The sequence below is a fragment of the Pangasianodon hypophthalmus genome, chromosome 8 (assembly GCF_027358585.1).
Source record: "Pangasianodon hypophthalmus isolate fPanHyp1 chromosome 8, fPanHyp1.pri, whole genome shotgun sequence".
Classification (NCBI taxonomy): Eukaryota; Metazoa; Chordata; class Actinopteri; order Siluriformes; family Pangasiidae; genus Pangasianodon; species Pangasianodon hypophthalmus.
Genome location: NC_069717.1, coordinates 27,709,007 through 27,828,734, shown reverse-complemented (window position 1 = coordinate 27,828,734; position 119,728 = coordinate 27,709,007). Strand labels below are relative to the sequence as shown.

The following is a 119,728-nucleotide window of genomic DNA, read 5'->3' as shown; positions in this document are numbered from 1 at the left end:
CAGTAGAGTTAATACAGTACAGTATAGCGTAGACACTACACAACCTGAATAATGCTACAGAGACAATAAAATGATTATTTAAAAACTGAACTGTTCAGATGATTACTGAAATCAGTCCAGAGTATCGGGGTGTACGGATCTACACTGCACAGTGGAACCCCTTTATACACGAGTGACACTGTACTGTAAACATTCTGCATAAATCAGTATGAATTATGGTTGAACTTTTCACTGGATTTTGTATCTGTGATGTTTCCTGAGGATTAGGAGGATTATTTTTTTCTGTAGAAGCCAAGTTGCTTTTCATTGAACAGTATAAAAACCTGAAGTTCTGAGTATGAACAGCAGAGGGAGTGATTACAGCATCTTTTATTCATATTATAAATGTTAAAGGTCTTTATACTCACTGAAGGATAAAGTCACAGTTAATACACTGCTGTATTAATAATATATGAGTGTGTTCAGAATGTATAGAAATTTTTATTATAGTCCTTTTTCTTAAAAACAGATGATGAGTCTGTCACCATGATGTAAACAAGTGTCCTTTATTTTTAAATAATTAACTATATATATATATATATATATATATATCAAAATTCCTGTTATACGTTCCTATTATTATATATCACTGAATAAATGATTGATTTTAAATGTTAAATCAGTGTTGATCCATTATAAATCCTTTTGAGGAGAAGTTATATATTTTTTAATAATAAAGATTTATATAATAATGTTTTTACGTAATTAAAATTGGCTTTCTTTTTTTCTCTGTTTTCCTTCTTTTTCTTCTGTATTTTCTATTTATTTATTTATTTCTCATTTATTGGTCCTGTTTTTTTTCTCATTTTATTAAACCAATTTTTTAAAATCTTTTAATAATCTTTTCAATAAAGGACCTAATAAACAGTCAAAAGCCAACCCCTCATACCAGGCAGAACATTGTTGTGGTGTTTTTATTTGGTTATTAATTTAGGAAAGATGTTAAAAGTTAGTCATTTCCTCTGGGTCGTGTCCTCATGGTGCTGCCCGGCTATTGGCTTTAGTCTGGAACATTCCAGATTAAAGAAAAAAAAAAATCTATAATAAACTTTAGAAATTATAAATCAAAAGCAGTAGTGCTTATATAATCTTGTGAAAAGAAATCCCATCGTTCTTATAGATTTATAGCAGAACTAGGTAGCAATCCTAGTTAGCTAGTCCAGTAATCATTTTATTAGCTAAAAATTCTGCTTTTTTGAATTCCAAATCAGCAGTGCAGTAAAAAATATTTATAAAAAAAATCAGGCAAGAATCCACCGTCTACTGAGGGAAAAACCCCAGACAATCTGTTTATTCCAAACATTTCACGTAAGTCTAAGGGGAATTGCTGAACTCTGCCAATAAGCATATAAATATGACTATATTATACCAATTCAAACCTCCAACCATTAGACTTTAACCATAAAGATGTGTTTTTATTAAAAAAAAAAAAAGTTTTATCCAAATTTTATACACTGGAGCAATACTGTAAAAAGAAGTTCTGGCTAATTTAAAAAGTAGTTCCAGGTCTGAAAGTGTGAATTATTCAGATTTAGAAATTCATTTGACTGACTAATTCATATGTGTGTTTTTTTTAATGTTTCTTATAAAAGTTTATGCAGAAATGAATAACTGTCCTTAGACTTCGACTGTAATTGAGTTTGGTGTAAAATACGGAGGTTTTCTTTACTTCTGGTCACTTTAAGCTAAAACAAAAAAAATAGTTCCAGGTCTGAAAGTGTGAAGTTTTCAGATATTGAATAAATGTTCATTTAGAAATACATTTGACTGAATAATTTGTTGAAATGAAATAGTTTGTTTGTTATATTAGAGAGTAAATCAGGGTGGGAGCGGCATACTCTCTCTCTCTCTCTCTCTCTCTCTCTCTCTCTCTCCTGTCAATCACAGTGACACTAGCCAATCGCGTGTGTCTGAGAGCTCATGTATGCAGAAGAGGGCGGATAGCACTTCCCTCTGAGTCACACAGCATGAGCAGCAGTTTGAAAAGATGCTGTTTGTTGGCTTCTTGTTTCTCGGGAAAGCATGTTTTAACCGTCACAATCAAAACTGGGGAGAAAACTGGAGGCCAATAAATAAAAAAAAAACGTTTCTTATAAATGTTAATTGTCAGAATTCTGTCCTTAGACTTCTATTATAAAAGAGTTTGAGGTTAAATAGCATCAATTAATAAATTTTTTCTCAGGGGATGGATACACATGAACATTTTGTCAGGGGTAATCACACACACACACACACACACACACACACACTACAGATGTGGTAGATAGAGATTAGGCTTGAAAACAGCTGGATTATCCCTTTAATATTGTTTGGTGCACTGTTTAAGGAGAAAACATGCAAGAGGAAAACACCCTTCTCAATCTAACGATGATCCTGAGTGTTTATGGACTAATTTTATAGTTTTATATAAAATATAGTTATATAGTTTTAGTCCTGTGAGAGTGAAAGTAAAGATAATGTGTCCAGACATACTTTCTTCCTGTGTACCCTGAGAAGGTTTGACTGATGTACAGCGTACAGTCACTGGCTGGAGGAAGAGAAGAAGAGACTTTTGAGTACTTAGAAGATCTAAATTAAAAAAAAAGTAAGAAGTAAATCGTATATATTAAGTATTTTCCAATTCCCGGTCAGGGTGCAGGTTGAATCCTGGTACCGAAAGCCTGGCTCTCCCCGGCTCGTGTGGTGTGTTTAATGTTGTGTACTGATCAGTGGGGTGTAAAAGTTGATGCGTATTTCCTTTTAGTCCAGCGCTGCCTGTGGTACTGGACCATATGGGACCATCTGGCTCCTCTCTCTTCCACACCTCCAGCTCTGGATAAACCCTTTTCCCCGGGAACTGACAAGGACGAGGACGTAATTAGGACATCATAAATTGCACAACACTGCAATATTTACCTCACGTAAATACGATCAGAGAACGTTCACTGTACATCTTTTAAAAATGAAAAATGAACAGAACCTGCGAGATTTTATTTTATTTAATTAAGAGTTTCATTGTACAGGAAAGCTTGTGTATATGATAATAAACTTCTTGAAGCACGAATCTAATTAGGACGGTTTGTCAAGATCGCACAAAAAGTGTCATGGTGAGTTTTATTTTAAGGTGAAGACGCCAGTCATCCCCCACGCCTCGTCTCCGTTATCCCCCTCCCCCCCCTCCCCCGGTGTGTCCGTCTGTCTGTCCACGTGCCAAAAACCCTGCTGAGCTGAAGAGCTGTTACTGTAAATTACAGCACCGTAATGCAACACGAGGAAACTGTAAGCAACTATATTCAGTACGTACATCCGAGTAAAAGTGAATCGAGCACGCTTGGTCAGAAGGTGTTTTCTATAACAGAATGAGTTTAATAGAATGAGTTTAATAGAATGAGTTTTCTATAACAGCAGCCCTGACTGTAGTGCAGCTGCAAATCACAGGTTTATATTAATGCACTCATTCTGATACGTTTCTATAGTAACAGCTCATTCACAGGGACTTGTATGTAATCATTAATAAGGCGAAGTTTTCTGTAATTTAACATGTTGTGGAAGGAGTCTCCAGTGTCAGTGCAGAAGTAAAGCTTAAGGAGGAGTTTACGCTTTTTTTGTGGTTTCTCTGTAACATGACAAGTTGCGTTTTTTTTGTATTAACTTCAAGAAAGAGAAAAAAATCAGGCTGGAGAAGGAACGACTGTTTACAGCTGCTGTAACGTAAGTGAGAACAGGAACTCGGATATTCCATGACATTAGATGTGACTATAAATGGACAAAAAAGTATGTTTTAATAAGTGAAATATTGTAATTGTGGGCAAATCGTTGTGGTATAAGAGGAATAAAACACTTCAGGACGTGCTGTTATAGGAAAGATAAGCAACTTCAGGGAGGTAACAGTAACTCCGCTTCATCAAGCCATTCTGTTGTTGATTATTTTCCTGTAACAGCACAACACCAAGTGTTTTATTCCTTACTTACTCACTTTATTCTTATTTTCATGTCATTTGTATCTTTTGTAATGACATGAAGCACTTTCTTTAACATTGTTTTCTACACACAGGAAAAGTTTATCCATCTGTTTTTATCTGACGTTTTTTTTTTGGCCGAAATGTTTACTTCAGGGTTGAAAACTGCACCGTAACGACACTTTAACACCAATCTAGTTAGCAGCAGGTTCTGTTTTAATGACCGAATTGATGAATTAGCCGATGATGAGTCCAATCTTCAATCCAATTATCACTGTCTGTCATTATGAGTGATTAAAACTGCAATGCTGATTATGTGTAGGAGGTGAGTGTGTGTGTGTGTGTGTGTGTGTGTGTGGTTGTTATGTCACTCACACTTTACTTGACCCTGTACTGTTTTTCGTCATTGTGTATTTCCCTTTGCGGTTCTTCACACACACAAACACACACACACACACACACACTCACAAACGTTTGTTTTTTGAGTTAAAACCAAAAAACCTGTCAGATATTCCTGTCTTTATGGGGACATTTGGTTCACACCTAGATATAAAAACATGTAGACACACACACACACACACACACACACACACACACACACGGTGGGCTGGGAGAGGAGGGGTACTCAGAGACAGGAGGGCATGGAAGTGTGACAGGGTAGAGAGAGAGAGAGAGAGAGAGAGGGGACGAGTGAAAGAGGAGGAGAAGAAAGAGAGAGAGAGATAGAGAAAGAGTATTCCCTCCATCCTTCTTCCACTCCAGAGCAGAGACACAAACAGCATCACAGCAGCATCTGTCTTTCTCTCTGTCTCTCTCTCTCTCTCTCTCTCTCCCTTTTTCTTTCTCTTTCTCTCTCGATCAGTCAAGCATTTGTGTTGATCGCAGAGCTGCAGGCACAGAGGTAAGCCTCATCTATCTGTGTGTGTGTGTGTGTGTGTGTGTGTAAATTGGTCAGTGTGTGCACAATGCATGTTGTTGCGTTCACTACTTCATCTCTGCAGGAGTTTTTTTTTTATTATGTAACATGTTTTATCACCAAGTGCAGGTGTAGTCGAAGATCTCCAAGCATCCATCCATGCTCGTGTGTTTGTCTTGTTTTGCTCGGATGTTGCTGAGTCTGCACTAATATTTCAATATTTCAGGTTTTTTTTTCTGTGTGTGTGTGTTTGTGTGTGTGTGTGTGTGTGTACTTTCCACACCACGGTTGCTGTTTTTATTTTTTTTTCTTTAGAATCCACACAGCTCCTCTTTCTCAGGCTGCAAATCAGTGACATTTAAGAGCTTTTCTGTGAGAAGGCTTTTTCTGTTTGGTTGCTACAGGGAGAATTTACGGAGAGGAAAAAAAAAAAACTGTTTCTCATTTTTCACTCTGGTAGACACCGACTGCATTGCAGGTACAATAAGAGTCGGAATCAGCCGAGAGAAATCTGAGCCATGACCAATAACGTTAATAACATACACACACATCTCTTTCTTTCCATCTATCTCTCTCTCTCTCTCTCCATTTCTCTCTCTCTCTCTCTCTCTCTCTGTCGGTCGTTTCATTCAGATTAAGATTTATCTCAGCGAATCAGTCACACTCTGCTCCTCGAAATCCATTCTCAAGACTCCTGATCAGATCAAAGCGCTAAATCAATTCCGTGACACATTCTAGAACCGTGAACTCTTTGAAGTCGGAATTCTAGGAAGATCTCGTATTCCAGAATTCTAAACGCAACTCCTTTTCCTTGTTTTGAAAATATACTATATGCTAATACTAAAATAATAGTTTCTTAATGTGGAAACAATTCACGTGCAGTCGAGGGCAAAAGTTTGCACACCCTTACAACAAAACGAAGGAATGTAATTTCAGGCGTTTGGTGTGTTGGCTTTCATGATCACAAGTTAAAAAAAATGGTTAAATAGTGTGTATTAAGTAAGGAATAAAACACTCTGTGTCATTCTGTTATTGGAAAATAATCAACGACACCCTGGTGTGATGAAGCGGAGTTACTGTTAACACCACAAAGTGGAAAATGTTCCTATAACAGCACGTCCTGAGGTGTTTTATTCCTCTTATACCACAGCAACTTGCCAATGATTACAAGCTTTTTATTTATTAACAAACATGTTGTACTTTTTATCTGTTTATAGTTACATCTAATGCTCCTTGAATCGTGTTAGTTCCTGTTCTCACTTACATTATAGCAGGCTCTCTTTTTTCTCTCTCTTGAAGAAAAAAAAACAAAAACGCAGCTTGTCATGTTACAGAGAAACCGAAAAGCTAAACTTAAAGTTCCAGCTTTACCTCTGACTGTTACAAAGCACTGACACTGGAGACTCCTTCCATAAATGTTAAATAAAAGTCTCCTAAAGCAAGCCTCACAACGCGCTTTTCCGTGGATTATTAGGCCCTAGGTTATGAGCTGTTGCTATAGAAACATTAAACATAGAATGAGTGCATGAATATAAACCTGCGCTGCTGCTATAGACTTTTAATCAACACTCTCTGACCAAGAATCTCTGACCAAGTAAAAAGTGAATTAAAATAGTATTATTTTAAACGTTTGCACCCTCTTTCTAAAAGTGGTACAGTGAAAAGTGATAAATGTTCTTTTATTAACTTGTACGCCCTTCTTCCACCTCGTGTGTAACCTCTTATTACCTCCACCCTGTTTCACATCCTCCGAGCAGCTTTTGGTTCCTCTTAGTTGTAATATTCAGCCTCGCTCGAGAATTACTGGGAATTAATTAATCTTTTTTTTTTTTGTAGATAAACAGCAAAAGTGAGGTACATTAGCATACACTCCTTCACGTAGAAATTATAGGGAGGGAAATTATCTGGTGAACATCTGGCAAATTATTTTATATTTTTTTCCCATCTTTTATCTGGCGGACTTCCTCAATTTCACACTCAAACTCACAAACGTTTTAAAAAATCGCATTGACTTCAAGCAATAACTACAATAATGCACAGAGGACCATTCATATATTTCAGAAAATTTTACATTGTACACTGTATATATTATTTTTTTAAAAAGAGCTAAAATTAATTTTAAAAAAAACACACACAAACAAACAAGTAAACAAACAAACAAACAAATAAATAAATAAATAAATGTCTCATGCAGTAAGTGATACTGGGGCATTGTATTATGTTTATTATAATTTTTTTCAAAAATAGAAAGGGCCATACAATTTAAATACACTCTATGGCCAAAAGTATGTGCACCCCTGACCATCACACGCATATGTGGTTCTTTTCCAAACTGTTGCCACAACAGTTTAAAGCACACAATTGTGTAGAACTACAGCTAATGCTGTAGCATTACAGTTTCCCTTCACTGGAACTCAAACCTGTTCCAGCATGACAATGCCCCTGTGCACAAAGCGAGCTCCATGAAGACATGGTGTGTGAAGGTTGGAGTGGAAGAACTCGAGTGTCCTGCACAGAGCCCTGATCTCAACCCCACTGAACACCTTTGGGATGAACTGGAACACCGACTGAACCCCAGACCTCCTCGACATCCCAACATCAGCGCCTGACCTCACTAATGCTCTTGTAGCTGAATGAACACAAATCCCCACAGCCACGCTCCAACATCTAGTGGAAAGCTTCCCAGAAGAGTGGAGCTCATTATAACAGCAAACACAGAGGGGAATAAATCTGGAGTGAGATGTTCAACAAGCACATGTGGGTGTGATGGTCAGGTGTCCACATACTTTTGGTCATATAGTGTATCAACAAATATATTTCATTCAATTTTACACAGTGCCCTTAAAAAATATTCTGTTAAAGTTAGTATAGAAAACATGACATTCTTATGAAGACATGACATAAAATTAATTTTTATTAATTTTATAAATAAAAATTTTATTAATTTTACTTTTTTTTTTTTTTACACTTGTGTACCTTTAAAAGTAGCAAGAGTTTTAGTTTTTAGTTTGTTTGTTTTTTTAATTGAGTAAACTCTCACAGGCTTGGAGACACACGTAGAGAATCTTGAAGTTCTTTTTAATTATTAATCATTTTAAGCTGTTTATATTTTTATGTTCGTGTATGTCGATGTGTCTTCGGTTCATACCACAGAGTTTCAGTGGGGTTCATATCCAGAGATTGACATGTTTGTTTGCAAAACACTGGTTTTGTGTCCCACATCCATTTCAGGGTTGATTTAGATGTATGCTTGGGGTCGTTATCTCGTAGCTCCATCTGTAGCCATATGTTGGAGGGTGCCAATAATTATGGAGATAAATGCATGAGTGTTTCCTAATCACTATAAAATAGATTTTGTCTCCACTGAGTACATTTTGATGAACACTGAGACGAGCATGTGCTCACAGAAACACGTGAAACAAAGCTTTCTAAGAGTGATTTTTTTATTAAACGAAATGAAAGTAGAGCAAGTGTGTGTGTGTGTGTGTGTGTGTGTAAAATTTAGGGTTTTCATATAAGTCCTTGGAGAATTTTAGTGCCCTACATTAACTCGGAGAAAGAGAGGGAGCACAGGAGAGGATGCTGTTTCCATGACACTGAAACAACGTCGCCATAGTGTTGCCACGGCGTTACCACGGCATTACCACGGCGTTACCATTGCAGTGCTACACTATTCCCAAGAGACAAGTAGAGGACAGATGTTTGTTTGCTCATAAACTCTACAGAGCTTTGATTGAATGATGTCTTTTACACACACACACACACACACACACACACACACACACACACACTACTGGGTGGACGTAGGCATGCGAGACAGACTCAGAGTGGGTTCTTTGTCATCTGCTGACATCCATATTAACAGCACGAAGCTACACACACACACACACACACAACACACACACACACATAGCATTCCTCCTCAATCCAAATGTAATCACTCAGCCAAGATTATAGCTAGCATATTAGCATAAACCATCACACACTTACCCAAAACTCTCAACTGACTAGCTTACGTCTAAACGCATGTCACAGAGCTAAAGACAAATAACATTAGCAGCCATCTTGGAAACGTTGTAATGCTTGTGTTGATGTGAGATTGACTCAGGGTCGAATTCTCACTGGTAAAACTAATAATGTTAAAGTTTTACAGTTAGTTAAAAAGTTAACAGTGGTCTGTTCTTTCGCTGAGCTAGTAGTGTACCTAGCAAAGCTGTTAGCGAGCTAGTTTGAGCTAGCTACATTTCCCAATAGCAGGATGGAAATATAAATTAGCTTGTAATTAATTAAATGTTGATAAAATTTAGATTTCAGTTACTTGTTTTTATAATCCAACAAATGTAAACAAGACAAACTAAGCTAAGCGGCTAAGCTAAGGAGTTTGAATGCTAATGAAACCTAACAGATAGCTTTTGTTGAGCATCTTTATTATTATTATTATTATTATTATTATTATTATTATTAGTTGTTATTTTTAATTAGCAGAAAAGGTGACATGACTCATGGATGTAGCTTTAATGCTGTGAAGCTACTTTTGCAACTTGCTAAATTTAGTTAATCATGTAACCCGCATGAACCGGGTTTTCAGCTTGTTTTTTTTTTTTTTCAAAAATCAAGTGTTTTTTTTTTTTTTCAGGACCTTGTTTGTCTTATATGTAAGGATAGCTAGCTATTTTTTTGGAAATTGGTTAAGCAGAATTCTGGTGTGATAGCTAATTAATAACTAGCAGGTCCTCCATTTTGTTTTATACAAAAAGAAACTGCAGCCTAAACTCTTTTTCTATCGACTCATGTTTCCAAGGCTTGTAAAAAATCAAATACAACTAGACAAATTGCATGAAATAGAAATTAACCGCTAACAGAAACCAATTCTTGGCTCAATCTTTAGTGTAAAAGTGATTTAGTGATGACAATGTGGATCCAGTTAACACATTCTATCTTATGACGATATTTATGTACAAATCAAGTTTCTGAGAAAATGATATCCTTTGATGTGAGTGTGTGATGATTCGCAATTTGCACAATGCTAAACTGGTAGCTATAAGCTTCCATTACTTGTTAGCAACATTAGCCTTTTAGCTCCACTCCAAAACTAAAGCAAATTTTAGACACCACACGTCTCTTATCTGATTGAAAAACCGTGTACATTTTATTTCTAGTGATGTTATAGCTTTTAAGCTTTTTAAGCTTTATAGTTTTAAGCTAATCAGTGACAACGTGCCGGCCTCTGATTCATGGTTCTTGTTTTTTTTTTTTTTTTTCGGGTCATTACAAACGCAGCTTGTGTGTTTTACATAATAGAAGTGCGCTGAGGCGTCGAAGGAGTCACAGTGTGTGAAATATTGTGAGATTTACTTCTGGGTTTATGGAGAGAATGACCTCAGAGAGGGGAAAAAGACAGAGAGAGGTGGTCATAATTCAAAGTCCTGACACTTTCCCTCTCACTGTGTGGAGTGTGTGATAATAGGTTTTGTGTGTGTGTGTATGTGTGTGTGTGTGTGTGTGTGTGAGCGCTCACTTTTTGAGGTCACTCATCACACCGGCTAATCGAACCCATAACGCATGCTATCACCTCTGCTACACCTCTATCACTAATCATCCCTCTGTGAGACGAGAGCAATGGGCTGGAATGGCAGGACACACACTCCCATTACAGGAAGTTCTGAGGATTCAGAGTCGGGTGTTGAAACTGAGAGGATTTGATATGATTTGGAGGTTCAATTCTCACCTAGACAGAATAAGAGAAAGAGTGAGATGCTGTATCACTTCCTGCTGAGTGGAAACGTTATGCATAATAGCTATTTGCTGCACACCGAGCAACCTCCTTCCATTTCTTTACGTAATTAGGATTTTATGAACAATTGCAGACAAACCAGAGACGTCCACAGGCGTCTATTATTGGCACAGACTCAATTGAATTCAATTAAAGTGTCCCAAAGATGCTATTTTAAACCGTATCCTGGTCAGCCATGATCTGGATCTAAATCTGATCCATATTAGAGGTCTAGTTTGTCATTTAAAAAGGTTTTTAGACGTTTATTACGAAGATATAATTTACAAAGAATCATTTACATATGATTCAGGATGCAAGCCTTGTGAGTTTGTATCAATGTATCAAGATAAATATAAATAGATAATCGTTTGCATACACTCACCAGAACACCATCCAAACTCTGGGTAGGACCCCAAATTTTGTCCGACTGTCTGAATGTTGCAGCGGAAATCGAGATTTATCCAACCAGGTGACGTTTTTCTGATCTTCAACTGTCCAGTTTTGAACTCTGTGTCCACTGTAGCCTCAGATTCCTGTTCTTGTCTGACAGGAGTGGAACCCGATGTGGTGTTCTGCTGTTGTAGCTGATCATCCTCAAGGTTTGTTGTGTTCTGAGATGCTTTTCTGCTCAGCACGGCTGTAAAGAGTGGTTATTTGAGTTGCCGAAGCCTTCCTGTCAGCTTGATCCAGTCTGACCATTCTCCTCTGACCTCTCTCATCAGAAAGCCCCCTCAGAACTGCCGCTCGCTGGGTGTTTTTTATTTTCCACACCATTCTGTGTAAACTCTAGAGTGAGCTTAAAGGAAATATTAATTACATTTTTACAAAATAGAAACTAGAAATTAGAAACTATTATGGTCATATATAAGTAACTAAGCTTAAAGCTGCAGTTAGTAATCTTACCTTGTCTTGACTGAGAGGTGAATTACAATCTCAATAAAAACACACACAATCTTTCACCTTCTTCCTCTTCCTGTCATTCACAGTGTCATAGTTGATCTCGCTAGTTTCCTCTCTAGTTGACTCTTTGTTTTACATTTTTCTGGCCCTGAAATGAGCTCCACCCCCTGACAAAAAGAAAGCTGTTCAGCTCTACAACCTAAATGTGTAGTTATAACGTGTAACTTGAAGTTCATCACTGGTTTTTATTGCAATTGCAGTTCAATTCACAGCCAGCAGAGGGCTCGAAAAATGACAAACCGCTGCTTTAAGCTTGAAACTTATATTTTTTATATACAACCACAATAATACATTTTTCTGTGTCATAAGAAATCTAGCTCTCTAGAAAAAGTCTTTTTATCCTCCGTTAATTGCACTGGGAAAGGTTGTACATTCATATACACAATATATCTATTTATATACTTATTTATATAGACAGATAAATACCAGCAAGGTTTATGAAAATGCTCGAAAGCTGTAAAAGACTTTTGTTTTTTAAATTTTTTTTAGTGAATTAAACTAGTTAATAACTAATTAGCTAGCAACATTCACACCCCAACATTATAACTCGTTCAAGTTACGAACTAAACCATTGCATATTCATTAATCTCTCTCGTTAATGAATTTGGCTGGAATTATAACCAAATAAATGAGTAAACAGTAGAAAGTTTCTTCTTTAAATTAGTCACTTGTCATTTTACTGCAAAACAGTTTATGCCACTTGCAACCAATCAGCCATAGTAACTCCTGATGTCTTTTTTTTTTCAAGCACAGAGGAATAAATCATTTGCTGTTACTAGAAATCATCTTTGCAGTGACATAATAATTAGATTTTGTGACTGTGTGAGTGATTTTTATAAGGTGATGATTATTATGCGTAAAATCAGATTTATGCCTGCAAGAACTGATTGCACTGACAAAATTCATACACAACAAGAATAAATTCGTTTATTTGCAAGCATCGTCCTTCCTTTTCTTTCTGTTGCGTACACTCACGGAGTCAGAAACGCTCACACACAGGGAAATCGAGCATACACAACCTCACACACTGGCCAGCTTAGAACATATTTGAGAATAATTTTCATCAAAGCCATGTGACATAGCTTGCATTTTGTTTTTTCCTTTTTTTTTTCATTTTCTAATTTCAGTGTTACATTACTATTTATATCCTTTCATTTTCTTTCTTTTTTTTTTTTACATTTTAAAATGTTTTTAAATTAAAATTTCTTTACAGGTTTACACACATTTTTACTCAAACTTCATCCATAAAATGTTCTCTAAATAAAACTCAAATATTAAAAAAACATTATGTACAATGAATATATTCCAAATATGTATTATATCGGCTATATACAGTATCCAGTACATTTCACACAACTTTTTTCATGTTTTCACATTCCATTAACATCATTTTCTAAATAACCATGAAACATCAGTTGTTATAGCAGTTATAATCAGTTATTCCCTTATCAGTCTCTGTTTTTTTTTTTCTCTCTTGCAGTTAGACAGCTTTTGATTTTTACAATTTTTTTACATTTCCTGCAGGTTTACATTCTAAAAAAACATTCCTTTTTTACTTGAGCTTCATTCATAAACTGTAGTCTTATTAATCATGAGAATAAAGCATGCTGAAATTGTACTCGAGAGTGAAAGAAAGAGAGAGAGAGAGAGAAGAGAGGGTGATGTGGTTCGATGAGTCGCCCGTCCAAAGGTTAATTGAATTTTGTCTGAAGACAGCAGATTGGTTTTTCATTGGCCTGCTGTAATTTTTCACCTCTTGACATTTCTCTCTCTCTCTCTCTCTCTCTCTCTCTTTCTCTAGGCGATGGCCGAGGTGGTAGATCTCCTCTGCACACCCCATAACGTCCAAATCAGTGACGTGACCTGTGACTCGTTCCGTGTTGCCTGGGAGATGACCCCGGAGGATGCGGGACGCGTGACGCACTACTTCATCGACCTGAGCCGCAAAACTGGAGGAGAGAGGAACCGCTTCAAACACAGAGTGAGTGCATCAGCAGCAAGCGTGGGGTTTTTTTCCCCACAAACATATCTGCCTCTGACACAGAGTTTCTCATTCACTCTCTGTGGGAAAGGGTTTTTTTTTTTTTTTTTTTTCCTTTAATGTAATATACAATCAGGTTTGGAGTAAAAAGAAATGATATTCATGGATATTAATGACATTTATTTCACACATTCTTCTCTTACTAACATATAGCTTATAAATATAGAATAGAAATGTGAAAAATTATGAAGAACTTTAAGTAAATAAAGTTTATATTCTCTAGTCCTGTTTTCATTTCATTTAACTGCTCACCAGTTTCAGTTTTTTAAACAGCAAGTGAAGTTTTTTTCCCTCTTAAACCAAAATAGCAATTTGCCAACCCTAAACATTTATTATTAATAAATAAGGATATGTCATACTTTTTATCCATTTATGGCTACATTTAATGATATGTCCATGAAACCATTTTTTTTTTAATCTCACTAAAGTCTTTTTCTCTCTCTCTTGAAGTTAATATGACAAAAATGTTGTTATGATTTTATTCAATTCAATGCAGTTTTATTTGTATAGCACTTTTAACAACAGACATTGTCACAAAGCAGCTTTACAGAAATATATATATAGATATAAAATTTTTAATTTGTGTATTTATCCCTAATGAGCAAGCCAGTGGCGATGGTGGTGAGGAAAAACTCCCTGCCCATGTGGGGACATCCTCAGCAGCACCGAGCGGTTTCCAACTTAAAGTTAAAACTCTAGTGACGCTCAACTCAAGTTCCTGTTAACACACGTAGCTCTGCTTGACGTTACAGTATGCAGTTATTGAAGAGTAATGATTTATAACTGCACTAGATGAGAATGGGTTCCCCTTTTGATTCCAGTTCCTCTTGAATATTTCTGAGAAACCACAAAATGTAAACTCCTCTGTCCTGAAGAGCTTTACATCTGACTGCTACAAAGCGCTGACACTGGAGACTCCTTCAAAAATGATCAACAATTATACTTTCTTCTTTGTTAGGATGGAAAGGAAAAAAGGATACTGACACTGAAATCAATATTACTGACTTTTTTTCTTTTTAATTCTCAGAACGACAATCTACAGCAATTTTTTTTTCTCCTGTTCATTCTCAGACGCGTTAACGTTACGATCATATCAATCAATAACATTTTGCAGTATTTGATCTTTGATATTCTGCTAAATTTTCCTGCAGTGTAAAGTCAGAGAGAAAGAGAGAGAGATAAAGGAAGCGAGAATAAACATGAAAGCACTGGAGGTTTGGAGATGAGATTATCAGACGTGTGCGTCGCTTTTCCGGTCGCTTCTCATCTAGAAACTCAAAGACCTCGTCATGAAAATTGCCGTGAGCCGGTGACTCATCACACACTCACTTCCTCTTCAATAACCAAAAAACCCGGCAAGCGGCGAAAGGCCACCGTGCTGGAGTGCTCACGAAGCAGCCGGCTGAAATAAACATTTAACTAGTCAATAAAATGTGTGGGTAATAAATAAATAAATAAATAAATAAATAACACATTGAGTGTTTTGGTTCTCAGCACTCGCTGCTTTTATGTTCTCGTGAAAAAGCCCGAGTGGTTTGTTATTCACGCTTTTCCTCGGTGACCGTATTATGATGCTCTCGGTTGGTCAGCTGCAGAAAATCGCTGCTAAATGTGGTTTTAATCACCCTCGTTTCCACTGCGGCCTTTCGCTTTACTCGCGAGCGAAGGACAGGGTTGCTATGGTTATGGGCTTCTGTGCTTCCTGTAATTGGTTTCGCTCGTCAAAGGACCTAGACTTCACAACAAAACTAATTAGCTTTGATAGAGTCCTGATATGATGGAGGAATATTTATTTCTACAACAAAGCACGAGCGAGTTCATGGACATCAGATGCTTTAAATGTGGCAACAGCAGAATTAAATCAGTTTGCATTGTAGTGTTAATCAATAAGAGTCTATTTGATTCCAAGCATTGATGTCAGACCAATATTAGGACCATTTATGAAATATATTTAATACTTTCTGTGACTATGTGATGTTGACTGACTTTCCTTTTAAGTACATTTATGCAAAGTAGCTTACATAAGAGCATTCTTTCAAAAATCTCTGCATCCTAATTCATTATTAAGCCAGGAGAATAAACATGTTTTAGCAGAAGGTGATGTATGGAATAAAACACATTGGGGTATGCTTTTATAGGAAAATAATTAACGACAGGGTGGTGTGATGAAGAGAACTTCCTGTTACCACTCAACTGTTGATAATTTTCCTATAACAGCACATCTTAAATGTATTTATTCCTCTTCTTCCACAGCAATTTGCCAACAAGTACAATTTCATATTCATTAAAGAATGATATCTCATACTTTTTATCCATTTATAGTCACATTTAATGTTGTGGAATTGTCTACTAGCTGTCTGTGAAATGTCTACTCGCGGTTAACGACTTTCACTCTGTAGAGATCATGTTGCGTTTTGATTTCACAGGATGTTCCCACTAAGCTGGTGGCCAAGGCCGTGCCGTTGCCGATGGCTGTGAGAGGTCACTGGTTCCTGAGCCCTCGTACCGAGTACTGTGTGGCCGTACAGACCGCCATCCGCCAGCCTGATGGAGACTACCAGGTCCACTCCGCCTCCATTCACTCCTTTCTTCTTCTTTGAAGTTGTCCAGCAACCTTGTTTATGACTTAGTTCTTATAATCATTATCATTTTTAATATTCTTCTTCTTAGTATTATTATTATTATTACTACAGGTGTCTGAGTGGAGTCAGGTGGTGGAGTTCTGCACTGGGGGTAAGAATCATCATCATTTAATTTGTGATCTTCAACAGATCTTTATTCTGTAACGGTCTATTTTCATGTTTTTTATTAGTTTCCTACATTACCCACGATGCCATTCTGATAGCGGTGCAGTGAGATTTAACCCGCTCTAAAGAGAGCGATGCAGCGGCGCTTTAGTTCTTTTATTCTGTCCAGCTCTCTCACCTCCTCATCTGTAATCTCTGCTCAAACAGATCAGCTTCCAAAGTGTCAACTTTCACACCACCATCTACACCATCGTACTAGTCATTTCACAGATCTGTCAATCGCCGAGCCGAGTCTCAGCTGCGTCATGTAGCTGCATTGCATCCTGGGACTTGCATTCTGAGTCCAGCATTTGCACCAACGTCTCCACTCCTTCTACACTGGATTTCTGATTGATATGATGTTATGACTTCGCTGGAAAAAAAATGTATAAAGGAGCTTTTTTTCTTTTTAGGAGCTAGCTAATGTAAAAAAAAATGAAACCTGACCATTATCTAGTTCGAGATCATTTATCTCCTTTTAAACACCACTGTAACTGCAGGATACAGTCAGAGCAGGATACAATCTCTAACTTCTTACAGGAATAATGAAAAAAAAACTGTACCAACAAACAAATTATTATATATTATTATATATAACATCAAATTGGGTTTCAGGGCCGGGTTTTACTTTAAATATTTGTACTCTACCTCTACTACTTTTTTTTTGTCAAATAAGTTTTATTGAAAGACAAAGATTTTGAAGATAGATTTACAATCTTACATATTTTGTCTCTATTACATGTACAAAGAATACAATCAAAATTGAAAAGAGAGAGGAAAAAGAAGAAAAAAAAAGGCAAACAAACAGAGAGCCCACATCACAAACCATCCCTTACAAGACCTGTTTACATTAAATTGTAAAGTATGATGAAAAATTATTAAGACAACCTCTACTACTTTACTGAGTTTTTCTTTCACTTAATAATTTTAATGTTTAATTACTGTAATACACAAGAAACTCTCCACTTCCTGTTCACTAGATTTTAAAACAGATCTGCTATAAGTGACATAATTATATCTTACATGTAGTCAAATAATGACTGGTGATGTTTGTTGTCTGTATTTTGCTTCTTTAGCTTTAAACTTGAGCTACAAGTCTAAGCTATATAACAAATAATGAAAGAAAGCGATGTGTAGCTTTAGCATCTCTTACAGGTTATCAGTATCGGTGTATGAGACTAAATAAACTACAAACACCAAACATGTCGTGGCTGTTTGGCTGACTGCTTCTGGAGGTGTGTGATGGTGTTTCTGTGCTGCAGATTATGCTGTAGATCATCTGCAGCAGCTGCTGGATAAAGCTCGGGGTGTAGCGGGGAGGCTGCTGCGCTTCTCTGTGTTTTACCGCAACCAGCACCCCGAATACTTCCACTATGTCAGGTTGGTGTCAGTTCATCATCGTACCATTTTCTTTCCCTCCAATCATCCAAAAAGCGTTTGCCCGAGATCACAACTTCGAATCGGGCGAGCTCATGTATGCGGAAGATGGCGGACAGCGCACGAAAGCGGTTAGCTGGGTTCGTGTGTCATGGAGGAAGCACGTGTCAGCTTTTACCCTCCCTGGGTGAGCTGGTGGGTGGGGAAATAAAAGATGAGCGGTTAAACAATGTGAAAAAAATCACAGTATTATAATTAATATCACCGTTTTTGCTAATGTACATCACAGTAACTACTTGCAATTTCAAAGATACCTTCAAAACACCACTATTTTCAGAATATTCCCATGTAACCAATCTGGTCTGAGAGTTAAAACCACTAATCTTAACTGGGAGAGAGAGAGAGTGTTCAGAGTGATGGTCTCTCTACCATTTAATGCTGATCTCTGTGCTGGGAATTTTAATTCAATTTTAATTGTATAGAACTTTTAACAATAAATGTTGTTGCAAATTAGCTTTACAGAAATCTAATAGAAGATTTAGATGGATAATGAGTAAATCAGAGGTGACAGTGGCAAGGCAAAACTCCCTGAGAAGACAGTCTTCTGTTTACATTTTTACAGCCCAGAAATTAGCCCCATTCTCCGAGAAAGAACAAAGCTGATCTGCTCTATAGGTTTTAGTTGAAATAATAATTCACTGGATATTCATGGTTTCAACAGAGGGACTGGGGTTGACTGAGCGGAAAGATGTCTGTGTTTCCGTTGTAACTGCAGTTCACCTCGCAGACAGGACTCTTTTAGAGGATTCTAAAAGTTACAAACAGCTGCTTTAAGTTTGGAAACTATATACAACTAGGAAAGTACAAGTTTTTAAATCTCGCTGGCTGAAATCTAGACGTCCTTTAAATGTCATTTAACTTTTATTTATTATGCATACAGATGCAACACAGAAATTATTGACTATTGACTGGGAGTCCTGAGCAATTCCTTGGTTCACTTGCCCCTTTGGTTTGGTATATAATCTGGTATATTGAGTCTTATTTGAGATGTTTTAATCTTAAACCATTTCTCTGTGTTTGGTTTCCTCCAAAGAACGGAATGTGGAGGTTTAATGCCCCCGTCTCTGAAAGACAACAGCGGCAGCCACGGCTCGCCCATCAACGGAAAGCTCCACGGCGTCTTCCTGAGCTGCAACACCGAGTTCGACACGGGCCTCCCTCCTAAAGACTCGCCCTACGGCCCCCTGCGCTTCCAGATCTCCGCCGCGCTCCTCCTGAAGCCCGAGACGCACCTCTACTTCGCAGATTTCTACTGCATGTATACGGCGTATCACTACGTCGTCTTGGTGCTGGCCCCTGTCGGCTCGGAGGGCGATCGCTTCTGCGAAGGGCGACTCCCTCTGCTGGACCTCGCGTCCAATCCTTTCCTGACGTGCGTCCCCGGGGAGGAACCGACGTTCTGTCACGCCAGTGACGTCATCCTGGAGGTTCTGTACACAGAAGCGCTGCCCTTGGATCAAGGCACGGTGGCGCAGATCAGCGGCCATCACCAGCTCATGAGCCTCTCCACGGCCAACGCCAAGAAGGACCCGAGCTGCAAAGTGTGTAACATCAGCGTCGGACGCTGAGACACTGAGTCCGGACTGAACTGGCGCAATATTTTTAATGCGACAGTCTGCATCTAGAACTGTGCTTTAGAAAAGAAAGTGACGAATCTCAGCAGTGTTATGAAGATTATTTTCAAAATGTTTTGGATGGAAAAATTAGCACGTCCTGATTATTACATTTATATTTATTTAATATGATTTAGGCATCACCAAGCCAAAATGATTTTAGTATTAATATAAATATGAAAGCCATAAAATGCACATACTGCCAAATCAGTAACGATGAAGGATCTCTATATCGGTGATGTCTATAGGGATCGGTGCTACCTACTAAAGTTACCAAAATACAGCTGAATGCAAAAGTTTGTACTCCCTTAGGACAAAATGAAATTAATTTTTTGTCCAACAAGACATTCAGCATGTTTGATTTCACCGATATCGCCAAAAAACTGTAAAGAAATGGGCAAACTGTTTATCGTAAGGAAAAAAATCATAATAATGACAGTTCTAAAGTTTGAATTATCTCCATCATATCCTCTGCACTGCTTGTGAATGTTGTTATAATAATAATAACCGTTTTTTTCCCCCTAACATCTCTGTAATATATCATACACTGCCTTCAATTTTTCAAAACTTGTTTCATTTCAAATCGTTTTACTCTTATCTTCTGTTTCAGATCGTTGTGTTGTTTCAGGATACACCCACATTTTATTTTTAATTAACTTCTTGTGAATCTCTTTATTTCCCTGTACATAAATCATAAAACAGAGGTTCACTTTGTTTTTTTGTTTTTCTCCCACAAACCACTGGCAAACTTGATGTCACTTTATAATAATGATAACATCATTACAATACAAGATTATAAGACTGTGAGCTTTTACTGTATAAAGGTTAATTATAAACAAAGCAAGAATTGAAAATTATTCTTCCTCTTGAACAGGTTTATCTGTATGGAGAAGATTTCGTGACAAAGTGAAAAGGCAATCACGATCGTGGGAAAAAAAAACAAACATGAAAAACGGACAAACAATCTGACAAACAACGGCTTTGGGGCGTTACACTACAGCGCAGGCTTTAAACGTTTTTAAATTCGTACTTGTTAGCCACATTAACGTCACGACAAAACGACAGAAAGAAACTTCACTAAACTAACATAAGATTTCTGAAAATAGATAGAGACATGGGGAAAAAAAAAAAACACAATCTCCGCCAGGAAGCTTGTATTTTTTTTTTAAACAGATCATTTTCGTAATAAGCGCAATTACAAATACAATAGAAATGCATATGAAATATAAAATAATATACAGTCATCAACATATCATCATCATCGCCGTCAGTCTCAGTGTCCATTTTATTTCATTGTGCTAGATCAGCTGCACTGCACCACTGGCCACTAGAGGCGCTATAGTGCGATAACGCATCAGATGCTGCGAGCCTTCCTCCAGGTCCACCACATACTCCCTGAAACACACAAGCAGCAGGCAGAGGTTACTAACAGTAAGGGTGGGGTGATATGACAAAAAAGATCGTATCACGATACTTGAAGATGTCTTTACGAAACACGATATGTATCAGGATACATGAATTTTTTTTAAATGATAAAAAACTTCATATACATTAAACAATGATTCGAAAGACATTGAATTCTAATCATTATAATAAATCTTAACAAAAATCAGGAAGAAATCAAATCAGATGCATCCAATCAAAGTTGGTCATTGCTACGTAAAGGAAAAAGATATCACGATACCACCGATGTCTCAGAAAAGTGTATCGTGGCATAATTTATCACGATATCAATATTATATCGTCGTATCACCCAGCCCTGCCTCTACAATTTGTTTTAACCAGTCTACACTTCTTTTCAGCTAAAAATTCTGAAATAAAGTTAAAATTCGTCGCCTATAAAGCTCCGGATAAACCAATCTGAAATGGTTATGTTTTGTGTTACCAGTTATAACTAGCACCGGAGACTCTGAACAGATGAGATACATTTATTTTAAGCTTGAAGCGGAGAATAAGCGCACGGATCTCTGTTCAATCATCTTCTAACATTCAGTTTTTTCATCATCTACTTCTTTTTACAACAAGCGTGAGTTCACTAGTCAGACCAGAGAGAGTAAATAAAATGAAAACTCTATGAAAGTCTGCAAAAACACTCTCTTTCTGGTCAGGTCTCCGCTATCATGCGACAGCCGTGATACCTTCGAGACACTTGAAGCTAACTTCTGCATCTTTTCAGAAGGAAATCTTTTCAGAGGAAAGCGCTATCTGCCCTCTTCCACATACATGAGCTCACAGATGGCCATGATTGGCTGGCGTCGCTGCGATCGACCCTCCCAGAGAACACGACCAGTTTTCCTCTCTTGACTCCCAGCTACAGACGGCTGTGACACTCGAACCCGTGATGTCCTGACGATACGGCGAACGCTTTTCTGTCGCGCCACCTGGGAACCAAACACTCCCTTCCTGAGCGAATCGGTCTCGCTACGTAGCTAATCTCTGGTCCAACTAGTTTCCGTCAGCTACATAATTTACATAAATGCATGAGATTAAACAAACCCCACAAGAAGATGTGCTACAAAAGCTGAGCTGGTTCATGTTCAGAAAAGTAGAGTTGCTGAAATCCAGGCAGTTTTTTTTTTATTCTTTCATTTATCATTTCTGCTACAGTAATTTTTCAAGAACTCGGTTCTATCCACTGAAATACTTTTGGACCGCGGTCTGCCAGTTGACGGCTTTTATAATGGACTCGTTAATTTAGGTCAGGATACTGTGTGTGTGTGTGTGTGTGTGTGTGTGTGTGTGAGATTGATGACTGTGTGTTCAAAACTCTACCTCTGTTCATCAGTCTCAGGCTCCACAAGGATGTTCTCCTGCCGCTCTTTCACACGCAGGAACACAAAGGAGTCCAGACACGGCTCTGGAACTACACACACACACACACACACACACACACACACACACACACACACACAGAGAGAGAGAGACAGATACCATCTGTCAGGCTGGGTGATATGACAAAAAAATGATCATGATTCTTAACGGCATTTCTATGGAGGGGGAAAAAAAAAAAATCAGATTTACTCTAATATATAAAAAATAAAACTTTTAAACGATTGATATAATTACATTTTTTTTATATTTAAAATTTTTACAGTTAAAAAATATCATTTTATTTAGATTTTAAAAATTCATTTCTCCAGAAAAGGAGAAAAAAAAGAAAAAATTTGTTTAAAAACAGACAAACAAATAAATAAATAATAAATGAACATTTCACAATTTTCAAGATTAAGTACAAAATTTCAACATGAAATCAGCTGCTTCCAGTCAGTTTGAAACCAGATAATAAAAGCAGGTATGATATTTCAGAAAAGTGTATTGTGAGATAATTTATCACATATCTCCACTTCTCTATTTAGATGATCCATTCTTTTAACCCTCTCATCTCTCTCTCACTCTCTCTATCTCCGTCAGGCAGGAAGGAAGGGATGTGGCACACAGGCTTGAAACTTGATCTGCTGACTGCCTGCTTTTATTCGATTCGATTCGATTCAACTTTATTGTCATTGTTCAGTAAGTACATATACAAAGCCAATGAAATGCAGTTAGCATCTAACCAGAAGTGCATAAGTGGCATATTTACAATAAATTACAAATAAGAATACAAAGCTATGAGGGTGATATGTACAGGGGAATGGATGACTTATGTACAGGATATACATAGGGATTTTATATATTGAATATTGAACACTGTACCTCTCCCTTATAGCCTGTAGCGAGCATGTATATTGATATTATATTGTTGTATCGCTCAGAGGTTCACAGTGTACTTTAAAACAATGATTTGTGATGTAGCGCTTGTCTCTTAAACGCTCTTTGGTACTCTAGTACCTCTCAAAAGTCTCTTAACGCTCACCTGCTTTGAGCATGTCGACGCTCTGCAGGTTAGGAGGCATGTGTCTCAGCGCCACAGCCTTCAGGTACACTTCTGTATTCGCTAGATACCTGTGAACACAGGACACCACCACTGAACACACTCCTACTGACAGAAACGAAATCAACGCGCTATTATTTAAGCTCGCGTTCGGACGGGACGCTCACTCTTTGGCAAAGGCGAACTCCTCGGGAGAGAGGAACGAGGGATCGCCGTCGGCTCGCGATTTCTCCTTCTCCAACACGTGAGGGAAAAACTTCTCAATCTGCAGCGGGGGAATACAAAAAAAAAAAAAAAAAAAAAATCATATTAGATATATTTTTAAAATTGCATATGTGTATTGTAATTGTTTAAAAGATGTGACAGGATTCAAATACGCAGCTGCGAAAGTTTTCACCCCCCTGAGTAAAGCGTCCCATAACTTCAACATACAGTGTTAAGATTTAAAATAAGATTTAAAAAGAAAAATAAATAATTTCTGAACATACTGAGATGAAGAAGGGCATAAAAAAAAGATAATAATAGATATGTGAGTGCTTAAAGAGATCGTTTACCAACATTTAAAAAAATCTTCATTTTGAAACGGAAGGCACAGAGACACGAGACATGACCGGAGAGTGAAATAAAAATAAATGATGGTGGAAAATGATCAGGGAGATTCACAAAGCAGGAGTTAAAAAACAATACAAAAAGCAAATTCTCAATAATAAGTGACTTTACAACGTCTAAATTGATGTTCATGTCATAAATGTATGATTTGATTGGCGAGGTGGCGGCATTAATGGCACTCTTTTGTTTTTCTTCAGCGATAAAATGAACAAAATAAATAATCAGGATTTCAAGATTAAGCTAAATAACGGTTATAGATATTTATTATTTTAGTCATTTCGCAGCTTTATTAAACAGTACAGCGCCTTGCAAAAATGTTAACAACTTGGCTAAAGGTAACGCTGAACACGATGCTACCACCACCATGCTTCACTGCAGGTAAGCGTGTTCTCAGGGTGATGAAGCAGCGTTGGATTTTCTGATCAGAGAAGCGCTTTTTCCCGAGTCTCCAGCGCGAGTTTCAGGGCAACGGGGGTGAATACTTACGCAATCGCAACTTACTTTTAAATAATTTTACAAACTTTGTTGACTGTATTGATCCCCTCCTTCAACATATTTTGTGTAGATTCATGCCATAAAATCACAATTAGTGACGGTAACCATGGTAACTACGGTGTTAGCGCTACCTTCTGCAGTCGTGAGCGGAGGTAGCTGCTGAGGACGAAGCGGATGCGGTCGATCTCCATGCGGTGGACGCTGGCCTTCAGGTCGCCCTTCCTCACACGCTGCAGATTCTCCTCCTGCGCGCACACACACACACACACACACACACACACACACACACACACACACACACACGGTTAAAACATGGTTCTGACCATTTCATATACTGTATGACTGTGTGTGTATAAATCCATCCATACCATGTGTGTGAGTTGCTCCATCACACACTCCACCAGCTCGGATCTGTTCTCCAGAAGCTCGGGAGAAAACTTCTCGTTAAGCCAGGCCTGAACAACACACACACACACACACACACACACACACACACACAGTGAGTGTTAAAGTGTTAAATATTTACCCTTCAGTGGTACAAAGTGTTGCAGTAAAAACATTATTAAGTGTGTAAGAGTCTCTCTGAAAACACAGAGAATAAACTCTGACAGTGAAGATGCCTGAAGGAAAATCAATTTAATAATAATAATAATAATAATAATAATAATATTAAGAAGAAGAAGAAGAAGAAGAAGAATTATTACTGTAGTGCCTTTCATACATTTAGGCGATTTATTTGCTGGCTTAAGATGCAGGAAAATAAAAATAAAAAATATAGAAAATATACAGAATATATTATTAGATAAAAAAAATAAATAAAAATTTTAAAAAAGTATGCTAGTATATAAAATAAATTATCTTTAGTAATAATTACAATATTATTTTATACCGTATAAATACAGTAGCTACTATATTATTATTATATAGTATAATATTATATATTATAAATTATTTTAAAGATCAGAAATCAATAATAATAATAATAATAATAATAATAATAAGAAGAAGAAGAAGAAGAAGAAGAAGAAGAATTATTATTATTATTATTATTATTATATTGGCCATTTATTTTAAAAAATATTTTAAAAACAATAAATATTATATATAATATTGAAAATATCATGATTATTATTATATAAAATATTATGACACATTAGAGGATAAATCATGAACATTAATGTTCAGATGGGTTTAATAAACTAATTATATTAACTATACCGTTTCTACACACACACACACACACACACACACACACACACACACACACACTAGTTGCTCTATACTAAGAATTAAAATCTAAAAATACACAAATAAGAAAACACCATTTACACTGTGTGTAATAGTGACAGCACTTCGTGGCTCTGTCCCAAACCGCACACTGCACTACTAAACAGTAAGCCTAAACAGTCCACTATGGCGTTATGGTAACTATGGTAACTATGGTAACGTGTAGTGGAATTCTATTTAGACAGACTACTCTGTGCGGTTTGGGACGCAGCCGCGGCTCGCGCCCGGCTCCTCACCTCCTCCAGCCTGGCGATGAGCTCGGCCGGGGTGAGCACGTCCTCCTCCTGGCTCTCCTCTCCTCCACTCAGCTCGCTGGCCTCCGACAGCGCGTCCGCCATGATGCTCTAACATACACAGGGTCCAAGACGAGCGGCAAAAATGTACCTAATGTTCACTAAGCGGACCAGTTTAGCAAATAACTCCGCTTCCCAAAATCCAAGATGGCCGCTTATACATCTATCCAGCGTTATTTAATCTTCTGTTGACTTTTTGTTGAACTCCGACATGTTTACACATCAAGTTAAAAACCGTCTTCGCGGAAGAAAAAAAAATTCGCGCCATACAGTGTGGGCGTGGCCTATCGTGACGTGCGTGACGTAGGTGTTTTCGAGGAGGTTATATCTGCGCAGTTCTGCGCAGTACACAAAGACCAATTATAATATTTTTTTCAGATTAAAATAATTAAAAAAAGATTTACAGTATTTACAACATAACTTTAATCTACATTTTCATTTTATGTGTAAAGGGTGCTATGCAAATTATTATTATTATTATTATTATTATTGTTGTTGTTGTTGTTGGTTGTTCGAGGAGGTTATATCTGCGCACTTTTGCGCAGTTCGCAAAATAATTGTGCAATACGTCACAACATTTAGAAGTTATAATTATATTGTGCATAGATTAAAAGAAATTTAAAATAAGATTAAGCACGAGTTAGACTATGGAGAACTCATATTATACACTTTATGTGTGAAAGGTGCTATAGAAATAAAATTATTATTATTATTATTATTATTATTATTATTATTATTATTATTAACTTTTCCATGATTGGATGTCAAATCTGTCTGATAAACTTTATTTCTACTAAAGTTTACAACAGTAAATAAGTCAAATCTTATTTTAATAAGCCTATTCCGTGGAAATATAGTCAACTGTATTACTGAGTCTACTGTGTTCATACAATATTAAAAAACATTAGTGATGAATCTGGATATTTTCAAATGCTGTAATTAAATTGAGATTTATTGATGCCAGTCAGTTATGACAAAAAGGGTTAGCCATGCTTCTTTAGAATATGATTAAAAAAAAAAAATATATATATATATATATATATATATATATATATATATATATATAATAAACATTTTCCTTCACATGTAGACAGTTAACACTTTAAGGATATTCAGAAATGTATCATGTATTGGGATATTTTGTTTTATTAATGAAGAGAGAGAGAGAGAGCGAGACAGAGAGAGAGAGAGAGAGAGAGAGAGAGAGAGACTCAGAGTCAGCCCTTTGGCCAATAAGGGGCGCTACAACATTAAAACAATAGCAAAACAGCTATACATTTGTTCGATGCCCTTGCAGCATAATCAGCAAAGCAATAGGTGTCAAACAACAGCAAAGCAATAGCAACTGGTGCAATTTTTGCCTTTTGGAACATTGTTCCTACACGATCAATCATTTTTACTTAGATTGCTTCCATTAAAAGTACTGGAGTGTATCATAATAGTCCAGTTGTTTCAGTACATAACACCTACATAACACCTTTGTCAAACCTGGGAGGAATTTTATACAAAGCAAATTTATTTAATAGAAAATAAAATATTATATATACAGTACAAATACACATGTTAACAAACACATTACTTCATTGGAGAAAGTTTAAACACAGGGATTCAGTCAGTAGTGCGAAGTAATGGATTGCCAATACTCTTTTTTTTTTTTTTTTTTTTAATTATTACTATTATTACTTCTAGTTTCTTACAGTTTAGTAGCGGCTGCATTTGGTTTTCTTATTCAGTGCTTAAAAATGAGACTTTTCCATCACATCATCAGATAGAGAGAGAAAAAAACTCTTACTAGGAAAAATATTCCTTCTGAAATGCTACCTTCAGTTTCAACCTGCGTTAAAACCGACAGATTGTTCAGTACTCGGAGACTGAAATTATGACCAGCTGATGTGATTAAATCTGTATTTTAAGTTGGGCTGAACAAATAAAGTTAAAAAAAATTGTCAAGAGATTCAAGTCATCATAGTGGAAGTACAATGTCATAATGAGGCTGAGTGACTATCAGAAGGAACCTTCATGAATCAGTGAGATTTTCTTATGCCAAACTTAAGCTACATTATTTTGACCATGACCCGCTTCAAGCTGTAACCACTCGAAACAGGTGACAGTCCCAGGAGATAAGAGCAGTTCGGGTTAATAAGGTTGCAGTGTTGTCACGCTGTACCCGGCGGGTGTATGCCAGACCGGCACTGAGTATGGGTACGGACGCAACGTGGCCTCGTACGGCGCGGGGAAGGGAGCTTGCAGGGGGTGTGTGGGATGTGTCTGGGACGGAGGAATGCTGAGATGAGGGAGGAGGACAGGTTGAAGGTGTAAAGCTTTCATCTGTTCTAGCATCTCCGGTCTGGACCGCTCGAAACTTGACAGCAGGTACGGCGAGGTGGGCATTCCGGCTTGGTGCACGAGGTACTGTTGGGTCAGCACTGGCTTGGGAACCACCATCTTGGATTTGTCCTTTCGTTCTGGGAAGCGTAGAGGAGATGGGATCTTCTTCACGTAGGCCTCAGCGCTACTTGGCCTCTTGGAATTCGGAGCGTGGGGTTTGTATAGCGGCTGTAATGACACAGGCCTCCAGGGATCATGGGAGCGAGGGACGACCTTGGTGAAGCTCGAGGCAGACGGCACCCAGCAGCCTGGGCTTGGAGGCGCGGGGCCGGGTATCCGGATCCCTGGGTGTCTCTGGGTTTTGTCTGGTATTGTAGATGTGACGTTGAAGAAGTTCTGGTGAAGTGGGCGTGACAGCGGGGACGCGTCTTTGGGGCAGGGGTAATGGACGAAGGGTAAGGGCTGGCACACGCGCACTCCAGATTCAGGCGAAGCTCCAAAACGTGCTGGCTTCTGCTTCTCTGCTTCCGGAGGTGTCGTCTTCTGGGTCGGCACGGCCACACAGTCCTCGGAGGAAACGGAGAAAGGGGAGGGGCTCCGCGAGGAGGAGGGGGAGGACAGAGGCAGGGGTGAGCCCTCAGAGGTGTGGCTTACGCGTCCAGAAGGCGTGGACGAATGTGACAGGTGAATCACCGAGGGTCTCTCAGGCTCTGTTCCGTCCTCCAGGGCAGCAGGGGGCGCTACGCTCAAGCTCGCCTGCGCCAGACGCTTCTTCTTCTCCAGAGGGGAAATAACAAGGGAAGAGACTAGCGTCGGAAGAGGCTTCTCTCTGAGGCACATGTCTTGAGGTGAGACCTGGTCACTGTCTGAATGCTCCGAGGAAACTTGCCACGGTGCAGAGTGAGGACACACTCCTCTCTCACAGGGGTGACTGCCTCTCAGAATTTCCTGACAAACAACACACACACATTTTAGAGAAAAGTTCAGGAAGCTAGTCAAAGCAGCCTAAATGTCCATCTCATTAGTTATTGTGATGGACTGTAAGATTTATGCTTTTAACTTTACATCTTCTCCAATACACTATTAGAAAAATAGCCCATGGTTGTGTGGTTTTTTTTTTTTTCTCACATATCCAGGTTTCTAAGTAAGACAACTTTAGAAAGCTAAAAACTCTTACTCATCCAAAGAACGCTTGAGGAGCCCTTTTTTTTTTCTAAGTGTGTAAACAAGCTTTGGTGTTGAGATCAGAAGCATGTCACATATGAACGTGTACTGAATGAATATTCTCAGATTTTTCCTGAGAAATGTCTTACATGTCCGGAATATAACACACAGGAAGTTGATCTGAAGTTAATCTAAATGTTCATTATCTCGTCTGTCTTCCTGTGGTATTTCTCAGCATGACATAAATTTTTGCAAAAAAAAATTCAAGTTCTAGCATCAAATTTGCAAATAGAGCTAGACTATAAATAGTGTTTGGATTAGTTTGAGAAGCAAAGAAAAGAATAATAAAAAATAATGCTAATTATTATGAAATTTTCAAATCTGGTTTTAAGGACAAGACAAAATATTTGGTACTGAAATCAAATTTGCTCGTTTGTTATTATGGATAGAAGCACTGATTGCAGATGAGAACTGAATGTTTTTTATTTTACCTCTGGGTCTTCTCCGTCTGTCCTCCGTCTTTTCTTGCTCTCGGTTTTGCCCTTGCCCTCCTCACTCCTCTTGTACTGTTTACGAGGTTTAGATGGAGGAAGTGGCTTGTCTTCCTCTCCTCTCCGATGCCTTTCATAAGGTAGAACTAACCTGCCGAGAGAAAGGAGAGACACAACCATGAACACGCTAGTAAATGTAAAATACTCGCTCTCATTTTCCAGTCTGCTCTGTGATAGCAACTGGGATGACGATCCTTTAATTCATGCTTTAATTCACCTACGAGTGGGATAGAATTCAGTGTGAACAACAGAGTTGATGGTTAAAAGCCCTGCTTATAAAACCCCAACACCAGGTTTCTGGGTAGTTTTCAGTTCTGAGCTCTTCATGAACCACAGAGCGAGCGAGATCACATTACTGCTGTGAGTTTGATTGGAGATTTGAGCTTTTGAAAAGTGATGCTTGCAAGGACCAATCGGACATTTTGGCAACTAGTAAGTGAAAAAAAGGTACTGTACATTACATTAATTAGGTTACATTCTCAATCCACTTAGATTTTCTCATTTTTGAGCAACGAGTCTCAAGATTTTTCTCCACAGAACAAGAGACATGGTGCTGTACTTATACGTTTTTTTTTTTTTTTTTTTTTTTAAATTACAGTCTGATTTCTAACTAGTTTATAATATATAATAATATAGTATTTCTGGTGATGAGAAGGAGTACGAACTTCATTTCATTCGACAATAACTTCTTGAATGTTAGAATGTTCTGCTCAAATCACAGCAAGTGGGTGCAGGATGATGATGATGATGATGATGACGATGATGATGAAGTGTGATTGGTTGGCATGTATTGAAGTGATTAAAAAAACTCTCATAGAAAGTGGAAATATCTTGAATACACACAGATATATCTGATATTACTCATTAGGAGATGACAAATATGGGTTTAACACTATTAAACCTATTTCTGGACATTTTTGTACGCATTGTGTTAAGCACGCGTTTCTAGAAAGACGCAAAATTATCTGTGAATTGAATAAGAATATAATAATAAGATCATGGATATTAGAAAAGAAAACAAGCTCATATCAAGAAATATTAAATAAATCCATCAGTATTCAACATTTGCACCATGTCAAGCTTTATTCTGTTGATGAAATGGATTATTAATATTTAATTTTGGTGTAAGTCGTGTTTGGATTATGGATTTTACCTTTCGTAATGTCTGCGAGTGCAGGTGGCGGCGCTGGTGCTGCCCGGACTTCCGCCCAGCTCATCATACACGTTCTTCCACAACCGCCGGGTCGTCACCTGATAACACACACACACACACACACACACACATACACATACACACAGTTAGAACCTGAAAACACAACCTGTGGGCACAGACGTTACTTAAAAGAGATGAGATGTAAGGAGCGTGACACGTAAGGAATAAAACACACGTAAGGAATAAAACACACAGTGTCATGCTGTTACAGGAAAATAATCAACGATAGACTGATGTGATGAAGCTGACTTACTATTCCAACATCGAAGTTGATTATTTTCCTATAACAGCACATCCCAAACTGTTTTATTCATCTTTATACCACAGCCAACGATTACAACCGTTACTCTTTGACAAGTGTTACATTTTATCCTTTTATAGTTACATTTAATGTCGTTGAACATCCATGAAACAAGTTAGTCCCTGTTATCGCTTACGTTATTGCGGCTATCAACAGTCACTCTCTCACCAGCCTCACTTTTTTCTTTCTGTCTCAAAGAGAAACCTCAACACGTAATCTCCTCTTTCCTGAAGATGTCGAAAAACGTCAACTACAGCTTTATCTAAGACTGTTACAAAGCACTGACACTGGAGACTCCTTCTATGTGGTATAAAGAGGAATAAAACAGTTAGGGATGTGCTGTTAGAGGAAAATAATCAACTTCAGTGTTGGAAAAGTAAGAAATATCCACTTTTAAAGAAATATCTCCTTACAGAAGGTTTCACCATATCAATGATTACACACGTCTTTTTTTTTTTTAAATCGGTTATGATGAGCGTCCGAAGTACACGTCCCTGTAAATGAGCTGTTACTATGGAAACGATAATGTATTAGTTATAGATAACGCATTATTATCAGAGCTGCTGTTATAGAAAACGAATCAACACCTTCTGACCAATCAGAATCGAGAATTCAGCAGCACTGTGGTATGAATGAAATTTTTACTGGAACCTTCTCAGTATTGCAATTAGTAAGCAATCAATTTAAAGCATATATGATGTACACTGTCTCAGGGTCACACTGATAAACCTTCAGTGACTAATTGTGTGATTGTGTCATGGTGTGTTATGAGTAACACAATATCTGTGTGATTATCTAAACTAATCTGAGTCTTGTTAGTCATAATGCTACAATTTAGCATGTTTAACAAATTTTCTCACGCATCTGTGTGTTTTGATCTGAGTGTACTTTCACTAAAGTGTGTTATTTTAGGATTGTAGGATTTTAAACCTTTTTTTTTCTAAGAATGCTTAAAAGAAAGCAGGTAGGTTCTCACTTTCATCTCCTTAGACCTTTGGCCAAAAAGTAAAGGTGGCTAGAGTGGCGAGACCTGCTCTAACCACACATACTCGAGCGAGTGGAAACTTTCTGGGTGAGCGCTACACGAAAGCAGAGGTGGGCAGAGGGTCTTGCAAAGAGCGAAGCTTCAGGATGTCTGTGAAGGAAAGTTGGACCCCCCCCCCTGAGCTCTCATTGTGGTTTTAACGGCCATTGCTTTCAAAGTGTAGTCAGGACAAGCTCGAGTTTCCACTTCAGAGATGGAGCGAGAGTCTCAGTGAAGTGATGGCCGCAAAAAAAAAAAGAAAAAAAGAAAAGAAAACATCCATCTCAGAGAGCTGCTGGCCAGAAGCTATGAGATGTTCAGTTAACAGGCAAACTGTGAGAGCTATTTATGACCCTTCAGCAGATGGAGGTTATGGAGCTCTGTGTGTGTGTGTGTGTGTGTGTGTTTGCGTGCGAACCTACCGACTCATAGCCTCCAAGTATCTCCACAGCCTTGTAGATTTTCCACAGGTTAACTGAAAAACACAGAAAGTTCAAACATTAACCGTCTGTGAAAATTTAATGAATTATGAACAAGTTCTAACGATTCTTTCATCAGTAAGCAAAAATACAAATTTACCCAAAATGTTACCAACCAGCCAAGACGTATGTGTGGTGTCCAAAGTTTGCCTCTTTTGTTTTGCACTAAAGTTATGAAGCTAATGCTGCGAGCAAGAGAGCTAAGCTCATAGCTACCAGGCTAACATTGTAAAAACTGCATTTCTAAATCACATTGATTGTCTCAGTAACACTATTTGTACATTAACAGTTTTAACGCTATATGAAATATATGTTATCATCAGAATCACAAACGATTTCATGGTCAAACTTTTGGCCACGCCTACTATCCAAGTCTGAAAGTGATTCAGCTTCAAAATTGTAAGTTGCGATTGATTTTTTTAAAAACCTAGCATTGTGAAAATGTTGAAATGTAGAAATATTTATATTAGAATGTTTGCCTGAAATAAATAGTTTCAAGAAAATTCTCTAAGTGGGAACTAAGAACCCTTCGTTATCTAATGAAACCCTAAAGTAGCCTTAAAGATGTCCGGTACTTTTCATCACTAAATGTGGCCAAGAACAACCTTCTCTAACAGGAAGAGGCAAATTGACTGACAAACCACATTCTTTTTTTAGAGGCCATCAGCAGACTTGCAAGAATATGACATGCAAAAGTTTTAGATTGACCCAGTGGCACTACAATGCTCCAAAAAGAACTACAACAACAAAAAAATCTGGTGTACATGCGTGTACAAACGTGGAAGTGTAAAGAAAATTATACTGCAAGCTTTAGGATTCTGAAGCTTGTGGCCAGAAAAGTGCACAAAATATATCAGGAGCTCAATGGGCTTTAGGTGAAGCTGGTTTTACTCTGTCTTCACTCTGCTTTTGGATGTTTTTTTTTTTTTGTTTTTTTTTTAAGATTATTACCTGTCACACTGTACCTGTAAGATCACCCCCCCCCCCCCCATTTGTAACGTGTAAAGCCCACATGTAGCTACGTCTGTGAAAACAGGACAGAATAGAGTTCTCACGTTTAACGTTTAAAGGTGTAGTCAGTGGCTTTTTAAATTTAAACACACGATTGAATAGATATTTCATTATAAAGATATTTTCACAAAGGCTAATGGTTAAAAGTAATATAAAAGTAAAGTTAATGCTTGTGCGTAAAATTTATTTCTGAATTAAAATATCATTTTTTATAAATAGTGTTTACTTAAAAACATTTTGTTTCCCCAAACTAGTCCTATAGAGCCTAGGAGAAGCAGTGAGGAGCTCGGCTTATTTGAGAAGTTTATGAAAATCCTCCTGGGTGAAACTTCTCGTGAAGCTGGTTGAGAAGATGCGGAGAGAGTTCAAAGCTTTAGCTCTAGTTTTGATATTTTTAACATCTTTCTTGGTCTTGGAATAAATCACAATGTCTTATGTCATAGGATTCATTATTAATCCAGAATAAAATAGTAGAAAATAGCATAAAAATGATTTAAGGCTTTCTATGAGCAGGGGTGTAGAAACTTTTGTCTGGTAGTAGTGTAGCTGCTGAAACACAAACTCAAGACAAAGTCAGAATGTGTTTATGTGTTTTTTCATCCAAAGCCAAAAAATGATTGCAAGACGAGTCACTGTTTGCTTGTCCTGATTGGTTGGATGCTGGTGGTCTTCCAGTCTGCTCTCCTTTCCTTACAAAACTTGAAAAGAAAAAAGAAAAAAAAAACACTGACGGCACCTTTAAAGGTTTTGATCAATGCCCCATCAGTGACTTTCAGCACGCCTGGGATCTGAAGCTGAAATAAACCACACGTTTGTTTACTCACTCTGTTTAAAGCCGAGATGAGGAATTCTCTCAATGGGCGTGCCTCTTTCCTTCATAAACTGGTACAGGTTCATGACGAACGCCCTCTCCTCGCTCTCTGATTGGCCGGGCTTGGACTCCTCTGCGCTCCCATTGGTAAGTTCTGAACTCGCCATTTCTCGATTGAACTAAAGATTCAAAAAAAAAAAAAAAGACACAGTGCTGCATTAAATACTCAGATTCCAGGGGAATTGTGGGAATATGGGAATTACAGTATCTCTGATGACCAATAATCCCCTAAAATTCCTGTGCAATATATTAAAGTGAGAGATTTTTGTTTTCTATTTCCACTTACAGGAAGGCACTTCTCTTTTTTTCTGCTTTTGATTGATTCAGTAGCTTTAAATTTCACTTTCATATAAACAAAATTCTCACATTAAGAAAAAAAAAACCCAATCTGATTCACTTTCTCATCATCTCCTCAAATTTCAGGTGAATGTGGGTTCATATCACCTCCTTCCGGGACGATTCATAGTAAAACTGAGAATGTGTGTTTTTTTTCTTCTTCTTCTTTTTTCACCGCTTTGAACATGTAAGCCGTCATCCTGTTTGAAGCGAAACGCATCGGGGGTTTCACACACAGAGGCCTCTGCCCCAGGCTACACTCTCACTCTCATCAGTAACACACACACACACACACACACACACACACACAAACACGCTATGAGAAACTCATCACACACTTACTGTAACACACATACTGTAAGTCTACAAATGTGTCCTGAATTAAAAGAGGGATCTTGTGTCTAAGGACAAGGTGTGAAAGCAGAAAGCAGTCACTTTGTTTTCAGTTCAATATAAAGGTGTGTATTCATTATCACAGGAGTGTATTGAGTGCTCATGTGATGCTTCGTGAGTTGGATTTACCACATACTTTGATTCATCTTCTCAGGAAGAAAGTTATTTGAACCACGTGAATTATCACATTGAAATATGAAATTTAGACTCTTCAGATTTTTATTTTTATTTCACACAAGATTCATTTATTTTCACGTCATTCATTTATAACACATGGTTCCTTAATATTCACAAGTGACTCTTGCATATGATTCTTGTCATCATTTAGTTTCACGTGATTTTTTTTTTTTAGACGTTTCATTCATTTTACAGATGACTCTTGCACACGATTCCTTTATATTCACAAGTGACTCTTTCAAACGATTCCTTTAATTTCGTACGTGAATTTTTACACATGATTCATTGACTCTTGAACATGATTCCTTGATTTTCACATGATTTGTTCTACACATGATTCATTTACTTTTACCTTGATTCATATATTTTCCAATTATTTTGTTACACATGATGCATTTTTTTTCTAAACACATGATTCATGATTCATGGTTCACACTTTATCCCAGTTAGGGTCACTGCGGTTTTAATTCCTAATGTTATATTATTAATATGTATATGTTGTGAAATAGGACCAACTAGGTTTATTTGAATATCACGAGCGGGGGCAGAGCGGGGTTTTAGAGGTGTCCTGTGCACACCTCTATTTTATGAACCTTCATTAGTTTCATGTGTAAATTATGTAGTTTTTTCCTATAGAGAAACAGTTGATGTAATAAGGAATCAGTGTTTCACTCGAGGATTGCTCTATTCATGTATTGTAACTAGAAGACGGAGAGTTCAGAAGGAAACGCTGGTGAAACTGGGAAATTGCTGAAATGATGAAACATCGACGTCAACTGTGCAATCTTCACATTTGAAGAATGTTAAAGGTCGGTCACTATGAATGGGAATGATTGTGTGAATTCGGAAATTATCTTCTGGTGCCATCACTTTCAGTAACAGCTGAGCACTGGGCATGTGGTGAGAATACATCCTGGATGCCAGTGCACACACACACACACACACACACTTAGAGGGATTTCACCTAGGCCTATCCACCTACTAGCATGGTTTTTTGAGGTGGGAGAAAACCGGAGAACCCGGAGGAAACCCACACACACACGCAGGGAGAACATGTGACAGACAGTAACCTGAGCTCAGGATCAAACCGGACACCCTTGAAATTTCAACACTGTGGTTTTTGCAACTTTGAAATGCAAATTGTGCAGAGTTGTAGGGCAAAGATAACACAGACTTTAAAAACTGCTTATTAAGTTTTTACATTATTACATTTTTTGCGTGTTGTAACGGGAAAAAAAGAGGAAGAAATATGCATGAAATGTTTTTTTAGTTCTTCATCACATGCTTATGTTTAAAAAATTGTACCTTCATAGAACAACGTATCCTGATAGATTTAAAAAAACACACTAATGATTTAAAAAAAAAAAAAAAAGTTTTTATTACATTCTCCTGAGGAAATTAAAGTGTTACAGCGGCATGATAGTAAGAATAAGAATAAGAATAAGAATAGTGAGGTCGAAAATTAAATAAAGTGCCAATTTGATAAATATCCAGATTGAAAGGCGGCAGCGTGATGTGTACATACATACGATATGAAAATATAATACGACATGAAAATAGCAGTATGATCAGAAAACATAGAAAAAACCAGCAGAAGTCCTAGTGGATGATTGTTCATGTGAATCATTAACCATTCTTTTTAACGATATATTTAATTGTTATATTTGATTGTTCATATGAATCGTTAACTATCCATTTTAACGACATATTTAATGGGTGACAAAAGATCTAATTAAAAACAGCTAACCAGTTCCTTTTAAAGAGAAGATGAGCTAATACCCAACTGTAAGTGAAAAAAAAAAAAGTGGTAATTGAATATCAGCGAAAATATGCCAGATTGTATAGTGTGGTGTAGCCAAAAGTGGAAGTGTGCTTAAGTGGCAACCAGAATAAATAAACAGCGAAGACAACGAGGCTCAGTAAGAGGCAGGCCACAAAGCAGGAAATGAAAAACACCAGGGCAGCACAAACACACACCAACTGTCACAGGATCAATCACACGCTCAACCGTTCAGCAGCGTTTTTATGAAGTGAGGAAAGAATTGTGGTCGATGTGGCAGTAAGAGATTGTTTGCTCCAGAATTCACCTGATATTATTCAGATGAGGAGTTGCGTGACATGACATATGAGCAAAAAAAAAAAAAGTACCGAGTGGAAAAAGAGAGTAAAAAAAAAACATTTTTTAAAATCCGTTAAAAGGTGACTCACTAAAGATGGGTCTGAAGTTTGAAGGATTTCTGAGTAGAGAAGTGAAATGTAAACCTGTCATTTCTGACTCTGGGGTGAAATCAGTGTGTGTGTGTGTGTGTGTGTGTGTTAATACTGTAATTGTAGGACATGGAGGTAGTATACCGTCAGTCTGATGGTGACATCTTATCAATAAATAGCTTTTTTTTTTTATAGATAGATAGATAGATAGATAGATAGATAGATAGATAGTCAGATGCAGTACTTTGTGCCGGACCAGGATCCAGTAGCTCTCAGATTTATTTAGACGTACAACTTATTTAGATCCAGCACCTTTTTTTCAAGCCTTTTATTTTTTTTCTCCCTTTTTTGCCTACAATGTAAATGAAATACTATAAAGTAATAATAAATAAAACGAATGTGATAAATGATCCTCCTTTATGTGTCGCCTTCCTTCCAAAAACACAATCAGCACATTTCCATGAAGCTTGTAACTCGTAATCCTAGTCACATGTACTCACGCCTCATGGATATAGAGAAAAGAACAACGCAGCTGACTCTGTTGTCTTTTCCTAAAGAAGTAAGCAACAGTGATGAGGCAGAACAAGATGCTAAAAAAGTAAGGGAGGCGTCGCTTCTGCTGCTGAAACCTGTTGGCCCATCGCTCATAAAATAAACCAACCCTGTAATTTTGGCAATCCCTCGTTGTACCGGCGCTCATCATGCTAAATGCTAACGCTATTAGCCCTAGCTCTATATTTTCGCATTCAACGCTACTGTATTACGTGAAGTGCTTGGAGCGCTGTTCTGTTGTGTCTACATGTTCCGGGATCTTCTTCTTCCATGTCCACTTCCTGGATCATGTCTCGCTTGATGTTCCAGTACCTCATGTTTTACAAACTCTTAGTGCGTTAATATTCAAATCTTCAAGTCATTTCAAACTCAACATCTTTGTTTGTGCGTTTTTCGTTGGTTTGTTTAAGCCAGATTTCAACCCTTACAGAAAAATCACACGTGAGTCATCACATGATTCGAATTTACGGCTTTGGTTTTTAGAAATGTTCACATTTGCATGTTTTGCATGTAGTGCAAGCGCTTTAATTTTTTTCACATGCGATTTCTGCACGTGATTTGTTTATTTTCACAAGGCTACGGTAACTCCAATAACTCTTTACAGCTGTGGTGAGCAGAAAAGCATCTTAGGACGTAGCGTACGAGCTAATAACTGCAGAAGGTTCCACGTCGGGTTCCTGTCAGCCAAGAACGGGAATCTGATGCTACAGTTGACACAGGCTCACCCAAACTGGACAGTTGAAGATTGGAAAAAAACATTGTCTGATCGGATGAATCTGGATTTCTGCAGCAGATTGTAGGGTGAGAACAGTTCAGGCTGGTGGGGGTGGTGTAACGGTGTGGGGAATGTTTTCCTGACACACACTGGAACCATTAATACCAAACAAACATCATTTGAATGCCACAGCCTATCTGAGTACTCATGCTGACTACGTGGCTACTTCCAGTATGATAACGCGCCATGTCACAAGGTCGTCTTAAACTGGATTCGTGATCATGACACCAGATCTGAATCCGTCAGAGCACCTTTGGGATGTTGTAGCTTGAATGACAAATCTGATGCAATCATGTCGACATGGACCAGAATCTCAAAGGAAAGCGGCCAATCCTAGTATGCAAACATTAGTATGGTGTTCCTAATAAAGTGGCCATGGGTGAATATGTCACACGTATTTATTCGAGCACAATTTCTGGGAACGGCATTTCACACTGAAATTACGTGTTATGTTATCAAATGTGACACGTGGGAAATGTTTTTCCATAAAGGGAATTTCAGCCAACACATCCAATATCTTGTGAAAATAAAAATCCACTCCACCAATCAGCTTAGCGAACGCGAGTAACTGTACGGTAAACCCTCGACTTTCCATTTGACGTCTGCAGCGGTCGTTCAGGGGGGCCTCGCATAAATAAAGTTCACTCTCAGGGTTTCAGAGTGAATTGAAGTTCCTCAGAGAGATCAGCGCTTCCCAGAAGCAGACCTCTGAAATGACTAACATCGTCAGCATTGAGGTGGCTGCTGCTGCGACTGAGTAATATTGAAGATGTGGGTCCCTTCTCTTGGTAGCAGAATGAGTCATTTGTAAGACAAAGCTGAAACCAGTTCTGTGTTCTGTCAAGGGGATAATATCGCAAATGTGGGCCACAAAGGGGTAACCCTAAATGAGTCAAAAGTATCACACCGTCCTCCATGCAGACTTTTTTTATGGTAGCTTCATTGTCAACACGTAGCTTCTGACCAGATTTGGCTTGTCTTCAGTGAAATTTCACCCGCAGCGTTCAGAGGCTGCCGTCTGCACAAACACTTCCTGTGAAATTGACAAAACCCAGTTTCGAAGAAAGAAGCCTTTTCTTTTTAATTCTTGGAATCTGCAAGACTAATCAAATCTGGGAACTTCTGCAATACGAAGAAAATCTGTATATAACTCAAAACCAGAGTTGCAGAATTTAATTGTGAAATTGACACTTTATTATTACTCCAGAAGTTTGAAGACCAAGAAAAGGTATTTCGTTGATATTTCAGACCACAAAGCTGTTGAATGCGACATTCCGGTTTCAAACAGGAAGCAGCTTGTTGTCCGACTGCCGCTCCACCCCCCTACTCCCACCCCCTCTAACAAAACCGCGACTAAAAACAGCCTGACATGACAAACTTGCCGTAAGTGGGCTGTCTTAAATTTCCACCTTATTTCAAATTGTGCAAAAAAAACCTGTGCGTGGGATGCATCAATAACGTCTCAGAACGAAAGTCAGTCCGCGAATGTAAGGGACGCTGACAGGAAGGGCAGCTCTCGCCGCTGGAAATATGCAGCTTCCGAAATCTGACGCAAACTATTACACATACAAAATAAAATGTTACTTCAGTCCCAAGTGAGTCACAGTCCAAGCGCAGATCGCAGAGTTAAAGGAATGGCTTGACGAAAAATGTAATTTCCACCGCCATCGTATCGGTGTCATTCGATGTTTGTCTTCTTTAGTTTTTGCATTGAAGCTAACGTAGCTAACGCGTCTATCTCAAAATACCCAAAATATTTTCCGTAAATAAAAATACAATGCCCAAGTCTTCATATATGCATGTTCCTAATACCTCTGTAATTTTACAAAATAGCAGTAAGAGACCATGGATATATCACATCCAGCCTTGTGGTACACTTAAAAATTGGGAGGCGGAGCCTAGGGGGCGGTGTGATAAACAATACAATATAGAGAAAACAGTAATTGTGGTTGTCCAAGATGGCTGCCACGTAGGGATTTTGGGTGACATAGACTTCCATTACTTGTAAGCTCCATTAGCTGCGTAGCCTCAGTGCAAAACTAAGGAAGCAAACATCGGACACCAAGCATGATTTGGCTAATCGACTAGATCTGATGTATTTAATTAGATATTTTGCAGAAATATTCCTTCATCCCCTTAGGTAATTCATCTTAAAGTGTGTTATTATGTAATAATAATAATATTATAGAGGGAGTTGAAGGGCTTAAGTGCTTTGTCCAAGGTGACCAGCAGTGTTTCTGCCAGTGATGGGATTTGGATTCACACCCTTCCAGATAAACCGGAAATACTTTTAACTACGAACACCCGACTTTCCTTAAATACCGATCATCAAATAAAAGACAAATCAGGTCATGAACGTGTGGAACCGCACGCTCTGGGCTTCAAAACAGCTAGACCAGGCATGTTGAAACTCACAGTGTCAGCAGAGGCATAATCATACTAAGACACTGATGAGTGTTGACCTACTGGAACACACAAACACACACACGCGCACTCTCACACACACACACACACACACACACACGTCAGTTTAAAAGTCTTGCAAGACGAGAAATGGGGGAAAAATTGCAACTGACTCATAGCAGCCCTTTGAACATGTGCTCATCTGCTGATTCTGAATTCCTCCATTTATGAAGGTTCACAGTCATCCCGGTTTTTGTGAATATGCTGGAAATTGTAACTCAGTGTGACCTAGAATCATAACTGTCATTCTCTGTTTATTACTGAACACCGCTGGTGAATTCTTCATTCTGATTCATTTTCTATACATTGAAAATCCAGAAGTGTGAACTCACAGGTTTACTGTACACTAATGCTCTCGTTCTCATATGGTATCGTTTCTATGGCAACAGCTCGCTCATTCTCAGGGACTTGTACAGCGGATGCTCCAGTTAAGCATGTGTTGTGGGTTTTTTTTTTTTTTTCTGTAAGGACACGTTTATGAAACATTTATGGAAGGAGTCTCCAGGGTCAGCGCTATATAACAGTCAGAGGTAAAGCTGTAACTCTGGCATCTTCAGGACAGAGGATTTAACGCTTACGTTTTTTTTCTCCGTTTCTCTGCGTCTTATTAACTTTAAGAAAGAGAAAAAAGTGAGGCTGAAAAAAAGGAACGGCTGTTTATACAGTACGTAGCTGCTATAACGTAAGTGAGAACAGGAAGTAGTTTTGCAGATGTTCTATAAACGTTCTATAAAATTACAACGCGTTGTTTATTAATAAATGTAAAATTGCAATCGTGACAGAATGCTGAGAGGAATAAAAGACTTCAGGACGTGCTGTTGTGGGAAAATAATCCACTTTGAGGTGGTAAGAGTGACTCCGCTTCATTACACCACCCATCATTGATTATTTTCCTATAACAGCACAACCCAGAGAGCTTAGCCCGTACTTTGACCACGCCATAAAATAGACAGTACATTATAAATATCCAATATGGGACGTACTGTGACATTCCCTTTACTACTCCGTGCAGAAAATAACTAAAAACCTCATAGAAACATGACTTTTAAACATTATTTAACTTTTTGAGAAATTGAGCCAAACCGGAAAATGAGTTTTTAGCAGCGTTAAAATGTAAAAGTGGATCATTTTGAGCTGAACAGGACATTTTTTAATGACGTTTTGGCGACTCCTACCTGGTTTGGTGAACTCTTCTCCTCTGTTCTCTCCTCCTCACACACATCTATGTGTTCCTCTTCACCGCTCGCTTCTCCACGAGGCTCTGACACTGAAAACAGAGTGATGTTTTTGTTACAGGTCATATAAAGACCCAGGTATAAAAGGTGATGAGGACAGAAACACACACTGCTGCTGTTGTTTTTAGCGGTGTGATCGCTTTTGTGATTGTGTTCCACTTTACACATGCATTTTACACACACGTCTTCAGTAAAACCACAAGCAGCAAACACACAAATCTACAGTGCGCTTTGAAAAGCATTGCGGTGATTCAAATGCTGTACAAACAAACGGCGCTTTTGCAACGAAACTGTTCCGTTCTTACAACCTTCTCAAGCACTTCACAGATAAATAACACCCAAGGAGTGTATTACAGAGTGTATTACAGTTTAATTAATGTTTTATTACAGGTGACCTTTTATACCTGGGAGCAAACAATCAGGTACTGAATGGCAGTTAATCAGAAAAGTCAACACAATCCTAACCATTTGTATATTTACATTTCTTTAATTAATTTAATTCTTTAATTAAATTAATTCTTTATTAAATTTTTGGAGCGTAAATCTGTTAAGACTATAGATAGATTAGATAGATTAGACTCTGACATATATAAGACTCTGACATACATGTGTCTTTACATAGTTTATCAAATAAGACTAATATATGTTTTGTGCAGCAAAGACATAATTATAGAGATCCGTATCTCAGCCATTTCCTGTTAGATCTAGACTTTTAAGATAAGATTTAACTAAAAGCAACAAACATTTCTTGTATCAGTTTACTTACTTACTTCTCATTTTCAAGCCAATTAAATTGAGCTCATTTCTGGGAGTTTAGATGTTCAAAAACTCTTCAGGTTAAAATATGTGTCATTTAAGAGACGTTAAAGGTCTATTCATTGCAAAATTGTAAGTCGCAGTACCTCTGGAACTTTTAAAAATGGCCTTGCAGAAAAAAAGATTGAATTTAAAAACTGGTTAAAGATAAAGCTGATTTATAAAATACTTTCTCTTTTCTATAAAAGTGATTCAGTTATTAATAGAACCACGTACAACCTGATTTAAAGATATAAAATATGACATAAACTTTGGGTTTTTTACAGTAAAATGAGTTTCATTTGGCAGGCTGTTCCTCAATTTTGGTACTGTATCTAATCTTTTATTTCTGAGCACAGTCGAGTGTAAAAGTTTGCACCCCCATGGATTCCGAGTAGGGAAAAGGAACATGTATTACATTTACAGGATTTGGCAGATGCCCTTATCCAGAGCAACTTACAGAAGTGAAAGCATATCACATTTATCTTATTTATAAAACTGAGCAGTTGAGGGTTAAGGGCCAAGTAGGGACTGGGATTTGAACTATCATTGCAAAAATGCTGAACATGAAATGTGGGTCTGTCGTGAAAAAAGACAAAAATCCAAACTGGAAAATAAATAGAAATCAACAGAAAATTCTAAAGAATAATAATAATAAAAAAATTAATTGTTATCACTATCAATATCTTAACATATGATCTATCTATTTTTATTAGTTGCGATAAAGAAGGAACCACTGTGACATCTGTGTTCTGATTAAACGCCCATGTAATCTTAGAACATGCAGTTGTAGTTGTAGGGTTTAAAAGTGTTGACTCTTACTTCCAGAAATACTTGAGAGAAAAAAGACTGAAATAACAAGTGAGAGAGAAAGAGAGAGAGAGAGAGAGAGAGAGAGAGAGAGAACTGTTCTAATATGAAACCGCATGCTTACAAACCTTGCTTCCTGTCTGTGTGTATAAACCACAGCTTCATGATGCCTCAATCTAATATAAAATATTACTGCACAAACACAGCATGGGGATTTCCATACACTTCTTGTGCATGTAGTGTATATACTGTATACCATTTACTTACTCTAAACTTTCAGAGTAATTTTTCTGTATAGTTATCACTATTAGTATCAGTGCAGTGGGTGGGGAAGAAAAATACGCGACTATTATGACGATATACAGTGATAACGGAATCTGAAATAGTGATAACTTTAATAATATGCTATATTGGGAATATGTGAAAGAGTGCGATGTTTCACTTTTTTTTCTATAAAATACTTAAGCCTAAGAATGACCTTCTTATAGATTAGACACTTGCATCACTTCAGCAGTGGTATATTATTCATTACATATACACTTTATGCTACTATTGAATTGAACACCGATTGGTTTATTAATACGTTTATATTAATGCACTTAATTTCTGTAGTAACAGCTCATTCACAGGGCAGATGCTCTACATAAATGGATGTGTGTGTGTGTGTAATCGTACACAGTGAAGTTTGTTATGAGGAGATTAATGGAAGGAGTCTCCAGTGTCAGCGCTTTGTAACAGTCAGAGCTGAAGCTGTAACTTTAGGTTGTCAGGACAGAGGAGTTATGCATTGAGGTTTCTCTGTAAAATGATCTGTTTTTTTTTTTTTTTTTTTTAAAGAGAGAGTAAATAGAGGCTGGCGAGGGAACTACTGTTTATAGCTGCTATACTATAAGTGAGAACAGGAACTAACTAGTTTCATCGATGTTCAATAACTATAAATGAATAAAACGCACGATGGGTTGTTCTTTAATAAATAAAAAATGTAATCTCTGACGAATTGCTGTGGTATAAGAGGAATAAAACACCCCAGGACATGTGGTTATAGGAAAATAATCTACTTTGTGGTGGTAACAGTAACTGACACCACCCCATACTATACACCAAAAAAAGTGAATTTTTATCACATGACTTCGCAAGTCTTAGACTTGTCAAAATGTCAGCACTATTGGAATCAAGTGTGTGTGCCACTGTATATGTGTGTGTGTGTGCTTCGTTATTTGCAAAAAGCTTTTGTGTCGAATTATAGACTGGCTGTGGCCTGCACACTACCCAACTTCCCCTTCCTCACTTCACCGCTCCTTTCCACACATATCAGAGGACTCTGCGCTTTCGAGATCACACACTTCCTGTGCTGCGGCAGTCTCTTAATTATTTGACTTCTGCATTTCGTTTGCATTGCCACACATGCACGGGGCAAATAGGGGCACGTACACACCCAGGATCTGTGTACACTGATTTTTTGTTACTTGTGTCCATTTTAAGGAAACCTCTCTGTGCTGAATCATTGTGAAATGACACTGAATCATTGTGATATTGCAGTCACAGCGAAGTTATTAAAATTACGTTACCAGAAGGTTCATACCCAGGACTGCCAGAGAGACACTGTTGGGTCATGTAGCATAATTAGGAAGTCATATTTCTGTCAAAAATGATCAATCAATCAATCAATCAATCAGACTTATTTAATCTGTTCATTCAAATGACTCATGTATCATTCGTGAATCATTATTCACACATTTTGTTCTTACTTTACATAACTAGTTTACCATTTTACATGCAAAATTTTATTGCTAGTTTTGATTTAAGCCCCACCCCTACAGCTCTCTGGAGTTATTATTCTGTCAAAATGCAGTGATGAGATCACAATGACTCACAAATCAGATACATGTGATTCTAACCCTAACGTTTACAAATCCTACTTTACGACTTTACAGTGTTCATGCTGCGTTCATAAATCACAGTTTTCCAATCACAATATTCCGATCACAAATGCCCAGCCCATAAAGTAAGATGTAACTTTGACTATAAACTGTATGTATCTTATAAGTTACAGATTTACACAATGATCCAATCAGCCAATCATGTAGCAGCAGCAGCACAATGCAAAAAATCATGCAGATACAGGCGAAAAAAAATAGGATTTCAGTGACTTTAATTGTTGCATTGGTTGTTTTTCAGAAACTGCTGATCTGGGATTTTCACACACAGCAATGTCTAGAGTTAAAAAAAAAAAAAAAAAATCCAGGAAGTGACTCAGACTCACTGAAACTCAAGAGGTGAATGCTGTATAAAGACCAGGTGATGTTTTTCCTGGCTTCACCTGTCCAGTTTGGATGCAAACTGTAGCATCAGATTCCTGATCTTGTCTGATAGGAGTGGAACACGATGTGGTCTTCTGCTGGTGTAGCCGATCCACGTCAAGATTCGATGTGTTTCTGAGATTCTTTTCTGCTCGTGACGGTTGTGATTAGTGATTATTTGAGTTACCGTATCCTTCCTGTCACCTTGACCCAGTCCGTCCATTCTCCCAAATCCCAGGGGATCAGCAGTTTGTGAACTACTCAAACCAGCTCATCTGGCACCAACAACCATTCCACAGTCAAAGTCACTGAGATCACATTTTTTCCTCATTCTGATGTGTGTAATGGGAACATTAACTGAAGCTCTTGACCTGGATCTGCATGATATTATGTATTGTAATGCATGCCACATGACCTGCTGTTTGGATCATATACAAGCGTCAACTTGCTACTGATCTAAGTTTAATGCGCTAATGAACTCTGCTGATACAATTGGTCTAAGGTTATTTTATTTATTTATTTTTTTTAGTAAAGATATCAGTTAACGCCTGGCCTATAAAAGCCTATCTCTGCTGATAAGCTTCATATGATACTGTGTAAGCTGTGAATTTATCAGATGCGGGATTTTACGCCTGCAGCAGTACTGTACTGTGTTTCTGTTTCCCTTAACCACTTCCTGACTTCTGCCTACAGACACAAATATCTGAGTTCATACACTATGTGACACGACCTCGGGCTCTTTATCTCGCTGCAACTCACCTTATATTGTTGATTAGGATTTTACACAGCATGCGTGCACTTCCTAAAACCAAGTTATTATCGTAATATATGTAATAGGCACAGGATTATATTACATACAGATCCAGAAATGCTCATTTTCGTGTCAGATGCCACACTCAAAGAAAAAAAAAAAAACAAGCTAAGGAAGTCGTTCTTAGGTATATCAGTTTCTGATCTGAAATATTAACATTAATATATCTTACTACATGTATAATGTATAAATAGAAAAATTTCTATTACTATTATTTACTTGTAATAATACCATTATATACACAAAAAGTGGGTTATAAATTGAGTTATTTATAATATTTTCAAGTATTTTAAAATTAGCATACTGGGTTATAACTATATATATCTTCCTAAACTGGCATTTAATTGAACATACTTCCTCTCTTTCAGTATAGTTTCATTGTATTTTCATGTAATTATTTTTTTAAAATTCTATTAATTATTTAAATTTGCATTTATTTTATTCAATTCCAAATATGTATATATATATATTTTATTCTATTGCAGTATGTAGTTTGTTTTTTTTTTATCTTCTTACACTTATTTATACTCATATTACTCATATCTTATCCTTGTGCATTCTATTATATTACTTTTTAATCATTTCATTTTTAATACTTGCTTGTACAGCACTCTGGAGAGCCCATGCATGATAAGTTGATGATGATGATGATGATGATGATGATTATTATTATTATTATTATTATTATTATTATTATTATTATTATTGCAGTATGTACAGGCTGACATAAATGAATCAATTGAATTAAAAGTCACTTCACCATTATCCATCAGTAACTAGTTAATAATTATCCACTTACAGTAAAAGTAAAAGCAATGAAAAAAATCAGACATACCCATTGTGAACGTGTGTCTCTCCCCGAGCTTCAGATCCGTGTGTGTGCGCGTGTGTGTGTGAACGTCTTCCTTCAGTGTGTATTCTCGTTTGTGTGCTCTCACCACAAGGTAAAAGGCTTTCGAAATCTCGAGGTCTGAACCAGATGGGTTGTTCCAGTTGTCATTGGGCAAAAAAAAACACACTTTCACTTCCTTACTTGTTCAAGCAAAGGATCATGGGAGTTAGAGTTTATTTTTATTACTTGCCCCTTTTTTTATTTAAACAGTGATGAGTATTAATTATTACTACTGTGAGCTTAATAAGTTGTGCAACATCGTAAAACAGAATATTACATATATTCCATACATATTCAGGATAATATAGTTATTGTATTAGACACTAATTTCATCAAATATTCAAACTCTTATTATCATTTTTAAAGCATTACATTAAGGTTCCAAGTAGAACCCTTTTCTGGAACCTTAATTACCCAGTGAACCCTTTAAGAACCCTTAAAGAACCCTTTTCTTCTGAGAGTGTATGTATTAACTGGATGCATGTGTGGCACAAACTTCGAATTATTGATAATATTTTCTTCTGAACACCTAGAACCTGTGTGACATTCAGCTGAACTGCCTTTGGACTTACACTGGTAGAAAAAAGGGTTCTTGAAGAGTTCTTTAGAGGTCCATTGCATAATTAAGGGTTCTTAGCCTCCTGAACAGGTTCTACTTGGAGCTCTTTATTGATACTGTGTTGTAGGGCTCTACAAATAACATTTAAAATAGTTTTCAAATTAAATGTGGATGACATTTCTACATATTCTGATGAGCTTCATGAGCCTTCAAGAAGAAGCCACACGATTTAAAACGGTCCAAAAGTCTGAGGACTCTACCAAGAACGGTTCTTCCTGTCACAGATTGGAAGAGGATTGGATGCAAGTGCAGATAATTTACTGTGTAAAGTACAACCAAAAAAAAGAAAGAAAGAGACCATGAAAACAAGAGCCACAAACATGGACTATGGATACAAAGCAAAAAAACTACGGACTATAAGCGACAACAAACGACACCTACAAAGCTACAAAATCTTAACTAGTGGTGCTAATAAGGCAAAGTGAGACCCAGGTGAGAGTGATTAGTGAGACATGTGACATGCAGGGGCTGATGGGTAGTGTAGTTCTGCACCCTTTAGCACTACCATGACACTTCCTAGCTAACAAGTTAGCAGAATGGTAGATATTTAAAGGTTCTTAGCCTGTTTCTGTGAGTTGTAAGTGTGTTGTATGAGTGCTTACAACATACAGAAACATTCCCCAAAACATACTTAAAAACATATAGGAACATTTTTTTAAGTAATGTTCCTGTATGTTTTGGGGAATGTTTCTTTCTGCTTTAACTTTTAAAGTAGCAAGTAATTACGTTTACTCTGATCAATTCGTCGTTGCTTCATACGACACTAACCCTTTTTCTGTCAGCCCACAAACTTTGAAGAAAAAAAAAAAACTATGATTATATTATTGAATTCATTTCATGTCCAAATCAATCACACATGAATGCAACAATGAATTAAAAAAAACAAATGCAACAATGAAGATGAGATTTTATTTACAAAAAAAATTAAATTAAATAAACAGATGTCATATTTGCTGCTCATTAGACATTTGGAAATTGTTATTTACATCTTTAATCCATAGACTACTTCACACCTCACTTTATGTGTTTACCACGGTGGTCTATAGTAACAGAATAAACACTTTACTGTACTAAAGTAGGTTTTGTAAATATTTTCACTAGGGTTAGGGGTTAGGGTTAGGGGTTAGGGTTAGGGGTTAGGGTTAGGGTTAGGGTTAGGGGTTAGGGTTAGGGTTAGGGGTTAGGGGTTAGGGATAGGGTTAGGGTTAGTGTTAGGGGTTAGGGGTTAGGGGTTAGGGGTTACGGTTAGGGTTAGGGGTTAGGGTTAGGGTTAGGGTTTGGGGTTAGGGTTAGGGGTTAGGGTTAGGGGTTAGGGTTAGGGTTAGGGTTAGGGGTTAGGGTTAGGGTTAGGGGTTAGGGGTTAGGGATAGGGTTAGGGTTAGTGTTAGGGGTTAGGGGTTAGGGGTTAGGGGTTACGGTTAGGGTTAGGGGTTAGGGGTTAGGGTTAGGGTTTGGGGTTAGGGTTAGGGGTTACGGTTAGGGGTTAGGGTTAGGGGTTAGGGGTTAGGGTTAGGGGTTACAGTTAGGGGTTAGGGTTAGGGGTTAGGGGTTACGGTTAGGGGTTAGGGTTAGGGGTTAGGGGTTAGGGGTTAGGGTTAGGGGTTACGGTTAGGGGTTAGGGGTTACGGTTAGGGGTTAGGGTTAGGGTTAGGGTTAGGGGTTAGGGGTTAGGGGTTAGGGGTTACGGTTAGGGGTTGGGGTTAGGGGTTACGGTTAGGGGTTAGGGTTAGGGTTAGGGGTTAGGGGTTACGGTTAGGGGTTAGGGGTTAGGGTTAATAACCCTAGGAGACTGAAGAAATATTACTAAATATTTCTTCAGTCTCCAAGCAAATGGGTTTTCATTTACTCTAAAATCTGTACTGTAGCATCAGTCCTGCTCATTTCAATTTCAAAAATAATTTCAGAAGTTCAGCGAATCGTCTCAAAGGTCCGACTCAAACAGCCAAATCAAAGAGCTGACTCATTTAGCAAAGGGCATATTTTCCCCTCAGAGAGCACTCCTGTGGTAAGTGAGATGTTAAAATGGCAATAACCTGTTTAACATTTCAATTTCTGAATTAACTGCAATGTTAGTTAGTTCTATTTAGAGAAAGAAAAGACCTATTGAAATTTAATGCTAGTCAGGTTAGCTAGCGATGACACTGAGGACTGCGGGGGGAACAAAAAATGTGCTAACATTTCTGTCTTCAACTTCTGTCTGTCGGAATCTGCAGAAAGTCACGCAAACACACAAACTGCTTCACTTTAATGAAGAAAAAAGGAGGTAGCTATTGGCGCCTTCTTCACTGAGGTAAGCTAGCTAACGTTACCATGGTAACAACTAGCTGACGCTGCATGGACGATGTTATTACGTCATTTCAGCGCTTCATATCCCACAAAGTTGTAATGATTTCTGACATAATTGACTGATTTTAATAAATCTGATATTTTTAGAAAGTTACCTTTGATTAAAAGTGACACCAGTGACTAACCTGATACAGAAAAGAATATAACAACATATTATTTTTTTATTTTAAAAACATAATTTTTCCAGCAGGATCCTTTGTAGATGTGTTTTTTTTTTCTGTCAGAAAGTAAAACCTATATATATATATATATATATATATATATATATATATTTTTTTTAGAACCATTGAAGAACCATTCATCGCTTGTAAATGTTTGGGTTTAAACTTTATTCAATTATAACTATTTCTTTTAGCTTTAATTTGCAATACAAAGTAGCAAATGACTAATTTTACTCTGATTTTACTCTGATAAATATGATATTAACCCCATTTCTGTTTGGGGGAAAAAATGTTTAAGTGTTTTTCTCACTTGAGTCATTTCCCAAAAATAATAATAAAAAAACTTAATGACTATTGTTTCTCTAGATTTATGTCTTATATTTCATTTTCCATTCATGTTAAATGTTAATGACAAATGTTCTACATTAATGACTAATTACAGCTATAAATAATTACATCCTACTCTGCTTTTAAATTGTATTAAAAATATTAAATCATAAAATAATTTAAATTAATATTAATTACAGAAAGGGTTTGGATACATAAATGTATAAAATATGAAACAAATTCTAGAAAATTCACTTGTTTTATTTTAATTTTTTTACCATGTTTTTTTGTCTTTTTCATGACTGTTTTTAGAAAATACGTAAATTCCTGCACGTCCATTAACTGTAAGACAGCAATCTTAATTATGCATTCATGTATTGATCTGTCAGTAATCAGGTTTTATCTATGTTTTTATGTACTTTTTTTGTTTCCTTGGAAATGATGGAGAATGGGGGATTGCCCAGATCCAGAGACGAGTATGCGGGTCTAAAGAGGCACAGGTGAAAGTTCTCGTCAGAATTTCCCCTGAGCACATATTACCTCAACAACAACAACAACTCTGAAAGTAAGTTTGATAATCAAGTCGTGAAATGATTAAGTTCCAGCCTGATGTATTGTCTGCAAGTGCACATTATTCTTAAGTGTAGAATAGTTTTTATGCCAGTTTGTTCTTGTGCAAATCAAAATAGTTCTTTTTTTAATTTTCTGCATTAGAGTAGATCGCAGTAATAAAATTATAATGTATTTTATTTATTACAAAAAATTACAATGAATTTCCAGATGAATTCTGAACCAAATTTAAACTCAAAGCTACAAAATTTTTAAATCGACGACACAGAATATCGCTCTATTTTGAACACGGTGTTTTAAAAAAAAAAGAAAAATGGAAAGCCCCATCCTGATTATAGAGAAAAATATTAACAGCTGCCTTTGTTTTGAATCTGCGAGCCGTTATGACGATGCTCTGTGCTTGCTGGGTTTGTACTGCACCCGGTTTGGCTGCTGAAAGTTTCGGATCTGTGTTATGGAGGGGCCTCTCTCTCTATCTGTTTCTATCTCTCTTTCTCTCTGTGTCTTCCACCTGCCCGGATAGTCCCTGACATTTAACCGAGTTTAACCTTTAAATGTCAGAACGAATAACAGAGACATCAGCCCAGAGGACAGGCACACCAAGATGAGTTTCTCTGGTAAAAAATATTAGACAAAACATCCGCCTTTCTTCATTATTGGGAACCTGAGAGGTGGTATTACTGCTGCTGTAAGCCCCTTCAATACACAATCTCACACCTACACACACACCTATAGTGTGTGTTGAGGGGATAAGTGAAAAGGTGTGAACAATTAACACAGAGACAAGTATCACAGTTTCCTGTGAACTTCCTGTATAACTCTGAATCTAAAACCTAAAAAAGATAGGATAAAATGTATTTTTTTTATAATCATATTAGGCTACGGTTTCCACCTCAGCTAGGCGTAAAAATGTTTATACATCATATCGAGGTGCTTTTCCAGATATGTGGCTTTTTAATTCTCTTTTTCTCCCAAAAATTAGCATAAAAGAGGTGAAGGGAAAACTGATACAATCGTTGGGGAATCTTCACAGTGAGTAATCAGTCATTGTGATTAAGAGCTATTAGCCAATCATAATGCAGTGTTATGGAAATACTGGTGAGGGGAAAAGATGGATGGGAAAAAATGACTTTTTATGAAAGCCCTGGATTAAAAAAAAAAAAAATTCTTTTCTTGCATTTCCTGTAAAAATGAATTTATTTTTATTTCATTTCTCATGACATGACAGTTATTTGGGTCATTATCATTAGACAACAGATGAGATAATCCCTGGATTTTCTCATGAGCTCAGCATACTGTAATAACCCCCTTTTTTTTTTTTTTTTTTAGAAATAACAACATGATTAATTAAAACAAATTGTTGTTACCTTATTATTGGTAGCGCAGTAGGGAAATTTATTATATATATATATATTCCACACAAATCAGATGACAGACACAGATCAAACACATTCAACAGTCAAACTGAAAACCGAGCTAAAGTAGCTATGCACTGTTACTTCATGTAGCTGGCTAAATCAGCATGATCAAAATTATATCTTCCATTTTCAGTAACATACACTATACAGCCAAAAATATGTGGACACCTGACTGATCACACCCATGTTTGGGTCACACAAGTTTAATACACACAACTGCATGGAATGTTTTTGTATGCTGTAGCATGACAGTTTCCCTTCACTGGAACTCAAACCTGTTCCAGCATGACAATGCATTTACATTTTACATTTATATTTTTACGGCATTTGGCAGACGCCCTTATCCAGAGCGGCATTAAAAAAAAAAATAGTGCTTTGAAGTCTCTATCAGTAAATACATTCTAATACTGGTTCACTAGTTCACAAACTAAGAATAGCATCAGCTCAAAAACTCTGTTAGAGAGGTAATATAGTAACAAGCGCTCAGACAATACAAAGCTTCTTTCTTTTTTTTTTATTTAAGTAGTTTAAGAAGAGGTAAGTCTTTAGACGTTGTTGTGCACAAAGCGAGCTCCATGAAGACATGGTGTGTGAAGGTTGGAGTGGAAGAACTCGAGTGTCCTGCACAGAGCCCTGACCTCAACCCCACTGAACACCTTTGGGATGAACTGGAACACCGACTGAACCCCAGACCTCCTCGACATCCCAACATCAGCGCCTGACCTCACTAATGCTCTTGTAGCTGAATGATCACAAATCCCCACAGCCACGCTCCAACATCTAGTGGAAAGCTTCCCAGAAGAGTGGAGTTTATTATAACAGCAAAGAGGGAATAAATCTGATGGTTAGGTGTACAGCTAGCAAAAATGCAAGAATTAACAAAATGACCCTTCAGCAACCCTTTAAAATGTACCTCCTCCTCCACCATCCAGAGTAGATTTCCTGTGTTCAAACCGCAAGTATGAGACAATTAGCTGTATTTACAATCAGCGTATGAAGTTTTTTTTATTTATTTATTTTGATAAGAGTGTAAAAGAAAGAAATGGTTAAGGAAACTCTTAGAATATTGTCCATGATGTTCATCACTTTTAAAATCTCCACCAGTATATTACCATGTTACTTTTGTGACTCCATCCTCACCCCCCCCCCCCCCCATCAACACCCCCCCCCCCCCCCCCAACCGCCATCACCACCATCACCACACCCACCCCCCAATTATCTGACACATGTGATATTGTCTGAAGCGATATTAGTGGAATGGAAATTAGGGAGGTTTCAGTCTGGCAGATTCAGTAGCGGGTCTTACTCAGTCTGAGATCACACCATGCTTTCAGAATATCGCAGGGCCCCATGTGCGTGTTTGTGTGTGCGTGTGTGTGGAGCATATCAGATTAACACTGCCGAGAGCCGTGTGAGAGCTGTGTAAGAGCTGTGTGAGAGCCTTGTGAGAGCCGTGTAATTTATATTCTCCAGCACAAGAAAGGCAACAACTGCTATTCATACAGGCCATTTTTTTTCTCACAGGAGAAGCTCAGATGTTCTGTAAGAGGGACCAGCAGGTTCAAACCAGAGATTATTAGGCTGCTGGGCAAAACCCTTAACCATTAACTGCACAGCTGTACTGTATGTGTGAATTGCCTTCTACCACACTTGATAAGTCATTTTGAAACCAATATTTGTAAATGAGTCTCATTCTCATCTGAGACCACCTACAGAACAGATCAGTTTCCCCATGCTTCTAATCATCAGCACCACCCACACTCATCTGTGCAATTCTTATTGTTTTCTGGAGGTCTATCTAATGATAGAAAATGAGTAACGACCCAATGCTAACCCATAAATCGCTATAGAATAACACATGAATCAACTTTTCCTGATTTGGGACAGGTTCAGTCCGGGTTCCAAATCCTGGAAAGACCGATAAAGGCAACATCTGATGTTTATAAAAGTGTTCTGACCTTTTTGCTTGGCTAGCTCATGTTCCATATTAATCAGTTGGTTGAGTAATAATCACTTAAAAGACAAACGTATTTTCCTGCTCACTGACTGTTTCCCACTCGTAGCTGGGCTCTGACTGCATGGCTACGTCACAGTGATAGTCATGGGCGTGAAAAAATGCAAACAAATATAGACTCCCTGAGTACTTTATTAGGAACACATGTAAACCTACTCATGCATGAAATCATGCAGATGCTTTGGGCCAGAAGCTTCGGTTAATGTTCACTACGACCATTGGAATGGGGAAAAAAATGTGATCTCCTTGATTTTAATAGTGGCTGGTGCCAGATGGGCTGGTTTGAGTATTTCTATAACTGCTGATCTCCAGGGATTTTCACACGCAACAGTCTCTAGAGTTTACTCAGAACGGTGCGATAAAGAAAAACATCCATTGAGCAGCAGTTCTGCAGACGGAAATGCCTTGGTGATGAGAGAGATCAACAGAGAATGGCCAGACTGGTTCGAGCTGACAGAAAGGCTACAGTAACTCAGATAACCACTCTGTACAATTGTGGTGAGCAGAAAATGCACCTCATGAATGCACAACATGTCGAAACTTGAGGCAGATGGGCTCAGGCTCAAGCTGAAGACTGAAAAACGTAGCCTGGTCTGATGAATCTGCTGAGGTACACAGATGATAGGGTCAGAATTTGGCGCCAACCGCATGAACCATAGACCCAAACTGCCTTGTGTCAAGAGTCCAGGCTGGTGGAGGTGGTGTAATGGTGTGGGGAATGTTTTCTTGGCACACTTTGGGCCCGTTAATACAATCATCGCTCGAATGCCACAGCCTATTTGAGTACTGTTGCTGACCATGTGCATCCCTTCATGACCACAATTTACCCATCTCCTAATGGCTTATCATTCCAGCATGATAATGCATCATATCACAAAGCAAAAGTCATCTCAAACTGGTTTCTTGAACATGACAATGAGTTCTTCAGAGTTCTTCAGTTCATCAGGGTTCTTCAGTGGCCTTCCCAGTCACCAGATCTGAATCTAACACCTTTGGGATGTGGTAGAATGGGATATTTGCAGCTTGAAAGTGCACCTGAAACATCTGCAGGAATTGCGTGATGTAATCATGTCAACATGGACCATATAAGATAGGATAAGATAAGATAAGATAAGATAAACTTTATTAATCCCCGAAGGGAAATTCAGATAGTCTTGTAGATAAGTAAGAAAGAAAGTAGTAAGAGTACTGAAAAGTAGTGAGAGTAGTAGAAATTAGTGAGAGTAGTAAAGTAGTGAAGTAGTAAAGTAATGAGAGTAGTGATTAGTCATCTGCCATTGGCTAAGGTGTTGTAGAGCCTGATGGCAGTGGGGATGAAGGATCTCCTGTATCGTTCAGTCCTGCAGCGCACTGAGGTGAGTCGTCCACTGCAGCTGCTTCTCTGGTCCATCAGGGTGTTGTGTAGGGGATGATCAGGGTATTCCACAATGGCCTCTAGCTTTTTCTGTGTGCGTCTCTCCACCACGGCCTCCAGTGATTCAAACCTCATTCCAGTCACTGAAGAAGCTTTTTGCACCAGTTTGTCCACCCGCATTGCATCCTTCTGCTTAAAGCTGCCTCCCCTGCAGACTGCAGCATAAAACAGCACACTTGCTACTGTAGTTTGGTAAAACATATGTAGCATCTTCCTGCAGATGTCGAAGGACCTAAGCAGTCTTAGGAGGAAAAGCCGTCTCTGCCCTTTTTTATATTGTATATCTGTGTGAAGTGACCAGTCCAACTTATTGGACAACATCTTGTGGAATCCATGCCACGAAGAATTGAAGCTGTTTTGAGAGAAAAGGTAGGCCCTTCCCAGTATTAGTAAAGTGTTCGGTGAGCGTAACTGTCCAGAATGACAGTGTTTAGTTTTGTTCTGTTCTCACGCACAACGGTGAAGAGTACAGGAACACCTCATATCACCTGCTATTATTACGTCTTCCTCCATCTTTTTCTGCACAGATTTCAGTGTGTGGCTTTGAACATGGATGCCGCTCAACACCACATCAAACAATCTGTTTGGTTGCAATATTCGGACCACACTCACACCCACAGACCTCTGAGCAGGACTAAGAATTCTGAACGATCATATTCAATATTATGGATATGAATAGGAGGCAGGACAATTTGAGTGCACAAAGAAACCGTGCACATCTGTGTGAAGACGTAAAAAATAACGGTTGCTAAGCAGTCTGTTACTACGTAAAATTGCTCTTTGATGTCACATACTTAAATAACTAGTGATACCAGCGATGCACAACTACAAAACATACTTAGTATCAGGTGTCATCCAGAAGAGGATGGGTTCCCTTCTGAATCAGGTTCCTCTCAATGTTCCTTCCTGGATTACGTTTTGGATTTGGTTGCCTTTATCTTTGCAATCATTATCACCAGGATTTTTGGGGCCAATCACTTTTTTTTGCGTTTAGCCATTAACCCTTAAATATTCAGCTGCATGCTTGGATTGGATTCACTTGACTTTGGAGTAAAAGCGTGTGCCAGATGAGGGAATGCTCTCGTCTCCATCAGTGAACACTTTTGATTGAGGCTCAGAGAGACATTTGACTCAGTGGTAACGAATCATAACCATCATGTGGTCATCATTTCAGTAAAAACACTAATACACAAGAGACTAATGTACTTCCCCTGTTTTGCTTTCCAGCCAGTGTCACACCCTCGAGCATACCGAGTGACAAGCAATGGAAAAAAACGTCAGCAGTCTTCAAATGTGGTACAATGCAGTCAGCTCCAAAAGTATTGGCGCCCTGGGTAAAGAACTGGTTTTGGCAAACGGATGTTGCAGGGGTGCCATTTTTTATTTCTATATTCAGTACGAGATTAAGAGAATGAACCACAATTCTGGAGTGGAATTGCTGGAATTGTTGACAATATTACCCACCGTAAGATTAGTGATAATAAAAATATACTTTAATAGCACCTTTAGGAACATTTAGCAATGTAGCTCAAATTGTTTTACGGTATACATATAATTATTATAATAATTATTACCGAAAAATACATGTACTTTCAAATCAGTTTCGATCAAGTTCCAAATTTTTTGGAGCGTAAAAATTGTTCCTCAGCTTTTCCGATAGGTCTGTGGATGTTCAGTAAAGCAGCAGCTGATGATCTTGATGCTGTTTAGAAAGTAGGAAAGTCACAGTATGTAAAAGGTGAATTTTAACTCTGTTGTGTAGCTGCTGAGTCGATTCTGGAGTTCCACATTCGCACTCAAGTAGGCAGTTAAAGTGGGGTAATGGAGGGAGTTCAGAAATTGTAAATACGTGCGAGTGAGTCACTGAGTGGAACAGCAAAGGACTCGGGGCCTCAAAGACGTGTGTGTGAAAGCAGAGGAGACAAAATTCCCCTTTTATTCATCTCAGGCAGAGAAAAAGAGAGAGAGAGAAATAGAGAATAAAGGTAAAAAACAGTCCAGATGCAGAAAGACATTAAAGAGTTAACCAGAAATCTCGTCATCCCGCTCAACGCACTGAAATCTTCATCTGACTCACGTTCCTGGGAACAGTGAGCATGATTTCTTAAATATATTTAATATCTATATAAGAAATATATTTAAGATTTTAACCGACAAGTCGATCATTTTGTGTACAGATACTACACATTAATATCAGTGGAACATGGTTCATTATCACTAAAGCTGATCAAAAGAAACCACGACTGTTTTTGTTCCTCTTTAATCTAAAATGTAATACATTCCATATAACTAACCGTTTCTTCCTTCAAACATAAAAACAGGGAAGTGGATTTCAGGTTTTATTTTTGGTTTTATGCTCCAAAGAGGTGGTACACAACAAACAGTGTTTATTATGCTTCAGTTATCATTGACATTTAATCCTGAAATCTAAACAGATTTTAAAATAAAGCAATAATGCCTGATTATGTTCGGTTATATTTAGATTTTTGGATGTCTGTTGCCTGAACTGTTGTGCTACGAAATGATTAAATACGTAAATTTTGACTATGTTTGGTACAAGGGAAGTTTGAATGCTAATATCAGTACTAATATTATTAATAAGACCGATCTACAGTACATAACATCTTTAGGCAATTTACAATGTAAGCATATTGTAAAACATGCTAAACATGGAAAAAATAAAAGTATAAAAAGTATGAGGTACATGAATGGGCTAAAGAATTAAACACAGTTACAGTCATTATAAAAAAAAAACTCTCCAAGATTAGCAAACATCTATAATTTTAGAATCTGGAGGCCATACAGGAATCTGATATTGATGTCCGTTGAAAGATTAATCACACACACACAGGTTTAGACGTCACATGTGTTTTGGAGTGACTCGATTCAGGAGTTGGTATTACCCACAATGCTGAGTTTTCCTTTGACTGTTCAGATTAACACATTTCCATCCTATGCTTATGTTAAGTTATGACATATGACACAAGGTGCTTTAGCAGCTGCGCATCAGCCTGAAACATTTCTGAGAAAGTTGGTGGACATTTTTGAGAGAAGTGAAGCTGAATAATACAGTGTGGTTGTGTAACGCCTTTGAATGCACAAGAGAGATTAGATTTACAGCCTTCTTCTTCAATCATTTCATCTCATCCCCGGGTCCGTTTCACTCCCGAGGGTTCATATTTCTGATTCCAACTCTTAAATGTAGAATTTAGGGGTGAAATTGAGCCATCTCCAGCTCCTGTCCCCAGACAGCAGGACAAGGCTGGTCTGCAGTTCCGCTCAGCTTTTGCAGAAGTGTGGTGATATTTTTTCCATCAAGACATTTCTAACTTCCTTTTTCTGAATAAAGTTCATATTGTGCTAAAATTCAGCATGACCCCATGCAGAGGACGTTGACTTCATAGCTTCCTCGTGACGCAAAAACAACTTGCAGAAGTGAGAATAAAGTGCACACAGAATATTAGTGTGTGAATATAGTGTAACAGCCACTTGCTCCTTTTTTTTAGTTTTATTGTTATTCATGTTTAGCTTTTTTTTTTTTTTCTTTTGCACCTGCTGTAAAACATTTAAAGAAGTTTAAATGTTGATATGCAAATTGTATTCAGTATTAAAGGAACTACAAAAAGATCCGAGATCAGACAGAATGGTATGGTGAATAATTGCATATATGCATATGGGGAAAATTTTTCGGTTATAATTTCAGCTAAAAATCGATTCTGCTCTCAGAAAAAAAAGGGGAAATGTAAACTCTGTCTTTTGCACCGATAGTGAAACTTTGGGGTTATAAAACAGAAAATCCCCATGTTGATTTCTCTTATTCCAGGAAACTGCTGTGTGTTTGACACACAGTGCTTCTGTTCGGGTCCCACTTCACCACAACTGCACACAGAATACAAAAAAAGCATACTGTTCACAATAATATTTGGAATTGTACTAAAAACATTTTGTGTTTTCTAGCTGAAAAAGCTCTATATTTCAGACAGTGACTCATAATAGTAGTCAGTCATTTACGTCTGTAAGGCACAGGGGTGTTGGAGCTCAGTGGTTAAAGGGACACTCCGGCCGAAATCTCAAACTGAATCATCAATGCATCTGCTGCAAACCACAATCGACTACATATTTTTAAAGTAGAGGTGTGAGCAGGACTGTTTATTAATCCCACTCCTGTCATTTCCCAAAGGAATTTTGACCAATCCCACATGGTCCTGCAGAAAGTTTGAATGATCCTGTCCACTCCTGCAAACATGCTTGACCAATCCTGTTTGCTCCAGCAGAAAGTTTAACCAATTCCATCCACTCCTGCAGAAATTTTAACTAATCTCCCCCTTTCCCTCAAAAAAAAAACAAAACTGCCCAATCTCACCCTGCTCCACAGACTCTCTTGATCAATCCTGCCTGCCTGCAGACACTCGTGACCAATTCCTCCAGCTCCTGTAGAAAGCCTGACTTAATTTTGTTTAATTCTGTCCACTCCTGCAGAACGTTTGACCGCTTTTGCAGACACTCTTGACAAATCCTGCCAACTCCTGCAGAAAGTTGGACCAATCCTGTACACAGTTTTACCAATCCTGGCTATTCCTGCAGAACTTTTGACCAATCCCATACACTCTTGCAGACATTCATGACCAATCCTGCCCACTCCCACAGTTACTGGTGTCCAATCCTGCTCACTCCCACAGATACTGGTGTCCAATCCTGCCCACTCCCACAGTTACTGGTGTCCAATCCTGCTCACTCCCACAGTTACTGGTGTCCAATCCTGCTCACTCCCACAGATACTGGTGTCCAATCCTGCTCACTCCCACAGTTACTGGTGTCCAATCCTGCCCACTCCCACAGTTACTGGTGTCCAATCCTGCTCACTCCAACAGATACTGGTGTCCAATCCTGCCCACTCCCACAGTTACTGGTGTCCAATCCTGCCCACTCCCACAGTTACTGGTGTCCAATCCTGCCCACTCCCACAGTTACTGGTGTCCAATCCTGCTCACTCCCACAGATACTGGTGTCCAATCCTGCCCACTCCCACAGTTACTGGTGTCCAATCCTGCCCACTCCCACAGTTACTGGTGTCCAATCCTGCCCACTCCCACAGTTACTGGTGTCCAATCCTGCTCACTCCCACAGATACTGGTGTCCAATCCTGCCCACTCTTGCACACATTTGACTGATCCTGTCTGCTTCTGCAGAAAGTTTGACCAACTTCATCCACTCCTACAGAAAGTTTGAACAATCATTCCCACTCCCGCAAACATTCTTGACCAATCCCACCTGCACCTGTAGAAAGTTTGACCAATCCTTCCTGCACCTGCAGAAAGTTTGACCAATCCCGTGAACTCCTTCTAAACCTTCGACTTTTTGAAATTTTGACAAATCCTATCTGCTCCTACAGATCCTCTTCACCAATCCCATGTGGTCCTGCAGATATTCTTGACAAAAACTACCTGTCCCATCCTTACATTACATTTATTTGGAAGATATTCTTGTCCAGACTAACTTACATTTTTATCATTTATATAGCTGAGATGAGGGTTAAGGGCTTTACTCAGTGGCAGCTTGATAGTGCTGCAACTTGAACTCACAATCTTCTGTTTAGCAGACCAACATTGTAACCACTGAACTATCACAACCCTGTGGGTGCTGGAAGAAAAGTTTACAAATCATGAGAGCTCCTGAGGTATGTTTGACCAAACCCACTTGCTCCCGAAGAAAACTTCAACCAATCACGTCCACTCCTGCAGAAATTTTGAGCAATCCCGCCTGCTCCCACAGACACTCCTGACCAATCCCGTGTGGTCCTGCAGATACTTTTGACAAAACCTGCCCCCTCAGTTCTTACATTACATTATTTGGCAGACATTCTTGTCCAGACCAATTTACATCTTTTATACAACTGAGTTGAGGATTAAGGGCTGTACTCAATGGCAGCTTGGTCGTACTGGAAATTAAACTCACAACCTTCTGGTCAGTAGACCAACATCTTAACCACTGACCTACCACAATCCTGTGTACCCTTGCAGAAAAGTTTCCAAATCCCACTTGCTCCTGCAGAAAAGTTGTACAAATCATGCAAGCTCCTGCAGTATGTTTGACCAATCCCACTTGCTCCCGAAGAAAACTTTAACTGATCACGTCCACTCCTGCAGAAATTTTGAGTGATCCTGCCTGCTCCCCCTTCCTGACCAATCCCCTGTGGCCCTGTAGATACTCTTGACTGACCCTGCCCACACTTGCAGACACTTCTGAAAAAATCCGATCCACTCCTGCAGAAAGTTTGACCAATCCCACCTACTCCCACAGAAAGTAAACATCAAATATACAATTTCCATATATTAAATTCAAAGCATTGTTAATAATAAAAGGCGTGCATAAACTAAAGGGGAAAATGTGACTGAATTCTCAGGCCAATAAATATAGTTTAAAATGTAAATGTAGAAAAGTAACACAAACTCTAGACTCATTGCCTTTAGCCTCGTGGTACCTTTTTTCAAAATAAGATGGAAATCATACATAATCTTCCCACAGTGTGATTAATAAAAGACAAGCCACATCCTTCAGTCCCTGAAAGCTCATGACGAAACTCGAGATTAGAGCTGTACAAGAGATTTTTGTGATTTTGTGATTTTACCTAAAAGACTATTGAGCCTGTTGCACCACAGGAAGTATGAATGTCAGAAATGGTTTTGGTGTAATGTGCTAACCACAGACACCACTGCGAGTTACAGTTACACACTGCCCTCCCATGTCTCATTAAAATAAATGTCCGTGCATGAATTAGACGTGATTTTATCACCAGATAACCTTTCAGAAGACCTTTTAATGCTCGAAAATGAAACTGAGGAATGAGTTTAGGTGCTGATTTGATTTCTCTGGTTAACCAGAGATCCGATCAGAAAAAATAACAAAGTAACCCCAAGATTTCATGTTGGAATAATGATGAGGCAATTACTTTTACTGTCATCGCTATGACCTTTTCATTTGTCTCAGTTTTGGATGTTGGTGAAAAATCAATTTGTTCTATTGGATGCTGATTTTTTTAACTTCTGGAGCGTGATGTGGAAAAAAACCTGCAGTACATCACACTTATTCTGTCATGGCTTTGTGCTTTTGACATGGAATGACCAACACGATACTCTCGCTAATTTGACGCGGATGGCCAAGAGGTTTTATGGATATAGAAAACGTTTCGAAAAATCAGGCTCAAACACTGAACTACTCCAATACAAAACAAGCAACTTATACTTTATAACTTTTAGAGCCCTCTGAAATGAATACCATGATTTGGCTTTTAAGGAAAAAGTGGCGAAGCTGTGTTTCACTTAGAGGCAGAGAAAAGTTCCAGGCCAGAGAAATGAAAAAGAAGTCTGAAATAAAGACACTTAGTAAGATGCATTCCACTGCATGGGTTTCTTAGGCAGCTAGGCTTCTTTACATGGATTATTATTATTATTATTATTATTACAGGTCGAAAAATATTACAAAGTGCACGTGTAATTTAGTTTGTCGTCTTTTTCCCCACATATATTTAACCATACACTTATATGTAAATAATCACAATTACAAGTTGAAATAGTCTCGTCATTATGTAGCTCTGTAAATTTATTCTCCCATCCCCCATCCGCCCAAACAGTATTCCACACAATAAGACCATCAAATTCACACACTCTGCATTTTCACTTCCTTTATTTCATCTTTCTGATTAAAGATCACAATAATCTGAAGGAACCAGGCTCCCGCTGGTGGTCAGATGATCACTCTCCATACAATCTAATGTTACATTTTTAAAAAATAAAACATCATTTTCACTCAGTCGCACTCCTATTGGCACAGCAAATAACCGTGTGGGTTTTCAAGAGCTGTGCAAATTGACAAAATGTGGTGTAAATTAATTAAAAAAAGAAAAGAAAAAAAAAAAAAGTCAATGCAAAGGGTAGCCAAAAAAAAAATAAATCTGTTTATGACTTAAGGGCAAGAGGAAAATGGTTGAATGATTGTTCCCTGAAACTTAAAGAAGAAAAAGAAAATCACAGTATTTTTTCCACATTTCAGAGCAGACAGGAAGGCTATGCTAAGGTGCGTCGGATTAGCGTGACAGTTTAGTCCCTTAAATGCTAAGAAACGCAGGAAAATAATCAGACTAGTGATAGAGTTTCCTCGAGCACCTGTGTTCAGATCATCAGCTGAGGCATTTCACTGCTCCAAAATGTGCAGAAAAGGCAAAAACAAGGCAAAACAAGACTTCAGAGCTCACGCCAGAAGTAAATCTCTCTAATCCTAATAGCTGTGTTATTTCCAATGATACTGAAACGTCATCATCTCAAACAGGAATTGGTCCAGATTGGGAAAAAAAAGGAAAATATTGAATAGTACAGGAATATAAAACACAAATGCTGAAGTGATCCATGGAATATTTGAGGTTAACATGATAAAATAACACCAACTATTTACTCCATGACACACACAATTCTCTTGTTAGCCAGTGAGCACAGTATTAATGTTTTTAAGGGAATGTTTAACGGCAAAAAAAAAAAGAAAGTACAAAAAGTCGAGTCTGTAACTGAGTTTCATTGGAGTTCTTTTCTTTTGTTGATCAATGGTTTTTGTTGCAGTCTGTCCAATTACAAATAACGGACCCGTGACTAAATGTGGGCGGGGCAACGTCAATGTCGCCCAGACGTGATTGGTTGAGCCACTTAGAGGAGCTCGACGTAATTGGCCGGGAACATTCCAAAATGGCCGTCCGGACTGTAGCCTCGCCACCAGCCTTCGTCGATCATTTCGATGCCGGTAATGATGTCGTCCGGGTCGAAGGAGATCTCCGTGTCATCGGCTACACACACACACACACACACACAGTTTTTTTTTAAATTACGTTTTTGTGAAGCTGTTATGTGAAAATCGCTCCCATGAGTGTGTTACACAATAAAACAAAAATGATTCAGAGTGAAATCTGTTTACACTCATAATATGCAAATTGGCCCACATTTAATCTTCTGACTCATTTGCATATGCAAATGTTTTGAAAGAAATTTATAATACAAATAGTTCATTTTCTCATCCTTTGCAGTCACACACACACACACACTCTCTCTCTTCTGTGGTACACACCTGCCTGGTAGTCGTACAGTGCTCGAGCACAGGTACCACGATCACCCGTGTCTGATTCTTCATACACGTTCTGCTCCTCCACCTAAACACACACATGCACACACGTGGACACACACACACACCAAAAACAATTTTTTAAACTGGAACAGAAAGTAAAAATGCAAAGATTCGGGTTCTACTCATGCGGTGAATTTCTGTGTCGGCTGTGCTTTACTGCGCGTATAATTCCACGTCTATTCAAATCCAAATCTATTTATAGGTGAGATACTGTACAGTTACAATTCCTCTTCCTCTATGAAACGATATACTGAAATTAATCAAACAAGAAGCTGAAGTGGAATTCACAAACATCAGATAATGACATGATGGTACATGTACGGACTTTATTAAGCATTTCACATGAAAGTTTGTAATATATCTGTATGTTAAGTTAACCATTATAATGTGTGTGTGTGTGTGTGTGTGTGCTGCACCTGTTGTGGCTCCTCATAAAGGTTCTCCGGTTCCTTTGCTGCTTCATACTGCTGCTGTTCCACATGAGAGCTGTACTGTTCACTGACCACATCCACGTCTACAGACAGACAGACAGACAGACAGAGAGAGAGAGAGAGAGAGAGAGAGAGAGAGAGAGAGGTGTGAACAAATTAGTGCACTGCTGCTGTTTGGCCACACGGTGGCGCTTGGGTGCAGTTAAACGGAGAACAGGGATGGAAATGACAGAGCGAGGAGTGTCATGGCGAACAGTGTAGCTCTGGCGAGTCTCTGTGAGTGTGTGAGAGAGAGTGAGTGTGTGTGAGAGTGTGTGTGTGAGAGTCTGTGTGTGAGAGTGTGTGTGTGTGTGTGTGTGTGTGTGCGTGTCCCACCTTCGTACTCTGCATCAGCATCTGGTTCCTCGTAATCAGTGTGAGACTCCACAACTCTGGTTTCTACTCATACACACATACACACATGCATTTAAACACACATATACACACACATGCTGATACACACTGTAGTGATTTATTCAGGTCCTCAGTTAGGTGTGAACTCCATCCAGTAAGCGTGCACACTTACTTACACACACACACACACACACTTTAATACACACCATACGTGCTGTATTATATTTGGATTGAACTAAAAGCCCGATATCGTATCGTGAAGTCTGATGATCAGGAGCTCTGGGTGAAGGAGTCGTTACGACTTGTTAGGGATCACGAATGAAGACAAGACAGAAGGAGGGAGATGTGTGTTAGGCATGTGACGATGTTAAAGCAGAACAAATCGTAAAAACTAATAACTATTACGTAAAACCCTAAATATTTCAAGTGCTGCTGAAATCAAAATGGCCGTTTCAGAGCTTTTTGTAGCTGTTCCTTAGTGTTATGACATCGATTTACGAGACATCGATTTACGAGAAAACGAGAAAATTTTTTGATGATTCGTAACGAGTCGGAGCTTCGTGATCATCCAATTAAATGCTCTCTAGAACCATACACATCCCACCCCCTAGTTTTGTGTCACGTTTCTAAAACCATCGCTTTTTTGAGGAAAAAAATGGTTGGGATTTATTCATTTTGAAAAAAAGGGGGAGGAGTTTGTACAAGGTCGCAGTTATGAGACAAGCCCTTCTCAGAAGTGTTTTACCAACCTGGGGCTCTTCAGTGCCAGAATATCGCTTGAGAACGTGAACTGCTCTTTATCCATCATCAGAATTTCAAAAAACCATAAGAGTAAGTTAAATGCTCTTGTTCATCTCTTTGCTGTTCTTCGTATTTAGCTGGCTCGCTAACATACAGTCAGATTTGGAAGGGGGGTGTGGCTAATCTGAAACGCTATCAGCTGTTGCGTAAATTGGTCAGGCAGTTCAACATGACGTCCCTCTGACTTCCTGTTTCCGAAAGTCAACATACGAAATTAAAATCATAGCTAAGAAGCCAGTTTATGGGGATTGCTATAATTCTGCGTCACACTTTGGGAGGCGGAGCTTATGGGGGCGTGGAGTCATTCCAAATATTACGAAGTAAAGACGTTCAAGATGGCCACCTGATAACGCTCAGGTGTTCAGCTACACGGTGAAGAGCTGTTCATGTTGCTAGATGAGAGGAAGTCCCGGTATATTTTTAAAAAATAAACCTTACTTACTTACTAATATCGGAACATCACGATAAATCATCAAACCCATCACCGTCACATGCCTAGTACTGGAGTGTGTGTGTGTGTGTGTGTGTGTGTGTGTGTGAGAGAACATGAAGCAGAAGGAGGAGAGAAAGAGTGTATCAGTAAAGACACTCCACGCAGGACACACTCGTCACACTGAACGCATCACAGCAGCTGTGTGAAGTCTGTTAAAGTGCATTATGAGTGCAGATGTTTGTGCGGGTATACAGATGCAGGCAGATATTAACTGAGGAAAAAAAAAAAAAGTTTCCTCAAGGGTTCTGTGGATGGTTCTGGTTTCTACTTGGAGTTCTACGAGAAAGAAGTTTTTCTTCTTCCTTCTAAGAAACCTTTTGGATGCTAGAACGAAGCTTCCACAAGCTTTTCCACAAAGTGCAGATTTATTCTTGTTTTCACTGCAGGAACGTTTTTAGCGATGTTTGGAACTCGACCAATCGGAGAGCTGTCAGAGTGGGTGTGGCTTAACTAGATTTCTCTTTGGCTCTTCCCTCTGGACAAACCACTAAACCTACAGGAAGCTAAGAACCTTTAACTATCCCAGGAACCCATAAGAAACCCTTTTTTTTTTTTTTTTTTTTTTTTAATAAAGTGTTTAGTTCCAGGAACCTCCAGGGTGCGTTACTGCAGACCGGGAATCAATGAGGGGCGGAGTTTGCTGTAGTGAAAGGTCCTGATTGGTCAAACACCAGCTTTACAGAACATTCAGACCTTATATCGGAGGCGTCGCACCATCGGCATACACCAATGTTTCACATACACTTCGTGCTACGAGTCGCACTTATTGGCTCGAAGTGTGAGGTTGTGCTTTAACATATTTAACATATTTGTAAAAAAAAAAAAGCAACAGGAACAACTTTAACTTCCTGTGTTGCTGTACTTTTCCCACGTGCTGAACTTTCCGATCCATCACACACTTCTGTTAAGGGACTCGAAGCCTTGAATGGTTTAGTTTCTGGAAAGGTTCCTGGAATCTCAGTGGAGACATGTATTAACAGCTTGATCATGTGTGTGTGTGTGTGTGTGTGTGTGTGTGTGTGTGTATACCTGTGGCTCGTACAGGTGAGGCTTGGCGCACAGGAGAGCGAGACGGCTCAGGCTCATAAGGCTGCTTAGACAGAAAAGGGCTTTTCAACCGCCCTGACACACACACACACACACACGCACAGAGAAACATAGAGAAAGACAGCATGAAAAGAGGCAGAAATGATTCCGACAGCCATCACACACGAGTTACACAATGAACAAAACCAGGAAGTGAGCAGAGAGAGAGAGAGAGAGAGAGAGAGAGAGAGAGAGAGAGTGTTTAGTAGCGGCGCTGACCTACACACAGACAGACAGAGTGGAAGAGAGAGACATAGCCAGAGAGGGCGCTAACGAGCACAGAGAATAATGAACACACACGAATCAGTGTTAGTCACGTGTTAGAGAACGCACTGCACACCAGCGGACCCAGATATCATCAGCTCAGGTGACTGTATCGGAGACTAGCAGAGAAGAGAACCACCCTCAGCTTGTTCAGGCTTGTTTAGCCGAGTGTGTGTACAGTACCAGTATTCACACACTCCTCCCAGTCTCGCTCAGTAACACAAATATGAAATAAAATGGCGGCTGGGAGTTGACATGTCCAGCATGAGGTCACAGGTGAGCTTTTACCTCTATATTAAAACCTGTTAAAAAAAAAGATCAGAGTGGGCGTGTCCTAATATTCAAAAGAGCAGCTTGATTGACAAAGGCTACATTCACTAACTTCACTCACAAGGTCAACTTTCACTCGTCCAAGCATACACTACACACACCAGGCCTTATTTATCAATCTTTTAGTAAAGTTGCGTGTAAACGTTTGCGTAAGCTAAACTGGACTTACAAAAGTTACAGAAACGCTGCTGGTCTTCGTACCAAAGTGCGAAGCGTGTTTCATGCAATTTATATGATCTCGAGCTTTCAAGTCGAGGTTTACGTTAGTCTTTTTACGTGTAAATTTACAGACTTCTGGGAGCACGATACAAAGTTGGATAAGAAAGTTTTTCCGAATTTGCAGGATTTTATTCAATACTAAATTATTCGTACGAGGAATTTACGAAAAATTCTGTTCGTATCTGGCTTGATGAATGAGGCCCACTGTCGTCATTTTTCGGCTCTCTGTGAGCTTTGTCTTTTATGGAGTTTTGTGGGCGTGTCTAAATGTCAATCAGCCATGTCGTGAACATGCTCGGTTATTTACGGCAGATTATTTACGAGTAAGTGGAAATTCGGCAAAACGTTTGGTTGGAATCTATCGATCAGTGTGGCCACGAAAACACTTACACACAACTTGACAAAAAAACTGAAACATGAGGGATAATGAGGGATTGATTTTGTCAATATTGAGTAAATGTTTCTACTTCATAATTCAAAATGAATCTTAGAAACGTAATTGATTGGGTGTGTGTGTGTGTGTGTGTGTGTGTGTTCTAACCAGGCTGTGGGCTGGATGGTGTGTTGTCTGTGTTGCTGGCTGCTATGCCTTTCTCCCTCTGCTGGAACATTTCTCTGGGGTTCACAGAACGCTGGGAGATGAGAGCAGCAGCCTCCTGTTGAGTATGCACACACACACACACACACAAACACACACATACACACACTTTATTAACACCAAGCATCACGCTACAGATTTCTGAAAAGACAAACGTGTTAGTAATGCAGAGAGAGAGAGAGAGAGAGAGAGATGCAGAGAGAGTGATGCAGGTTAACTGAGGCACTGATTCAGAAGGAGACATGAATCCGGTTAATCTGTAAAGTGAAAGCGAAAAAAAGCAGGAAGACGAGTCTGAGTGAAGCTGCAAGACGAGTCGTTCACCGTCTCTCTCACTCACGCACATTGGCTTTTTCCACCGATTCTGCACGCTTAAAGCCTTTGGGTCTGGCGGCCGGTTCCTCCTCTTCCTAACACACATGAACACACACTTTACAACCAGTCTCACACTTTCTCTTCACACACACACACACACACACACACACACACACACGCCTCACTGCTGCAAGAAATGGCTTCAGTGCTCACACGATGACTTGAGTACAAACACACACACAGGATGAATTTCTCCCAACACACTGGTATCACCCTATTTAAAGCTGCAGTATGCAAAAATAATGCAGTGTTTCTATGCCTTTAATAATTATATCACATCAAAGACACTTTTGTGATTTGCAAATTTGCCATGCAATATATCTTCCTTATTTCAGATTAGCTATTACATTTTTCTGGCCCAGAAATTAGCTCCAGACCCGAGTTACAGAGTTGTCCCTTTTCCTTAAACTCAACTCAGGAGGCAAAACATGGTCAGCAGTCAGTGTTTATACCGCATTAAAACGGACCTCAGAGACAGCGGAGAAAATTACACACTGCCCCTTTAAGTTATCTACTTTCAATATCAAAGTGTATGAGTGACACTCGTTGATGTACACCATGACTGGACCATCACTAAACCACTAGGACACCTTTAGCTGGAGTTTTAGTTTTATTCTTAATTATTCTTATAGCACTTTTACCACCAGACATGCGGCATGACACGGCAGCCAATCCCAATCCAGGACTGTCTGTACCAGGAAAAGTGGGCGGAGCTTCTCTGGAGGATGTAGGGTGAATAGTAATGGGCATAATATTACTTATTTTTTTTTAACATGAAATATACGGGAAAAAAAATGTAGCTGAGTATTGTGCACTACACACGTTCTAAGAGCATTACACCCTATGTAGTGAGCGTATATAAAGAATAGGAAGACACTTGGGAATTGCTGTAACTTGGAGATGTAAGATGGCAGATTTTTTCGGATTGCTAGGAAGACATGTAAAACATTTGCGCACATAAAATGTTTAAAAAAATTTTGGCAGACTGAAGAAGAAAAGTCGCTCTAATCATTCAGGAAATGTTTCTAGCTCTGCTCACACACCCCTGTTTAGTTCTCTTGGTACCTGGGCAAGAAAGGGAACCAAAAGTTCCCTTTTAAATTAAAATTAAAAAAAAAAAAAAAAAAAAAGACATAATTTGGGATTGCCATGCTGTGCCGTACTGTACTGTAGGTTTATCTGATGGACTGAGATAAGAGATTAAGATAAAGATACACACACACACACACACACACACACACACACACACACACACACACAAAAGCATTACTTATCGACATATGGGTGTGCGTGTGTGAGAGATACGTGTCTCTCGATTACCTGCTGTTTTTTCTGCTGACTCTCGAGCTGCTGCTGGTACCTCCTGAAACACAAACACAACTTTATCAGTCCACACACACACACACCTGCTGCTGTAACACTATATCAGTATTGATGGTGCTGTAATGAGCGCGTGCCGGTGTGTGTTCTCCGTACGGTGCGCCTCACCTCTGCTCGTCGATCTGGGAGGCTCTCTCTTTGGCCGCCCTCTCCCTCAGCGTCGCCTCCTTGGCCTCCCGATCTTTCCTCTCCTTCTCCAGCTGCTGCCGCTCCTCCGCCACCTTCTTCTTCTCCTCCTGACGGCGCTTCTCCTCATCTTTCTGAGAGGGAGAGAGAGAGAGAGAGAGAGAGAGAGAGAGAGGGAAGGGTGAGTACGAAAAAGAGTCAGGAAGAAAGGATGTATTTTAAAACAACACTGAGAGCAGAGGAGCTCAAATCTAAGAGTTAGAAACCAAATGGAAGGTTTAGGAAGTTTACAGAAAATAAGTGTAAACTTTCAGGAAATCATGTTGCACTCTACACTACACTACACTTTTTTTTTTTTTTTTTTTTTTGTACCTCCGCCTGCGCCCAGAAGTTATCCTTGTTGGTTCTCTTGATTTCGGACATTGCGTTGGTCTTCTGATACACAGAACCCTGCAAGAACAAAACATTTCAGCACTAATTCAAATACGACTCATATAAATCCAGTTCCGGCGTTATACTCGGCTTTACAAGGCAGACAACCCCAGAAATATTGGCACCCTTTAAGAGAAAATGGTAGGTGTAGTTATCCCTTAAAATGTGTGTCCGTTATTGTTTTTATTGTTAATGCTGTTATTATTATTATTTCATGAAATCACTATTTACTTCAATTTAACACTCTATACTTACTTCACATACAATCTAACATGAACGCATAAATGATTTCAGTGTGACAACCCCAACCACCACAAAAGAGGGTGGGGTATATGGCCAAAGGTTGGTCCGGACTTAATAAAGAATAAAAATAAAATAAAATACAAAAAAAAAAGAGAGAGAGAGAGAGAGAAAGATATCTACATAGAATAAACCTTACATGCAATGCATCAAGCTTTTCATTAAACACATTTTTTTTCTCTTAAAAAAAAAAAAAAAAAAAAGAATTTTAGACTGTTGTTTCTCAAAAACAAAAATTCTTGTTACTAAATTATTGTCATCCTTTAAAATGTTCTTGGTTCATTTGAGACACATGATTATAGACCGCTTTAGCACTTCAAGTTACAAGTACTTTCATGCTTTATAAATAGCTCTGGATGACATCTGCTAAATGACTAAAATGTATGACCAATAATTCTGAAAGTAGTATTTTGCATTACAATCTGTGTTAAAATAAAAACCACACAGTATTATATGCATAAGCACAAAATATCAGAAACGATGAGTCATTCATTTCCATATAGGGTGCCAATAATTCTGAAACTAGTATTTTGCATTACTTAATGAGAAAATCTGTGTTAAAATAAAAACTACGTTGCACTGTATGCACAAGCACAAAAACGATGAGTCATTCCTTTTCAGGTAGGGTGCCAATAGTTCTGGATTGCAATTCGCAGAAGCACTCTACACTTGTTTTGCAGATTGATTCTCTGCTGGTGTTTTAAATGTGCTTTATAGTGTAAAGCAAAATGATCACAGCACTTTTGTCCATATTTAGCTGCCCTGCTTTACACAGGCTTCCCCGTATCGTATTCTAGCTATCTCTTTATCTTCTTCTCCTCCACAAATTACTGCCTGTTTGGTCAGAGGCAAGTCTCTCGAGGCATCTCGGTGGAATTTGCTTCAAATGCCAAATGCTTTGCAGGGTGGCACTGCGACGAGATACAAAATGGAATTTTATCCTGAAAACATGAATCTTTTTCCAGGATTTGTGCACTATATTTCATACATTTCATTTTTTTTCCTCCCCCAGCTGTTTTTCACCATTCGTCGTCAGGGGATTTTAAATGCCGTTTACTGAAAGCTGGATGAACTGAAACACAGCTGTGGTGAGGGGAAAGACAACATCTGTATATATATAATAACTACTAAAATATATAGTTCCCAGGAACATGTTCGTGTTCGTTCATGTTCAGACGACTTTAATAAACACAAGGTGAGCAGACACAACAAAAATCCTCAGCTTTTTTTAATCACACAGGTATCAGGTCCAAAAGATAGCCATGATCGCTGGAGCCTGAGGGTTACTACAGGTCAAAATGCAGGAATTGACGTGGCATAACGGCAGTGTAAGGAGAGAGAGAGAGAGAGAGAGAGAAATAAAGACAAAGGGAGAGACAGACAGAAAGAGAGTGTGAGAGAGAGACAGACACAGAGGCATAGAGAGAAAGAGAGACAGAGAGAGAGAAATAAAGACAAAGGGAGAGACAGACAGAAAGAGAGTGTGAGAGAGAGACAGAGAGAGAGAGAGAGAGAGAGAGAAAGAGAGTGAGTGGGGGGCACTAAGAGGGATAGAGAGAGAGAGAGAGAGAGAGAGAGAGAGACTGGGGCAAAGAAAGCAGAAAGAGTGTGAGAGAGAGACAGACACAGGCATAGAGAGAGAAAGACAGCAAGAGAGAAAGGGAGAGAGGCTAAGGGGGGGGAGAGAGAGAGACAGAGAGAGAGAGAGAGAGAGAGAGAGAGAGAGAGACTGGGGGACAGAAAGCAGAATGAAAGAGAGAGACAGGCATAAAGACATAGTGTGAGAGAGAGACAGAAAGCAGAAAAGGTGAGAGGGTGAGACAGAGAGAGAGAGGGACAGACAGACAGACAGACAGACAGACAGAGAGAGAGAGAGAGAGAGAGAGAGAGAGACTCACCACAGGCCCCTGTGGTCCCGTGTCTCTGAAGCGGTTGGACTCTTTGTGGAAACTGTAATTGGCTCCTGAAGCCTTGGCCACTTTCTGCATGATGGATTCGGGTTCCACGTCCTCCTCTGCACGAGCGTTTATAGTCACATGTGCTCCCTTAACAAACACACACACACACACACACACACAGTATGCAGCTTTTAAAGTGTGAACATTTACTAACTCTGTAATTCTATACATACATCTAAGTTTGCATAAGCTCATCAAAATAATAAAGTGACAAGACATTTAATGGGAGTTTGGTTTCACAGATGTTTCTTCATAAACATAAGAAAAAAAAAGTCTCCCTCGCTTCTCCAGCTGTGGAAAGGCCAGTATTTTCTGTTTTATCTTGTGAGAGCTGTTTTATTCCCCCCAAGCGTCACCGCCTGCATTAACAGAAACTTAAGGCCAGAAACAATAGAACAAAACTGTAGCAAGCTACTCAACAGAGCTTGTGATTGGTCGTGGCAAAGGAGGCGTGTCCAAGCCGAGTCATTGCAAGATGGCTGACTTTGAGGAACGGGAATCTTCTTCTTGTAGTCGCGGAAACTGTCATTCAATTTCACACGACAGTCAGAGTACCAAACCACAGACAGTATACGTGCTTGTAAGCTTGCAGAGGCGCTTTCGTCTTCACGCAAGCCCTCGCAGATGTCACCTTGGTGTTACGTGTTCGAAAGCTTTTAGCTGTTTGTGTATTTGTGATCAGACGGGATTTCTACACCAGTCTCAGCAGGATCTTAGTGACTGGAATATCAGTTCTACAGAATGGTGGAGAAAATCCCTACACCTCTGATAAAATCGTACGATTAGCATGACCTCAGGATCTGGAGGTGTGATACGCTTTGTTCCAGTTCCTCTTTCAATCCAGTCGTCTCCTCTGTACGGAGTGTCCCTCGTCCTTCAGGTGCAGGGACGTATGCTTACGATGAGGTTGTTTCACCAGTATACAGATGTTTGCGTGACTCGCTGACCTGAACCGTGTACATCACGCCGCTTCACTGGTGTTTTGGAATTTGGCGTTTCTGATATCCACGTTTCTGGCTGGGTTTGATGTACAGTGTGTGCTGAAGAACCTTCTGGAGTTTTTCCCTGACACCCTGCCACACAGTCTTGTTCTGGTCTGATCCTTCCAGTAGGATCTCGCTGCAGTTTTGACAAAGACCCAATTCGCGTAACCACAAGCGTTTAAGGCTTTTCTCAGATGTTTGGTCTTGGACGCAGAGCCGGTAGGAACATTTTCAGCCTGGTCGTGTAGAGATTGGATCGCTCCTGGCTTCTGTTCCAGGAGTGGTGGGAGTCAAACTGGAAGTTGGTCAACTTTAATGTCCCCGTTTCTGAATACTATAGAGTAGGACAATGTGTTGTTTTATGAGTCTTCCTTTGTAAACGTGATGTGTTTATCAAGTTGATTTGGCAGCGAACGCTTTGATTTTTTCAGTTTGGCTACGTGCTTAGGAAAATTGTGTCTCATGGATTCTTTGGATAGCTATGGGTTTGAAGATTCTCTACAAGGAGAGAGTTTCCAGTGGAGGAAACAGGCAATCCTATAGCACAGCGTGTCTACAGAACATGTGCTCGTATTTGTAGAGTATTCAAACGACTAATGGGTAACATTCCAGCTCTGTGCTGCAACCACCAGGAAAAGCATTAAATGTGGTTTGGTGAGGTTTTTTTTTTTTTTTTTTTTTTGTAGTTATTGTGTTTGTGGTCAGAAATCAGTTTGAGGACTAAAACAGGAACATGCTATTCAAGTTGCTGAACGTCCACAGAAATAGCCAGAAGGAAAATATTGGTTTAGCCTCTAGCTGGGGAGTATAAGATAAAACTTTACATAAAAAAGGGGAAAAAAAACCCCAACAATATTTAAGATGAAGATTAAGTTCAAAAACAAACGCAGCTGCTAAACAATGGCATTTAAAACCATTTAATTTACATGCAAAATGCAAAACTGGGAGATACAGCGAAGAGTCTGAAGCGGTATTTAACGATCCTAAAACATTCTACAGTGCGTCACGTTTCTTTAGCAAGACTATTTTAGTGTTTAAAGCTACAGAATGCTAGTATCTGCTTCTTTAAGGCAAAATGTAGGTGTTTCTGTCAATCCGAGGATCACCACAAGTTCATTATACGTTTTTAGGATTACTAAAACCCCGCCCCTGGCATCCTCCTATTGGCTGGCGTAGCTGTGGTGAATTTTATAAACTGACCGAGCGTTGGTGTTGTGATGTGATGTATGAAACACTTTGTTCTAATTAGCATCAGCGGCAAGTGGTGCTTTTTGAATCTCACAAGGAAAAGGTCATGTTACAAAAACCAAGTCTAGGAATATAAGCTGGAAATACACTTCCCTCCGAAAGTATAGGAACGGCAAGACCAATTCTTTTGTTTTTGCTATACACTGAAGACATTTGGGTTTGAGATCAAAAGACGATTATGAGATGATAGATCAGAATTTCACCTCTCCTTTCACCTATTTCCTGATATTTACATCTAGATGGGTTAAATAACTTAGAATATGGCACCTTTTGTGCCAGACCACTCAATTTTTAGGTGAGCAAAAGTATTGGAACAGATAGTCTTAAAGTAAATAACACTTAATGTCTGGATGCGTATCCTTCACTATGAATATCTCATATTCATCTTTTGATCTCAAATCCAAATGTCTTCAGTGTATAGTAAAAATAAAAGAATTGGCCTTGCCGTTCCAATACTTTCAGAGGGGGCTGTAGATAAAACGACGGCGTCCTAGAACATCGTGTCGCTGTTTACGTTCTTACCGAGGAGTAAGTCACCAAAACTGATAAGAGAGCTGCTAAGGAGATTAGACCCAAGTCAGACGACTACTTATTAGCACACGGATCCACCCACACACCCATCTGTATAGAAGCCAAGAGAGGAGTCACCTTCAGAAAATTAGCCATGGAGCTAACATGGTTGGCACACAGTCCTTTCCTGGCGTCTTTCACACCCTCGCCAGTCTGAAAACACACAAACACAAACACAGTTAGAGACGGAAGGAAAGAGAACTGCACTTCTAGAAATGAAAAACACTCACCCAGTTGATCAGGACGTATTTAGGGAGGCCGGAGTTGGGGTCTTTGACCCGGCAGAATGCGTACATCACCTTCCCGCTGTTCAACTCCTCCACCAGCTCCTCCAGCCCTTCCTCTAAACACACACACACACACACACACACACACACAGATAAGGACTTCACAAAAAACCTTTAAAATCCAAACACAGATGTTTCTCTACAGTGTCCATCTCAGGTCAGGACGAGCTTCATTAACAGGGCTTCAGATATCACAAGTGAGCAAAAAAGTTGAGCTACTTTGAGTTGCCGTTTTTAAGCTGAGTTGTTCAACTTGAATTGAGTTGCTGATTTTGAGTTGAACTGCTGATTTTGTGTTGCTGATTTTGTGTTGCTGATTTTGAGTTGAATTGCTGATTTTGAGTTGAGTTACTAATTTTGAGCTGTGTTGCTGATTTTGAGTTGAGTTGCTGATTTTGAATTGCTGATTTTGAATTGCTGATTTTGTGTTGTGTTGCTGATTTTGAGTGGAGTTACTAATTTTGAGCTGAATTGCTGATTTTGAGTTGAGTTGGTGATTTTGTGTTGCTGATTTTGAGCTGTGTTGCTGATTTCGTGTTGTGTTGCTGATTTTGAATTGCTGATTTTGAGTGGAGTTGCTGATTTTGTGTTGTGTTGCTGATTTTCAGTGGAGTTGCTGATTTTGAGTTGGTGATTTTGAGTGGAGTTGCTGATTTTGAGCTGTGTTGCTGATTTTGAGTGGAGTTGCTGATCTTGAATTGCTGATTTTGTGTTGTGTTGCTGATTTTCAGTGGAGTTGCTGATTTTGAGTTGGTGATTTTGAGTGGAGTTGCTGATTTTGAGCTGTGTTGCTGATTTTGAGTGGAGTTGCTGATTTTGAGTGGAGTTGGTGATTTTGAGTGGAGTTGCTGATTTTGAGCTGTGTTGCTGATTTTGAGTGGAGTTGCTGATTTTGAGTTGGTGATTTTGAGTGGAGTTGCTGATTTTGAGTTGAATTGCTTAATTTAAGTTGTTGATTTTGAGTTGTGTTGCTGATTTTGAGTTGACTGACACACAGCAAAGCTTTTTAAAGCAGGAGTGACTCTAGTAAAGACCAGTGAGCTAATTAGCTTGCTACCTAGCTTGTCAGTTCTCAAACAGAAGACTAAGTCTAATTATCTTGAATACTTTTAAGCATTTTAACCCTTTAACTACTGGTGCTACACAGACACTGCCCATATAATGCAGTCTACCTAAACAAACATCTCTCAGATGGGACGTAGACATTATTTTAAGGTATTTCTAATAAAGCATGTAGAATATTGTGGTATAGAGTGTATAGAATTATTAGCACATGCCTATATGAGAAACACTCACCCCCTTTACCGGCCAGCCGGATATCATTGGTGTTGCCTTCGTAGGTGAACAAGGCCCTAGAACAAGACCAGAACACAGTGAAGCTCTGCACAATGCTGATCTAACACAACACTTAAAAAAAACTGATAAAGAGAAACACAACCTAGTCATTGTATACACATTTCCCTGCATTGTGAAAAGAATAGACTCTCTCATAAGGAAAGTCTAAGGCAGTTGCTGAGTTCTCTGGGGCTGTGCATCTGTGGTTTTTGAAATAAGGGAAGCATAATTGTCTGATACAGAAGTATAAATATTCACAAATTTCATTTCTGTGTTCTGTTGTATCCGTTTCATGTCCTGGACTGGCCTGCTGTTTAATTCTCAGTCTCTCTTCATAAGTAAAAGCATCGAAACAGCAGCTAAGGTGCTAAAGCTAACTAGCTAGCTTTCCCTAAAGAAGGCAGTCAGAGCTAGCTAGCTAGCTATACATTAACAACACATTTCCAAAAGGAACACAAATAATCAAACAACCTTATACTAACAATATATTCACAAACATTTACCAATTATATATACAAATTAATCTATAGAGTCCAAAAGTCAGTCGTGTTCATTTTAGCGACTGACAGTTGGTTACGACAGTTAAAATGACGTATTAAAAGCCTGTTGTCCAATAAGCGTTAATCTTTGCTCCCATTAAAGCATTGTGTACTTAAATCTGTCGTAAGGCGCAAATATACTTTTGTCACGTGTATGTACGTGCGTACAGTTGCTATGTAAGCGGCACGGTTCACATACTCGTTTGCGTATCTTATGTACTTATGGAGGATTAAAAGTGGCGTCTACTAAATGGCACGGCAAGTCAGAACCAAAATGTCCATCTGGTTTCCAATTCGAACTGTATGTTTAGCGATTAACGTTAAACACACTGACGAGCTCTGTTTCTCTTTACGACTTTCTGCTGTCTGCGTGATTGTTGTCATGATCCGCATCTCAAATTGAAAAACCCTGATCGTACATTCAAAAGTATTTACCAATCTTAAAAATGCAGAAGACTATTAGTCAAAACAGACATTTCCATAGGTTTAAGAGATTCCTAAAATTCAAACACTAACTGTAATAGGAAAACTGTTAGTGTTAATACTCAAAAGGTCTAGATAAGTACATAAGTATGCAATTTGAGTCACTACATTAATTTGTTTATTCAGTTGTGGACACTATCACATGCTGCTATACTGCCTCTACTATCTACGTTAAACATCGTGTTAATTTCTGAGGACGTGCACGTGTCATGCGCCAAACAACCACAGGATACCACAGGCGGCCATCTTGCATACGCGTCATCAATAGCAAGAATAAATCGACCAATAGCGTCGCAGTGCATCAATGCAGTTCTATCAGAGGGGTGTCTATGGGCTTCGTGCTGGCTGTGCTGTCCACCGAAAACAGTTCGCATTAAATGAACAAAGTGAAATATTTTATAATTTGATTTGCTAAAATAGTGAATTTCACCAAGCGTGATGAATAATATAGACGCATTTCTACATTTAATAAAGAAACATTTCATTGCAGCATGAAATTTGTTAGGAGAAGACAAGTTTCCCATGTAGATGTAAAGTAATTGCCTGTGATAACACTGTATTGCTTAATATTAGATAGACAGCAAGACAGGGTGAGACAACAGAAAAAGGACAAAAACTGCAACACTTCTGAAAAAAAAAATGAGTTCAGCTTTGAAAAGAACTCTATAAGCTCACGGCTCCCACAGGCAGCTCCTGTACTCGTGTGTTCAGCCATACAAAGCCACTTGTGTACGCAGGAAGTCGTGTCAACTTCCTCCCTGGAACCTGGGGGCTGTCGAGATTTGTTTAGAGTGACCCAATCAGTGAGATGTTACGCAGCCTGTGTTAATGATAGTCTCCAGCACTCAAGAGCTGCCTCTATGTTATTAAAAAGTCAGACTCGACTTGTTTTGCTGACTCTGCAGAGTCTAAAAAGTCCCATCATGCACCGTGTGGTATGCAAATGCCGGGTTTTCTTACATCAGAAGCCAGTTGGTAGGAGAGTTCGTGTGTACGGGAGTGGAGGAATGAAAACACCAGACATCAGGGACCGCATATTTGACTTGTTTTCACATCATGGCATTGTTGTGCAAAAAAAAAAAAAACAGCCCCATCACTGTTGCAAAATCCTGACTGGGCTGTTTGACAGAGAACAATACGAACGCTGAAATGGAAAACTGGTTCAGTCGAGGTAAGACGAGACGGTGGATAATCGCTGGAGCTAATACCCGTCATGGAGAGAATGCAACAGGCTTTAAGCTCTGGAGGAATCTTCAGAATATACCGCGTTTCATATCTTGTGGGTGGGACTTTCTACACGGCAACGTGAATGTGTATGAAACAAACAGAAAGTAAAAAAAAATAAAGATCCTCAACGACTTTAGAAATTGTTCCTTTTTCTTGCGAGGAAGTTGGCGCTTTCTGTGCTTAATCAGCACCAGGGATGGAAAAGTAAAGGCATGGTGAAACTAAATATATGTGGTGTAACAAAAATAATAAACTCATCTGCTCATAAAATGCTGAATTCTCAACTCTGATTGGTCAGAAAGTGTTGATGAGTTTTCTATAACAGAAGCTCCGACAGTAGTTCCATCTGTAATACAAATGATAAGTTTCTATTAACTTGCTCGTTTTAATATATTATCGTTTCTATAGTAACAGCTCATTCGTAGGGACTTGTACGGCGGATGGCCTACATAGACTAAACCTAAAAATAAACAGATTTAAAAAAAAAAAAAAGTTATTTAACAAAGATTTAACAAACAGTTGTTTAAATAGTTAACATTTATGGAAGGAGTCTCCAGTATCAGCGCTTTGTAGCTTGATGTTTTCCGAAATCTTTGGGACCGAGGAATTTACGCTTTACGGTTAATGTTTTGCGGTTAACAAGACAGTCTGCGTTTTTTTGTCTAATTAAATTCAAAAGAGAGAAGAAAAATGAGAGAAAGAAATGCTTATAGCTATTATAACGTAAATGAGAACAGAAACCAAGCTGTTTATCGGACATTCAACAACATTAAATGTAACTATAAGTGGATAAAAAGTAACATGTGACGTTCATTAATAATTAAAAATTGAATTCAAAATAACCGCTGGCAAAATTTCACCACATCAGCGAATAGACATGTTTTTAATCTGTGTATGTAGACCATGTGAATGAGCTGTTACTATGGAAACGATAACGTGTTAGAACGAGTGCGTTAATATAAACCTGCGATTTGCAGCTGCACTGCTGTCAGAGCTGCTGTTATAGAGAACTAATCAACACCTTCTTCTGACCAATCAGAATCCAGAGTTCAGCAGCGGATTCAGATTGTTTTTAAGGAATAAAACCAACAGGTTCAGAGGAATGAAAACACCAGACGTGTTTCACATCATCACGCTGTGGTGTGAATCTCTCTTTCTTTCTATGTCAGTCTCTATAATCTATCTGTGTCTCTCTCACTGCCTCTTTCTGTCTCTCTCACTGTCTTCTCTTTTTCTGTTTCTCACTCTCTTCTTGTCCGTCAGTCTCTTTCTGTCTACCTGTCTGTGCATATTTCTCTTCAACTGCCTTGTTCTTTCTTTCTTTCTTTCTTTCTTTCTATCTTTACCCTTCTGTCTCTCTCCTTATTTTACTCTTTCTCTCTCTCTCTCTCTCTCTCTCCTTCATTGTCTCATTGACTCTTTCTTCCTGTCTCTTTGTCAGCTTGGATACATTTTTTTCTCCCTTTGTCTTTCCTTCTTTCTCTCTGTCTCTCTTTACCCATCTGTCTCTTTATCTCACCTTGTCTCTCTTTTGTGCTACACGTGTTTATGGAACACGCCAGATGGCTGATTTTTATTCACTTATTTATTTATATATATTTTTTTTTTTCCCCGAGCAGAATGTCACAGGACGGTATTGGTCTTGAGTACGGCGGTGTCATGGCCCTGTGAGGGAACGTGAATCTAATTAAACGGGTCGTTTGTAATTACTTTTCTTTTCTAGTCCTCACAGGAAACCGTGGTCGTCACTGCAAAAAAAGTGTTACTTCCTCATTACCTAATCTATAACTGTAGGTTATATCGAAAGTTGCAGTACAGGATACACACACACACACACACACACACAGGCCAAAGAGGAAGTTGCACTCAAAAAGATAACCCAAAATGGCAACCGTTTCACATCAACACTCCATTGAGAGTATTTGGCCGAGTCTGCAGGTGACTACACCGCAGTGTGGAATGCAGACGTCTCACATTACCTACTCTGGAAGGTTCTACGCTCATGCATTACTTCTAGTTAGCTAAATGTTTGATTTAAACAGATTTTAGACTGTGATTTCAGAAGATGTTTAAGATTTTAGGATTATTACTCCTCACACTGTACACACTGTAAGATCACAATAAAACGTCGGCTGAATTCTATGTGAGATAACGTGAGATAACTGTGAGATAACGTGCATCCTCCAGGTCGGATTAGATAACGAAGATCCTCTCACAGTTAAAGAAAATGGCCACGTTCTGCGTACGTCAACAATCGGCACGACTGGAAACGATCAACGATCGGCAATCAGCAATCGGCGTGATCGAAATCAATCAACAATCGGCAATCGTCAACAAACGGCGCGATCGAAAACAAAGTCGCATAAAGGCAAACTTTCTACAAAGTGAGATTGTGCTAATAAGGTTTTTCTGTCCATTAACATGTCGTTTACGTTTGACCATCGCCACTAGCTATCACGTATTTGAGTATGGCCTCCTCCTCCTCCTCCTATTGGTGGATTTTAGGTAAGCATCATAGCAGCGCTCACACTGAGATTTTAATCAGAACTTTGTCATTACCGCTGTCGCATTGACACCAAAAGCCTCAGCATACTTCGTGAACTTCCAGGAAGAACATGACGTAAGCAAACGGAGCAAACGGATGTCGTGCAGAGGCGTCTCTCGATGTGTCGTACACATGACAGCTGGGCGAACGGATCTTTTGGGGACTTGAGACAAACTAACCCCATCCGAAAAGGGCTTTTGAAATATTCAGAAATAATGTTTCCTTCCAAATTTTGTCCACCAGGTTGAAATCGCAAAAGAGGACATGAGATTTCGTAAGCTTGCGAAAGCGGTTTCATCTTCACGTAACTCTCACAGACGTCGTCTCCGTCGAGGCTTTTAATCAGCTGTTGGTGTGAATGTCACATTACGCGTTCTGAGATCTCAACTCACGAGCGGAGGATTCTTTTACGACGTTTTGTTTTACGTCTGAGACACTAAACTCAAACAGCGTCAAGCTGCCTTTAGTCGCTGTCTTTCGCAAAGACGAGTCAAAAAATGTCAGTTTGCTTCTACACCACTCTGAAATCAAATAAATGTCTCTTTTTGTAACTTTTTTATGACTAGCTCATGAGATCAGGTGCACAAGATGTATAAGAATTGTGTAATGATGTATTGATGTATTGTAATTGTAATTGTATTGAGTTATTAATTTGCAAAAGTTTGCACGCCCCATGCTTTCTCTGTGAAAAAGGAAACCGTATCTCAGAAGTCAACAATCCATTCAGTGCTGATTTGTTCATTAAAATCACTTGTCATGATTGACATTTTTTCCCCATTTGCTGCAGAAACTGTAAATCTAGGAAAGCTTTAAAGGCTGATTTGTGATTAAAGTGGCTGTAAAAGAAGATGTCAGTGCATGAGATGGTGCAATGCTTCAATAAATCACCAGTAATCCCTCTAAAGTCCAGTAAATGCCAGTAAACAGGATGAAGTAAGAGCACATGGAAATGCAATCAGATGTCATGTTGGAGCAGAAAGTGAGTCACATCCCTCCATCCATCCCTCCATCCCTCCCTCCATCCTGCTGCAGATATCTTCATCACAACACTCACACTATTTCCTTTGACTTGATATAAATGTCAGCAAAGCTGAGCAATGGTTTCCTTCTAGCAAGCAAAGCCTTAAAACAGCAGCAGCAGCAGCAGCCAGCTGATAAGCTGATAAGCTGTAAAAGAAGCACAAACCACCCAGGATGGCCATTAGAGCCATTATAACGCAGCTATGACGCTTCATTACTCACCAGTTAGTCTCGGATTTCTCATCCACCACCTCTTTATAGGCGGCTGTGAGCGCTGGACCGTTTTTACTCAAATTCACAGCCATTCTAAGTGTAAAAAATAATAATAATAATACAAATAAACCGAGTCCTTAACTGAAAACAAGGTTTACACACAGCACAGTGAGACTCGGGAGCTGGGGAGCTGAGCCACGCCTACCGGAAGCGCTCGAGGTTGCGTCATCACGCACGCTACGTCAGTTTTTACGCACTCAGCGTTTTTTTCGCTACTTCCGCATTTCGAAAAGAATAATACCAATAATACAACTAGTAGTAATATTAAAACTAATAATAATAATAATAATAATAATAATAATAATAATGATGATGATGATGTTTGTTTGTGTAGCTCTTTTCATTTTGAGTCCAAGATTTAAAAATGAGACAAAAAACAAAACAAAACAATAAACATTACGTCAAACATTTCTATCAGGATAGAAGAGATTAAAAAAAGAAAAGTAAAGACAAAAGTTTAAAATAAAAAAAATAAATAAATCTAAAAAGGAAAACAAAAAAATCAAAGTGAAGATAAACCGGTAAAATATTTTAGTACAAGAATTAATAAAATAACAAATTAAATAAAACAATCCATAATTACTAAAAAAAAAATTAAAATAAATAAATAAATAAATAAATAATCTACATGTGTTAAGGTATTTTTTTTTTGCTAGATACAGCTTTCACTAATAATAATAATAATAATAATAATAATAATAATAATAATAATAAATTAGACAATGAATAAATCAATAAACAAAAAATAATTTAAAAAAATAAAAGATTAAAAAGAAATTAATTAAAAAACTTTAGTTTAGTTTTTCTTTTTTTTTTAAGTACTAAAAATCTACAGGTGGTAAAATAAAATTTTTACTTTCTAAGACCCGCCTTTCACCGAGAACGCCGCGCTGTGATTGGTCAAACCTCCTCTACGCAACATTATAGCGATGGTTAGCAGGGAAAACAGCGCCGCCTAGTGGACACATCACAATACAATTCTCATACAATAATCTCTTAAAAAATCTTTCTTCTTGTATCCAAGCTAAATATGAGAAGAAAGCAGAATATTTGACAGAAATGGAAAGAAATATTTGACATTCAGTGACTGGTTTCACATGCACATGAGTCAGATTCAAACATTAAGATTTATTTGTACTTTTAGGTTTTTTTTAAAGCTTTTTTTTTTTTTAGTACTGCAGTAATGTTATCTATAAAGAGGTCAATCATTTCCAAATCTGCAGTGTCAACGTTTTTCTTCCTTCCCTCTTTATAAATTTCATATTCGAAATTTCCTCCTGTTTGTTTGTTTCTTTTTTTATCATTTATTCACATCCATATAGACATGTTACAGGATGTCACGTCTTGCACTGGGGGGAAAAACTGCCTGCAGATTAGGAGAAAATATTTCCATGTTTTCCACAACAGATGCTCTAGAAAGGGTCTTGAACATATTTATCTGGTTTACTTCTTCCTCAGGTGGCGTAGATGTCTATTACAGGTGTTACAGAGTGTCTACACGTGTCCTTAAGTTAACTGTAATGTTTAAGAAGTGACATTACATAATGAAAAAAACGACACCGTTCAAAAATGTGGTTTAAAACGTTTCCGGAGTTGTTTAAACTATGGCTGAATTTACGTTTCCTCATATTAACATGTCCTTGTGCTAGCTAAAACAAGCAGGAAGCTAATGCTGGCCTTAGTGACCACCTATTTATTACGAATGTTGGAGAAAAAGAAAAAAAAAGATTCAATTGTTTAAGAAAAATGAAGATTCAGAATAAAAAAAAAAAAGCCTTAACACTATGATATCAAATGTAAGAAATGTCTTAAATGATTTTAAGCTGTAAAATGTCACTTGTGATAAATGAAGACTTTGACATTAACAAAACTGAAGCCATTAAACATGCTGTACATACATTGTGTGTAGTGGGGAAGTTGTGTACATGGATTTATTTGTTTTCACTAAACTATTTCTTTTTAATATTTCTAATCTATTGGCTGAAATTGCTCAGAACCCGTACGTATGAACTATCCACACACCAGGACTCCAACATGAAGTAAATCCAGGAGAAAGTATAAAACCCAAAGGAGCTTTATTCACTAATGCCAACACCTCCGAGGTTAGTTTCAGCAGTTCTGAGAGCTCGAGGAGAACGTTGCTCCGGCTAACACGAGTGTTCAGCGTAAAACACGTAGCCAGGAGAGGTTAGCATGGTTCAGTGTGAGTGTGTGTATGTGTGTGAGTGTGAGTGTGTGAGAGAGAGAGTGTGAGTGTGTGTCCACTGCAGCACTCTCCTGCCAAAAGTCTTCAGAGGGCAAAAGCAAAACGTTACAGTACAGTTCTGGTTGGATGGTTAAGGCTAGATTTGACTGAGGATGATGATGATGATGATGATGATGAGAGGCGAGAACTTGGAGCATGGAGAAGAAGATCCCTGATAAGGTTGTACGAAGAGTGCAAAGTGTGTCCGTACTGATCCGTTCCAGCGCTGTTTCGAGGTCCAAAACCCAGGCAGAGAGGAACACGTCATGTCACATGATGTCACGTCACATGATGTCACGTCACATGACATCTCGTCACGTTATGACTGACCGTAGTTTCGTAGTGGATAGTGATGACAAATAAATAGCAAATACATAAATAAATAACTTCAACAACAATAAAAACTATAAAACCAGGGCTAGCAATGACAAAGTGCAGTCTTGTGAGAACAAAATTTCAAGTTCACTAACTGGGGAGGAAAAAAAAAAAAAAAGAAGCAGCAAACAATCCAGACAGAAGCAGCGTTTAGAGGATACATTCAGAAACACTCCAGAAAAAAGCGTACAGGAAGTTCACCAGTGAGTTAACTCCGAAGGCACACTCTTACAAACATTAAGGTTAAATCCAGAACTCTAAAACGGTCGTGTCCTTCTAGCACACACACATGATCACTCGAGCAGTTTGAATTTTTAGATGTACGCTAGACAGCAAAAAGTTTGTGCACCCCCGACCATCCCATTCCAGATTTATTCCCCTCTGTGTTTGCTGTTGTAATAAGCTCCACTCTTCTGGGAAGCTTTCCACTAGATGTTGGAGCGTGGCTGTGGGGATTTGTGTTCATTCAGCTACAAGAGCATTAGTGAGGTCAGGCGCTGATGTTGGGATGTCGAGGAGGTCTGGGGTTCAGTCGGTGTTCCAGTTCATCCCAAAGGTGTTCAGTGGGGTTGAGGTCAGGGCTCTGTGCAGGACACTCGAGTTCTTCCACTCCAACCTTCACACACCATGTCTTCATGGAGCTCGCTTTGTGCACAGGGGCATTGTCATGCTGGAACAGGTTTGAGTTCCAGTGAAGGGAAACTGTAAAGCTACAGCGTACAAACACATTCTAGACAATTGTGTGCTTCTAAGTTTTGTGGCAACAGTTTGGAAAAGAACCACATATGGGTGTGATGGTCAGGGGAGCACATACTTTTGTCCGTATAGTGTAGTCATTGAGTTGAATAGCTTTATTCGACTATCCTATTCAGCTTTCAGGGCTGGTTATTAGTGTTAATTAATAGAATACATTAGAAATGAACAACTTTACATTAAGGCCCTTCTCACAAAAATATTGATGTGACCCGGGCGGAGTTTGAGTTTAACACCACCGCGCTAGACGATCCCTCAAAGTCTCAGAGCGAACGCTTAAATATCCAAAGCTCCCTTGAGGAACCCTCTTTTCCTAAGAGTGTATATGATGCACAAAGCCAGGCGGTTATGATGGCGTACAACTCACAAGTTTACATACGGTATGTGGTGCTAAACGTTATACAGCAGGCGGCCCTTTGGAAAAAACATGACTTACAGTGTTTTCCCACTTGCTCAGGATTCATTCATTCCCAAATCCACAGAAAACTCGAGACCACGTTCTTATTGGTTCTTCCAGTCGTGTCATTAATATTCGGCAGTGGGCTGAACAACACCCCTTTTTCTCTTCAGAAGATGTTTAGCCACAAAGGTTGTAACGGGACACACGTTTTGTGCGACGTTTTCGTGTTCAGAACACCACAAAAGGTGTCGTCGTTGCAGTAACCGCATGACGTGTCCAACCAAAACCAATCAACAGCAAGCCTCGGGAGTGGAAGGCTTTCCTCTTTGCCTACATGTGAACCCCAGACTACCATCGATTTTAAGGTTTTGCTCTTGACCAAACATCTCGAAATCTGGTCATTGTGCTAACATAACGACGAGTTATTCAACCCCAGACCATCATCATCAGGTGGACCGGAGATTGAGACAGCGTTCACGCGTCAGCAAATTGTGCCTTATTCTCAGTGAAAGCTCAGGTTTTGCGGGAAAAAATAAAACAAAAAGCACAAACTCCAAGTATTTTGGTATTCTGCTTACCAAACACCATCATATTCCAGTTCCTGGATTTGATGAGGAGAAAAAAAAACAAAACAAAACAATGCACCGACCAACAGAAACCCAATATATTTACTAAATCAATTACTAAGCTAAGCTAATTCACAAATTCAGTCTATTGTAACGGATATGATCGATTAGTTGCTAAACGTTATTCAGAGAGAATGCAGGGAGAATAGAGTCGAATAGAGAAAAGATCCAAGTAATAATAAACATACTTCAGCCATCATCAGCTAACCACCGAACGGTAACTTGATAAATGAAGAAATTAGTCGATTTGACGTGAATAGCTGTCTCGATTTCTTGTACAACACCAAATAGTTCTGAGCTACAGATAAAACTCGGACCGACGTGTTTTTCAACAGCAACATGTAAACGTAGCATGGTTTTTTTTTCCCTCCCTTGCTTCAGGAGATCAGAAACATGATCCTATATTCAAACTAGCAGAAAACACGTTGCTCGTATCTCTTGTGGGCGTGTAGTGATTGCTACCGTTGTCGCTGGTGGCTGTGCTAGGCTTTGTATTAGCTTTGATTAGCCAAGCACCCTAACTGCACTAGCTACATACACTCATCAGAGGCACCAACCATTTGTCGCTTTACAGCATCATCGTTGTATCATAATGTGCAAAGAATTGACAAAATCAAGCTGTCACTTGGCTCAGTGTTCTTCACATACAGAGAAAATAAACGGATGCTTGCTAGCGTGAACGAAAGAATGGGAGACTCGAGTGGAAGCTTATTGTTGGGACTAAACCCAGAGAACCCCATCATCAAAGTTCACCGTCCACTTCAGAGGTACCTCGGGTTTAATAAGGGCTTAAAAACCAAAACACAGGAAACCTCAGTCCACACCTTGTGCTGCTCACACGACATCTACACTCAGTCACTAAGCTAGTATAGAACATTAGCGGCTATTTGTTACTAAAGATTACGCTCTCGCTCGGATTCGATATAAATCACGCTCCAAAGAGCAGCACTTTAGACTGAAAAAAAGGTGGAGTTTGTATATTCACAGTCCTGCTTTAGCTACCGTATTGCTCCGAGAGGTTTTCAACAAGCAAACGTGCTGAATTTTACGGACGAACGTACGAAAATTGGCCTCGATTCCCCCCCTCCCCCCTCCCAAATAAAAGACAACACTCACCTAAACATATACTGTGATAACATGCATATGTGGTTTTAGGGCTATAAAATCTGCATGAGGTGGGAAACGGGAGAGGATGAGGACTTGGCTTGGGTGTTATACGACCATTCTTAACCCTGTAATGAGAAACATGGGTTAAGGGCAACATTCACACACCAAAAAAAAAAACAAACAAACAGCCAAAACCACTTCAGAAAATAAAGCACAAGTTGTCCTTGTTATACTGAGTCAGTTCTCTCATACATACATTTCTACCATACACACTCAAGACGTATAACAAAATACGGTCGTATCACATTGTATGGAATCTGTGCGTCCCGTTTAATCCGTTTTGGAATCATTAAAACGTTCGCTTCACTGCAAATTAAACATGGATCGTTTCATGAATTCAAATCGCTGTGTGTGTTTACATGCACGCTAACAATACGATATAGTGTTGTTGTAGTTCGTCTCCTCCGTTTTCTCCCCAATTTGCGTTTGGCCAATTCCCGCCCACCAGCTTTCCCCGATCATGAGACAGCTACCAAACAGGAAGGATGAAGACTAACATGTGCTTCCTCTGAGACACATGAAGCCAGACAACCGCATCTTTTCAAGCGCTATCTGCCCTCTTCCACATACACGACCTCACAGATGCCTGCGATTGGCTAGTGTCATTGTGATTGACAGAGGAGACAGAGTAAGCCCCTCCCGTCCAGAGAGCACGGATAAATTTGCTCTCTTGTATTCCTGGCGCCTTCGGGATTCCAAAACAGAATCAATAATCGACGTCCTTTATGCTGGTTTCCGAAAAAGACGGATTTTTATCTCGGAAATACATGATGCGTGTTAAATATCACCATGTACCGTATCTTTCTTTTTCTGTTTTTTTCATCCAAAATGTATGAACTTTATTATTATTATTATTATTATTATTATTATTACCACTAGAGACTTAACAGAAAACAATGTTCTGTGAAGTTTCCCAATGTTAAAAACCCCCGAAATTATATATATTTTAAAAAATGTGGCGGTTTAGATTAGATGAGATTGTAAAAGCTTTGACGTCATGCGTTTAGAATGAAATCTGATTACTGCAGACAGAGTTTTTCCATTACCAGATTACTGAAGTGCATGTAAACACACTGGATTCCCAGAAATGTGATATATCTTTTTTTCTTTTTACCAGGTTTTATGCATCGTAACACACGAATTAATAGTAATTGATAGCAATTAACTGACATTTTATATTTTTTATATAACACGAAAATGGGAAATTAGCAAAACAAAAATGTAAAACAGGGTTCCTTTGAATAATCGGGATTAAACGGGACATGCACGTATACTCCTGAGTCCTGTCCTGGCTTCTCTAATACAGACGTACTGCTTTATTATTTAGTTTTAACATTCAATAAACAAAATCTCGCTTAATAAAGAAGAGGTTCCGCTTGAAGAGGAACCGTCGTGTTGTTAATACTGTAATGGTTTATGAAGCGTACCGTGCCCCTGAGTGTAAACTGTTAGGAACAAAAAAAAAAAAAAAAAAAAAAAAATCAACCACACGCGCGATCTGTACAGAAAATGCCCGGAGACGGTGTGTACGTGAGCGAAGCCTTTCGCCTGCATCTCCGGTGTTCAGCGACCCAAGACACTGAGAAACACTCCGAAACAATATGTCACAAAAGTAAGTCAGAAAAGTCTAATTTCCCGGGTTTGTGGTTTTCCCGAGTGTTTTCCAAGCTGTGCGGAATTCCGGGCGCGGCTCTGAGATAACGGCGCACAGCCGGTGTGCGGTGGTGTTCTCGGGTCTCTCCGCTCTCTCTGCTTCCTCCCAGTCAAAGTGTCGGTGTTGATCCATATCTAACCCTCTCTCTCTCTCTCTCTCTCTCTCTCTCGCTCGCTCTTTCGTTCTCCTCGCGTTTAAAAAAGTTAAAACAGGTTCCTCTGTGCGTTCGCTCTCTGCGCCGTGTTTGTGCAGACGTACGCACTCCTCTCACATGGCGTACTTTTGCGTCCATTCTCTCGCTAGTCTGTTGTACCTGGAGGAAGGAAAACGAGAAGAGAAACATTCGCTCATTACAAGGACAATACGTAAGGAATAAATCACTTAAGGCGTGCTGTAATAGGAAAATAATCAACAGCGGCATGGTGTGATAAAGCGGAGTCACTGATTATTTTCCATTAACTGCATGTTCCTGAGGGTTTTATTCCTTTTATTGCACAGAAATTTGCCAATGATTATCATTAGTGGAGCATCTTCTGTACATGTCCCTGTGAATGAGCTGTTACTATGGTAACGATAACGCATTAGCACGTGCGCATTAATTTAAAGCTGTGATTTGGTTTACAGCCAGAACCGTTCTGGTGTCAGCCACCTGTATATACTGTACCCAGTATATACCCACAGTGTGTCTTATATAATGTATTTAAACAGATTCAGCACACGTCTCACTCACTTTTCTCTGTCGGCTTTGTACGTGTGTGCGATCTCGGGCACTAGAGGGTCGTCAGGGTTCGGGTCACATAACAGGGAACAGATGGAGAGCAGAACTGCAAGACAGGAACAATGTTAACATCGTCGCACTTACATAACCTCAGACTCCTCAAACGGGAGTCTCATGACTACAACAATGACGAAGAAATATTTCTTAAGGGTGTCAATAGTTTTGCAACATTCTTACATACTTTTGAAGGGGGAAAAAAAACAACAATCAGTGTTTTATACAATTTATACAAACGAAGGGTGCCAATAATTGTGGAGCAAACGCTTACCTTTCGATACAGTGAGTGCAGGAGACCACTGCGAGCGCAGGATATCGAGGCAGATGCTGCCGTTACTGTTGATGTTGGGATGGTAGATTTTTGTCGTGAATGCGACCTGTGAACGAACGTACGCAAAAATTAGAGCACAATAAACACCGATTCATATCGGACACATCATGTCTTCATTTAGGACCTCGTTTAATTCCATCTTAACAAGCGTTTCAAACCACACTGACTGAGGTATTACACGACTCACCTTGGGAGGTTTAAAGGGGTAGTCTGTGGGGAAGTGGATGGTGAGGAAGAAGACGCCACCTTGGTAAGGACTGTCGTTCTGAAAGAGAACAAAAACAATAAATCTACCAGCACAGGTTTAAATACTGTAATATTACAGTCACTGCATGGAAATATAACACAACACTGCTCCAGTGAAGGAGGCGTGGCCTCAGTTTGTCAGTCACAGTGAAGGAGGTGTGGCTTCTGCATGTCAGTCACAGTGAAGGAGGTGTGGCCTTTGTGTATCAGTCATAGTAAAGGAGGTGTGGCCTTTGTGTATCAGTCATAGTAAAGGAGGTGTGGCCTTTGTGTATCAGTCATAGTAAAGGAGGTGTGGCCTTTGTGTATCAGTCATAGTAAAGGAGGTGTGGCCTTTGTGTATCGGTCATAGTAAAGGAGGTGTGGCCTTTGTGTATCAGTCATAGTAAAGGAGGTGTGGCCTTTGTGTATCAGTCATAGTAAAGGAGGTGTGGCCTTTGTGTATCGGTCATAGTAAAGGAGGTGTGGCCTTTGTGTATCGGTCATAGTAAAGGAGGTGTGGCCTTTGTGTATCGGTCATAGTAAAGGAGGTGTGGCCTTTGTGTATCGGTCATAGTAAAGGAGGTGTGGCCTTTGTGTATCAGTCATAGTAAAGGAGGTGTGGCTTTTGTGTATTGGTCATAGTAATGGAGGTGTGGCCTTTGTGTATTGGTCATAGTAATGGAGGTGTGGCCTTTGTGTATCAGTCAAAGTAATGGAGGTGTGACCTTTGTGTATCAGTCATAGTAATGGAGGTGTGGCCTTTGTGTATCAGCCATAGTAATGGAGGTGTGGCCTTTGTGTATCGGTCATAGTAATGGAGGTGTGGCCTTTGTGTATAAGTCAAAGTAATGGAGGTGTGGCCTTTGTGTATTGGTCATAGTAATGGAGGTGTGGCCTTTGTGTATTGGTCATAGTAATGGAGGTGTGGCCTTTGTGTATCAGTCAAAGTAATGGAGGTGTGACCTTTGTGTATCAGTCATAGTAATGGAGGTGTGGCCTTTGTGTATCAGCCATAGTAATGGAGGTGTGACCTTTGTGTATAAGTCAAAGTAATGGAGGTGTGGCCTTTGTGTATCGGTCATAGTAATGGAGGTGTGGCCTTTGTGTATCAGCCATAGTAATGGAGGTGTGGCCTTTGTGTATCAGTCAAAGTAATGGAGGTGTGACCTTTGTGTATAAGTCAAAGTAATGGAGGTGTGGCCTTTGTGTATTGGTCACAGTGAAGGAGGCATGGCCTATGTGTCTGCTTGTCACAGTGAAGGAGGCGTGGTCTATGTGTCTGTTTGTCACAGTGAAGGAGGCGTGGCCTCTGTGTCTGTTTGTCACAGTGAAGGAGGCGTGGCCTATGTGTCTGTTTGTCACAGTGAAGGAGGCGTGGCCTCTGTGCACATCCACTTCAGTAATGGGTCATTAGGTTTGTTCTTGTATTAGACCAATAAACCACTACAAAAAGGAGGTTTAATTATAAAAATAATATTTATGTGCATTGTGGCATAGGTCAAAATCTAAGAATATAAAATGTAAATTGAGAAAAGCTATAAGGAGAAAAATACGAACTCACCGGCCCCATTATCGTAGCTTGCCAGTGAAACACTGAAAACAAGAGAAAACAACACGATTACAATTTCTACACACTTCATAGCCAATGTGTTTAATAAAAGTGGATGTTTCATGTTTTAATGAAGGAATTCATATAAAGTTTGACTGATGAATTGACTGCTCACAGTCTTCTCCCACTGGTCCGGCTGAACACTGGGCAGGAGGATCCCTCTGTAGATCCGTCAGCTCCTGTGGAGAAAAAAAAAATATTAAGAACACAAACATCTCCTGGTGCTCAATCAGAGCATTCAGGTCTTTCCAGAACCTTCAAGAACGGGATCTCAGATTACTCAACACGTTCTAGCCAACAACTAATTCATGCCAAAAAGCGGCACAAAAATAGAAACTGAAAGAGCGTGAGTGGATGAGTATGCACCGCTAAAAATAAATACCATGAACAAATCACCTTCAGAGTTAGACACGCTAATTTGGTATGACCACAACTTCAGCGCTGAAGTAAATGAAATCACCACGCATCCCTTAGCTATTAAAAATACACACTCCTGCCAAACGTGCTTGAAAAGTTCGACAAAAAATAAATAAATGAGACTTTCAGAGAACCGGTTTAGAAAGTTCTCAAAGAATGGTCTGTTTCTGTTGATGTGTAAAATAATTACGCAAACAAGTTCTAAAAATATCTCTAAAAAAACAAGCTCCAAATAACTTTTCCAGTTATTCCTCATGCAACACAAGCCATGAATCAGCTCTAAAAGTATTGGCACCCTCAGTAAAGATGGGTTTCAAAAGGTTGTGGGGGGTTAATTTGCTCAAGCTCACACTGAAAACAATACGCAAATATAGCCTTTAAGTGCAAAAGATTTATTCTAAGAAGTTTTTAAAAACTCTTATCATAAAACATGTGTCACAGTTATTGGCACCCCGTCTCGTGTTTGTGGTCTTGTTAAACAGGAAGTCATGGGTGACCTCTTTAGAGTCCCTGAACACGTAGATGAAATGAAACAAGTAGAATATAAATGGGGACGTGCTTCAGTTACATCATGTTCAGAATTCTAGAGGTGCCAATAACTGAATAGATATATAGATAGATAGATAGATAGATAGGTAGTTGGTCAGACAGATATAGATAGATAGATAGATAGATAGATATACAGACAGACACAAACAGCTAGAAGGGAGATAGACAGAGAGATAGACAGAGAGAGAGACGGAGGGTATCAGGGTGTAACTGCAGTGTACTATAGTAATAACTGTAAATGTATCAAGGTGAGTAACGTTTCTAGAGAAACAGGACATTTAAAAAAAATTTAATGTTAATAATAATAATAATAATAATAATAACCTAATAATAAATTAACTCCAATTGAAAGTTAGATTCCTTTGATATCTAATCTGCTGTGTGATGAACATTGAGAAGGTATTACTCGGAGAATACTCCGGTTTACTCTGTACGCTGTGTGATGAACATTGAGAAGGCGTTACTTGAAGTGTACTCGGGTTTACTCTGTACGCTGTGTGATGTGGAGTGTACTCGGGTTTACTCTGTACGCTGTGTGATGAACATTGAGAAGGCGTTACTTGAAGTGTACTCGGGTTTACTCTGTACGCTGTGTGATGTGGAGTGTACACGGATTTACTCTGTACGCTGTGTGATGTGGAGTGTACACGGATTTACTCTGTACGCTGTGTGATGTGGAGTGTACTCGGGTTTACTCTGTACGCTGTGTGATGTGGAGTGTACTCTGGTTTACTCTGTACGCTGTGTGATGAACGTTGAGAAGGCGTTACTCGGAGTGTACTCGGGTTTACTCTGTACGCTGTGTGATGTGGAGTGTACTCTGGTTTACTCTGTACGCTGTGTGATGAACATTGAGAAGGCGTTACTTAAAGTGTACTCGGGTTTACTCTGTACGCTGTGTGATGTGGAGTGTACTCGGATTTACTCTGTACGCTGTGTGATGTGGAGAGTATTCCAGTTTACTCTGTACGCTGTGTGATGAACGTTAAGAAGGTGTTACTCAGAGAGTACTCGGGTTTACTCTGTATGCTGTGTGATGTGGAGTGTAGGCGTTACTCGGAGTGTACTCGGGTTTACGCTGTACGCTGTGTGATGTGGAGTGTACTCTGGTTTACTCTGTACGCTGTGTGATGAACATTGAGAAGGCGTTACTTAAAGTGTACTCGGGTTTACTCTGTACGCTGTGTGATGTGGAGTGTACTCCAGTTTACTCTGTACGCTGTGTGATGAACATTGAGAAGGTATTACTCGGAGTGTACTCGGGTTTACTCTGTACGCTGTGTGATGAACGTTGAGAAGGCATTACTCGGAGAGTACTCCGGTTTACTCTGTATGCTGTGTGATGAACGTTGAGAAGGCATTATTCGGAGTGTACTCCGGTTTACTCTGTATGCTGTGTGATGTGGAGTGTAGGCGTTACTCGGAGAGTACTCCGGTTTACTCTGTATGCTGTGTGATGAACGTTGAGAAGGCATTACTCGGAGTGTACTCCGGTTTACTCTGTATGCTGTGTGATGTGGAGTGTAGGCGTTACTCGGAGAGTACTCCGGTTTACTCTGTATGCTGTGTGATGAACGTTGAGAAGGCGTTACCCGGAGAGTACTCCGGTTTACTCTGTACGCTGTGTGATGAACGTTGAGAAGGCGTTACTCGGAGAGTACTCGGGTTTACTCTGTATGCTGTGTGATGAACGTTGAGAAGGCGTTACTCGGAGAGTACTCGGGTTTACTCTGTATGCTGTGTGATGAACGTTGAGAAGGCGTTACTCGGAGAGTACTCGGGTTTACTCTGTATGCTGTGTGATGAACGTTGAGAAGGCGTTACTCGGAGAGTACTCGGGTTTACTCTGTATGCTGTGTGATGAACGTTGAGAAGGCGTTACCCGGAGAGTACTCCGGTTTACTCTGTATGCTGTGTGATGAACGTTGAGAAGGCATTACTCGGAGTGTACTCGGGTTTACTCTGTACGCTGTGGAGCTTAGAGCCTGAGTCACTGCTCCAGAAAAGGCTTCTCTAAAGTTAGCAGTGAGAGTTCGCCAGCTGTCTGTTACAAAAAACTCCTCAATAACTCTCCACTCGAGCGTCTACACTCACCTCCTGCCTACACTGTCAACATACAAACTATCAATATTAAATAATAAATATTAATAATACAAATATTCTACATTATCAGAAGGAAAGGCAAAGCTAGAACTAATGTGTAGAGTACTTTACAAATCTACATGACTACATTTTATTATTTTATTATTTATTTTTGTTTTTATTTTATTTCCATTTTCGTTGGTGAAGATGTTTTAAGTGGTGGGCAGTCAGATTAGAAAAATAAAGAAAATATATTAAAATGGCGTCACCTCTAAATTGATTGGCACCTTTCAAGAGAACGGGCAAAAATACAACTATCAAATAAACATTTTTCTTCTTTTTCTCCTTTTCCCCTCCTTTCCTCAGCTAATTTTAGTCATTGGCAATTCCTATCCACAGTAATTATATTATTTTTAAATTACTCTCAGCCTCCAAAAATAATTAAATAAATAAAAATTCAGGCCCGTGTGACAGTTTAAACCCCACTTCCCCAAGCACACTCGCAATTTTTTTCTCATTTTGGTTTGTTTCCTTGAGCCCGTGAAATTATCCCCAACTTCATCTTTTTTTTTTTTTACACCAACCCTGAGTATAAATATGATGTTGCACACCTGTAAAATCCCTTTGTTATTCCTTAGTATTTGTGTTCGTTTTACTAAAGTGTGTTAAGAATCAGTACAAAATGATATTATGTGTAATTACTTAACTAATTTTAAATTAAACATTAAATTATTTTACATTTTTAAAGTATTTTTCAAATATTTAAAATACAAACACATTTTAATATTTTTTTCATAGAAAATCCTTTGGTATTTTTTTTTTTTTTTTTTTTGCTCCTTTTTCCTACAAGTAAACTAACTGTTTATCATCAGTATAAAAACTTTTTTTATTATTATTATTAAAATTTTTATACATTTTAGCATTCTTTCAGTTATTGGTTCCAAAAACAGTTTCACAGCAATACAGTTTTCTGAGATGTCGCTAGTATTGCTCGTATCTTATATTATTTATCACAATATTAATATAATAGAATATAAATAATAATAATATATATATTATACATTCCTATAAAATACTGAACAGATTTTCAGCTTAACTCTGGGTAGAACTATGATGTAGCACACATGGAAAATCCCTTTGATATTCGTTATATCCATTATAATATTCTTGCTCATTTCACTAATTTTATTTTTATCCTTTTAAATTATTTTTTTAAATAAATTTTAACACCCTTTCAGATACCATTTCCTTAAGATACTGAGATGTGGCTGGTATTTTTAATATTTTATTCATTTTATCATTTATTTGCAATATCGATATTACATATAGAAAATAAATACATATACACCATTATACATTATATAAATATTACACATTAAACATATTTTGTGTTTTTTTTAAACATCTTTATATAATATCAATACATTTATATAAAACATTGTACATTATATAAAACAATAAATATTCCGCTTAACCCTGGGTATAAATAAGAGGCTGCAAACATGAAAAATCTTCTTTTGTTGCCTTTTTACTAAAGGATGATGATAAAAAGTACAAAAAAAATTAAATTTTAAATTATTATTCATTTAAATTATTCTTAAAGTACTAAATTTCTTACTAGTTTAAATGACTTTAAAATATTTGAAATCCACTGAGTTATTGATTCCAAAACGTCTGTTATGTCAATACGGGTTTCTGAGATGTCAGTGCCATCCTTAAATATTATAAAATATAAATAATAAATATATAATGTTTATTATTATTATAAATATATACATTTATTAATAAGAATAGTAAAAGTAGTAATAATAAATAACACATATTTCCAGCTTAACCCTGGGTACAAATCAGAGGTTGCACACATGAAAAATTATTTGTTACTCATTAGTATTTTTGATAGTTTTACTAAAAAATTTCGATAAACGGTACAAAAATAACTTTTAAATAATAATTATTAAACTGTTTACCTTTTTAATAATATTTTAAAATTATTTTTCATAACATGGCAGTTTTCTTGAGAAGTCGCTGGTATGGTTAGTATGTAATTTATCAGAATATTGATATTACAGACTATAAATACAACAATATACAACATTGTACATGATTTGTGTGTAAAAATAAATGCAGAATATGATATTAATAGAGACACTGGGCAGATTTTCAGCTCTGATCTGATACTTAGTGCTGTGCAGCTCCACACTGAGCTGATCTGAAGCTTGTTTTAAATGAGGAATGTGTTGAATAAGATGGGAGTGTTGGAGAATTGTGGGATTGAGGTGGTAGGTGATGTGGACAGTGTGGTGAATCTGATAAAAATACCCTCGCTGTCCCACTGGCCCTATTTGTACAGCCTTATATGGCCGCGTCGACATTGAGCGCAGGAGCTCAGTGCGCATGCGCAAACACCATTCGCTCCCATTCACTAGCAAACACTCCTGCACAGGATTTTATTTTTTTTAAATTATCATTATTATTAAGAATTTTTTTTACAATTTTCCCTGTCAGTTTAAATCGACAGATAAGTAAATCATCAGTAAAAGTGTATAAAAGCAGTCAGAATCGTGTGTTATGTGTAAAAAAACGATAAATATCCTCGTCACTCGGTAACCTACAGACAATAACATGAAGTAAGATGATCAAAACCATCTGCTGTGCATTACGGATGACTTAAAATATTTTTTTAAATTTTTATATAAGCACACTGAGAAGATATATTATCATTATAGGAAAAATATTTGTGTTCCGCAAATTGTTAATTCATGATAAAATACTTATATTTGTCAATGTACACACTGAAAACAATAATGGGGCGAAAAACTAGTACCATGTTTTATTATTAATTCTATATAATATTTTAAACATTTGGAAAACTGCACAATGCCGGCCATGAGCATCAGCTACTCACCTTCTGGATCCTTTTCAACGCCATTTGCCTGTTTTTTATTGTTAGCTAGCTGGATAACACTCGCTTTCTCCGTTACAATTCGGCTTATTAACGCGTTATTATGCTTCTCCCGGCTGTAAAAACACCTCTACGAGAGCACAGATCGCAACATTTACGCAGTTTCACAGAAACGACAGAGTAGGATTTCAGTAATTCTTAACCACCTTCTCAAACCTTCACTCTCTGACAGCTTTGCCTAGAGAGCAATGCGCTACTCTCGCGATACTACGCGACAACAAGGCCCTCCGTGATTCCGTTCGCGAGATTTGAAAGTGATGGGAAATGTAGTTCTCTGAATAAACAAACCCGGAAGTGTTTGACTGAAGGATCATAAAGAACGAAAAAGACAGTGTTTCTATTTCGGAGATTCGTTAATTTGACTTACTGATTTCAGTCATATAAGATTATGAGTTTGTTGTTTAGTTTAATGCGAATTTTAATCACCGCGTCACCAGAAATTTTTATCTTTTAATGTAGTCGCTCTGATCCACAAGATGGCGCCGTCGGGTTTCTTTTAGAGGACAACAACATGGCCGCGGTCCCAAACCGCAAACACACTGCTTCTCATTGTTACCACAGGGAGCGGACAATTTGCACAATTTGGACATACTGTTTAGCTCCTGGAGACAGAGACTGAACCTCAGATAGCTCCCTACTGGACATTTAGTGCACTACATTAAGGAGCCATTATTTCATACCCTAAGTAGTGCACTTATATAACAAGTAAAGAAATAAAAGAGGGAGAAATTTCAGATTTGGCAGAAGAGCCACAGAGCTTAGTTAAGCTGCTGCTGTCTGTCCTTTATCAACTAAGAAAGAAAGAAAGAAAGAAAGAAAAGAAAATATTTTAAAAATACTTGCTTACATACATACATACATATTTACTTACTTACTTACTTGATCTTTTTATTGCACCACATACAAAGACAAATACATCCAAACACACCAATTTCACATGAAACATATAATAAATATTAAAAGAAAGGATCACAAAAATCATCACAACCTCCTAAAAAAACTACCTTTTTCTATGTGAGTTAAGAATACAAGGTAATAAATAAATAAATAAAAATAGTAAAAAATAAAGTAAAAACTATTTAGACTAGTAGACTCTTCTAGACAAAGAATTAAATTATTATTATTATTATTATTATTATTATTATTATTATAAAACAGGTAAAGAGGACTGAGCTGTGGTGGTGGTTTATCTACCTGAATCTGAAATGTTTAAGAAGAAGAAGAAGCAGAAGTAAAATCTGTTACTGTTACTATTAATGATTTTGACTAATATATTATTTGGGAAAAGTATTTATATATTTATTTATATATTTATATACCTATATGTGTGTGTACATATATATATATATATATATATATATTGCTATTTGCACTTCTGGTTAGATGCTAAAGTGCATTTCGTTGGCTCTGTACTCGTACTCTGCACAATGACAGTAAAGTTGAATCTAATCTAATCTAATATTTGTACTTTTACTACTTCTACTACTACTACTACTAATAATAATAATAATATTAATAGGAAGAAAACTTTATAAGAGAAAAAGTCAAATAAAAAAGGAAAAGCTAAAATATTAAAAAAGGACAAAAAGTTTGGTGACTTTATAATGTAGACTAGTACATAACTGTAAGTATGTTTTTTTAATACTAATAATACTTTTTCTTTTTTTAATCAGCCATTTTTTATATAGCAATGATGTTAATAATACTAAAGCACATCTTAAATTTAAAAAAGAGAACAACATAAAAATAAAATAAAGAATTTATAAATAGTATATGAAAGAAAATCATTCATACAATAGTTATAACAAGTGAAAATTGCATGTCGAAGTTTAAAAAAAAAGTTTCTAATAAGAGTCGTTTAAACTGCTAAAACTGATGGCATGTGAAGCCTGATGAAAAGTAAAGACAGAAATAAAACAAAAGCTCCATATTGTGTTACAGATCAGTAATTACACACTGTTTATAGTGAAACGCGTTGCTTTTCTGTTCGTGAGCGCTACTGTTGTTGCTTGTGGGCGTGGCTTGTCCAGCGTTTTTTATATTTCATATGAGAAATGATAGTAGCTATATACAGCTTCTAATGCTAATTAGCTAAACACAAATTAAATAACTAGCTTTGTTGGCAGATTAGCAAATCTAGCAGGCTAAATGTATTAGCTGCGTACACTCACTAGAGGTATCAATGATCTCTGCTACGTCCTTCCAAGCTTTATTTTTCTTTGTAATGTGTCTATTGAGAGGTTGTATATACCAGGATAAGATGAAACCATGGTTTATAAGTTTATCTGCAGGTAGGAAGTAGAGTTGTGAGTGGGGAACTGAAGAAAAGTCGCACCATATGAGCCACAGGATTGGTCCGAGGAAGCATTTAAGTCGATTTTTTAGATTTATCACTTTATCAGTCATGCCTAATTTGCACAGAAGGAAATATCAGTTCGAAATATCGTCGCTTGTTGCTGAAATCAATGCTCGCAACATGTCGCAAACGTACATAGAAAATGAACGTCTGTCTGTTACCTTTATAGCTTGTACTTTTAAGGTTTAGAAGACCGTATTTTACGTTTCGAACACATTCTCAGTGCTTTGAGTGATTTAAGAGGAGCAGGTTTTTGAGTGCTGAGGAACTTAAAGAGGCTCTCGATCGATCGTGAGTGAACTCAACTCCAGGCGCTTTCATTCCCGTGTCTGCTCTGGCAATGAGAAGAGATGATCATTGTTTACTGCTAACTGAGAGTGGAGACTTATCATACGCTGCCCTGAGGTGAAACAAAATGCCTGTTATGTTAAAGGAAAAGAATGACGTCTCTTGTGTTTGCCTCGATATTGGACTATAAGGACCTCTTCTTTTTTTTTTCAAGCGGACAATTGAATCTTCCACTCCACTGCAATTCAGCTGACATTTTAACTCCTCAGCCTGATCAGCGCATTTATATAGAATTCACAAGGAGCCCAATTTCAGAGGCCAAATCAGCACATTTTCAGAATCAGGTTTATGTGTGTGAGTGTGTGAGTGAGTGTGTGAGATAGCGGCGACGCTGCGCTCTCTCTCCATTTCATTATCTATTTATCAACGTGGAGCAGGCAGTAAAGCAGGCCTGATTGTGCTGGCGAGTGCTCCCGCATTGTGCTCGCCCTATTCATGTGCGAGTCAGCTGGCTGCTCGGGTTTCTGCGTGGCCCTTGTGTCTCGGTGCGTGCTTCTCATGAGCTTCCCTTTCTACGCCTTAAACAAGGCCAGGAAGAGAGAGAGAGAAAGAGAGAGAAAGAGAGAGAGAGAGAGTCCATTCTGCTCGCCCTCATGAATGGCTGCCACTGTTCGCTGCTCTTAAATGGCTCGCTTCAGTGTCAGGTTGGTGGAGCCTCTCATCAGCATGACGCTGAGAAAAGGAACGTTTTCTTCTTCTTCGTCTTCTTTTTTTTCCCTCTCTTTTGGAAGACCTAGAGATTCCTGGAGATAATATGCTATTGTTGGGAAGGAAGGGGGAAGAGATTCGACCCTGAGATTTCAATGACTGCACTGTCCTGCAGACGAGGCCTGGTGAAGCAGGGAGCTCGCGTGGGCACCGCGCCCACTCCGAGTGCCGCTACTACAGGCACAACGTGGAGGCTTAACACAAACACACAACAATCAGCTTAAGCAGGGATATAATACATTAAAAAACTCTGATGTCGTTTGACTTTAGACTCGGGCAAACAGATTTGGTCAAATGAAGGGCCTTGAGATGAAGAATGTAATACTATATATAATATATATAATAATAAAATATAGGAACATCATTCAGCCCAGAGGTGAGATTTCCTCACTGTTAGAACTCGCATGTAAAGCACAGCGCTGTTGTTGTTAATGTTCTATAACTGCAGCTCAACAGCGCAGCTGCAAATCGCACATTTATATTAAAGCACTCGCTCTAATATGTTATTGTTTCTATAGTAACAGCTCATTTTTTAATTTTATTATTAACTTTAACCTAAACATAAACTTTATTAGCATTAACTTTACTAAATTAAATTTTAACTTTAACCTAAACTTGAAATTAAACTTAATTAACTTTATCTCACACTTTATTAACTTTAACTTACACTTACTTTAACCTAAACTTTATTAACTTTATTAACTTAAACTTTATGAACTTTATTAACTTAAACTTTATTAACTTTAACTCACACTTTATTAACTTTATTAATTTAAACTTTATTAACTTTAACTCACACTTTATTAACTTTAACTTACACTTTAACCTAAACTTTAATAACTTTAAATTAAATTTATCTCACACTTTATTAACTTTAATGTCAATTTTATTAACTTTAACTTTATTAACTTAAATGTTATTAACTCAAACTTACACTTTAACCTACACATTATTAACTTTAACGTAATCTGTGTTAACTTCGACTTAAACTTGCCCACTATTAACATTAACTTTATTAACTTACATTTTATTGACTAACTTACACTTTATTAACTTTAAATTAAACTTTTTTAACTTTAACTTACACTTTACTAACTGTAACTCACACTGAACTTTAACCTTTAACTCCTTTCATATTATTAAATTTAATTTAAACATTGTTAACTTTCGCCTAAACTTTATTATTTTACTTCAAATTAAACCTAAAGTTAATGTGAATAAAGTTTATTTATACAAACTTTATTCACTTTATCTTTAACTTAAACTTTATTCACTTTATCTTTAACTTAAACTTTATTCACTTTATCTTTAACTTAAACTTTATTCACTTCATCTTTAACTTAAACTTTATTCACATTAACTTTAACTTAAACTTTTTCACTTTAACTTAAAATTTATTCACATTAACTTTAACTTAAACTTTTTCACTTTAACTTAAAATTTATTCACATTAACTTTAACTTAAACTTTATTTACTTCATCTTTAACTTAAACTTTATTCACTTGAACATTTTTTAACCCGTTTAAAAAATGTATTTATTCTCCCAGGCATTTGAGGCTGTTCTGTTTTATCCTGACTTTTCATTTGTGTTTTTGAGTTTTAGTACTTTTTTAATACTTAAATACTTTTTAAAATTCTTTTACTGTTTTATTTGTATTTTATTTCATTGCTGTTTGGATTGACCTGATGGTAACACTTGTAGTCTGTAATTATAGTAAATAAATAAAGGTAAGACTTGCCTTGATTTTAAGAGAGAGAGAGAGAGAGAGAGAGAGAGAGAGAAAGAGAGGCTGCTAAAGGAACGACTGTTTATAGCTGCTGTAACATAAGTGAGAACAGGAACTCATCCACACCATTTACGTATTTATTTCCTGGTGCTTAATGCCATTTTAAGCTATAAACCAATTTATTATGACAGATTATTTGAATGGGTTAAAATTCTCAGACACTCCTGTAATTTGAACATGAAAACATCCGACGAATTTACTAGCACAGAAAGATAACTGCTGAGCACCACAGCTTTACGGTTCAGAAAAATGAGATAACGTGATTAGTGTCGTGTCTGGCGGGCGCGTGGGCTCACAACCGAACTGTGAGAAAAAAAACTTAGGATTGTTCTTTGTCCAAACAGGTCAGTGTGCTGAAGGCAAATGCAATTATGTAATCTTCATAAACGTCAGCACATTCTTTTGGGTTGAATAAGAATAAGTGTTTGAAATCCGATTACAAAATCCAGACGGCTTGTAATCAGTTAATATCAGTGGCGTGATTTTATGGAAATTATAAAAGGATAACAAAGTGATACTTCATGACTTTTAGCGACAATCCCTGAGCATTAGGCTAGAGTTACACTTAAGCCCTATTTGGAGAGGATCAATTTTTTCAAAATAATAATTTTACTCTAGCTGATCTCTTACACAACAGAAGATTTAGAGTTTCTGAAGAGCTTTAAATCTGAGAGCAGTGTGTGTATGTGTGTGTGTGTGTGTGTGTGTGTGTGTGCACATTAGGGGAGGAGGGCAGTAAAATTAGAGAGACTCTCTCACACTCTGCTTTCCCCCCAGTGTTGGATTACCGTGAACGTGCTGCGGTATTTCAGGGTGTCCACTTTCACCGCTGGCTGCCCCCAGGCCTTGGAGTGATGTATGAGTTCTAGTGTATGTGTGTGTGTGTGTGTGTGTGTGTGTGTGTGTGTGGGTCAGAACTTTGCCCTGGAGTGACATCGAACTAAGAAGGGCCCTATCTTCTGTGGTATAAAGCAACCTCAGTCTTCCCAAGAAACGCAAAACACAATCATTCTTGTGCTCTCATGAGTGTGTGTGTATGTGTGTGTGTGTTTGTTCACTTTCTACAAATCAGGCAGCTCACAATTATAATAAAAGCCAGAAATGACAGTGTAGCGATTCTTTACATTGACACGAGTGTTGTGAAATGATTGTAAAGGCGCAGAGCGAGGTTCTCCAGCGCCACACGCCGTCGGCTCGCCTTCCCAGCGCCCAGCGTTTACACCTCTTTAAACGGCGCACACATGTTCGCAATCATCTCAAATGGCCTCTGCTGGCAAAGGCATCCGAATGATCCAATTAAAGTCCTTTACAGTGCAGACAGTGTGTTTAACTCTCGCAGCACACTCTCGCTCTCGGCTCGTGTCCCAAACTCCACGACCAGGAGCATCAAATTAACTCTGGGGCTCAGCGGCCACTGAGGAGGCGTCGTGATCCAAATTCAATTATCACTCGGCATTTTTACTGCGGGAAAAACAAAACTTCATATTCCTTAAGTAATAAAAGAAATAAAACACTCCGGGGCATGCTGTTATAGGAAAATAATCAGTGACAAAAAAGGTGTGATGTGTCACTACCACTCCGACGTTGATTATTTTTCCAATAACAGCAATGTTTTATTCCTCTTATACCACTTCTCTATGTCAATGATTGCAATGCTTATGATTTATTATCATATTTGTGTACGTATATTTACAGATAAACTTATTGTTGTAGAACATCCACGAAACAAGTTCTCGTTCCTGCCAATTTACTGTCGTAGAAAATGCTGTTATGGAGAATTAATCAACACTTTCCGACCAATCAGATTTAAGGATTCAACAGAGCTGTGGTTTCAATTTAAATAAACATTTTTAAAAAATTCACTTTTCCTCTAATGAAAGACAAATTTATTGACATTTCTAAAGAAGATTTTAAATAATAATAAGAAATATAAAAATATATAATAAATAATAATATTTACATAATAAATTTAATAATATTTAATGTTTTAAGATAATGATATTTAGAATTTTCCTGAAGGAAACTAGTGCGATTTCCAGTAAAGATTTTTAATATGATTCCTATTTATTTCTCTATCTATAAACACAAAAAACAGCATTTTTTTAAACAATAATTGTAATTTTTTTTTGTAGCTGTTATCAACCTCCCAAACATCATTTATTGACCAAAGGTTGCACACTTAAATCCCTCAGACCATCATCACCAGAAAGACGACCAGAGAGTTTTCAACACAAAAATTACGCAAAATTGTCGCCCTGCACAAACACGGAACCTATGAGTTTAGTTTAAAAGTAGTTGCTTATCTAGAAAATACCAAAGATCCAAAGTACCAAAGAAGATAAAACTGACTTTTCAGTGGGTTTATAGGCCTCATGAGAATTTTTTCAACACTGAGGTTCTGGATTAAAAAAAAAAAAGATAAATTTTTGCCATAGAGAATTAGCTATTTATCTATTATTAGCTATTTTCTGACTTATTTTGATTTATGACTTATGAATAGCTATGAAATCCCAAAGTGATCCCACTTTTTTGAGATGCCACTGTAACCATGGAAATTTAGTTTTTCACGTGTATCAACATCACGCCTTCGTCTAGCATTGCTTTGTGAACAAGTGTGTGTCAGTGTCCTGTATCTTTACAGGGTCCCCTGGTGGCTCGGGGGTACTTAAGCACCCGCTAACACTGCTTATATCTAGAAATGTCCCTACTTGTACTCTCTTGTACTCTTGACTTTTTTCCTGTTTTTTCACGAGGTCACGATTCCTCTCGTAGTGAAATAATTTTCACGAGGTCATGACTCCTTTAGCTCTTTGCTTCGATGCTTCAAAATCTATGAAGTCTGTGAAGAAAATGAATATCAGGAAGCAAAAAAAACTTTCACTGCTGAGTAGTCAGCGTTTATTCGGTACTAAACGGTACTAAAGCGTATCTTTCCTCCTCTCTGTGGAGGTTCTGTCAAACTTTTGTAGCTTTATGCTGCGTCGCAACCTATAATTCTCCACCTATACCTGGTAAAAGCCACAAAAAAAAACGCCCCTCAACTTGAAATTTCAAGTCGTCAACTTCTCAACTACGAGATGTCAAATCAGCATGGCCGCTCACACTGCGAACAGTATAAAGTTCCCCTTCTCTACTTTTAAATGAGTTTATAGCAATATTGGCTTTAGATCAGTTGATATACAAACACAGTACTTGGTTAAAGCTATAACACTGATCACTAATCACTGTTTTGAGAAGGTAGTCATCAACGTTAGAGTTATCACTAACGTTACTGTTGCTGCTGTGCTGCAATTTCAGTCCAAAATGTTGCATGAATGTTTAAAGCTCTCTACAGTAGAACAGAACGAATAGCCACTCAGGGCTGTAACTGTAAAAGTGTACTTAAAGTAGGTTTTTATGTGCTTTACGTGCTCTGACAGAGCAAAAAAAGACTCTTGCTTTCTGACGCATCAAACATCCCAAAGTGGGAAATGACATCATTACTGCTCGAACATTACCACTTACAAGGCGAACACAGCGTTAGTGTGTATGTTGTACCTGGAAAAATGTATGTGTACCTATAAAGTAAGTGGGGTACGACCTCCACCTCCACCTCCACAGTCATGAGGAACAGCTGGAACAGTTTTTTTCTCAGAGTGACTGTCGTGGTAAAAGCGTGAATTGTAAATGATGGCGTTATGTATATCATGTATGTTGGAGAGAATCAGGCTTCAGCTCGTCTCTGATTCGATTACGTGTTCACACACAGCGAGCACAGGCCGGTTCTCATGTTTATGATGTGCTCAGCAACTTCAGGGCACAATCTCGGTCTGTGTGTGTGCGAGACGAGCCGATGAAGGACGGCTATTATGCTCACGGCAGTCATGCCTTCCTCCGCTAGCCATTTCCTTTAGCGCTGATTTAATTCTGTTTGCGCATGCTGTGTGTCTGAGTGTCCATGTGTCTGTGTGTGAGCTGAGTTCATGAACCTTTTGTCTTGTCAAAGGGCGGATTGATGTAGAGCAGTCGTCGCAGACAGATGGCATTCCTACACACACACACACACAAACACAAGACAAGAAAACAATTTCAATTTAATGCACATTTTCATGTTAGCCCAGGAAATCAAATAATAAAAATCATAATTGCAGATCTAAACTGGTCAGCTGAATTTCATTTCTAGTCCATCAGGCGTGTACACTTTTAATCAACGCCAGCGAACGTTTATCCGCTCTCATGATTTGATAAAATCTACCTTCAGTTGCTTTAGGGCTCGGAGACAGGATGAAGCACATTCGAAGAACAGTTTGGCCAAATATAAAACGTACACAGTTTGTGTCTTACCTTAAATCAGCTCGCTGCATAAAACACGTAAACACCAAACACTGCAAAAAATGATACCTTACCTAGTAAAGATCTGTTAAATACAGGCAAATTCAACTAGTATTTCACTTTATTAGATTGTTTTTTAAACAAATATAAGATTATTACACCTATTTCTAGGTATTTATACTCATTTCAAGCTTGAAATTGTCTTCAGTTCTATTGGCAGATAATTTTGCTTAATTTAATATTAGTAAGAAGCTAAATGATCTGCTGATAAGACAATTTTAAGCTTGAAATTAGTAAATATGTCTAAAAATTGACTTAATGGTCTTACATTTGCTATATAATAGTGACAAATGTTGTGACAAATATTATTTTTATTGTAATTTGTCCTTTATTCAAAATATTTTTTGCAGCAAAGACAAAAAAAATCAGTTTTTTAAAAAAAATGTACCTCATTTTAGCCTTACTGTAATTGCTGGAGTAGCAGGCCTACCGTAAATACTGTAATAAACTAACATATTACAATTAGGCTATTGCAAAAAAAAAAAAAAATCAACAAAAAGTGTCACTTTGCTGTAAAATGTCTCAGGCTCAGTCCACACTAACACAGGTAAAGTTGAAAAGGAATTCTTTATTACACTTTTTTGTCTTTCTATACACAACTTTCCAAATCTTTCCAAAGTGAAACGTTGTTTTGCGGTGCAGTTAAGAGAAAACGTCGCTTGCTGCCGTGTGATTGTCATGTGATCACCACAAATCCAACAAGAACTTATCACTGATGCTGTTTTCTGTATTAGGTGTTTTAATGTTTTAATTCACATTGTAGTGCTTTTTATAACACACAATTTACCCCTTAAATTAAATTAAGACGTGTTTGATGTCCAACATTTGCATCTTTAGGATTTTATTTTCCAGGTCACTAGCTGCAAAAAGTGTAAGAACCCTTTAAGAGGATGTAATGTAAACTCCTAAAACAAAACTTTTATTAAAAAAGTGTACCTTGTTATAACCTTACTGTAATTGCTGGAGTAGCAGGTCTACCGTAAACACGCTAATAAATGCGCATTTTACTATTAATGCAAAAAATTAGAAGAGTTGTAGCATTTTATCACATTATGGCCATGTGATCTTCCAGTTTATTGCTGTTTTCTGTATTAGGCATTTTAATTTAAGGTTGGACTGCTTTCGATCCACAAAACACAAAGACGTGTTTAGCATTCAACATCTGCAAAAATGTGAAGACATTAAATAAACACCTAAAACAAGGCATTTCTTTTTAAAAATAAAACATTGTACGGTGCCTAAACTTTTGCACAGCACAGTATTTCTGATTTTCTCATCATGCTACATGATCTAATATAAACCCCTGATATACTCTGGTGAAAATATTCATAATAACATCCTGACATACTTCATTTTTTTCCCTCGTTTACGAGAAATCTGACAAATTTACGAGCATCATGAAGAGCTGCATTATGAAGTGTGCTGAATCAAATTCGTTTATAAAAATTCGTTTTAAATCACTTAATCACACTTTGGCTGACTTTATCACATTAGCCTAGCGTTAGAGGTAGCCTCATTATGTTATACGCATGTGGGGGAGGGGTTGGATTGAGTTACAGCTTTTCCGAGCTCTGTGGGATCCGTGGTGCCCTGAAGCATGCTGGGAATTGCGGTTCTCGTCCACAGATGAGTCAACATCATAAAGCTCTCGTGTAAACAGCGTTGTTGAGCTTTAACAGGCACCAGGACTGACTCTCCCCAGCACTTAATTGACTTAATTGGGTCTTGGTGAAGAGCGGGGACTGATTTAGTAGTAGGGGGTCGCGCTCTAACAACTGCTCGCTTCCTTCGTTTTGCCTGCTTTTTTACGAGAGTCGAGCTCGGTGAGGCCCAGCGTAGCTGCAGCGTCATGGTGTATCGTTGTGGCTTTAATGATTTTTGCGTCGCTGATTATGCATCATAGTTTCCCCAAATGCATTCGTTCCAACATCACTTCGAGTAGGAAAAGGGCTTAAAAAGCTGGTTAAAGCGGTTAAAGCTGCTGTAATTACTGTATTTTTTTTAAAGGAAAACTTTGGTTAAACACGCCAAAAAATATATCAAGTCAAAGTATCTTGAATGTGGGTGAATTTGTGTAACATTTCTCATTATGTGGAATAACACGAGAAGGAAAATAATCCATGCCTCAGGTTCGCATTGCATTGCCTCTGGATGTGTTTTTTTTTTTTTTTTTTATACCACAGAAATTTGCCAACAACAACAATTTATAATTTATTAATGAACAACACGTTACGCTTTTTAACCGTTTTAATGTTGTGGAACTTCAGTGAAACACACAGGTTATAACCGATATAAACAGTCGTTCCCTCACGTAAACTCCTCTGTCCTGAAGATGTCGGAAAACTCGCTGACTGTTACAGTGCACTGACACTGGAGACTCCTTCCACACATGTTCAATAAACAGTAATAGTAACAGTATATTTGGACAGACTACTGTTAGATAAATCACTGAGAAAAAAATCGAGACTGCAAATCAAAATCACTCTCATCGACTTGCAACTAATATAAGCTCATTTTCTGTCACTGGCTAGCCAATAGGGATAGCAGGAGGACATTCTCATTTACATACTCATGCATATTCATAAGATCCTGGAATTTTTAAGGAGTGGAAAGGTGTTGAGATTTCCTGGTCAAAAACAACAACAACATATCAACGTTTATTGATCCACACAGCCTCGTTTAAATGGTTTAAATGGTTTAAATGACACATTAAGGAGAGTTATAAAACGTTTTTAGGATTTTGTTCAACTCCAGTTTACAGGAAAATGGCAGCAAATCCAATGCGTGGCTCGCATTAGAAACTAAACACAGCTTGAGACTTAGCCTTTCACGTAAAGTCACAATCAATATGTTTAACAATTGAAATATATAAACGAGAAAGTAAAGTATTTATACCCGCCTGTAAAAAGCCAGCCGCAGCAACCTGACCCATTAACAAGCCAGCGTTTTGCTGATGAAGCGATATCCCTGTGCTGTAAAGTGAGGAATTTGTGAGTTTGAGGTAATTGAAAAGTAAATGGGATTGTGTGTTTTTGTGTGTTTGTTCAGGAGGCGCCAGCAGCAGAGAGAGAGAGAGAGACAGGGGGAGAGGGAGAGCGAGAGAGAGAAGCACAGAGACAGAGAGAGACACAGAGAGAGAGACTGAGAGAGAGACAGAGAGAGGGTCAAGAAAGAGAGGCAGAAAGAGAGACAGCAGGACAGAGAGAGAGAGATAGAGAGAGAGAGAAGCACAGAGACAGAGAGAGACAAAAAGAGAGACAGAGAAAGAGACTGAGAAACAGAGAGAGAGAAAAAAAGAGAGATTCAGACAGAGAGAGACTGAGAGAGAGCAATGAGTGAGAGAGACAGACAGAGGGTCAAAAAAGAGAGGCAGAGAGAGACAGCAGGACAGAGAGAGAGAGAGAGAGAGAGAGAGAGGGGGGGGGGGGGGAGGGAGGAGAGGAAGAGAGAGAAACACAGAGAGAAAGACATAGAGAGACAAAAAGAGAGACACAGAGAGAGACTGAGAGAGAGAAACAGAGAGAGAAAAAAGAGAGACACAGAAAGAGACTGAGAGAGAGACAAAAAGAGAGACACAGAGTTCGAGAGACTGAGAGAGAGAGACTGAGAGAGAGTCAAAAAAGAGAGATAGAGAGAGAGACGCAGAGGGAGAGAGACAGAAAGGGAGAGCGAAACAGAGAAAAAGACAGAGAGATAAAGAAAGAAAGGGAGACAAAAGAGAGAGAATCAGAAAGAGAGATATAGAGAGAAAGAGAGCAAGAGACAGACAGACAGACAGACAGACAGAAAGAGAGAGAGAGGGTGGGGGGTGCATTTGGTGAGAAGTCCAGACTAAACAGGACATTTGGGGAAACTTTTAACACCTTTCAGACTCATAAAGAGGCCCATTGTCCTGCACGGCATTACATCATTAAACAATTATACTCTCTCTCTCTCTCTCTCTCTCTCTCTCTCTCTCTCCCCTTCCTTTACAATTGGCAGGGAAAACAAGGTTTAAAAAAACACAACTAAACATTTCATTAGAAACAGTCATGAAAAACTTCATTTGAAACAAGCCATACAGAACTCTACTCATTTGATTTTATAATTTATTTTTCTATATTATCATTTTAAAGGCACAATAGAGTAAACAGACTCAATCATTTATATATATATATATATATTTTTTTTTTTTTTTCCCTTAAAGGAAACATGCAGCCCTCTTATTTACAGACAGATTTTATTATAGCATTAGCTCATCGAGAGTCCATCACGTCCTCATTGTGAGTGACGTAGGAGCTCAGTGGAGTGGAGAAAAGGAAAACACTACAGGCTCTGAGGAAGCTCAACACCGAACTGTGTGTATGTGTGTGTGTTCAGTATGTAGCAGGATGGTGACAGGGCTGTTTAGCTTTAGAATTGCAGCATGGTGACTAGGAGTGGCCAATATGACATAAAAAAAAATCACATCATGATACTTCAAGGCATTTCTATGATACATGATATGTATCACAGTCTTTAGGTTTGCTAATACACTACCACCAAAACACTTGTTGTGTTAATATTATAAGAAGCACACATTATGATGTTCATCTAAGCTTCCCCAATCTGCGATTTCAGCTTTAACCCATTTAACTTGATGTTTAACAAGCTCTTTTCTATGCCACTTCAGTAAAAAAAAAAATTATTGCCAGTTTGGGAGTTATAAGGCTAGTTTCTGAGTTAGACTGTTTTCTATATCGCTAGTTTGGGATTTAGCCTATGTTCTATAATGCTAGTTTATGAGTAAAAGTGTTTTCTATAATGCTAGTTTGGGAGTTACAGTGTTTTCTATAACGCTGGTGTGGGAGTTAAATTGTTTTCTATAACGCTAGTTTCTGAGTTACAGTGTTTTCTATAATGCTAGTTTGGGAGTTAAATTGTTTTATATAACGCTAGTTTGGGAGTTAAAGTGTTTTCTATAATGCTAGTTTCTGAGTTACAGTGTTTTCTATAATGCTAGTTTGGGAGTTAAAGTGTTTTCTATAATGCTAGTTTGGGAGTTAAAGTGTTTTCTATAATGCTAGTTTCTGAGTTAAAGTGTTTTCTATAATGTTAGTTTGGGAGTTAAAGTGTTTTCTATAACGCTAGTTTGGGAGTTAAAGTGTTTTCTATAATGCTAGTTTGGGAGTTAAAGTGTTTTCTATAATGCTAGTTTGGGAGTTAAAGTGTTTTCTATAATGCTAGTTTCTGAGTTAAAGTGTTTTCTATAATGTTAGTTTGGGAGTTAAAGTGTTTTCTATAACGCTAGTTTGGGAGTTAAAGTGTTTTCTATAATGCTAGTTTCTGAGTTAAAGTGTTTTCTATAATGTTAGTTTGGGAGTTAAAGTGTTTTCTATAATGCAAGTTTGGGAGTTAAAGTGTTTTCTATAACGCTAGTTTCTGAGTTAGAGCTTTTCTATAACGCTAGTTTGGGAGTTAGAGTGTTTTCTATAACGCTAGTTTCTGAGTTAGAGCTTTTCTATAACGCTAGTTTCTGAGTTAGAGTGTTTTCTATAACGCTAGTTTCTGAGTTAGAGCTTTTCTATAACGCTAGTTTGGGAGTTAGAGTGTTTTCTATAACGCTAGTTTCTGAGTTAGAGCTTTTCTATAACGCTAGTTTCTGAGTTAGAGTGTTTTCTATAACGCTAGTTTCTGAGTTAGAGTGTTTTCTATATCACTAGTTTGGGAGTTAGAGTGTTTTCTATAACGCTAGTCAGTGATTTAACATGCTTAATACAATTCCATTTTGTGTTTTAGCCTGTTTAATATCATGGCTGGCCTGTTTATTGGAATGATTAGCGAGCTAAAAATAAGTGACTGTTTGAGCTCTGACACTTGGACCAACCCTTTACAGATAAGCTGAGGGGGATTTACTGAGTTCTTATCTATTCCTGAGGTAATTTTACACATAATAAACTTACGACAAGTGAAAATACCGATTGAGTTAAACTACATTACAATCAATCAGCATGCCAGCACAGGCTAAAAGGTTGAGGGATTATTAGCATCCCACTTTGACCCGTTGCTAATCACAGCCTGAGTTTACTGACAGCTTTAGCGGCGTACATTAGAGCTGCTATTTGTGCTCTTTAGCTCAGTGTGAATGACAGTTAAAGCAAGTTGGACAGCTAGTGGGCTTCCTCGGGGAACAAAAGAGGGAAATCCTCTTTTACACACAAACAGCGACAGAGCCACACACGGTGCCCGCTCACACACGCACACACACACACACACAAAGAACAGTAGTCTATCTTATTAATTTACCTACCAAAGAAAAACAAGCACAACTAAAATGGAAAATTATTCAGATTAAAGTGATACTTAAGCAAAAAATAATAATCAAATGTATGGAGTGTTCTCCGTTATGCCACATGTAGTCAGTTAACTAAGACATGTTTGGTGTCTGAAGTTTGAAGAGTAGCTAAGGGGCTAATGTTGCTAACAAGCAATGGCAGTCTGTCTCACCTGAAACTTTTGCTATAAACCTCTGCCTCCAACCACATCCAGATTTTCGTACTTGTAACCACTTACACTATCAACCACGGTTAAAAATTCGGTGATGTAGTGACACTAAATCCGAACTGTTACAAATACACATAAGTAAGATTCCACCAAATGTGAAATCTGAATAGACCGACAGGATTTACACTTTAAGAATAGCTGTAGATGAATGCTGTAATGTCGGCCATCCTTTTTTTCCTTAGCTCAGTTTAGTGCTACGTTTACTAGATCAGGGCGGTGTGGGTGGAGGTTTTCATTCCAAACATGCAGAAGCAACACCTGAATTTACTGAAAACTGAGATCAACTGATTAAACAGGTGGAATCAGGTGTGGCTCCTGCTTGATTGGAATGAAAACCTGCACCCACACTGACTCTTTCCGGATAAAAATTAAACACACCCCTGGCTTAGATGTTATGCAGATGTTAAGCCATAGCTGTTGCATTCTCAATTCTGATTGCTCAGAAAGTGTTGATTAATCTTCTACAACTGCAGCTCTGGAAATCACAGGTTTCTATTAATGCACTCGTTCTAATACGTTATTGTTTCTGTGGTAACAACTTACACAATGACGTCTAGGGAAGACGCTCCACATAAACGGATTTAAAACATACTATGTGTAATCAAATCAGTATCATTGATATGGTTATTTCACATTTATGGAAGGAGTCTCCAGTGTCAGCGCTTTGGAACAGTCTGGAACGATATCTTCAGGACAGAGGAGTTTATGGTTTGTGGTTTCTTGGTAATTTTTTATTATTTTTATTATTATTAAGTTCAAGAGAGAGAGAAAATGAGATGCTGGTGAAGGAACGACGGTTTGAAGCTGCTTTATTTATAGCTGTAAGTGAGAACAGGAACTAACTTGTCTCACAGATGTGCCATAACATTAACCTTTTTTTATCATAAACCAAAAATTTTAGGTATTATTGTGGTATTAGAGGAATAAAAAACACTTTTGGACATGCTGTTGTAGGAAAATAATCAACTTTGTGGTGGTAACAGTA

At 38.4% G+C, this 119,728-nt stretch overlaps 5 protein-coding genes across 9 annotated transcripts; 1 reads left to right on the top strand and 4 right to left on the bottom strand.

Moving 5' to 3' along the window:
- Positions 1–4,644: 4,644 nt before the first annotated feature.
- On the top strand, positions 4,645–20,249 carry LOC113546027 (phytanoyl-CoA hydroxylase-interacting protein). The gene is made up of 6 exons (XM_026945721.3): positions 4,645–4,878; positions 13,428–13,607; positions 16,094–16,228; positions 16,361–16,400; positions 17,716–17,833; positions 18,924–20,249. The coding sequence occupies exons 2-6, from the start codon at positions 13,431–13,433 to the stop codon at positions 19,456–19,458; spliced, it is 1,005 nt and encodes a 334-aa protein (XP_026801522.1). The 5' UTR covers positions 4,645–4,878; positions 13,428–13,430; the 3' UTR covers positions 19,459–20,249.
- Positions 20,250–20,296: 47 nt separating this feature from the next.
- Positions 20,297–26,342, bottom strand: gins4 (GINS complex subunit 4 (Sld5 homolog)). The gene is made up of 7 exons (XM_034306265.2): positions 26,002–26,342; positions 24,847–24,933; positions 24,610–24,723; positions 23,542–23,639; positions 23,357–23,445; positions 22,276–22,366; positions 20,297–20,898 (listed from the first exon to the last, which is right to left on the bottom strand). Exons 1-7 carry the CDS (start codon positions 26,101–26,103, stop codon positions 20,802–20,804), a joined length of 678 nt encoding a protein of 225 aa, XP_034162156.1. The 5' UTR covers positions 26,104–26,342; the 3' UTR covers positions 20,297–20,801.
- Positions 26,343–27,142: 800 nt separating this feature from the next.
- arid5a (AT rich interactive domain 5A (MRF1-like)) lies at positions 27,143–48,802 on the bottom strand. 2 transcript variants are annotated; one of them, XM_026945709.3, is made up of 7 exons: positions 48,691–48,802; positions 43,080–43,171; positions 34,954–35,119; positions 33,062–33,114; positions 31,255–31,352; positions 30,042–30,192; positions 27,143–29,334 (listed from the first exon to the last, which is right to left on the bottom strand). In XM_026945709.3, the coding sequence occupies exons 1-7, from the start codon at positions 48,692–48,694 to the stop codon at positions 28,195–28,197; spliced, it is 1,704 nt and encodes a 567-aa protein (XP_026801510.2). In that variant the 5' UTR covers positions 48,695–48,802; the 3' UTR covers positions 27,143–28,194. The 2 variants fall into 2 exon arrangements, with proteins under 2 accessions (XP_026801510.2, XP_053092046.1); XM_053236071.1 differs by lacking the exon at positions 48,691–48,802 and having other exon boundaries at positions 43,080–43,395.
- A 16,480-nt stretch (positions 48,803–65,282) lies between these two features.
- dbnlb (drebrin-like b) lies at positions 65,283–86,650 on the bottom strand. 4 transcript variants are annotated; one of them, XM_034306668.2, is made up of 15 exons: positions 86,427–86,650; positions 80,352–80,407; positions 78,999–79,111; positions 78,847–78,921; positions 75,908–76,054; positions 73,650–73,727; positions 73,260–73,411; positions 73,092–73,134; positions 71,741–71,806; positions 71,340–71,454; positions 69,929–70,021; positions 67,588–67,650; positions 67,198–67,295; positions 66,725–66,806; positions 65,283–66,446 (listed from the first exon to the last, which is right to left on the bottom strand). In XM_034306668.2, exons 1-15 carry the CDS (start codon positions 86,507–86,509, stop codon positions 66,310–66,312), a joined length of 1,401 nt encoding a protein of 466 aa, XP_034162559.2. In that variant the 5' UTR covers positions 86,510–86,650; the 3' UTR covers positions 65,283–66,309. The 4 variants fall into 4 exon arrangements, with proteins under 4 accessions (XP_034162559.2, XP_034162560.2, XP_034162561.2 ...); XM_034306669.2 differs by lacking the exon at positions 67,588–67,650; XM_034306670.2 differs by lacking the exon at positions 71,741–71,806.
- Positions 86,651–88,535: 1,885 nt separating this feature from the next.
- On the bottom strand, positions 88,536–102,852 carry ube2d4 (ubiquitin-conjugating enzyme E2D 4 (putative)). The gene is made up of 7 exons (XM_026945829.3): positions 102,594–102,852; positions 96,756–96,819; positions 96,593–96,624; positions 94,991–95,068; positions 94,744–94,849; positions 94,428–94,521; positions 88,536–94,010 (listed from the first exon to the last, which is right to left on the bottom strand). Exons 1-7 carry the CDS (start codon positions 102,615–102,617, stop codon positions 93,965–93,967), a joined length of 444 nt encoding a protein of 147 aa, XP_026801630.1. The 5' UTR covers positions 102,618–102,852; the 3' UTR covers positions 88,536–93,964.
- Between the last annotated feature and the right edge of the window lie 16,876 nt (positions 102,853–119,728).

Coding starts and splice junctions, on each gene's coding strand:
- LOC113546027 (XM_026945721.3), top strand. CDS start 13,431: ATGGCCGAGGTGGTAGATCTCCTCTGCACACCCCATAACGTCCAAATC. Junction 16,401..17,715: donor GGTGGAGTTCTGCACTGGGG/GTAAGAATCATC, acceptor TCTGTGCTGCAG/ATTATGCTGTAGATCATCTG. Junction 17,834..18,923: donor GAATACTTCCACTATGTCAG/GTTGGTGTCAGT, acceptor TTTCCTCCAAAG/AACGGAATGTGGAGGTTTAA.
- gins4 (XM_034306265.2), bottom strand. CDS start 26,103: ATGGCGGACGCGCTGTCGGAGGCCAGCGAGCTGAGTGGAGGAGAGGAG. Junction 23,640..24,609: donor TCCGCTCACGACTGCAGAAG/GTAGCGCTAACA, acceptor CCCCCGCTGCAG/ATTGAGAAGTTTTTCCCTCA. Junction 20,899..22,275: donor CCTGAGACTGATGAACAGAG/GTAGAGTTTTGA, acceptor TGTGTGTTTCAG/GGAGTATGTGGTGGACCTGG.
- arid5a (XM_053236071.1), bottom strand. CDS start 43,307: ATGTGTAAAGTGGAACACAATCACAAAAGCGATCACACCGCTAAAAAC. Junction 35,120..43,079: donor AGAAGAGTTCACCAAACCAG/GTAGGAGTCGCC, acceptor TTGAATCTTTAG/TTCAATCGAGAAATGGCGAG. Junction 31,353..33,061: donor TACTTGGAGGCTATGAGTCG/GTAGGTTCGCAC, acceptor GTGTGTTATCAG/GTGACGACCCGGCGGTTGTG.
- dbnlb (XM_034306668.2), bottom strand. CDS start 86,509: ATGGCTGTGAATTTGAGTAAAAACGGTCCAGCGCTCACAGCCGCCTAT. Junction 76,055..78,846: donor CCATGGCTAATTTTCTGAAG/GTGACTCCTCTC, acceptor GTGTTTGTTAAG/GGAGCACATGTGACTATAAA. Junction 71,807..73,091: donor GTCAGCAGAAAAAACAGCAG/GTAATCGAGAGA, acceptor CATGTGTGTTAG/GAAGAGGAGGAACCGGCCGC.
- ube2d4 (XM_026945829.3), bottom strand. CDS start 102,617: ATGGCGTTGAAAAGGATCCAGAAG. Junction 96,820..102,593: donor CGTTGAAAAGGATCCAGAAG/GTGAGTAGCTGA, acceptor TTTTCTCCACAG/GAGCTGACGGATCTACAGAG. Junction 94,522..94,743: donor TGCACTCACTGTATCGAAAG/GTAAGCGTTTGC, acceptor CCTGTCTTGCAG/TTCTGCTCTCCATCTGTTCC.